The 144,179-nt window shown below is 40.7% G+C and overlaps 1 long non-coding RNA gene across 1 annotated transcript; it reads left to right on the top strand.

The window, feature by feature from the left end:
• Window positions 1-41,768: 41,768 nt before the first annotated feature.
• On the top strand, window positions 41,769-97,351 carry LOC127528451 (uncharacterized). The gene is made up of 2 exons (XR_007935347.1): window positions 41,769-41,902; window positions 97,050-97,351. It is a non-coding gene; the product is annotated as an uncharacterized LOC127528451 (long non-coding RNA).
• The last annotated feature ends 46,828 nt before the right edge of the window (window positions 97,352-144,179 follow it).

Below are 144,179 nucleotides of genomic sequence, written 5' to 3'. Positions count from 1 at the left end.
TATCTATCTATCTATCTATCTATCTATCTATCTATCTATCTATTATAATTGTGTATTATATAGTGCCCTCCTATCTATCTATCTATCTATCTATTATAATTGTGTATTATATAGTGCCCTCCTATCTATCTATCTATCTATCTATCTATCTATCTATCTATCTATCTATCTATCTATCTATCTATCTATCTATCTATCTATCTATTATGATTGTGTATTATATAGTGCCCTCCTATCTATCTATCTATCTATCTATTATAATTGTGTATTATATAGTGCCCTCCTATCTATCTATCTATCTATCTATCTATCTATCTATCTATCTATCTATCTATCTATCTATCTATCTATCTATCTATTATGATTGTGTATTATATAGTGCCCTCCTATCTATCTATCTATCTATCTATTATAATTGTGTATTATATAGTGCCCTCCTATCTATCTATCTATCTATCTATCTATCTATCTATCTATCTATCTATCTATCTATCTATCTATCTATCTATCTATCTATCTATCTATCTATCTATCTATCTATTATATAGTGCCTTTCCTATCTATCTATCTATCTATCTATCTATCTATCTATCTATCTATCTATCTATCTATCTATCTATCTATCTATCTATCTATCTATCTATTATGATTGTGTATTATATAGTGCCCTCCTATCTATCTATCTATCTATCTATCTATCTATCTATCTATCTATCTATCTATCTATCTATCTATCTATCTATCTATCTATCTATCTATCTATCTATCTATCTATCTATCTATCTATCTTTAATGATTGTGTATTATATAGTGCCCTCCCATCCCATTCTATCGATCATCACTGGGATGTGTGAACCCTTTGTTTGAAGTCCACCTGTGGTGAATTCCGTTGATCCAACTGACATGATTAGGTTTAAACTTAAAAAACTTTAAACAAAGGCAAAGCAAGATAAAAACAGAAATAAAACAACAATAATTATGGCATTCTTGTTAATAATCTTTCCTAAATAGAAAAGTCTTTAGCTGTTTTTTCAAACAGCCCACAATCTGCTGTCTTCTCAGGCTCTCTGGTAGGCCATTCCAGAGCCGTGGAGCAGCGGCTGCAAAGGCTCAGTCACCCATTGTATGAAGTTTGCTCACAGGGAGGTGAAGGCGGTAGGTTTCTTGCAGTGGATTGTAATATACAGAGTTCTTTAAGATATTGTGGAGCGTTTCCATGGATACACTGGTGAGTAAATAAACAGAGTTTGTATTCGATACAGAGATGGATAGGGAGCCAATGAAGTGACCGAAGGATCTGTGAAATGTGTTCATATTTCCACACCCTCATCAGGATTCTTGCAGCACTATTTTGAATTTGTTGGAGCTTTTGAAGGCTCTTGTTGGGTATCCCGATGAGGAGTGCATTACAATAGTCCAGTCTGGATGAGACAAAGGCATGAACCAGCTTTTCAGCATCACAGAGGGAGAGGTAGGGACAGAGTTTAGCTATGTTTCGGAGATGAAGGAATGCAATTTTACAAAGGTGATGGACATGTGTATCAAATGACAGATGGACCTGCCATTGTGGTGTCCCAAACATTATGGTGCCCTGAAATGGGGGAGTATGTAGATAAAGTGTTGTTATTTCTACATGGTGTGACTGAAACGTCTGCAATGACCATTCTAATCACATCTGAATTGTTTGATTTGTAACTTCAAACTCTGGAGCAGAGAGGGAAAAATATGTCTTTTGTCTCAAACATTACGGAGAGGGCACTGTAAGAAAAAAGTAATCTAAACGAGTTTTACATAAGGTGGCAAAATAACAAAATGTGAAAAATCTGAGGGGGTCTGATTACTTTCTAAATCCACAGTATATATTGTATATATACAGTATTTTTTTCCTGACCCCATGTGTGGGTGTCCTTTTAAACCAAATAAGCAGAATCATTGAACTTAGGGCTCTGTTTTTCATATGCTGGTAATGGAGCATTTTAAGGCAATTCTGCTAATACAAGTGGTCAGAATCATTAGGGGATTTCATTCTGCTTTTTACAGCTGAGATTTACAGATAGGAAAAATCAATGCTGGAAAACGCTGTGACAGATATGACATCTGCCTTTTTTTTTTTTTTTTTGAATTAACAAAGGAAACCTCCAGGGTGTCCCTTTTCAATGCAGTGTATAATGTCAAGAGACGGCAAGGTGCTCTTTTGACAGTGCAACTCTGGATATTTTAAACTGACCAATTTGTCCATTATTTTCAAAACCTCTTAAATCTGTGCAGCATAATTAATAATCTAAACTACATTCCCTAGTGGATATTAAGGAACAAAAACAAAAAAAAAAAGATTTCTATGCTAAGCCTTTCAGAGTCTGTCAAGTCCTCGGGCTTTTCAAGCAAGAGAGAAAAAAAATCAGAAAGTTAAACTGATTACATAGTCGGAGGAGAAGAAGTTGGCATTCAGTTGACTTCCGAACGTCTCATATACATTACAAAGGGAAAGTAAAAGAATGTTTGCAATGAATTTCAAAAGAAGAAAATGCTTTATTTTTGAAACCTTTTACAAATCTGGTAGCAATAAAGATGCATATACTTTTAAAGGTAAGTAATTTTTCCACTGAATGTGAATCTGTGCTGAATGCATATACCTTTAAACTTTAGATCACAAAAAAATAAATAGTAATGAGGAAAAATGACTCTCGTATTTCAGGATATAAAATTGGGTTAAATTGGCTACTGTCACAACTCATTTGGCACAAAGAGTCAAACTCGATTATATATACTGCATCTGTGAGGTGAACACATGCTTCAAAGTCACCCAGATATTATCTTGTGAGCTTTTCTTTACCAATTCTGTTGATTTACCACTCACTTTGGTGGTTTTCCTAGCCCTGGAATCCATATCTTTTTATTAAGGTTTTTAATTCTGAACTTTGTGATAATTCTTCATTATTTTATCCACCATTTCATCCATCATGTTGCCTCCTTATCATTAAGAAAGAGCCCACTACCAGTTTGGGGGCATCCTCAGAGGTTGTGATCTCCTGGGAAAGATACAACAGGATTAAAAGGTCATCTCACGTTCGCTTGCTCATCCGAGTTTACGGATTCCTAAACTCTTTTCACTTTGTGCACTTTCCCTAATCTAAAATCTTATCTTTTAGTGTTTTGGGTCTGACTTCTTCCTGCTTTGATTTTTCACCTCTCATTTCAGTTTTGATGCTAGTACAGCTTGATCTCCAAGTTTCGAACCTTGCATTTTCTCCTGTTTGCGCTCTCTTTATTTTGCTAGCTAAGCAAATATATATATTTGATATAAAAACCCCTACCCTTAGATTGTTGCCCTGGAGAAAGACTTTAAAATTAATATCAAAGCACCAAGCTTTCAATGACTTTCTTCACCCAGATGAATTTCTGTACTCGGGATGAGTTCCTGCCTAACTTTAACTAGCTCCAAAGGGGGCCACAGTGCAGAAGAAAAGGACTGTAAATAGGTTTAAAAAACATATGCAGTTACAGTGTCAGCTATAATGGGAAAGGTACAAACAAATAAAGTGTTCATTATCAGTTATTCAGAGTGGAATGACAAAAGAGCAGACATTGATTTTTTTCTGAAGAGAAGAAAGGATAAGAAGAATAACTTATTGCAGTGAGTCATAAACTTTTTTCTTTTGCGACCAGGGCACAGGCTGTCCAGGAAAGGGAGTCAGGGAGTATTACTGCTGCCCTCTGTATAGATCAGTCAGTCATTATCCAACCCGCTATATCCTAACTACAGGGTCACGGGGGTCTGCTGGAGCCAATCCCAGCCAGCACAGGGTGCAAGGCAGGAACAAATCCCGGGCAGGGCAACAGCCCCACCGCAGGACACACCAAACACACACTAGGGACAATTTAGGATCACCAATGCACCTAACCAGCATGTCTTTGGACTGTGGGAGGAAACCGGAGCACCCAGAGGAAACCCACGCAGACACGGGGAGAACATGCAAACTGCACGCAGGGAGGACCCAGGTCTCCTAACTGCGAGGCAGCAGCACTACCACTCCACCACCGTGCTGCCCCTCTGTAGATATTCCTATCTTTATTTTGTTTTAGAACATTTGTCCGGACTTTATGTTGTGCACCCAGCAGTTCCTGCACTGTTTGCACTACACACAGCACAATCTGTGTGCTGTTGCACACACTAGTGCAGACAGCATGTCAGGCATCTTGTACGACGTGTGGCCTCCTTGCTACCTGTGTGCCGCGCACATGACAGAGAGGAAGAGCCGCTTCAGCTTCAGCAATTAGCCACTACCAGGACCAGGAGTCAGGACTCACCCCCTGGTCTTCTCACGTGACTCACCAATTGATGGACGGACACACAGCTGGGTCCCAGTCCCCTCCTCCTCCTCATCAAACATGGCACTGCAGGGTGAGTCACAGCCAATCCGGGTGCAGTGTAGACCATGGGTCACCAACTCCGGTCCTGGAGGACCACCGTGGCTGCAGGTTTCCATTCTAACCCTTTTCTTAATGAGTGAAGTGACCTGTTTTTGCTGCTAATTAACTTGTTCTTGAAGACTCAGACCCCTTAATTGTTTTTTTCCTTAATTAGCAACCAAACAATAATGAAATACAAAATGAGCCAAAACAACTGGTGTCCATCATACAATATCTGAAAATAAAGAAAGGTGAAGGCCTCGGGAATGTCAATCTGCTCAGGTCCCCAAAACATTTTAACAGAGCTCTTAGAAAGAGAAAATCTACAATTTCAGAAATGTCTGCTAATGTACCACGAGAGCAGCAACAAGCCACGTAATTAACAAATGAGTCTAATTAAATGACAAGAATCGGAACCTCATTAAGCAGCTGGTTGGAGTGAATCTGGTTGGCGTTTGAGGGCCTGACTTACTTGGTCTTCTGTTGGCTCACTCACTTCATTTAAGGAAAGAAATGAAGCAATTCACAGGAATGATGAAGAAATTCAGGGGAGCAAATCTTAAAGAATTCAATTAAAATGAATTCACAAGAAGTTAATTAGCAGCACAAACAGGGCACTCATTAACAAAAAAAAACCTACAGCCACGGTGGTCCTCCAGGACCGGACTTGGTGACCCCTGGTCCCTGGTGTAGACTCCAGTGAGTGACTGAGTCCAGGCAGCTTCCTCCTGTCCCTCTTGGCTTGTTCCTCGGGTTTGGATGCACTAGGAATATACAGTGCATCCTGAAAGTATTCACAGCGCATCACTTTTTCCACATTTTGTTATGTTACAGCCTTATTCCAAAATGGATTAAATTCATTTTTTTCCTCAGAATTCTGCACACAACACCCCATAATGACAACGTAAAAAAAGTTTACTTGAGATTTTTGCAAATTTATTAAAAATAAAAAACTGAGAAATTTCATGTACATAAGTATTCACAGCCTTTGCCATGAAGCTCAAAACTGAGCTCAGGTGCATCCTGTTTCCCCTGATCATCCTTGAGATGTTTCTGCATCTTAATTGGAGTCCACCTGTGGTAAATTCAGTTGCTGTGGTAAATTCAGTAGCTATTTACCAAAACAAATAAACAGATTATACAATTTTTGTTCTTTTATTTGCAGTGTAATCAAGTGGGAATAAAGATAGGGTCCAAACAATGTTGTCTCTCTTAATTTAAAGAAAAAGACTGAAAACAAAAAAAATTCCATACAATATTGTGAAATAACAAAATATGGGCTTTAGCTTTCTTTTAACTTGTAACTGCTGCTCGGCTATGAGGAGCTCCGTCTTCATGTCTGGCTTGTACCAAAGTGAGTCGCCTCCTTCCAGTGATGTCTGGCTTTATATCTGATTCTGTTCGGAAGGGGCGGAGTTGCCTTCACTAGATGTCTTCTCAAAGTGGATGAGGAAGAAGTAGACAATAATGTTAGTGGCAGCATCCTTTCTTGTCCCGAATGGGTACTACATACCATCAACGAGCTTGTGTGAAAATGGGTCTGTTTTCGCTTGATTAATAAAAAATATGCTTTTTAATCTGATGCAGCTAAAGTTCTTCACTGCAAACACAATGCTTTAGTAAATAATTTTAATTTTCAAGGATCTTTCTTATCATAACGTTAATGGAATACCAAATGCTATATACTGTGGCCACTAGGAGGTGCCCCCAAACACCAGATTCAACTCAGCCAAACACAGATTAAAGATTAAATGAAGTTATTTATTTTTTAAAATCACCTTCAGGGGTTAAAGCCGGTCCAGCATAATATCAAATTCAAAATAACACTACCGTCTCCTAAACTCTATGCGTTGTCCAGTGCCTCCCGACTCTTAATCCCTGATGAAGATAACGTGGCTTCTTTTATGTACTTCCAGTTCCGTAGCACTGCATGTCAGGAGTCCCCCAAAGCAGAGGTAGTGTTTTCCTGCAGCTCCCCCTGGTGGCACCCAAGTACCTGCCCTTCAGGACAACTGCTCCCAATATGCCCTGTGGCTTCCTGGCTGGAAAAGGTACTGTCAACCAACACGGCTGGGATTCACGTCCATCAACATCCTTCTATTATGGGATCCCATCCAGGCAAGGAATTGACACCATCCCCATCTTCTGTTGATGAAGAACAATTCACTGATCTTGATGTTGCCGAAGATGCTGTTATCTTCACGGAGGCTCTGATTGGGGCTCTCGAGAGACTGAATGAGGAGTCTGAGTGTCTGGGATTGTGATAAAAACCAAGATCCAGGCCTTTAATGACCTCTTGGGCATGGCCATCAGCAGTGTGTCTGTTTGCGGAGAGAGTGTCGACCTTGTCGAGAGGTTTACTTACCTCAGCAGTGACATTCATGTCTCTGGTGACACTTCCTATGAAGTCAGTAGATGGGTTGGGAGAGCATGGGAGATCATGACGTCACTGGAAAGAGTGTGTGGCGCTCTCAATATCTGTGCAAAAGGACGAAGGTCCAAGTCTTTAGAGTCCAGGGGTCTCATGTATAAATGGTGCGTACGCACAGAAATGTTGTGTATGAACGTTTCCACGCTCAAATCGCGATGTATAAAACCTAAACTTGGCGTAAAGCCACGCACATTTCCACGGTAACTCATACCTTGGCGTAAGCAATTTCTCCGCTCAGTTTTGCAGACTGGCGGCACCCAGCGTCAAAGTAGTGCTACTGTTCCTGTGTGGTCACCCTTTCTTAGACCCACGTTCCTGACACGGCTTTATAAATACACTGAAATTAACTGCATATTGTTTATTAGTGTAATGCATCTGATTGTGATTAACCTGTAGCAATATAATGGTCCAGGGAATAGCCATAGTATTCCAAATACCATAACTGCTTTAGCGTTGTTACGCTCACTGCATCTTCTTCTTCTTTCAGCTGCTCCCATTAAGGGTTGCCACTGCGGATCATCTTTTCCATATTACTCTCACTGCACCACTTGGACTATTTATATCACTGTATCTGAGTGGGGAATCACAGCAGCAGCTGATCGGAAAGAGAATTATCGGTATATAGTTTCAAATACACACTACCTCAACCACGGCAAAAAGCGTCAAAGCCTTTCCTGTATGGACCTCGCGTTTCAGAAACAGTTTCATCCCAAGAACTATAAACGCACTCAATCAGTCCATCAAGTGCTCCTTGTAGAACTGTTTGTACTTATAAGTACAATTACCTCACTGTAAACTTACACTACAGTTATAATATTGCACAACCTGCGCCACTTTATATAGCGCGTATTATGACAATATCATTTTTAAGATGAAGTGCAACAAAATATGTTGCTTATAGTATACAGATAAAACTTTAACTTCATTTAAATAATCTGTATTGTTAATAATTAAACATGTGAGGACACGGTGCCGCAGCACTAGCTAGTTCACAGATAGCTCCTGCTTTGCGTTGTATTATTGCTGGTGCTGACGCGACACTGGAAGGATAGATGGATAGAATAATTAAACATGTACTATGAAGATATTTCAATGTTCCTTAAAAGTTTTGAAGAATCAGCATTCTAAGCTTACAGATGGCTTAACGTCTATTACAGAGCTGATTGTGTGGCGATTGGGTTTTTGGAGAAAGAAAAGTAAGGACATGAATTGGAGGTTAGTACGTTTGAAAGAGACAGAACTTCTGTAATAAATTATTTCATCGAAGGTCGCACATGGCGCAGCAAGCCTCTTGTGTGAGACATGAACAATCACTGCGCCACCGTGTTCCCATGTTTAATAACATGCTTTCATTCCTATCATCATGAAAATGATATCACGTATACATCTCAGTATTTTAATTATTCAGAGAGCTGTAATATCACGAATGTAATGGATTCTGTGTCCTGTTGGAGAAAGAGAAAGAACGGAAGCACGTAGTGATTCACACACAGAGCACATAGAAGATCAAACACAGAACAAAGCATTTAACGTGCTACTTGAGAAACTAGTAAAATAAACGATTTTAAGATGAAGTTTATGATGTTCTACTTTAATGGCAAAATAAACTACGTGATTAAAGTGGAAATTTCAAGATTAAAGTTGACATTTCGTGCTTTTTTCCCACTGTGTGCCTATTTTTTTTGTCTGTACCCTAATAAGCTTTCATATGACACTCAGACGGTGGGCTACGACTCACCTTTTCACGGCGACTTTGATATGTGATTTCTTTTTTACTTCAGGCACTGTGCGACTTTGTGAACTTGATCTTTCGAGTTTTTCCGACACTCTGTCACTCGATCAACTTTCTTTTGTTGATTATACCACTGTTTAAACCAACAAATAGTACGTTTTTCCTTTGCCTCCACTTGGTATTCGCTGAAATTCTTATATTTTCCCCCGTGCTTTTCCCATTGTCTTTTCACAGAAGGCTATTTATATTGATTTCCATATTCAAAGATGCATAATTCTGGGAGGAGTTGGGGCGGGACAGAAGGCGCGTGCACGTGCGTTACTTTTCACGCTGATCGGGATTTATGTAGCGTGGAAGTTTGCGTACGCACAGATTCCTGCATCTGGATTTTTCTGTGCGTACGCACAATCCCGCTTTTGTGCTTATGCCACGTTATAGTGCGAGTTCTACGCACGCCGTTATACATGAGGCCCCTGGTGCTTCTTGTCTTGCTATATGGTTGCGAGACATGGACGCTATCCAGTGACCTGAGACGAAGACTGGACTCCTTTGGTTTTGTGTCTCTCCGGAAAATCCTTGAGTACCGCTGGTTTGACTTTGTGTCGAATGAGCAGCTGCTCATGGAGTCCCGAATGAGGCACATTACCTGCATTGTGAGGGAGCGTCAGTTATGGCCATGTGGCGCAATTCTCCAAGGTTGATCTGGTTCACGGGATCCTCATTGTTGAGGACGCGAATGGCTGGGCCAGGCCAAGGGGACACCCATGTAACACCTGGATGCGGCAGATAGATGGTAATTTCTGGAGAATCGTGTCTGCCTGGGGGGATTCCAACCAGGATCCCAAGCTGTTTTGTTGTGTGGTAGGTTTGTCAACGTGCTGTACCAGTGCATGCTCCCCAACCTGACTTGGCCTCCATCAGGATGCCAGTCCATCCATTATACCAATCACAATATGTTATATCAATAGGCAATAATGTTGTACTAATAAAAAGGAAGAAGACGGAGACAGGTTCAAAGTGATACACTTTAAGAGGTCCTTGTTTCAGAGTACACGTTACACCACTTTATTATTATTATCTACTTCCTAACAGCTCCCCAATACCCATAATTCCTTATTACTACGGAATCCCCAAAAGTTCAGACTTATAATATACTACACAAGATGCTTTTATTAAAATGTATATACTGTACGTCTTCAGTGGGGTGCCATGACAAGATTGCAATCTGCATATGGAACATAAAGGTTGACTGAACAATATGGCAAAGAATCTGAAGACAAGACGACATCAAGCCTTATTTATTTCAGTTGTTGAAATGGTAGCTGGATGGAGAAAGGAAGAAGAAGTTTGTGTAACTTAGGACACAAACTTCATCTTGCAGGGCCTTCTCCTGTCACTAAGCAGTGCTTGTGTTGTTTATCCGGTATAAACCTTAAATCTCCCCCTAGTCTTTCATGTGTGGCACATTTATCCTCCTGCTCAACCTTGTTCATGGCACACTGAGTTGCTTTCTTTTTTTTTCACTCAGTTTCTACTTAAACCATAAGGTTCAAGAGCTTCGGATGGGGTATTTACTCGGAAGAGGCTACATAAGCCACATATATTATTCCTCCATAGGCCAACAAAAGCAGAATTTCCTTTCAAGTTACTCCTGTGCTCTTGAACACGGATTGTCCTTCTGAGCCCTTTTGGATCACTTTGGATGTGAGAGTCTCAGAATGCTCTGTTCTAAGGACTGTAGAGCTGAATATCTTTTAAATATCCGTAAGGGAGGAGGTCGGAAAAAGTAAAAAAATAAAAATAACTTCACTTTGTTAACTTGTAATGAGAACATAACACACCTACTCGAATGAGTAGTTTATACAGCTTTACTATGCTTAGAACAAACATGTCAAGTATTAGTGTTAATGAAGAAGTAGCAGATCATTTAAAAATATTAATTGTGTATAGTAATGTCTTTTCATGATTTAAGGAAGAACAATAAGGAATGCTGAGCACTTACATTATCACCTAGTCAGAACCTGTCAGGGTGGATTTTCAAAGATGGAGCTGAATGTGGGAGACTTGCAGCTCCAATTACAAATGTAGGTGCTGGTGTAACATTTGTGTGGATTTTCTACCTCGGTGGATTCAGAAAGGTATTCCGATCCCTTCAACTTCTGCACAATTTATTGTTTTGAAGATTTCATTTTAAATAGGTCAGTTTGCCATTTTTTTTCTGAGCAGTATATACAAGTATATACATATATTGTCACAAATTTGACAAAAAGACAAAAAAAGGTTTGGGGCAACTACCCATATATTGTTTTCCTGGTTATAAAATTGGATGAATAATGGTGGTACAAGTTAGAGTCCACAACAGAACTGATTTGCTGGCACAAATATGGCGGCTTTGACATCATCATTGGGGCCAGAAACTGGAATTGGCGTCATCGGGGCTAGGTGGAATTTCCCATAACTGGTCTGCAGAGAAGTGAGAGAAAGAGTTAGTGCACTCCCTGGCCTGGCATGGAATTACTCTCATTTAGGCCCTTTTGCTGCAGGCCTCACAATGCCTCTTCTGGTCCGCCTCCACTCCTCTCCTCCGAGCTCCCGACTCCAGCCCCCGAATGGAGGGAGGCAGCCCCTTTTATACACACTCGGATGTGCTCCACGTGTCCTCCGATGAGCTTCCACTGGCACTCCCCAGTGTGGCTGAAGTACCGGCTCTGCACCTGGAAGCACTCCAGGTGTCCCTGCTCCTCTTCCCCCCAGCACTTCTGGGTGTGGCAGAAGTGCTGAGGTCCAGGGCTCTGTAAGCATCGGGGCGCCCCCTGGTGGTGACCACGGGCCCCTACAGAGCTGAGCTTCAAAGCTCTGTACCCGTGGTCCCCAAAGTAACCAGGGCAGTCGCCCCTTCATGGTCTGGAGGAGGTGCAAGCCCTCCTCCGGTCCTCCTGGGTGTCCCGGCTGGGTACCACCCCCAGCCACGTGCCACACTACAGTGCATCTTGAAAGTATTCACAGCGCATCACTTTTTCCACATTTTGTTATGTTACAGCCTTATTCCAAAATGGATTAAATTCATTTTTTTCCTCAGAATTCTACACACAACACCCCATAATGACAACGTGAAAAAAGTTTACTTGAGGTTTTTGCAAATTTATTAAAAATAAAAAAACTGAGAAATCCCATGTACATAAGTATTCACAGCCTTTGCTCAATACTTTGTCGATGCACCTTTGGCAGCAATTCCAGCCTCAAGTCTTGTTGAATATGATGCCACAAGCTTGGCACACCAATCCTTGGCCAGTTTCACCCATTCCTCTTTGCAGCACCTCTCAAGCTCCATCAGGTTGGATGGGAAGCGTCGGTGGACAGCCATTTTAAGATCTCTCCAGAGATGTTCAATCGGATTCAAGTCTGGGCCACTCAAGGACAATCACAGAGTTGTCCTGAAGCAACTCCTATGATATCTTGGCTGTGTGCTTAGGGTCGTTGTCCTGCTGAAAGATGAACCGTCGCCCCAGTCTGAGGTCAAGAGCGCTCTGGAGCAGGTTTTCATCCAGGATGTCTCTGTACATTGCTGCAGTCATCTTTCCCTTTATCCTGACTAGTCTCCCAGTTCCTGCCGCTGAAAAACATCCCCACAGCATAATGCTGCCACCACCATGCTTCACTGTAGGGATGGTGCCAGGTTTCCCCCAAATGTGACGCCTGGCATTCACACCAAAGAGTTCAATCTTTGTCTCATCAGATCAGAGAATTTTCTTTCTCATGGTCTGAGTGTCCTTCAGGTGCCTTTTGGCAAACTCCAGGCGGGCTGCCATGTGCCTTTTACTAAGGAGTGGCTTCCGTCTGGCCACTCTACCATACAGGCCTGATTGGTGGATTGCTGCAGAGATGGTTGTCCTTCTGGAAGGTTCTCCTCTCTCCACAGAGGACCTCTGGAGCTCTGACAGAGTGATCATCGGGTTCTTGGTCACCTCCGTGACTAAGGCCCTTCTCCCCCAATCGCTCAGTTTAGATGGCCGGCCTGCTCTAGGAAGAGTCCTGGTGGTTTTGAACTTCTTCCACTTATGGATGATGGAGGCCACTGTGCTCATTGGGACCTTCAAAGCAGCAGAAAGTTTTCTGTAACCTTTCCCCGATATGTACCTCGAGACAATCCTGTCTCGGAGGTCTACAGACAATTCCTTTGACTTCATGCTTGGTTTGTGCTCTGACATGAACTGTCAACTGTGGGACCTTGCGTTCTGACCTCCAAAGGTCATACAAAAAGAAAATTTCTGAGTTTGTGGTATAGCAGGTCTGTGGCTCAACAATAGGTAGCTAATTTTAAATAAATGATCGTGCCACAAGAAGGTGCAGGTGGCAGTTGGGTGCGGGTGTGCGTTTCGCTCCCCGGCTAATTGAGGTACCTAACTGACCGCACCATATACATGTATGGAGGCAGGAGGATCAGTCAAGCGCCTCAAGGATGCCGTGGACGGGATGCTCGCCCCTGTGCCCCAGTTAGGCACCAACATAAGAAAAGCCTGCATGGGCAAAGAAAGGGAAGGAGAAGAAAGAAAGGTAAGATAGGAAGGGCGGAAGGTCAAGAGACAGTGGATTTTAAGGGCAAGAGCGTGAGAGTGCTGATGCAAAAATGAAGGAAGGAGGTGGATGGGTATGGAGCCCGAGGAACATGTGGTTGGCGCCTGATGGAACTGAAGGTTGATCCTGTTAAGCAGAGGAGCAACGCAATTACTATGGACTATGGACTTCCCCACAAGGCAGGCGAGGGCAGCAGGAGTCAATTGAGTGGATGCTCGACGGCGCCCTGTGGAATACCTTGGGATGGACAGAAAGGACATGAGCAGGACTGAAAGTTCTTTGCACCTATTGGTTGACGTCTCTCCATGTGGTGTGATCCAAATAGGATAAGCCAGAAAGACACCAGTTTTAAAGGGATGCTCCAGGGCTTTTTAATTTTAGAAGGCTGCTTCCTGCATTGTTTTAACCTCGTTTTTATGGAATTATTTATTGGATTTTAACCTCCACGTTCACTTTGACTTTTTATGGATTATGTACAGTATTTACTGGATTTAGAGCAGTGCACTGTTTGGACACTGATTTGTTTTTGAAGTTTAATAAAAAGCACTTTGTTACTTTTACATCTACCCTTTGTCTGGATGCATGTGTCCTCATCTGCCTGGCTCATCTCGGTTATGGTATTGACAGTGGCAGGTTCAGGAACTGGAAGACACCGGTAGCGTGGCGCTAACCCTCACTGTCATAGGGATTAACAAAATATATCATATCACAAAGCTTGTGTATATACAAAATGAGTCTCAAAATGCACAGGTATTTGCAGATTCACATGTATTCGGATTTGTTTGGATTTATAAAAGAAAACTTGCCGGGTGCACATGTGTATATTTATGGCAAGTCCAACCAATGCAACATTTTGGAGAAACTGGGAAATGACGTCAACTTTGATCAAGTAGGGAAATGCAGTCAAACCAACTACAATAATTCATATCACCAGATCGTTATTATAATGGGTGCTGACATGACAAACATATTACACCTCAAAACTGATGGATATGATATACAAACTGCATTTTAATTCCATTTTAAGAGGACCAATGCTGCATATTTGCACTGAAGAACTTTGTTGGTTTTTCGTCAATTTATATCGGCTACCTGTCGTCATTTCTGAGGGCACTGGCCGGCAGCTCAGGAATTTCTCAGCCATGCTTCACTCCGTCATGCCTGCTGTGCTGGAAGCCAATAACCAATTGGTGAGATGTTACATCCAGTTTTTGCATGGTGTGGTTGTACATACATAAAACGTAACATGTTTTTGCCAACATAAAATGGCAATTTACAGCACTAATGCAATCAGAGCACTTTACTGCACTCGTATTGCATTTACAGCACCCAACAGGAATGGAGGTGCTTCTGTTAACCACGGGCAGTGACACTTCAGTCACACACAAGCCATCTGTGATGACATGATGAGACTGACAAACGTTGTGGCTCAGTGGCCTGGGTCAACCCAGGATTCATTTATTTTGAGGTAAGGTGGCTTTGACAGATGTGATGGTGCTGTCGGTGATGCTTGGCTTGGCTTGTTGGTAAGGTTACTGACTCAACCCTCGGTTTTCCTATGGCCTGTACTATTCATTGTAACAGCAATCACGTCAATACATGGGGCAGGTGATAGCAGCTATCTGCTCAGACACTGCAGCTTATGCATTTTCTGAATGCCCAACATGCAGAGGAGAGGCACTACCTGTTGTGAATAGGGAGACTGTACGCACCCCAAGAAGATGTTGTCGCTCCTCCGAAACCCCCTCTTAAACGGTGATTCAATGAGAAACAAGCACAGTTTTTTCCTCCTCTTTGTGGGATCAGCTGCTGGCTTGCTGCTCCTGTTTGTGTGCTGCGTGATCCACATCTTTGTACATTTAAAAGCCTGTACAGCAGCTGCCCTTCTTTATCTTATTGCCTTTTCTCTCTTCTCCTCCAGACAGCCTCCGCTCCCGAGGCGTGCCCCTATGATGAGGAAGATTTTCTATTCTTTTAATTGAGAGACTGAACTGAGCCTTCAAGGTTTACGCAGAACACGAACGAAAGAGACTTATGCTTGCTTGTACTGTTTGAATAAAGTTCCTATCTCAAGAATCTCTTGTGATTCCTGTGCAACTCTGTGACTCAAGCGTGACACTGTTTAATGCCGTGTATGTTGTAGTATGCAGCCTGATGCTATTGAATGCAGATAGATGGGTCTCGATACATCAGGAGGAAGGCTGCTGTACCGGCCAATGAAGTCCAACAGCATGGTGATTGCATATGTATGTGGTTGATTTCCATGCTTCATATAATGTGATGCACCTGAAAAATGAGGCTGAGTCCAAAGTTTTCAGGAAAACCAGCTTTATTCAGTTCAAAACAGTAACAGCAAGATGATTTATTGAAACGGGAGCTGCCACTTCACTACACACAGACACAGCAAACGAGCAGCGACATTATCAATCGTCCTGTCTTGGCTCCCTTCTTCAGTTCAGGAGTAGATGGTTCTCCTCATCAGGTCGGTCCCGCGGCTGCAGATCAGTGGCTGGGATTGGGTCATCCTGGAGGGAATGAGAGAGAAAAGAAAAAGCGGGCCAGGTCAATGGCCGGATTAAAGTGCTCCCCTCATTAATCCTTGGTTGATGGATGCATTGCACTGTGGGGCTGCAAACTCATAGTTGCCACGGTGACATTGCAAACCTGCTGCTGCCTTGCGGCGGACAAGCAATCCTCCATGGACGCATCCGCTGCATTTTGGTACTGGGGGAGGGGGGTCTCATCTGTGTTTCGGCACTACGGGGTCTTAACAGGTCTTACAATATGGATATTCCAGGGGAGTGTCTGAGGCTCATTTATTTTCACATATTTCCAAGATGATTGTGAATTATACAAGGTAAATTATGTAGAAATGTGCATGTGCCAGTTTTTAAAAATCTAATTTTTTTTACGCATTTTCCTTTTCTTTTTTGTTGTGCCCACATTTTCACGCTCACGTCTATGCAAAGTTGTATAAATGAAGCTCCTGGATTTGGGCAGTTTATCCCGTTCTTCCTAGCAGATCCTCTCCAGCTCCCTTCTTCTAAACTGCCATCTTCAGGACTCTCCACAGATGCTCTATAGGGTTTAAGTCTGTGTTTCGGTTAGACAGTCAGAGACTTGACCTGAAGCCATTCCTGCTTTGTCTTGGCTGTATGCTTTAGGTCATTGTCATGATGAAAGGTGACCCATCACCTCAATCAGGGGCTTCATGCACTCTGGAGCAGGTTTACTTCAAGGACCTCTGTAGTACTAGAGTGTTGTACCGTGTTAGCCATTATGAATGTAGTGAAGAAGGGGCTTGAATTGCCTCGAAAGCTTGCATATTGTAATCTTTTTAGTTAGCCAATAAAAGGTGTCATTTTGCTTGGCTTTTCTCTACATTCAAGGACCTCTGTATTTGGCTACATTCAACTTTCCCTCAATTCTGAGTAGTCTCTCAAACTGTCACCACCATGCTTCACCATTAGAGTGGTATTAGATGGGTAATGAGCAGTGCCTGGACTTCATCAGACATGGTGTTCGGAGTTATTCCTGAAGAGTTTAATTTTTGTCTGTTCAGACTATAGTACTAGGGTGTTGTGTACCGTGTTAGCCATTACAGATGTAGTGAGAAGTTAAGCAAAATTACATCTTGCCTGAAGCAGGGGCCTGAGTTGCCTTGAAAGCTTGCATATTGTAATCTTTCTAGTTAGCCAATAGAAGGTGTCATTATGCTTAACTTCTCACTCTGTTCAGACTAGAGAATTGTTTTCCTCATGCTTTCAAAGTCCTTTAAATTGTCACATCCTGTTTGTCAAACGGGGCTGCCATCTTGCTCCTCTACCATAAACAAATGAATGAAGGAGTGCTGCTGAGGTATTTGTCCTTCCAACATGGTTCTCCCATCTCTGCAGAGGACTTCTGAGTGACCACTAGGTTTTTGATCACCTCTCTGACTAAGGCCCTTCTTGCTCGGTTACTCAGTTTGGCCAAATGGCCAACTCTAGCAAAGAGCCCTGTTGGTGTACAAATGTCTACGATTTCACGATTATTGAGGGCACTGAGCTCCTGGTACCAGTTAAACCTTAAAAAATGGTTTTATATCCTTATTGTTATTCCTCCCCATCATTTGATCGCAGAGGTCTACAGAGAGTTCATTTCACTTCATGGCCTGGTTTCTGTTCTGACATGCAGTGTGATTTGTGAGACCTTCTACACACAGATACACATGTGCCTTTCTAAATGATGTCCAGTCACTCCACTTTACCACAGATGGACTCCAATCAAGTTCTAGACAACACTTAACGAGGAAGAAAAGCAAACAGAATGCACCTCACCAAATGAAGGGTGACAGCAAAGAGTCTGAATACTTCTATAAATGAGAGAGTTCAGTTTTTGATTTTAAGTGAATTTGCTAATCTTCCTGAAAACACACTTTCACTTTGTCATTATGGGTGATTGAGTGTACACTGATGGTCAAATATGACAAATCTGTCTATTTAAGATTAAATCTACAGAACAATAAAGTATGTGGACCAGTGGCAGTAACCAAAGTGCAACTGAACAAATGTGGGCTTGTGGTGTTATTTTTGAGAGAATAATTTAAGAATAATTTAATTTGTAACATAGTATAATTCAAATGTAACTGTATTTTTGTTCGCAGTGTGTATACTGAAATATAAGATTTGGTTTAGGAAAATACTGAGATGGTCAAGTAAATGGCGGCACGGTGGCGGAGTGGTAGCGCTGCTGCCTCGCAGTAAGGAGACCTGGGTTCAATTCCCGGGTCCTCCCTGCATGGAGTTTGCATGTTCTCCCTGTGTCTGCATGGGTCTCATCTGGGTGCTCCGGTTTCCTCCCACAGTCCAAAGACATGCAGGTTAGGTGAATTGGCGATTCTAAATTGTCTGTAGTGTGTGCTTGGTGTGTGTGTGTCCTGAGGTGGGTTTGTTCCTGCCTTGCGCCCTTTGTTGGCAGGGATTGGCTCCTAACCCTGTGTTAGGATATAGTGGGTTGGACAATGACTGACTGACTGACTGGTCAAGTAAAGAATGTACCAGAAGAAAGGCTGATGTAATATACAAAAAGAGATGACTAAGAAGTCAGCAGATGTCCAACACAATCAGAATGGACAGTTGTTATATGCACAAAAATTTCAAGGGTGGTAGCTCAACTCAAAGGTATAAGAAAAACTAGAGAAATAATAAGATTGACTTTTATTTTATATGTCTTTTTGGGTATAAGCTGATGAGCCAATCAGAGTAAATGCATGTATTGATTGACACTGTTATGTAAATTCATTTGCTTACTAGGCTCGTTTCGCTCGCCAACCCCCCTTGCCTGTGCTACGCATCAACCACTTTGCATTGTAAAGAGGGGGGCTGAACGCACTCCAAGGAAACGCGATCGCTCCTCTGAAACCCCCTCTTAAATGGCGATACAATTGGAAACAAATACAGTTTTTTTTTACCTCCTCTTTGCCCGATCAGCTGATGGCTTGCTGCTGCTGCTGTGCCGCGTGATCTGCATTTCACGCGGCGCTTCAAACATTTAAAAGCCTGTACAGCAGCTGTCCTACTCTTTATCTTTTATTTCTGGCCCGAGGCGTGGTTAAATCTCTTGGCACAAAGTCTTGTCTTGCAGGACATGAGTTCTTGGTATTTTTTTAGTTTACATAATTTAAAAACAGATTAAGAATCTGAAAATCTAACATTAAAGTTCGATAAATTCTGAAAAGAATTATACCAAACATATATATGTGGGTTTTAAATTAAGTCTGATTTAAAGTGTAACAAAAAACGTGACATAAAAACGTCATATAAAATCGTTGCCCTTCTGGCCTTAGGATTATATATAGAGAGAGTAGATAAAACAGACCTCTACCCTTTAATATTTTGACCATGCTGTAATAGACTGTTGTGAGAATGCACCCTCTTCTTGAAGTGACATTAAAAGATGAATAGAATGGTTCTTCTTCTGCTTGGTTTCAAATAGTAAGAGGTTCTAAATTTAAGATAAGATTCAATTCATATATCTAAATTTAATTTCTTCCACAGATTCCATGGGAAGCACTATATTGGTAAGCCGATCCCCTTGTGTCTTTGGTCCCAATATCTGCCTGTGTTTTGAACACATTTCTGGTGTACTTTACTGTATATCTGTAGCAGTGCTTCAATCAGTCAGTCAGTCAGTGTCCAACCCGCTATATCCTAACACAGGGTCATGGGGGTTTGCTGGAGCCAATCCCAGCCAGCACAGGGTGCAAGGCAGGAACAAACCCCAGACAGGGCGCCAGCCCACCACAGGGCACAAACACACCAACACACCAAGCACACACTAGGGACAATTTAGGATCATCAATGCACCTAACCTGCATGTCTTTGGACGGTGGGAGGAAACCAGAACACCCAGAGGAAACTCACACAGACCCAGGGAGAACATGCAAAATCCATGCTGGGAGGACCCGGGAAGCGAACCCAGGCCTCCTTACTGCGAGGAAGCAGCGCTACCCACTGCGCCACCTTGCTGCCCTCATAACATAATACAACAAATACAGAGGTTCCGGACATTTCATAGCCCATTGCTTCCTGACTTGCACTGTCGAGCCTGGACTGACAAAAGCATCTGAAAATAAAATTCTGAACACAAAATTTGCAAAAAGATGCTAACCCTTATCCTTCTATGAATCAGATGGATAAAGATTATTGAAGGGATTTGTGGCATAATGCTACTCAGTTTGTAAAATGAGATTTAGTTACTGTGTTATTTTTCTCCTATTAAAGCAAAAATATTTTTTTTCCTCCCACAAGTCATCTTTTACAGACTTCCTAAGAATCAGACGGGATGTCTTGGGTTAATCATTCATGCTTAGAAGAAAATCTTTTCAGAAAGAAAGCTGACAAAGTAGTCCTCTGCCAGCAATTATTAAGTAAGTATTAAGCCTCCAGTTATATGAGGTTGCAGTATGGTTCAGGAAATTAATTTTCATAATGTTAGGTACATGATCTGAGACTAAAGAGAGCTAAAATCCCTTGAAAGAAGTCTATGATCCAATAAATATGATGCACAGGGGACCAATAAAGACTACTCCCTAGCAATGGCATAAAGGAAACACCTCTGATCTAAAATGCAGAACTAAGAAAGAAATGGCTGTGTGAGTTCAGCAGATTTTGAGATTGCCCTTCATAGTCCGTATTCAGCTGAAACTGGTTTATTGTTCAAAGATGTGTTTCCTACAGAAATAAAATCCTCCTCCTCGATGGCTGAAAACACTCAAGCGTGTTACAATGCTTAATGTGGTAGCTAAGTCCGCTAACATTCCAGGTAATAAAACTACTACTATTCTGCTTTTATTACCTCCCATTCAAACATGGTGCATCAGGAAGAGAACAGATTACCCCAGGCAACACAATTTGACAAAGGTTTTGTTTCCTAAAAAATGTCTGGTGAAATCACACAGATGGGCGACAGCTTAAGGGCTCTGGTGATAGTAGTTACCTGCCGAAACAGGGATTGGCACTGTGGTCTAATGCCTTCTCTCTTCCTCCCTCTGCAGAATGGAAGACTGACAGTCACTCCACCGCTGACATCACTCTGTCGTGGCGAAAAATTGTCACCAGAAGGGTTTTTACCTGAAATGAAGGCTATTAGGAGACTCAGGATAAGCAAACAGAGTCTATAATTTTATTGCAATAAAATAACCATAATAATAACATGGACTCAAACCAATACGGCCAAATTGAGCTGAGCCCTGAACAGTTCCGGACTCCAGACTTATATAGTCATTTCTTATCACTCCGACCTCGCTCAGATTAGCTCATTTGCTCTTTTTCTCTGACTCCCCTCTGCTCCTGTCCGGCCGAACCATTATTATCTCCTGACTTTCCCTGCAGCTGGCCCCTCCGGTATTTTCACTGTCTGTTGTTAATTTTACTTTCTGTTTCGCTCATTTCTTTCACTAGCCAAGGCCTTTCTTCCTTTTATGGGCTTCCTCTCATCATTTTCCCTTCCTATTCTATTTGGTGGTCAAAGCTAAGTTTTAATTTAAAAAGAAATATGGCATTTGCCTTTATTTAATTATTTACTTGGCAGTCCTGACTTATATTAGTATCTACACTAAGGTTAATGCTTATATATTTCTCCATATTTATTTATGCTAATGCATGAATACACTAATTTTACTTTCCATACATTACATCATCTTCCTTTTGCTGTTTCTGCTGACTCACTGTTCCAGCTGGCTTCTTATGTGCCTACCCTGACCATTTTTTCCTGCATTTTGTTACTAGTATCGTTCCTTGTTTTCTGGCCTTCAAGGAACAGGTGTTCTGATTTCTCCTTATCCTATCCTTGGGTAGTTTCTGTACGTCATTCTTGTCCTGTTCTATTCTTCTTCTCTTAATACTGATAATTTTCCTTTTTACTAGAAAATGCAATATGACTGATTTTTTAGTTAACCATTTGCTTGACCTATCTTATTTGCTTGACATTCTAAATTATGCTAAATCTAATGCTTCAGAAGCTATTAATTACTTTTATGGCTATTTATGCCTAATGTATAAAATTTTTTCCTTCTATAACTCCTGGAGCCACACCTTCCTGCCGACAAACTAGATACCCTGGGAGCCAGCCATTTTGTTCTCAGTTCTGTTGTAAACTTACATATGAAAACATATTATTGCATACTGCATTATTTTACTTTCTTTTAAATTATATTAGGTCACCAAAATGGTGGTACGTCTCTTTTACTTTGTTGCATTTCCTTTTTACAGTGATTATGATAGTTACATATGCTTCAATAACCACATATTTCACCGAAATCTCATTTCTAAAATGCCATGTTAACACTTATTCCGATAACAGAAATCAGATTATTGCCCTCTGAGAAACCTGATCATCAGAGGTAGATTTCACTGTGAATAATCCAATTATGTGGCCATGTAAACCCTTAATCTGGTTACTATTAAGGATTTTGTAACCTCCGCATTTATTTGTTTCGCACACTCTTTCGGTAGCCAATGGTAATACATTTCCAAAGGCAAATGTTCAGGCAATTGCATTATTTCCTCCTCTGGCAGAAGTAATCTGCCTCAATATTTCATATATCGCTAAATTTGTGTTGAAGAGCTGCACATACAGTGCTAAATTCAGCAACACAATCTTGAGAGCAGTAGGATAACACGTTAAAAGTAATGTGTGTCTTATTATTTTTTAAAGTAAAAAGTAAAATAATGCATCTCTAACTGAAGTAAAAATTGCTGTGTTATTATCATTTGTGGTTCACGTTCACGCCCGGCCGGGACGCCCAGGAGGACTGGAGGAGGGCTTGTGGATCCTCCAGAACACGAGGGAGCATCCTTCCTGGTTGCTGTGGGGACCACGGGTACAGAGCTTGGAAGCTCATCCCTGTAGGGACCCATGGTCACCGCCAGGGGGCGCCCCAATGCCTTGGGAGTGTTGGACCTCAGTACTTCCGCCACACTGGGAAGTACTGGGGGGAAGAGACTTGGAGACACCCGGTGGACTTCCAGTTTCACCGCTGGAGCTTCCACCACACAGGGGTGTGGCTACGAGCCCCAGGATGCAGCTGGAGCCCTTCCGGGGTGAATAAAAGGGGCCACCTCCCTCCAGTCGGGGGCAAGAGTCGGGTGGAAGAAGGACGAAGCTTGGTGGAGAGGAGTGGAGGGGGTCCAGAGACTAATAAGGCATTGTGTTGTGGCCAGGACTTAAAGGGGTGATTGGTGCTTCGGCTCTGGGTATGTGCACTTCTACTGTAAATATGAAGATTAATAAACGTGTGTGTGGTGAAACCATCGTGTCTGCCTGTCTGTGTCTGGGCTGTTCCCCACACATTCTAGAAGCACACGTTCCACCATGCAGGGGTCACACTGCCAAAAAGAAAAGAGTGTGATGCATGCAATCTGGCAACAGAAACCTATAAACCTATAAATAAAGCGTCAGCTTGACCAAACATATGCAAGAAAATGATCTTGGGCATCAGGTTTATTTTCTGATTCACGGCGGCTGATGATGATGTTTAACTCTTTCTTGATCGGATAAATGACATTGGAGTGTTTTGACAAAGGAGATCTGCAGAAGATTACTTGCATATGTAAACGCAGATTATTAAGAAGCCAGATTTATGCTTTGTCTGGGTTATTCTCCTTAACCCGATTATGTATGTGCATGGAAATGCACTGAGCGTCAAGCCAAACACAAATATAATTTCAACAATGCCGCCTCCCAAAATGTGCCGCCCAGGGTGAACAGCCCCCTCCGCCCGCCACTAGCTATGCCACTGACTTGTCAGCACCGTTACACAGTCCTCCCGCTGAAAGCGTTGTCCTCAATGACCTCTTCCAACTCATTGCAACTGCACACAACTCATTCAAACAGCAGTGTGGGATTTTCTCTCTCTTCAGTCATGCAGCTGGTGATGGGGGCACATCAGTAGGAATCGTGAGTGCTGTGTTATTAAATGGCACAGTCAGGATGTTAAGTGCTGCACTGTCATGCTGTGCAACAGAGTTGTCCAACGCTGGCATGTTGTAAGCAAGCAGGCAAACCTCCTTGTGTGGAGATGCAGATGTTCCGGTCTGTTGCTTGTTTTCCTTTAATAAGCTGGTGCTGCAAACCACATTCCAGGTCTGGATCTCAGCTTTGAGACTATCCCTCCACCACAGCTTCACAACACCTCTACAATCTGCCTGGTCCTTTGCCTGCGCATTTTTACAGCTCACTTGGTGTCACTGGAAACTCAACATGCCACACTCTTCCCAGCTCCATGAGCCTGAAGCTCCACTGGCATCCACTTCCCCAGACTAATGGACCTTAGCAGATGGAGAAGCGGTGGTAGAGCTGCACAGGTGGCAGTCTCTCAGCTGTCTTCCCCCTGTACTACCGCTGCAAACGGCACTCCAGATTATGAATTTGAGCCTCGAGACTTCCCAGCAACTCCTCTGAAGAGCCATGCAGGTCCGTTTCAGGTCCATGATGCACTTGGTGCTCTGCTAAGCCAGACTGTAGGTCTTCTATTCCCGCTTCTGACACCAATGTAGCGCTGGTGCCCAGCGCCGCAATGGATGGATTCTATGCTGTTTACATGGTCCTTTGAGGTGGCTCACTATCCTTACAGGGACTACTCGCCTTTTTGCCACACTAATTGGAAAATCACGCAGCTTTACAAACTTGCCACCCAGCTCATACTTGGGTGACTCATCCCTGGCTGATGTAACTTGTCAGCGCCATTAAAATGTATAACCCTGCACCTACCAATTCATATCAGCCAGAATCCAGCAATATCCCCTCCCTTCCCCGTCAAGATGGCCGTTTGAAGAAGCACCTGCCCGCCATAAGAGTGCTGTATTGTTTATGCACATGCTGTGTTACATTATGAATGTGTTTTCTTGAGCATACAAACCATACTTTACAAAGATGGCGGGTCTCCTTTATGTTATTGTGCATAATAGATGACCCACTTGCTTTTCTATGACAGTTGGCTAGTATGAAACACAAGCACTTTATTTAAGTGATCAAGACAAATGGATTTTTTAAAAAGAACAATTTATCTTTTTCCATTGTGATATTGCAGCTGTCCTCAATATTAAATCTTAATTTTAGAAAATGGCAGTAGAATTCCTTTTTGCAATATAAGCTATAATGAGAAACAGTTGTTATTGGGTAATCTACCTTTTGCCTGAAAAATGTTGTATTACTTATGGTATTCTTTTCTTTTGTATAATTCAGTTCAACTGTGTCATTTTCTATCTCTGCTTACTCAAGTATTTGGAGGCCAGAGCCTTTCCTGGAAGAAGAAGATGCAGGCGGTAACCAGACCATATTCGTCTCTTTATCGGTCCACTTACATTTATATTTATATTTATTTCCTTAGCAGACACTTTTATCCAAAGTGACTTACAAATGAGGTCAATATAATCTTGTAAATATAAGTCTGGGCAACTTTTTAAGAACAAACGTTACAGGACAAGGCTACAGCAGTGATCATCGCAATGTGATGAGTGCACAACAAAATACAAGAGGGTCACACTTCCCTGGTTATAAATCCTAAGAGCTAATATCAGTTAGACAGAAATTCACCAAACAAGTCAACAAATCAAATGCTTCTTAACTCTTTCAGGGCAGATGTCGACTTTTGTCAAGAGGAGGTGTTGAGGGTTGTAATCAGCTGTAAACAATGACCAAACCTGCCGTTACGTTCTAGTTCAACTCTCTTTTCTAGAAGGAAAGTTAGCTTTGTTGGTTTGACTGAGATTCCCAACACTCATGTGAGCAGCGAAGAGCAATCAGTGGCAAAAATGGCATCGATATCTGGTGAGGGATCAAAGCGAATGTGCAAAGCAAAATACTTTGTGGACAACATTTTGCAAGGTATCAATGAACTGGGCTTTGACTTGTCAGACTCTGATTTTGATGCAAGTACTCAAAAAGGATCATGAGGTACCAGCATCAGCTGATTGTGGTGCTGAACACTTTTCGTGTAGCTGCCTGGGAGACCCGCCACTTACAATGACAAGCGTTACAAACTAGATTGCGTTGCACTATGACCTCGACTGCTGCTGCCACCCTGTCCCTCGCCACCGAAGACAGCATGGCAGACAGCTGGTTGTGCATTCCTGCCAGCCATCATGCCACCCGTGAGTGACTTGAGCCACAAGAGACTGCGAACTGGTGGCCACAGCATACAGCAACAGAGGTTTTATGTTGATTTATTTGTGAAATGATTGCTTTGTGTGCTTTTCAGGAAACTTGTGTTTTTTTGGAAAAAAATATCTAGCCCTCAAAGAGTTAAACACATTGAGGGAGTCAGAAAGGATTCAGTTTAATTCACCAGCTAGAGGTTACACATGAAGAGCCTGGATTACAATTTGATAGCAGTCAGAGGTGGCATCAGCAGGCCTGCGTGGGTGAGATGGAGCTTGGCGCCCCACCAGTGCCTCCACATATGTTGGTGCTGACCCATTGACCACTCTGTAGACAAACTTCCAGGATATGAAATGAATTCGTGCTGCTGCATGGAGCCAATGTAGTGATATAAAAAGAGGAGTAATGTGTCCACCTGGGCTGTCTGAACACCAGATGTGCTACTGCATTTTTAATTATCATACATGACAAGACTATAGCCTGGACCAAACTTTTTGCTGTAAAGTCCATCATGTATAGTCTGATCTTGTGGGTGTTGTATAGAATAAATATGCAAGACAGAGAGATTGTAGCAACATGGCCCTTGAAGGATAGCTGGTCGTCGATCACACCATACGAACCTGGTGGATATTAATGATAATGAGCCAATGAACAGAAATCTGCTGATAAATAGATGGACAAGCTGGGATAACAAGAAGCTCTGTCTTTGCCAGGTGGAGCTGGAGATGGTGTTCCTTCATCCAGGTTATGATACTTTTGAGACATGCAGAGATTCTAGCCAATACCATGTGGTCCCCTGGAGGGAACAACGGGTACATTGGGTACTTATCGGCATAGCGCTGATAAGAAAAAGCCTGGGACATGATGATAGGGCCTAGTGAGGAGGGCCTAAAGGGGAGAAGGCCCAGCACTGATCCTTGGGGAACTCCATGCTTTCCTGATGCACCATGGATATCTCTCCTGCCAAGAACACATGGTCAGATCTGTCCAAGAGGAAAGACTCAGACCACCTGACGACAGTCTTAGTGATGTCAAGGTCAGAGAGACAATGAAGACCTATTGGTTATCCATATTAAAAAGAGAGGAAAGAATAAGCAGGAGGACAGATGACAAGTTGGTAGCTCTAGCCAACAGTAACATGTCCACCTACAAATGCCAATCAATCCAATGTCATTGTCTCAGGAGGCCACAGGCCTACTTTCAATGATTCACTGGTCAGCAAGGGTGTGAGGAATATTTGAATGGTCTCGGCGATATCGTTTACAGGTTGCTAGACCTGTTCCTGGTCACATGACTCAAAAGTCACATGACAAATTGGGTCACTTTGTTCTGCTTAAAAAAAAGAATCTAACCATAGAATCAATGTCTAAAGCATAAAATACGAGCAATGATTTCTCTAGATTTAATTAATAGTGTTTCACCTGATCATCCCTTGGGCTGCAAAAATAGTACTGAAAGTGTTAGTCCCGAGTATGACTCTGTCAATAGTATAGACGCGTCTCACATTAACTTTAGACCAAGGATTACTCGGGCTGTAAAAGTGCCAACAGCGTTAGTACTGAGCGTTACTCAGGCAACAGTATAGGCGTGTCTTGCGTAAGCATCAGGCCCAAGCGTTACCCAGGCAACGGTGTAGACGCGTCTCGTAAGAAACGTCTTTCATCAGCAGTGATGACAAAGTGACTCTGTCTGTGAAATTGAAACGGACAGTAAAACTGAAAGTGATTCTGGCCAATCTGAAAGTCGCATCACTCGTACATGTGCAGTATGCTATTCATATTATCCTTATTATTATTATTCATCATTATTATTATTTGTATTATTATTATAATTTCTACATTTCTAACTTTGAACTTTTATTGTTTTGCATATTTTACAGTAGAAAGATGAGATTTAAAAAAATGTAATTTATCAAGACAAAAAAATGCAACACTTTTTACGTGTTTTTGAGAGAAAATATATCGCTAACGAATATACTTGTGAATGTTTGTTTTTGACTATAACTTCTTAGCATTTTTGGGCAATGTTTAAACGGTATATTTTGGTTCTGACTTTAGTGAGTATTCAGAATATTATTGTATTCAATCGCTTAGCATTTTGTTCATATCCTCCTTATTTGTTTCACTAGCACCGTCTACTTCCTGCATGATCATGAAAGTGGTATCACACTGCAATCATGGAGAGAAGATGGAAATAATATTACAGAGAACCAACACTGAAGAACCTTACCACTTGTGCTGGATTGTTGGGTGTAATTTTTCTTCTAAGATGTCTCTGGTCAGATAGGCAGGCCTCCAGCAATCAATAATACTGGGGAAACTCCAGAAGATGTTGAGTACTTTGAGCGCTCTACATACTTCAACAGCCAGCTCTCCCAAAAAACAGCTAACAAATATGAAATTCAACACTTCATCAGTTGTGCTTGATCCTCCTTCAAGAATCTGCTTCACTGGACTTTGAGAACCATAACCTCAAGAAGGAAGCATTGCCAATACTCTATGAGGCTGTCTACATTACAAGACCTGCCATTCCTACCATTTCTATGTTTAAAACTCTTGGGAGATTCTAACAATTCTGCCTCTAGAAGTCTTCCCCACCAATCTCAGGGTCCCAACTGATGCAAGACTGACCAGCTTTGAAACCATAAACTTGTAGAACAACCCTGCTGAATCAGCCAACACATCAGAGCGGACAACTCCTGTCTCCTCAAGCAAGTTCTCTGTCCTAAGTTGAGCTAAGCTCAAAGAATATGGATGGGCCAGAGGAAGTTGTCTTGTAGACACCCTTAAGGCTTACTTTACAGAGGGCCTAACTGACCGTGAACTGGTTGGCACCGAGACACAGAATGTCCTCTATGTTTCCACAGGATTCATATTGTGGGACTTCATTTTGTGACTGACTACCACTCTGATGAAACAAAACAAAAAAAAATTCAAGGTAAGGAAAGGAGGGAAAACACCGACTTTGGAAAATTTCCCAAATGAAACCCTCACAGTCCAGAGGTCTGAGGCTTCAGGACTGGACTCCTCACTGATCTAAGGTCACAATTACTGCATAACCTTGACAAGTCTAACTATTCTTTCAAGTCACTGCTCATTGGTGTAATTGTAGTTCTGAAATCTGCGTAATTTGGACATTTTTAATGAACAAGGGCAATCTTGGTAAGGATGTATTGTTGATTGCAGATTAAGTAGTTAATTCTCATAATTTTGCAACTTTTTTGTGTCTTGCAGTGATAGCATCACTATTATGCTTTATATATTTAGCTTCTATTGCTTATATGCTAAAAGGTCCCTTTTCAATGTGGGCTCCACCGCTAAGCACACTGAAGTTGTCTTTTTTATCATATTCAAGGTTTTGTCAGCATTCTCCCTACTGCTATTTTATTCAGTTTTATTCTTTTTTACAATAAGCCTACCCCCCACCTGGATCTACAGAGTTTATTCATAAATCTCTGTCAGTCATTGCTTAGCTTTTAAAGCCTGACCTCAGGTAGATTCATAGCTGTATGTGGATAATCTGCTGTGCCTCCTGCTATGATCGAGACAAATAATTTCGTTCTGACAAACAAATTAAATGCATTCTAACAGGGTACATACACAGTTCTTTACAGTACCTCATGTACCCTGCAATTCTGTTTTCCATTCAAGCTTTCTCTCACAATGGAATTTTTCAGTTTTTAAAAATTTTACTATTGAAAAAGAGCCACTAAAATATTAATACACACATACATATATATCTATATCTATATCTATATATATATATATATATATATATATAGTGGCGAGCGGCTGGGGGCGGTACCCAGCCGGGATGCCTGGAAGGACCGGAAGAGGGACTACGCCTCCTCCAGACCATGAGAGGGCTGCTGCCCTGGTTGGTATGGGGACCACGGGAACAGAGTATGGAAGCTCAACCCTATAGGGGCCCGTGGTCACCACCAGGGGGCGCACAGATGCCTGAGAAGCCCTAGACATCAGCACTTCCGCCACACCCGGAGGTGCTGGCAAAAAGATTACCTGGGACACCAGGAGTGCTTCCGGGTGCTCAGCTGGCACTTCCGCCACACCAGGAAGTGCCGGCAGAAGTTCATCGGGAGGCACCTGGAGCACGTCTGGGTGAACATAAAAGGAGCCGCCTCCCTCCATTCGTCAGCTGGAGTCGGGTGGAGGAGGACAGAGCTCGGAAGAGAGGAGTGGAGGCGGTCAGGAAGAGAGGCGTCATTGGGAGAGGCCTGGACTAAGGGTGATTGGTGCAGGGGCACTGGGTTGTGGGAAGTATTGTAAATAGAGAAATGTATAATAAACGTGTGTGTGGTTTTGAACCATGTCTGTGTCCAGGCTGCTTACCACAATATATATATAAACACACATATAAATAGATATGTATATATATATATATACTGTATATATATATATATATTTGTTGCATAGTTTACTGTCAAATAATGCAAAGAGTATGCAACACGTGTTTCACCCTTATTTGGGCTCATCAGGCATACACACTCTACTGCTCCCCTTGTGGGGATCGAACCTCGGACGTCAGCGTCAGAGACAAAATCCCTTTACGCTGAGCCACGGCGTGTGGTTCGTTTATTTGACAGCCTGTAGATCGGAGTAGTTACATTCATTGCATTCGTAGTCTGAGTCCCAACCTGATCGTATGGGTGGTTACCTACCAGGTAACGCATGTGGTTGGTCTGCCATTCGGCAGACATCCACCACGGGGCCCTCTTCAGTTGCTAGAAGCAGATCATGGAATGTTGCATAGTTTACTATCAAATACTGCAAATGTAGGTAACCACCCATACAATCAGGTCGGGACTCAGACTACGAATGCAATGAATATACAGTATATATATTCATATACTGTGTATATCTCTCTATTATAAAAAAACATCTTGGAAGAAGATGAGATGTGATTTTCTCGGAGAGACACTTATAAGTCCTGCGAGACAAGTCTATGCCCGGGGTCAGAAATAAAGGACAAAGAGTAGATGACAAAATAGAACATCATAAAGAATTCAAAAATTTTGGCATGATACACATGCAGAGCAGGTTAGAGATCATGGAAGTACGAAAATTCAAAAGTCTCAAAAATAGAATAGGAAGGATCGCATTAGCACAAATTATTACTCAGTGAAATAACAGAACTGAGAAAAGAGATTGAATATATTGCTTGGATTTAAACTTTAAGTCAGAGACTTGTAGATCGTCTAATTCCTGTTGCCTGCGAGAATTAAAAGATTCTAAAATGTTGCTGTGGTATGAAGTCCCGTGAGACGGAGACTTTTAACATGAGGTTCTTTCAAGTCACGCCCTACTTACAACCATTTGCAAACAAGACCACGGTCATTTAACCTCAGTCGTGTGAATGCTTTTGTCAGACACACTTCCTGCACTCTCAGTAAATTTTATCAGGACAATAATTTTATATGTTCTAGATGACACGTCAACAACGAAGTAAACATTTGAAAAAGTCGTTTTATTTATTAGAGAGAAAGAAACAATATTCACTCACATACGTTGCGTTGTCATGATGTAACTCCAAACACGGAATCAAAATTCAATGCGATCTTGAAGAAAAGTTAATTCCAAATATTGTTTTTACTAAAGTTTTCAGGTAAAAGTGAAAATAATGCATATGTAACAATTCCCATGAAAATAATAATCTCTTAGAATTGTGTATTCGGTTAACCAAACCCAAGGGTTGGGCAAGCTAACCAGAAGGGGGCGGAGCCCCCTAGTATATATAGATATATCTACTGTATACTAATAAAAGGCAAAGCCCTCACTGACTCACTCATCACTAATTCTCCAACTTCCCGTGTAGGTAGAAGGCTCAGGCTCATTCCTTACAGCCTACTTACAAAAGTTAAGCAGGTTTCATTTCGAAATTCTATGCGTAACGGTCATAAAGGTCGACAACATCTGCCATGTTAAACTTTCTTATTTATGGCCCCATCTTCACAAAATTTGGTAGGCGGCTTCCCTGTGCTAACCGAAACCGATGTACGTACTTATTTCGGTGGTATGACACCACCGTCGGGCGAAATTCTACGTGTAACGGTCATAACGGTCAACAACATCCGCCATATTAAACTTTCTTATTTATGGCCCCATCTTGACGAAATTTGGTAGGCGGCTCCCCTGCGCTAACCGAAACCGATGTACGTAATTATTTCAGTGGTATGACGCCACTGTCGGCCGCCATATTGACCTTCCAACAGTCTTTGTTACTTCTGGGCCCATCTTCAAGAAATTTGGTATGCGGGTTGCCAACGCTGACTGAATCCTACTTGCGTACATATATACATCCATAGCCTGTAGCTCGGTCGCCGTGTGAGACAACGTTGGGTCCCCCATCCCCACTCCTCCCACGTAGTTGGCTTTCTGCCTATATAAGGCCGACTGTCGCACCGGTCTCTTCATTCCCTTCCTTGCTTCGCCACGGTATTCACGTCTCCCTGCTGATAACTGCAGCCTTTTAATTTAATCCACGGCTTCTCCGCTGTTTTATTGTTCGTTTATTATGATTATAGTTATTGTGTAGGTATTTTAGACTTAGTTTACATTGTTCAGGTACCCATTTCCTTTATCGTTCCAACCGTACCCCCATTAACATGTCTATCGAGGTGATCACCATCGATCAAAGAACTGTCACTTACCGAGTGGTTTCCATGCCCGGAGATGGTGACTGCCTTTTCCATTCTCTGTGTCAGGCTCACTCTTGATATCCGGAAGAACATTGCGTCTTACGTATTGAATGACTGGGACAGGTTCAAGGTGTGGACTGATGACAGTACAGGAGATAATTTTACTACACAGGAGCACTAGAAGAGTGAAATGCTTAAGCCCTTCACCTATGATTTTGCATGCGAGTTGATGGCTGCCACTGAATTGTTCGGTTGTCGCTTTCAAGTGTACCGAAATGGCCAAATATTTTACACCTTTGGACAACTGCCAATGCCTCTTACAAAGCCTTCTTCAAAATGTTTACCCCAATCTACGAAATCTCCACAAACACGACATGTCATAGTTGAGGGAGAGAGCTATCCTGACACCAAGAAATGACATGACTACGACTATAAACCACATTTTACTTCAAGAACTACCTTCACAACCAAAAACATTTCAGTCTGTGGATTCAGTTGTAGAAGTGGAAGACGCAGTGCACTATCCGGTAGAGTTTCTCCACACTCTGAATCCTCCAGGCACTCCTGAGCATAATCTAATTTTGAAGGTTGGGGCACCATGTTACTGAGAAACTTACAGCCACTGAAACTTTGTAACGGCACGAGACTTCAGGTCACATGTCTGCAAAAGAACCTAATTGAGGCAACTATTTTTACTGGCAGTGGCTCAGGGGAGAGAGTTTTTATTCCTCGCATACCCGTTATACCCTCTGATCTCCCATTTCAATTCAAACGCCTCCAATTTTCAGTAAGGCTCTGCTTCGCAATGACAATTAATTAGTCTCAGGGACAGACCCTACAAAAGGTTGGCATTGATTTGAGGCAAGATTGCTTTTCACATGGCCAACTGTATGTTGCATGCTCAAGAGTAAGCTCAGCACACAGCTTGGTCATATTACAACCGGAGGGCCGAACTGACAACGTGAAATACAAAGAGATCCTTAACAAATAATTATTGGTATATTTTCCCTCAGTTTAAAAAGGTTTACTTTTCTTCTTAATAAAAATTTTAAGGCAGTACTTCGCCGCTGCGAAGCGCAGGTATTTTGCTAGTATAGATATATACATACATATTTATATACAGTTGTTGCGGAAAGATTCAAATATAGATATTCTTTATTTACACCAGCTGGCGGAGTCCCACATGCTCTTGTTGACAGAAGAAACCTAACAGAGGGCTCACTTTAATCAGTTATATTTATTTACATATAATGACTATGAAGCATTTCATTAACACCAATCAGCATACACATATATGGCGTATTTAAAAAAATCCCTTTTCCATTAAGTATTACGTAAAATCCAAAAATATGAATCATTAAGAGTCATGGTTAAAAGAAATAAGACTTCCTATATGTAAACTGTTATTAGAGGACAAAATATAAAGTTAAATGTTATATATAATCTAATTTTCTAATTTAAATGTATAGTACATATTAAGTCAGTATGTCCTAGTTTCACGGGTAGAGTGTTTTAAGTACTTTTCCTTACAACAGTATACATATAAACATACATAGTTATTTACAGATTATGTATATTCCATCCATCCATTGTCTCCCGCTTATCCGAGGTTGGGTCGCGGGGGCAGCAGCTTGAGCAGAGATGCCCAGACTTCCCTCTCCCCGGCCTCTTCTTCTAGCTCTTCCGGGAGAATCCCGAGGCGTTCCCAGGCCAGTCGAGAGACATAGTCCCTGCAGCGTGTCCTGGGTCTTCCCCGGGGCCTCCTCCCGGTTAGACGTGCCCGGAACACCTCACCAGGGAGGCGTCCAGGAGGCATCCTGATCAGATGCCCGAGCCACCTCATCTGACTCCTCTCGATGCGGAGGAGCAGCGGCTCTACTCTGAGCCCCTCCTGGATGACTGAGCTTCTCACTCTATCTTTAAGGGAGAGCCCAGACACCCTGCGGAGCAAACTCATTTCAGCCGCTTGTATTCGCGATCTCGTTCTTTCGGTCACTACCCATAGCTCATGACCATAGGTGAGGGTAGGAACATAGATCGACTGGTAAATTGAGAGCTTCGCCTTGCGGCTCAGCACTTTTTTCACCACGACAGACCGATACAACGCCCGCATTACTGCGGACACCGCACCAATCCGCCTGTCGATCTCACGCTCCATTCTTCCCTCACTCGTGAACAAGACCCCGAGATACTTGAACTCCTCCACTTGGGGCAGGATCTCGCTACCAACCCTGAGGGGGCACTCCACCCTTTTCCGGCTGAGGACCATGGTCTCGGATTTGGAGGTGCTGATTCTCATCCCAGCTGCTTCACACTCGGCTGCGAACCGATCCAGAGAGAGCTGAAGATCACGGCCTGATGGAGCAAACAGGACAACATCATCTGCAAAAAGCAGTGACCCAATCCTGAGCCCATCAAACCGGACCCCCTCAACGCCCTGGCTGCGCCTAGAAATTCTGTCCATAAAAGTTATGAACAGAATCGGTGACAAAGGGATTATGTATATTATGTTTTGTAATGTTATTTTACCTTTAGATTTACATTCAAAATACAGTTTCTATTTTTATCAATTATAAAAGAGCTATTAAAATGTATAAACAGAGAGTGCATTCTGTAACATTACACTTATGTACATATCTGTTCATGCAGTGTACACTTTTGGTATATTCCAATGCTATTTTGACTTCATACTGTTGTGATCTTAGATAGACTGACCACAGCCAAAGGTATGATTTTGATATAAAAAAAAATGTGAGAAAGACAAAGTCGAAGTTCCAATAACAATTGTGAAGTATAAGATGTATGAGCAAGAATCATGGTTGAAAAGGAAATAACCTCAACTATCTAGGAATGAAGATGTTTGTATATTTAACACTCAGATGACAGAATCAATCTGCCATTGTGTTAAACAGGCAGAACAAAATGAGCTAGTACATCACAAGCTTTCTGTCATGTGACTGTCAATGGGCATAGCAACCATAAAATGGAGTTGCCAGAATAATAATGAAATATTTCCAAATTCCCAAAAACAACATGTACAAACACAAAATACACAAAAATGTATTCAATGAGTTCATAAATGTGGATTATAACACTTTGTTCTCTTTAAAACTCACATGTGAATTTCCCCTTGGGATTAATAAAGTATCTATCTATCTATCTATCTATCTATCTATCTATCTATCTATCTATCTATCTATCTATCTATCTACTGTATGTAGTCATGCATGTACAAGTGCCTAGAGGACCGTTTAAGGGCTTTGGCGATTGGGTAATTCTCCGCCGCTCCAGAGGTTGGCGCTCTGTGATGATGCCTTTTCTTTACCTCCCTCTGTAGATCAGAAGACTAATGTTTTTTACAACACTGGCATCACTTTTGGTGTTTGCCCACCTGGACCTGCCACTTCCTGCCAGAAACCATAATAACCAGAAGAATCACCATGTTGTTCAGTCACAGCCAGTCTCCTTTCTGAAAGGTTGTTCTCTTTAATGCAATTTACTAGTGTTTTCTTTATTTGAAATCTCAGTTATATGGAGTTTACCTACGGGTGCTACAACAATTTTTATTGCCTCTGCTTTGTTATTACTATAGCTATATACAAATTCATCATGCATATCCACTCAGTCCTTTTTCTGAGTTATATGGTCTTTATCCTGTATATGCAGTGCCTTCAGAAACTATTCAGACCCCTTCACTCTTTTCACATTTTGTTATGTTACAGCCTTGTGCTAAAATCATTTCAATTCCTTTTTTGCTCCACATCAAACAGTACTCTGTATCCCATAATGACAAGGCAAAACAGAACTTTAGAAAGCATTGCTGATGTATTAAAAAAAAACTGAAATGTCCCATTGTCACAAGTATCCAGACCTCTTACTATGGCACTTGAAATTTGGAATGGATCCCATTTCTTTGATCTTTGATGTTTCCACACCTTGTTTGGTGTTCACTTGTGGAAAATTTAATTGACTAAACTGACTGATTTGGAAAGGCACACACCTGTGTATAGAAAGAAGGTCCTAGAGTTAAGCAAAGACCAAGCCATGAGGTCAAAAAATTTCCCTGCAGATTTTACAGACAGAATTGTGTCACTGCATTGAACGTTCCCAAGAGCACAGTGGCCTTCATAAATCTTAAAAGGAAGAAGTTTGGAACAACCACAACTCTTTGTAGAGTTTCCTGCCTCACCAAACTGAACAATCATGGGAGATGGGCCAGGGTATTTGAGGTGACCAAGAATCCAATGGTCACAATCTATGTGGACATGAGAGAAACTTCCAGAAGGACAATCATGATTGCAACACTCCACTGATCTAAGCTTTATGGTAGAATAGCCAGATGGAAGCCCCTCCTGAGTAAATGACACAAAGAAACCTGCTTGGAGTTTGCAGGAAGGCACCTAAAGGACTCTAAGACAATGAGAAGGATTCATTGGTCTGATGAAACCAAGATTAGCATCATGTTTGGAAGTCAACTGCGCATCACCTGTGCAATACTATTCCAGTGGTGAAGCATGGTGGTGGCAAAATCATGATGTAGGGTTGTTTATCAGCAGCAGAGCCAAGTACAAAGATATCCTTAATGAAAACCTGCTACTGAGAGCTCTTCACCTCACACTGCGTTGAAGGTTCAACTTCCAACAAAACGACGACTCTAAGCACAAAGCAAAAATGACACAGGAGTGACTTAAAGGCACCTCTGGGAATGTCCTTCAGTTTCCCAGCCAGAGTTCAGACTTGAACTCAATCAAAAACTCTTGGGCGTGACCTGATAACAGTTGTACACCATTGTCTCCTTTCAGTCTGACAGAGTTTGAAAGGATCTGCAGACAAGAATAGCAGAAAATCCCTAAATCAAGTTGCGTAAATCTTCTCGTGTCAAGAAGACTCCAAGCTACAGTTGCTGCTAAAGGTGCTTCAACCAAGTGCTGAGTAATGGGTCTGAATACTTGTGTCAACGTGATACTGTACCGGCCGCAGGTGGACTCCAAACAAAGTGTAGAAACATCTAAATGATAATCAATAGAATTGGATGTACCTGAGCCAGGTACCATAGCAAAGGGTCTGAATACTTGTTTCAATGTGATATTTCAGGTTTTTATTTTTAGTAAAACTGGAAAATTTTCTACAATCCCATTTTCTCTTTGTCATTCAGGGGTATTGAGTGTTGAGTGTTATCAATAGCACCTGATGACCCCAAATCTCTTGATTCGCTAACACAATGTCTAACCTGTATCTCAGAATGGATGAATAGTAACTTTCTCAAATTAAATAAAGAAAAAAACCAAAATCTTAGTGATTGGCAATAATGGATACAATGAGGCTATTAGAAATAAACTGGATGCATTAGGATTAAAAGTCAAATCGGAGGTAAAAAGCTTAGGGGTAACCGTTGATTGTAATCTGAATTTTAAATCGCATATTAATAAGATCACTAGGACAGCATTTTTTCACCTAAGGAACATAGCAAAAGTTAGACCTCTTATATCATCGAAAGATGCAGAGAAATTAGTTCATGCGTTTGTCTTTAGTCAGCTAGATTACTGTAACGCACTCCTCTCAGGACTACCCAAAAAAGACATCAATCGTTTGCAATTAGTGCAGAATGCAGCTGCTAGAATCCTTACCAGGAAAAGAAAATCCGAACACATTTCTCCAGTTTTGATGTCACTACACTGGTTACCTGTGTCATTCAGAATTGACTTTAAAATTCTGCTTATGGTTTATAAAGCTTTAAATAATCTCGCCCCGTCTTATATATCGGAATGTCTGACACCTTATATTCCAAATCGCAACCTCAGATCCTCAACTGAGTGTCTCCTTAGAATTCCAAGAGCAAAACTTAAAAGAAGTGGTGAGGCGGCCTTCTGCTGTTATGCACCTAAAATCTGGAATAGCCTGCCAGTAGGAATTCGCCAGGCTAATACAGTGGAGCACTTTAAAAAACTACTGAAAACACATTACTTTAACATGGCCTTCTCATAACTTCACTGTAATTTAATCCTGACACTCTGTATATCCAATTCATTATAATAACTATTCATTCAAAATTTGTACTAACCCCTACTCTCTCTTCTGTTTCCTTTTCCGGTGTCCTATTGGTGGTGGCACAACACCACCATCTACCCAAAGCACCATGATGTTCCAACAATGATGGATGGATTAAAAGCCAGAAGTCTGTATAACCATCAGCATCAAGTGACTCCGTGAGAACCCTAACTACAAAGAGGACTATTTCATTTATGTTAGGTAGAATGCCCAAAGGGGGACTGGGCGGTCTCGTGGCCTGGAACCCCTACAGATTTTATTTTTTTTCTCCAGCCTTCTGGAGTTTTTTTTTTGTTTTTTCTGTCCACCCTGGCCATCGGACCTTACTCCTTTTTATGTTAACTAAGGTTGTCTTATTTTAATTTCTTATTTGTCTTTTATTCTTCTTTTCTTCATTATGTAAAGCACTTTGAGCTACTTTTTGTATGAAAATGTGCTATATAAATAAATGTTGTTGTTGTTGTTGTTGGTTGATGTGGGAAAAAATGAACTGAGATGATTTAGCAGAAGGATGCAACATAACAGAATGTGAAAAAAGTAAAGAGACCTAAATACTTTCTGAATTCTCACTCTTGCTCAATCTCTCGTTCCATATATATATATTGTGACCAGCAGGGGGCGATGCAGCACTCCAAACCCCAGACACAACCACAACAACACAAGTCCCAGGTTGAAATAAAAGGTTTACTATAATCAAGTAGCTCTATAACAGGTTTCTTTGTAATAATAAACACAACCACAACTCTCTTCTTTTTTTTCTTTTCCTTCTCCTTTCACTTCTCCAGGCAAGCTTTATCCCTCTTCCATTCGACTCCATCTCCCTGAGGTTAAGTAAAGCGACTCCTTTTATCCAGGACATGGGAATACTGCCAGTGCTAGGGGATGGTCTGTTGGAAATACTTCTGGGTTCCCATGAAGTAGGGGTGGCAAATCCTCTAAAAGCACCCACAGAACTGAACAGAGCTGTCCCACGGGACTACGAATTCCAGCATGCTCTGTGGGTGTCCAAATGAGTACTGAAGCCCAAGGATGCTGCCACCTATTGTTTTGGAGGAGCAAATAGCCCCAGCAAATTGCCTTTATGTTATGTTGGCTGGATCTTATATAGAGTTCCACCACGATGACACCTTCATTGGCACCTTATGTCCATCTTTTGGTTGAGGCAGGAAACTTCCTGCCTTTGTTCCTGCCTCAGTATTGGTTTGGCTTCTCAGATGGTCAAAGGTCCTTGAACTATCCTGGCCAGGTCTCCAGCAAATGCTTGCCATGCTTTACTATATATATATATATATATATATATATACACACACACACACACAGTTTATTTGAGGAAGGCACATTGCAAATTTCGAAAAAGGGAATTTTTTTTCAATAGCAGAAGTTGTCATAACAGGCATAGATTTATGTTTGCAAAACCAGCTTGGCAGATGCTATTGTTAAATGCTTAACAAAATAAAGACTTTTTTTTGCAGTGAATAATGTTTTTCTAAGCCTTTATCACTACAGTCAAATAAGGCTACAACAAGATAAAACTGTGAGGAACCTATTGAGGATTCAGCCTTTGTATGAGTCGTACACTGCAGGCTAAGTGCGCAGAATGTTTATTATAAGCTGTAAATCAAATTTCACAAACATCTACCAATGTGTGCTGTGAAATTAGAGATTCCTTGAGAATGTAAAGGCATTCTACAGATGCTTTCTCTAAAGGTACATAACAGCCTGGCAAATCTCTTGAGAGAAAGCCAAGTTTATTTTTTCTTTCTCTACATCTGGCACAATCTTATTTTTAAATATTCACCTTTACTTAAACAACAACAGCAGAAATATTGCGCTATTCCTTTTATGAGAACTCAGCCTGTGGTTTTGCTTGTCTTTAAAAACTTTGGTGCTGCTGTTATGCCTTTTCATTTCATTGCTCTAGCAGCTGTTATCACTCCTGAAATTTAACAGAGATGATTGCTGAAAACAAACACATAAAGCAGCAGCCAAAAAAAAAAAAAAAAAAACCCACGACTCATAGCATCAGAGCGCCAACAATTTTTATCAATTTATATACGCTGCAAAGTATTTCTGCTCCCTTCCGTTATTGTTTACAGATTCAATACACAGCCATAACATAATTGTCCTTGGAAAGCTAGAGCCGGATTCTGTAACAAGGTCAGGTAAAATAATAAGGGAGAGTTTATTTGAACTCATGTTTTAGAGTCAAGGTACAATAGCTTGGTAGATTGTGCTGTAATGGTGATAGTTATAAGGATGGAGTATGTGAGACAAGGACCTAATTATTTTATATTGAAAGAAAGCAGCACACTACAGTAAGAGGTGACAATTTAAAGGCTGTCTAGGCTGCAGCTTTATAAGCAGATAAAGGTTGCAATAACTTTATTTTTAGTCTTACACTTAAAAACATTCATTGCCTTAATGAATGCTAACTAACCCCAACCCTAAACCTAACCCTAATGAAACTGCCCTAAATTAAAGTAGGTGTTCTGGAACATGTATGGATCCTGTGAGTTGATTTTTAAATGTAAGCAATTGTATATATGCGGTTCAATGCAGGGATTGTGGCCTAATCTATGTGGGGGAAACAAAGAATTTGTTGAGGGCTAGATTCATCCAGCACCTCTGTTTTATTTAGCCCACAATTTTGTACCAGCATTTTAATCAGGAAGGACATAGGCCAGTCATGTTTGGTTTAGAGCATAATAGGATGTGGAATAAGACACTGCGACTCAGAAGGGAACTGTATTGGAGTGAGGACCTTGATACTTTTTATCCACAGGGACTCAATGAGAGGTGATGGAGGGATACCACATAAAAAAATGGTTATTAAATTGGGCAATTAGGAAGGGGCCTTTTTGTAGAATTTCCTGGTGACCCATGCTTAGCTTGATTAGTAGGGGCGACGTATTTAGTTTAATTGCAGGCTGTAGTTTAAACATATTATATTTAATTGTTAAATAGGAAGTCAGTGTGCCCAGGTTTGCCTTCGTGCTCTAATCCCCTACCCTAATCCCTAACCCTAACCCTAACCCTAATGAAACTGCCGTAAATCAAAGTAGGTGTTCTGGAACATGTATGGATCCTGAGAGTTTGTTTTTAATCTGGTTTTCAGTGGCCACGCTTTTCAACAGTATGGACTGGTGATGGATGAAATTTCTCCACAATGGTTAATGACTACTTGCCTGTCAGGCCTACCTAGGGTCATGGTCTAATTATGGACATATCATAAACTCAATGTCATAAAGTGACAATGAAACCTCTTAGAAACAACAACAACAACATTTATTTCTATAGCACATTTTCATACAAAAAAAGTAGCTCAAAGTGCTTTACATAATGAAGAAAAGAAAAATAAAAGACAAAATAAGAAATTAAAATAAGACAACATTAATTAACATAGAAAAGAGTAAGGTCCGATGGCCAGGGGGACAGAAAAAAATAAAATCTGCAGGGGTTCCAGGCCACGAGACCGACCAGTCCCCTCTGGGCATTCTACCTAACAAAAATGAAATAGTCCTCTTTGTATTTAGGGTTCTCACGGAAGGACTTGATGATGATGGTCATGCAGACCTCTGGCTTTTAATCCATCAATGTAGGAACATCACAGTGTTTTGATTAGGTGGTGGTGGCGCAGGTCGCCACCACAAAGAAACCGGAAAAAGAAACAAAGAGAGAGTAGGGGTTATTACGGATTTTAGAGCCACCATGAATAGTTATTATAATGAATTGAATATACAGAGCATCAGGATTAAATTAAAGTGAAGTTATGAGAAAACCATGTTAAAATAATGTGTTTTCAGTAGTTTTTTAAAGCGCTCCACTGTATTTTCCTGGCGAATTCCTACTGGCAGGCTATTCCAGATTTTAGGTGCATAACAGCAGAAGGCCGCCTCACCACTTATTTTAAGTTTTGTTCTTGGAATTCTAAGGAGACACTCAGTTGAGGATCTAAGGTTATGATTTGGAATATAAGATGTCAGACATTCCAATATATAAGATGGGGCGAGATTATTTAAGGCTTTATAAACCATAAGCAGAATTTTAAAGTACCTTACAAGAAAGCACCTTACAATATGGCTAGTTCACTGTTCAGGAAGATTTACACACTCTGGGATAATTGAAATACATTTAATCCAAGAGATAATCTTGGCATGAGTTCTCAGCTGCTGATTAGGGCAGAACATTAAACCATGTGACCACTAGGGGGTGTCGCAGCACCTCAAACCACAGACACAAGAGTCCCAGTTGTAATAAAAAGGTTTATTTGTGTTAATACCTTACAAAATGGCCTTGAAATCATAATAGCACAATTCTTCTCCTCTCTATCTCACTTTTTCTTCTTCAGGCAAGCTTTGTCCATCCTCCACTCCTGACTCGATCTTGTCTGAGTGAGGTACAGCAGCTTCTTTTCTTTTGCATCTGGTGCTAGCGCATAGCTTAATGGAAGTACTTCTGAGTCAATTGGAAGTCCCATAAAATAGGGAGCTTAACTCCCTGCAGCGCACACTGGCAGCACCCACTGACCCCAGCAGGGCTGCCCCACTGCACTACAGTTCCCAGCATTCCCTGTGAGTATCTGAATAGGTATAAAAGCCCCAGGATGTAGCTATCTAGCAGGCTGCGGGAACATACAGCTTTGAAACAGAACCTCCCCCATCTCTCTGTTGCATTGCCTCCCCCCCAGCTAGTTAAAGGGGTGGAGCCAATCCCTGCAGAGATGTCAGCCTATGCAACAAAGTAGTGAAAAAAAGGACTCAACCGTATTTAAAATGGCATGAACTGTAGAGAACCTGTAGAGAAATTAGTACCTGCTACCCCTGAAGGACATCCAATTATTATTATTATTATTATTATTATTATTAGACTAAAATGATTAATTAGTGGCTAGACAGATAGATAGATATAGATAGACTATGTTCGGTGTTCTTCCAGACGGACTTGAAGTGGAGAAGGACAAGCAAACTGTGATTGCATTCACTACACTCTTGGCACGCAGACTTATTTTGTTAAATTGGAAGAATCCTAATTCCCCTCTTATAAGTCAGTGGGAAACCGATGTTTTATATTATTTGAAATTGGAAAAAATCAAATTCTCAGTTAGAGAATCTGTACAGAATTTTTTCAAAACCTGGCAGGATCTAATCAATATTATTTTAGAATAAGAGAAATAACTATTACCGCATTTATTTCCCTTCTCCATTTTTTATTTACCTATATATATTTCTTCCTTTCTTTTGTTTATTGTTGCCTTATTAAAAAGCCCTAAGCAATTCTCCTTTGGCTAAGCTCTCCTTCTCAGGGGTGGGGTTTGATTTGTCATCAATTCTTTTTTGTTATAAATTAATCTATTTGTATGGAATGATTACAATAAAATTAAAAAATAAAATTAAAAAAAAAGAAAGTACTATCTATCTATCTATCTATCTATCTATCTATCTATCTATCTAAGATATATCAAAAATAGAATAAAGTTAGGACACTTTCATCACTTGGATACGTACTATTACCCAACAGAACACTGTAGGGTGCCTTCAGAAAGTATTCAGACCACTTAACATTTTTACATTTTTCTAAGTTGCAGGCTTATGCTAAATGCATTTTTTCTTTTTTTTTTTTTGGCAAATCAAACAACACTCAGTGTCTTAATTCCTATAAGTATTTCAGATCTTTTTGCTGTTGCACCCCCTGTTTTACTGTCAAATAATGCAAAGAGTACGCAACACACGAGGTTCGATCCCCACGAGGGGATGCAGTGGAGTGTGTACTCCTGATGAGACCAAATAAGAGCGAAACACATGTCGCGTACTCTTTGCATTATTTGACAGTAAAACTATATAACATTCTATGATCTGCTTCTCGTGGCAGAGAGGGCGTGGTGGACGTTTGTCAACTTGCAGATCAACCACATGCGTTACCTGGTAGGTAACCACCCATACAGTCAGATTGTGTTTAAGACTACGAATGCTATGAATATATATATGTATATATACATATATGTAAGGGCTGTAGTGAATTTAATTACCCGCTTAACCAGGGGTTGGCACTGTTTTATGATCCTTTCTCTCTTTCTGCATCTACAGGCCAGGTGATCATTGGCTCTTCCAGCACTGACGTCTCTCTGGACCGTCCCCTTCCTGTCATTTTCCTTCATAAAGTGTTAAACCAGTTGCTTACTTTGGTTCTAATTGAACTCAAGTCTGTAAAGACATTTGTGCTACTAATTGCATGTTTATTTACACAGAAAACTTGTCAAACTATATGAGGAAACCAAGGTGGTACCCCAACTCCTCATCTTGGTTTTTTGTCTCATTTAATTATTTATTTAGATAGATAGATAGATAGATAGATACTTTATTAATCCCAATGGGAAATTCACATTCTTCAGCAGCAGCATACTGATACAATAAATAATATTAAATTAAAGAATGATAATAATGCAGGTGAAAAACAGACAATAACTATGTATAATGTTAAATGTTAACGTTTACCCCCCCGGGTGGAATTGAAGAGTCGCATAGTTTGGGGGAGAAACGATCTCCTCAATCTGTCATATATATATATAAATATATATAAAATATATAATGTGTGTGTGTATGTATGTGCTTGTGTGTAAAACTATCAAATATTAAAAATGACAACTCTCATCAGATAGTTCTCTGGTGGTAGGCAAGTCCGAGCCTTAAATCCTTCTAATAGCCTTTAACAGATAATAGCAAAAAGATTTAAGGTGTTAATATGTTTAATGCCTCCAGTCAGGATTTCTTTTTCCCCCTCTGATAAATTGTAATTTTCAAAAGACGTATTTTTGAACATAACCTCTGCCTCAGTTTTCCTGCTGGGTGCTGAATGCACATGACCATCCAATATAAATTGTCTATCATGGTGTTTAGATGTTACTTGCCCTTGGCTTTTTGTGTCCTGTGCTTATCATGTCAGGTTTTTTTTTTTTATTCTCTTTCCATCCAGGATTTAAAGTAAAGGGTCATGATCCATTTTTCATAGAACTCTCCTATAGGATGATCTATTTTAATTTATGAAAAGTAATGAGATCATTTGAAAAGAGTATTTCTGTCAAAAGCGAGAAAATCCCTTGCAAAATGTAAATGTTACAGAAAGTTCAGTTGTCTTTTTATAGTACAGTATGTTTTAATATATAAAAGAACAACTCTGTCTCTCCAGGGTGCTTTTTAAAGAGCCATACATTTTCTGCCCCCAGAATTCAGGCAGGTTTGTATTCTTTCACAAAACATCCGATTTGAAATAAATGGCCATGCAGCCTTCAGAGTGGTGTTTGCATGCTGTCAATGTGTTCCTGGGGCTCAAGTCTCAGGTTGTCCTTCCATTGTACAAAGCCAAGCCGCTGGGCTCCTTAGTGAAGTCACTTTGCCCCTGTGTTCTTATAGTGGATTCAGGAAGTATTCGGACCTCTTCACTTTTTTCACAAGTTGTTATGTTACAGCCTTGTGTTAAAATCATTTAAATTTCTTTTTACTACATCAAACAACACTTAATACCCCAGAATAACAAAGCGAAAACAAGACCGGTAATTCCCAATGTGGGGCACACGCCCCACTGGGGGGAAATTTGATTTTTTTAGTGGGGCAAATCGAGAATTTAGGTACGTTAAACAATTTATAAAATGAAAAAACAAATTAAAAATAACAAAAAAAAAATAAAAAATGTTTATTTCTAACAGAGACATTTATATATTTACATAAACATAGAAGGGACGGTGAAGAACCCTTTAATTTACAATTTTACAACCAGCTTGGGGTTTTCTACTTAGAAATCGTTTGTACCATTAAAATAATATTAATTGTAACAAAAATTATAAAAATTTGCAATACAACAAAAATATAAAATGATCAAAATATTACAGAAAAAGCTGTCATTAAAGTTATTTTATATTTATGAATATCTCGTATCTTATTATTATATGTTTTCAAAACTGTATTTGCTGTATTTTCATATTACTTCATATTATATTTTTTTTTATCAATTTCTCAGTGATTTCTTTGTCAGTACTTCAACGATCCTTTCCCTGTTTTTTTTTCCATGTTCTTTGGAAGCTTATTTAGGCCAAATTAATGACATTACAGGCTTCCTCCACGTGAGTTGGAGTTCAATAATAAGAATAAGGTATATGTTACAATGGGGGACATCATGATTTTCGAGAGGCCTAGGTTTTTTTGCATCTTTATTTAAAATAAAAAACTGAAATATAACATAGACACAAGTCATCAGACCCTTTACTCAGTACAGGTATGTACTGCTTAACCTCCGTGATATGTTTAGTGAAATAGGACATTGTGTGAACACCATCTCTGTATATAAAATCTAATCTCTGTCTGTGTGTCTGTCCGCTTTTCACGAGAGAACTACTTAACGGCTTTATATCAGGATTTTTCCTATAATTTGCTTGAACATTCCATTTGATTGTGCGACTTCTCTCATCGCGCTAAGAATCATAGTTCGCTTGCAGGAGCAATATATTTGCATGAATCTGAGACAGAGGCTGCAGGCCGAGGGGAGCGGGAAGCGTGACGTCAGGAGTGGGGAGCCGGGCAGGGCCCACCTCACTGTCCTGTTTCACTACTACATAGCGGTAGTAGTATTATACTACACAGCTAGTATAATATAAAGTACTTAGCAAAGCCATATGTGATACTGTGGGGTACCTGTGATGACTAAATACAGAGAGATAACGCTGCAACACTCCAGAGACATGCGAAATGTGAGACTGGGTACTGCTGCCTAAAAGTCGAAGCATGCCCTGTTACACAGTAAGTTAGTAAAGTTCACATTAAAATAACGATGCAAGATACAGTACTGTACTGGCAGTGCAATCACTTTATGTGCAAGAGTCCTGAGATTCACACATTTTGTGTAGAAAGCTGTGGCATTTGCTATGTCTGGTTATGTCCGCTATGTCCCATCCTCCAATCAGGATTTCTGAACTCTGTAATCTTATGGATGTATTTGCAGTTGGACATTGCCCGAACAAGACATTATGCCGTACTTAGCTGAAGCACCTTTGACAGCAATTACAGCTTAGAGTCTTCTTGAATATGACACAACAAACTTAGCACACCTGGATTTAGGAATTTAACGCCGTTTTTCTCTGCAGGTCCTTTGGGTAAGTAGTGAAGCCTCTTTCCAAGCGGAAGAGTAGGTACGCTCCAATGTCAAACGTTGGTACTGTATCTGATCATGTTCAGTTCTGACACAAGAGCGTCCCCCGTGTAGGGAGAAAAGCAAATGGCAGTGATATCTCTGGCAATCAGCAGCTACCTTCTAAAACACATGGTGCTCTGATCTGTCTCTCTAAAACATCAAACGTTACTCCTTAACAATCGCTAGATGATAATGTCTGCTGAACAAACAGAAATGCTAGCTAAGCGGAGGCAAGGTACACTCCAACACGTGGCGAGAGGTAGACAGATCAAACAGAGGCTGGCATGTGAGTGAGGAGGGCCCTGCCGCTCGGCCCACATCCTCTCTCTTGGATTCACGCAAATAAATCAGTACTGCAAGCGAACTATGATACTTAGCGTGATGAGAAAAGTCGTAAAATCAACCGGAATGTTCAAGCAAATTATTGAAAAAAACCTGATCTAAAATCGGTTAAGTAGTTCTGTCCTGAAAAGTGGGCATAAGCATAAAAGTGCAACGATTTTATGTGACATTTTTATGTCACATTTCTTGTCACGCTTTAAATCTGGCTTATTTTAAGACCTACATATATATGTTTGGTATCATTCTTTTTGGAATTTATCAAACTTTAATGTAATGTTGTTAGATTTTCAGATTCTTACTCCATTTTTAAATTATAAACTAAAATATTAAGAAAGTTGTGGTTTTTAATTTCAATAAATCATTACTCCAATAATTAATTTTAATAATTTAATTCAATAAATTACATTATTTTTGATTAAGCAAACTTTCTTTCACAGGAACAAACTATTAAAAAAATTATCTATTTATAACATAACACACAGGAACAACATTTGTATTTAGGTGATTTAGTTACCTGAAGGTCGAGTTACGATGACCCATTGCATACCACGTTAGTTTTCACGTGATTTTTCCTGTTATTTAAATGCGTCATTTTTAAGAAAATTTTTTTTTATTTATAAGAATGTCAGTTAAAATGAATGGATCGTTTATTTAGTCTCTTATAAATACTCATCGAGCATAGTGGACCTCAGTTTAACAGGAATACTCCAATTGATAAGAGAGTAAATATTTTATTCGCATTTCATGATTTTTACTTCGTTAAATAATAATTAATTTTTCTTTTACATATTTATAGAATTTTGTTATTTTGACTCCAATAAATAAATAATTTTGCTTTTGTACATTTATACAGCTTATACTAATATTCTGGACGCAACTGGGGGTTGGGCGCCAAAGGGGCCAGGGGCTTGATCCCTCTAGTGTATATATACACACACACACACACATACAGTATATATATATATGGCAGATAGATGCACTAACCCGACACAGACAGACGCTAGAGGCTCAAGTCCAAAAGCACACATGAATCACACAATTTCCTTTCTTTACTTTATCTTTGTCTCTCAGTCCTTCTCTTCCACTCCTCCTCCGGAAGCATCATCATCATCATCATCATCCTCCTTCTCCTGACTCTGCCTCCTGGAATACTGCTTGCTGGCCCCTTGTATAGGTCATTCAGAAGTGCTCCAGGTGCTCGTTGACCTGCCTCCAGCAACACTTCTGGGTGTTTTGGAAGAGCTTCTCTTCAAGGCTCAGCACCTCCTATCTCAGCTGCAGCACCCCCTGTCTGTGCCCACGGATCCCAACAGGTCAGTACCAAACTCCCATTCCCACTCCCATGAAGCCCTGCGGGAGTCCAAAGCACTCCTGCAACCCATCGGGGATGCCATCTAGCATTCTGGGGGAGGTAACGTTCTGGCCAGCATGGGTGCCATTATTTGTTTATTCACTTTCTCAGTCACTACCAGGAAATGACACCGTGTGTGACAGCATCAGGGTGACAGAATAAAAGGTCACCACCGATGACCTTTCATTTTTCAAGATTCCAGATATAATAAATATAACAAACCTCTCTGTGATTCTTAAAAGAACTTTCTCATTTTTAATCTCACAGTTTAAAATTTTAGCTTTTTGTTTTATATTGGCGGCACAGTGGCGCAGTGGGTACCACTGCTGCCTTGCAGTTAGGAGACACAGGTTCGCTTCCCGGGTCCTCCCTGTGTGGAATTTGCATGTTCTCCCTGTGTCTGCGTGGGTTTCCTCTGGGTGCTCCGGTTTCCTCCCACAGTCCAAAGACATGCAGGTTAGGTGCATTGGTGATTCTAAATTGTCCCTAGTGTTTACTTGGTGAGTGTGTGTGTGTGTGTGTGTGTGTGTGTGTGCGCCCTGTGGTGGGCTGGCGCCCTGCCTGGGGTTTGTTTCCTGTCTTGCGCCCTGTGTTGGCTGGAATTGGCTCCAGCAGACCCCGTGACCCATGTAATTAGGATATAGCAGGTTGGATAATGGATGGATGGGTTGGATGTTTTATATTTTGGGATTTCTGACACAAGTACTTTTTCTTATTAACCAGTTACAATCTTTGCCTGCCTCTCATTCCATTCCTTTTCTTCTGATCTGAAATCATGTAAGAAATCATACACCTAAATGTGTGTCTGTTAGATATTGATGGGTGCCTCATTAAAGGCTTCTTAATGTGTGTCATGATCCAGTTGGCCATATAAAAAACAAAAAAAGAACAAAAAAAATGCAATAGACGTCTCCTTGATTATCGATAAAGATGGCCTGTCACTAAAAATATGTAAACTGCTGTCAAACTCGAGTGTTGGCTCATCTCAGCCTCCTTTCCGATAAGCTGCAGACCTGAGAGAGGTCACAGGAAGAGGATATGAAGGCTGCCTTACGTCTGCAACATCTGAGAATGCAAGGGATTCCAAGGAACAAAAGTGGGGTATATTGAATAGTCTGATCAAAAGAGCTCTGTTACACTTTACAGGAGGAACAGTGAATAGGGTGACGACCACTGTTAGGATAAAAATAAAGTGGAAAGGGTCCAGAAGTAGCCAGTCTCCATACAACGAGGAATGTTCAATCACTTTTGAAACAAGTTTGTTTGCTTTTGAAACGTGTTTGTACCTTACAAATTATGTTGGCAGCATGAGGTTCTAAATCACAGAAAATGCACCGCACCTCCACATCGATGTGAACAAAAGACTAAAACGAATCGATTTTACCGTGCGTTATGCAGCTTTAAAAAAGAACATGGATTAATGCAGAAGTGCAAAAGAGGCTTTAGGGAGCACATTCTTTGTTTTCCACAGTAGAAACCTTTTAAACACCCTAAAAAATGTTGCACATTTTACGTTGCGTAATCACGAGGAAAACTAATTTCTCTGTTTCGCTCTTCACTATCCACTATTGAAGAGACCTTTCACTCAAGGTCAATAAGCAAAGTAATATATTTTAAAGTATAATGATAAGGGACAAGTTGTATAACCTGGAAAGACTACCCAATGGGTCTCAGATCCAGAAGCAAATGTTTCTGGAAGCCTAGTCCATACCACCATAGTTTTTGCACTTCCATACCCACTGGTAGGAGTGCAGAAAGGTCCAGCTAATTAAAGCATAATTACTTAATATTGTATTGGCGCTGTCAAGTTGCATCAGCCTGGGGGTGAGGCACCACCACTATAGGCTGGCATTTTATCATGAGCAGTCTCAGTCCCAGCTACAGGGGAGCCTATAAAAATAGATGTGTGCAGATCTGCATACTGAATTACATCTAGTGTGGTCCTTTAAAGGATTTCGAGCTAACTAAAAAGCCATGTAAAGAGTCATTGACACTTGGCGCCAGCACTACATTGGTGTTAGCAGTGGGATTAGGAGAAGACCAACAGTCTGACTTAGCAAAGTGCTGAGTATTACAAAGAACATGTCAGGATCTTCTGAAGAGTTGTCTTGATATTGAAATCTGGGATTAGGAATGCCGTTTGAAGCATCAGTAGAGGAAGAAAGACTGCCGAGAACCTGCTACCTCTGTAGCTCCACCACCTCTCCTCTTTCTGCTAATTTCAATTGTTCTGGGTGTGTGGTCATTGGTGTAGCTTCAGGTTCATGAAGTTGGGGAATAATGTAGCAGATCAAGTTGACCCCAGGTGAGCAGTGTGAAGCAGGGCCAGTGATAAAACTGTGCAGGCAAAGGTTGAGGCAGATTGTAGAGTTATTACAGAACATCCATTGATGGAGAGTATCTCAAAGCCAAGATCCAGACTTGGAACTCCATTGACAGCATCACTTCAGTGAAGGAAAGCAGCTAAAAGATAAAACTCTACACAAGGAGGTTTGTTTGCTCGCATGTAATGGACAGATGTGTAGCTTTTAACATCTCTGCTGCACCTTACTCTACATCCTTGTTGCACCAGGTGAAAACAAAGTTCTCAACTGCTATGGAAACGAGGACCACAGTGCCGTTTCACAGAGTTTGGAAGCAGCTTGAAGGAAAGACTAGGTAATGTCTCTTATAAGTTGCATCAGCCTGGCAATGTATCAGTACCACTATGAACTGCCATTCTGACTGCCAGCTGCAAGAGAGCCTATAAAAATGTCATGCCTACAAATATGCATATTGAACTCCTTCTAGTGTGGTCCTTTAAAGGATAGCGAGCTAACTAAAAGGCTGTGTAAAGAACTAAAAGTCATTGACACTTGGTGCCAGCACAACATTGGTGTTAGCAGTGGGATTAAGAGAAGACTTAGAGTCTGACTTAGAAAAGTGATGAGTATCACAAAAACCTAAAATGAACTTGTTGGGATCTTCTGAAGAGATGTTTTGATATTGAAATCTGGGATTTGGAATACCGTTTGAAACATCAGTACAGGCAGAAAGACTGCCGAGAAACTGCTACCTCTGTAGCTCCACCACCTCTCCTCCTTCTGCTAATGTCAATTGTTCTGAGTGTGTGGTCACTGGTGTAGCTTCAGGTTCTTGAAGTTGGGGGAAAAATGTAGCCGATCAAGTTGACCCCAGGTGAGCAGAGTGAAGCAGGGCCAGTGATTAAACTGTGCAGGCAAAGGATGAAGTGGATTGCAGAGGTATTACAGAGCAGCCATTGAGACCTTCACTCAAGGTCAATAAGCAAAGTAATATATTTTAAAGTATAATGATAAGGGCTGCGGTGGGTTGGCACCCTGCCCGGGATTGGTTCCTGCCTTGTGCCCTGTGTTGGCTGGGATTGGCTCCAGCAGACCCCCGTTACCCTGTGTTCGGATTCAGTGGGTTGGAAAATGGATGGATGGATGGATAATGATAAGGGACAAGTTGCATAACCTGGAAAGACTAGCCAATGGGTCTCCGGTCCAGAAGCGAATGTTTCTGGAAGCCTAGTCCATACCACCATAGGTTTTGCACTTTGTTATTTCTTAGCCTTTCATACATCCTGGTAGGAGTGCAGAAAGGTCCAGCTAATTAAAGCATAATTACTTAATATTGTATTGGCGCTGTCAAGTTGCATCAGCCTGGGGATGAGGCACCACCAGTATAGGCTGGTATTTTATCATGAGCAGCCTCAGTACCAGCTACAGGGGAGCCAATAAAAATGGATGTGTGCAGATCTGCATACTGAATTCCATCTAGTGTGGTCCTTTAAAGGATTTCGATCTAACTAAAAAGCCATGTAAAGAGTCACTGACACTTGGCGCCAGCACTACATTGGTGTTAGCAGTGGGATTAGGAGAAGACCAACAGTCTGACTTAGCAAAGTGTTGAGTATTACAAAGAACTTGTCGGGATCTTCTGAAGAGTTGTCTTGATATTGAAATCTGGGATTTGGAATGCCGTTTGAAGCATCGGTACAGGAAGAAAGACTGCCGAGAAACTGCTACCTCTGTAGCTCCACCACCTCTCCTCTTTCTACTGATGTCAATTGTTCTGGGTGTGTGGTCACTGGTGTAGCTTCAGGTTCATGAAGTTGGGGAAAAATGTAGCAGATGAAGTTGACCCCAGGTGAGCAGTGTGAAGCAGGGCCATTGATAAAACTGTGCAGGCAAAGGATGAGATGGATTTCAGAGGTGTTACAGAGCAGCCATTGAGGGAGAGTCTCAGAGAGTTATGCAAGACCTCGAACACCATTGGCAGCATCAGTTTAGTGAAGGAAAGCAGCTAAAAGATAAAACTCTATACACGAAGGTTTGCTTGTCCACATGTAATGGACAACAGCAACAACAACAACAACATTTATTTATATAGCACATTTTCATACAATAGATGTAGCTCAAAGTGAAGACGAAGAAAGATAAAAAAGACAAAATACAGAAATAAAATTTGGCAATACTAATTAACAAGAAATAAAAGAAAGGTCCAATGGCCAGGGAGGACCGAAAAAAAAAAAAAAAAACTGGACAGATCACCACAGATGTGCAGCATTTAACATCTCTGCTGCACCTTACTTAACATCCTTGGTAGACCACCTGAAAATAAAGTGCTCAGCCACAAAGAAAATGAAGACCATCTTGTCATTTCTATGAGTTTGGAAGTGATTTGAAGGAAGAACTAAGTCATGTCTCTGCCAAGTTGCATCAGCCTAGCAACATGTCACTACCAGTATGAGCTACCATTCGTGTACATGAACAACTTTATAGCCAGCTGCAGGGGAGCCTATAAAAATGGCAAGCCTGAAAAGCTGCATATCAAATCCAACTAGTGTGGCAACAGCGAGTGGTCTTTTGAAGGATAGTGAGCAACCATAAAGAGCCCTGCACTGTAAAAAACAAACAATCCACTGGCATTTGGTGCCATTGAGCACTTGTGCAGAACTACAATGCTAACGTTGTATCATAATGAAGCAATGAAGTGTAAAAGGCCAATGTACAACAGAGTAAAACTACTCTGCCTTCCATACTTCTCAGGTGGACTACAGCTCTAGGCACGTGACTGTCAAGCGACAGAACCCACTAATCAGGAGAAGTTTTGAGATAATCATGTAATGTTAAAAAAAACGCATTTGTTTTAATATTGAGTACCTGGTTAATAGTTAGGATATCTGTCAAAGGTGAGAAGAACAGAAAGGGAAAATAATTTAGTGGCAGGACAGGTAAGGGCAAGGTAAATGGGAGAAAATAAAATAGAAAAAGAAGATATAGTAAGCGATAAAATGACAGTTTAAGGCACAAGTTGACCCCACTTGAGAATTGCTTATTATCAGAGAGACACCTGCAATATTATTTATCTTGATTTTCAAGAAGCTTTTGATGAAGGTCAACATTAAAAGTTATAATGAAACTATAATAAGAGTGAGTTTTAGGTGCAGCATACACTATAGGTGGGTATAAAACTGACTTAAAGACAGAAACCACTGAGTTACAGTGCAAGGAACTTTTTCCCAATTAGATGAAGTTAAAAGTGGTGCTCCTCTGGGATCAAAAGCCATTCTGCTGCTTTTTTAATATATAAAAATATTGAGATGGGTGGCCATTACCCGACTGGGATGCCAGCTGGATGGAAGGACCGGGGGAGAGAGCATCTCCGAGGCAATACCTCCCCTGGGATGCTAGAGGGCAGCCCTCCTGAATGGCTGTGGTGCCACGGATTCGCGCAGGGCATGCTAGGACTTGGAGTTTGACACAGTCCTGTGGGGTTCCGTGGGGGCTGCCAGGGGGAGCAGCAGAGCCCTATGCTCGATTTCCACCACACCTGGGAGTGATTCCAGGTAATTCTGATGAACCACTTGGAGCACCCCCAGGAGTTGAATAAAAGGAGCTGCTTAACTCCATTTGAGGAGCCAGAGTCAGGAGGAGGTGGACAAAGCTGGCTGGGAGAGGAGTGGAGGAGAAGAGAAGGAAAAGAGGATTGTGCTGTATGTACTGTGATATGGCGAGCAGAGAAAAGCTCTCTCCAGCTGTAAATAAATGTGTGTGCTGGACTGGAACTCATGTCCTGCCTCTCTGTGTCGGGTAGGGGGTGGCTATACGCTCCCCGGTGGTTCACAATATATAGTTACATAAAAATATACTGTAACTAAATATATGGTTAAGTGAGCAGATGACAATACACTATGGTGGTTGGTGGATACCACAGAGTCCGTGTTACGACCTACTCTAGACTTTTGTTTTTATACTCTAATTTGGTGTTTACCTTAATTGAGTCCTGCCCTAATTACCCACTTAAGTTGCTTGTTAATTAACTCACCTAGGTTATGGGTGAGGTGTAGGTTTATAAATTAAGCTTCTTTGGGTGGTAGGTCAGAGAGAGAGTGCGAGTGTGAGTAGGACGACGACGATGACGAGGAGGAGGAGGAGGAGGAAGAGTAGTAGGATGACGACAAGGAGTAGGACGACGAGTAGGACGACGACGACGAGGAGTAGGATGACAATGACGAGGAGGAGGAGGAGGAGTAGGACGACGAGGAGGAGGAGTAGGATGAGGATGAGGAGGAGAACGACGACAGAGCAAGGTATGGAGAGTTAGGGTTGGATGGTCTGGCTTTGGGTTTTTGGTTGCTTATTAAAGAAATGTAATTGTAAGCTAGCCATCAAAGTAATAAATGCAGATAGTTTTTGTATCTAGCTATAAAACTTCGTGAAGTTAGACAGCTATGTTAGTGTGGTTCTCCTGCCTTGTTTGTTTTGTGTAATTTCCTCCACATTTTGTGAGTTGTGTTTTTTTTTACAATAAATGGAGCCTGTTTTTATTTAGCTGGTTTAGTTTTTTTTTGTGTTTTGTCTCCCTCACTCTCACTTGTGTGTGACCTATTTATATATCCCTAGACTTTTTGGTAGGCCGTAACAGTCAGTAAAATCATTGTACGAGATGACCCTTGACAGAAGTCAGACTTAGACAGATACATGGAAGATGAAATTAAATGTAAATGTAAAATATCCACATAGAAAGTAAAAATGTTAGAAATGAATACACAGAAGGAGGTCTGAAACTTGAAAGTACTCCTTATGAGAAGAAAGGGGGAGTCTTAGTGGACCCGTCACTGTCCACATCCAGACAGAAGGCTAATGGGATGTTGTAAGCTTCCCAGCAAAGCGTCTCAAGTTGACATCAAGAGAAGTTTCCTTAAACTGTACAACCCACTAGTGAGGCCTCGTGTAGAATGTCGTGTGACATCTTAATAATAATAATAATAAATTTTATTTATATTGCACTTTATATCTTGTGATAACTGTGCTGGGGAAAATGCAGAGAAGATTGGCAGGACTTATTACAAGGACATCAGGGTATGAACTAGAGTATAATGAAGTTCTGAAGATGGTGTATCCTTTCATCTTAAACAAGCAAGAGAAGACACGATAGAATGTACCAAAATTATGAAGAGAATTCGCACAGTGGATGCCATCTGCTACTTTAAAATGTTTTATTCAACTAGGGACACAAACAGAAGCTGTTGTCACACAAATGAGCATGGAAGACAATTTCAGAGCTCGTCTACTTGTAATTACACTCCAAGCCAGGGGGTGACACTGTCACTTAATGTGTGTCTCTTCCTCACTCAGCAGAGCGGATGATTAACAGACCAAACAACCAATCGCATCACTTCCGACTTTCTGAATGCACCCCTTCCACCTCATCTTCCTGAAAACTGGCTCCACTGCCATCTTGGATTCATTGACAGACAGACTCTTGTGTGCACAGGATGTCTCCATACGTATTGCATGCTTTTTCTTCATTTTTGATTTCTCAATTATACATGGATCACCTAGGTGCCCTAACCATTTATGATTTTGCCGTCTCCTGATTTGCACTGTTTAATGATGCGTTTTACACAAACAGAAGGACATTTTTATTCACACAGAGAGGCAAATAATGTAGTAGACACTGTACTTTGGGGACATTCACTTTTGAATAGATAATATTTTGCAGAAGTAAGCTGAATAGAAATTGACAAGTTAAGCCTTGCAGAATGGTCTTCTCTTGTCAAAATCATTTTTCTTATGTTTTTATCATAAACCAGCTGAATCCACTACAATGTTTAGGATTAAAATAATTCAGAACAGCTTATTGCCCTGGGCAAACATTTATGTAGCTAAATGACTTGAGCTTTTGTGAGCATGTTGAGAATTGTAGAGGCAACATTCTCAGTAAGGCTGCCCAGGCCACCCGCTCCTTAGGAAATATTTTCATATTCTCCAGGGAAATCCTGAGAATTAAAAGATAAAATCTCTCCAGTGTGCACTCGTCTACCTCTGGGTTCTTATCTCACTGACTTGTGCCTGTCAAACTTACTGTGGGAGGCCTGCATGATCCATGATCATACTACGCTGTACTGGGTAGCAAAGTTAAATTTTGTCTGACTTAAAGAGATGGACCGGGAGAATAGACGTACAGTTGTGCTTGAGAGTTTGTGAACTCTTTAGAATTTTCAATATTTCTGCATAAATATGACCTAAAACATCATCAGATGTTCACCCAAGTCCTAAAAGTAGATAAAGAGAAACCAGTTAACCAAATGAGACAAAAATATTATACTTGGTCATTTATTTATTGAAGAAAATGATCAAATCTATACTAATAAAAGGCAAAGCCCTCACTGACTGACTGACTCACTGACTGACTGACTCACTCATCACTAATTGTCCAACTTCCCGTGTAGGAAGAAGGCTGAAATTTGGCAGGCTCATTCCTTACAGCTTACTTACAAAAGTTAGGCAGGTTTCATTTCGAAATTCTACGCGTAATGGTCATAACTGGAACCTGTTTTTTGTCCATATACTCTAATGGAGGAGGCGGAGTCACATATCGCGTCATCACGTATTATGCCTCCTACGTAATCACGTGAAGTGAAAACAAGGAAGAGATTTACAGCACGAGTCAAACGCGGGAACGAAGGTAAATGACGTTAATTGTTGAGTGTCTTTTAATACTTTGTAAGCATACATATTAACAGATGTGCAATTAAACGTGTGCATTTGCGGGGTGATTTCTCAGGCTTAAAGCTCGAAGTGATCACTTGAGTGAAGGCAGCTTCACAAAAAAAAACAGATCCTTAACAAACTGTTATTGGTATATTTTCCCTCAATTTTAAAAGGTTTTCTTTTCTTCTTAATAAAAATTTAAAAGCAGAACTTCGCCGGTGCGAACCGCGGGGATTTGAGTGACTGACGCATACAGACATATTCATGAGTGCAGGTACTTCGGAAAGAAAGCACCGTGTAAACCTAAAGTTTAAATTAAGTTCATAGACCTACAAAAGGTTGCCATTGATTTCAGGCAAGATTGCTTTTCTCCTGTACAACTATACGTTGCATTCTCAAGAGTGTGCTTGCACGGCTTGGTCATATTACAACCAGAGTGCTGAACTGACAACGTGATATACAAACAGAACAATCGTAAAAATAGGATTAAATAAAAAGGCTGCTTCCGTTGACAAAGCAACGAAAAAGGAAGACCTTATATGACGTTCGTTTATAAAACAGCGGAGAGGCTGTGTGAAGTCAGCTTCACAAAAAAACAGATCCTTAACAAATTGTTATTGGTATATTTTCACTCAATTTAAAAAGGTTTTCTTCTTAATAAAAATTTAAAAGCAGTACTTCGCCGCTGCAAAGCATGGGGATGTATATATATATATATATATATATATATATATATATATATATATATATATATATATATATATATATATATATATATATATCTAGATAGATAGATAGATAGATAGATAGAGATATATATATATCTATATAGGTAGATAGATAGATAGAGATATATATATATATAGATAGATATATGTGTATGTATGTAGATATGTAAATATGTATATGTATATATGTGTCTGTATGTATATATATATGTATATATATATATATATGTATGTGTGTATATGTATGTGTATATATATGTTGATATATGTATATATATGTGGATGTGTATATGTATATATATACATATATATGTATATATATGTATATGTAGATATGTGTATATGTAGATATGTATATGTATATATATGTTTACATACCCTCTTTAACACACTTCTTCTCCGCTGCGAAGCGCGGGTATTTTGCTAGTATTACATATTTGTGAGTGGCAAAAGTATGTGAACCTCTAGGATTAGCAGTTAGTTTGAAGGTGAAATTCGAGTCTGGTGTTTTCAATCAATGGGATGACAATCAGGTGTGAGTGACCACCCTGTGTTATTTTAAGAACAGGGATCTATCAAAGTCTGCTCTTCACAACACATGTTTGTGGAAGTGTATCATGGCACGAACAAAGGAGATTTCTGAGGACCTCACAAAAAGAGTTGTTGATGCTCATCAGGCTGAAAAAGGTTACAAAACCATCTCTAAACAGTTTGGACTCCACCAATCCACAGTCAGAGAGATTGTGTACAAATGGAGGAAATTCAAGACCATCGTTACCCTCCCCAGGAGTGGTCGACCAACAAAGATCACTCCAAGAGCAAGGCGTGTAATAATCGGCGAGGTCACAAAGGACCCCAGGGTAACTTCTAAGCAACTGAAGGCCTCTCTCGCATTGGCTAATGTTCATGTTCATGAGTCCACCATCAGGTGAACACTGAACAACAATGGTGTGCATGGCATGCAAAGAGAAAGCCACTGCTCTCCAAAAAAAACATTGCTGCTCATCTACAGTTTGCTAAAGATCACGTGGACAAACCAGAAGGCTATTGGAAGAATGTTTTGTGGACGGATGAGACCAAAAAAATAGAACTTTTTGGTTTAAATGAAAAGCGTTATGTTTGGAGAAAGGAAAAAACTGCATTCCAGCATAAGAACCTTACCCTTGAAACATTGTGGTGGTAGTATCATAGTTTGGGCCTGTTTTGCTGCATCTGGGCCAGGACGGCTTGCCTTCATTGATGGAACAATGGATTCTGAATTATATCAGAGAATTCTAAAGGAAAATGTCAGGACATCTGTCCATGAACTGAATCTCAAGAGAAGGTGGGTCATGCAGCAAGACAACGACCCTAAGCACACAAGTCGTTCTACTAAAGAATGGTTAAAGAAGAATAAAGTTAATGTTTTGGAATGGCCAAATCAAAGTCCTGACCTTAATCCAATCGAAATGTTGTGGAAGGACCTGAAGCGAGTAGTTAATGTGAGGAAACCTACCAACATCCCAAAGTTGATGCTGTTCTGTATGGAAAAATGGGCTAAAATTCCTCCAAGCCGGCGTGCAGGACTGATCAACAGTTACTGGAAACGTTTAGTTGCAGTTATTGCTGCAAAGGGGGTCACACCAGACATAACAGACAAAGGTTCACATACTTTTGCCACTCACAAATATGTAATATTCAATCATTTTCCTTAATAAATAAATGACCAAGTATAATATTTTTGTCTCATTTGTTTAACTGGTTTCTCTTTATCTACTTTTAGGACTTGAGTGAAAATCTGACGATATTTTAGGTCATATTTATGCAGAAATATAGAAAATTCTAAAGGGTTCACAAACTTTCAAGCACAACTGTAGGTCAGAAAATCAAAGCATAGGTCAAAGCTGAGAGTCAAGAAAATGATCAGCAAAGCCACTTAGTGCTAAATCGGAAAACAAAATCTAAAAATGGGCAGAATATCACTACGGACATCCAAAAGAAATTTGCACACCATCTCTTCTCACACACATGCGCTTGGGAAGCAGGCTAAGGGCTTAACTGAGGGCGGAAAACAAGAGCAGGTTTTGACGAAGTGCGCTAACCTTTCCTCTCCTCTCCTCCTACAGATCCCCGAAGGGAAACCAACATAGAGTACTTCCTGCATTCCTTGCATAACCGCCTCACCTTCCAAGGTCACATCAGGCCTCAATTATTGGACGCCATCTCTTCCTCCCTGGCTATTATAAAAGCCCAACTCCTTTTAGTGTTTAGTTGTCCATGTTTTGGACATGGAACCAGACGTTGCTCTGGAGTTGTTTATTGACAGTTTGACGTATTTTGCTTTGTACATTGTACAATATAGGGGGCTGTTCTCTAAACCTTTTTCTGCCTTCTTTGTGTATCCTTACACTCTATATAATTTTCCAATTTATGGTTGAGATAGAATTGCGTGAGGTGTCCTTTATAAGGCTGCGCCGATGATGTCACCGTCGCACAGTCCCAGGGCATCATGAGATGCCTTACCATGGTAACAGGTGACACAAAATCCTCAGTATTGCTGCTCCCATAATAAAAACAAAAATGTAATAAAAGTAAACATGAAAAAATAATCGACTTTGAAATAAACCCCACCAAAACACAAAACTAATGTCACAAATGGAATCCCTGGGATAGAAAACACCAGAAAAGATGTATAATAGATTTTTGGGCTAAATGGAAGCACAGTAAAAAATGAAGTGAAAATGTCAATCTCCACCCTTTTAGACTGGTTCCTCTCAGTTTGGAGAAGCTGCAGCTCTAGTGTTTTCTCTTTCCATGTTTTTAAGATCCTCACCCTGTAATGAAAAGACATCACAGATACTGGGAGCAATGGATTTAAAAATGGGGGAAACATTCTGTCAACAAAATAAATGGCACAGTAGACACTCTGCTGCAGAATGCCCAGGAGAAGGTGAACAGCCAGTTGGCTGAGGTCTTCAAGACTGCGCTCATATCTGGTATAATTGACCCCAGAGGTTTAGATTCTCCAGAGATGCTTCTGACAGGAGTTTTTACTTTCCTCTCCTCTATTGTCAACTGTCCACAGTTCAACAATTAATTAATGGACAGATATTGATAGGTTTTATTTATGTTAAACAGTTTTGAACTATTTTGTTTAACTCCCCGATTGAAGAAACATTTCTTGTTATGCATACTCATTAATCTGTAATTTCTTTCTCAAAAGTACACTGCATCAATACTTTAATAACCAACCTCAGTTCATGTAAAAAAATCCAGACAGTGCGGCATAAATGTGGATAATTGAATTACCATTTCACCTCTAGACGTGCACTTTATTAAAACTATAAAAACACACTATAAATTAAATAAAAAATCTGCACAAAGCGGTGCTAATACAAATAACTTAATTACCATTTTGAACAGCCGTAACACTCCGACAATTCAGTTCCGCTCTTCCGAGACCTTAAATATGGTCTTAATAAATGTTAGAGTGTTAACCAACAAGACATTTTCCATCAACAATCTTATTACTGATAGGAAAATCAATTTTATTGCATTAAGTGAAACGTGGCTTTGCTCTGATGGTGCAGCTGATTTAATCGAATCTGCACCTACAAATTACAGCTTTGCTCATGTGGATCGCCAAGGTAAGAAAGGAAACGGTTTAGCAAATATTTACTCGAGCCGGTTAAAGTGTAAAGATGTTGGCTTTGGTACATTCAAGAATGTTGAGTATCTTGCCGTTGTTATTCATGGAGTTTTTCAGTCTGTAGTATTGTCTGTGTATAGACCTCCTAAATACAATGCGTCTTTCTTTGAGGAATTCTCAGACTTGGTGTCAATTATAATTACAAACTATGACACACTCCTAATAGTCGGTGACTTTAACGTTCATATCGATAATTAGTGTGACCCGAAAGTAAAAGAATTAATGAACTTCCTGGACTTCTTTGATTTGAGACAGCTCGTTAGTCAGCCTACACATAAAGCAGGTCATACGTTAGATTTAGTAATTACTAAAGGACTAAAAGTTGATGTAAAGCAGATCGTTGATATTGGTCTATCAGACGATTTTCTTTTACTGTTTAATATAGAAAAAATGATAGAACATATTCATGAGAAGCATATTGTTAAAAAATGCTTCTTTGATTTATCAGCAGCTTCAAAATTTATAAACATTGTAAGCAACCAGTCCATTTGTAGTGCTAACTACAAAAGCGAGGATAACGTAAATAGTAAGGTGGAAAATTTTAATTCTAAGGTTAGAGATGCTGCTGACATAGTCACACCTGAAAAGACAGTTAAAAATTCTTCTAGCATTGTTATACCATGGAAGACCCAAAGAGTGTCTGATTTAAAGAGAACATACCGGACAGCTGAGCATAAATGGAGAAAAACTAAACTGACTATCCACTATGAAATATTGAAGGTTAAAATAACAGAATACAACAACACAGTCCATCTTGAGAGGCGCTGTTATTTCTCTAGAATTATAAATAACAATGCTAGTAATCCCAGAGTCTTATTCTCTACAATTGGTCGTCTGCTAAACCCAGGTCACTCAATGGAATGCCTCCAAAATACTTCCAGTGAAACTTGTGAGGCTATTGCTTTATTTTTTAATCAAAAAATTAAAGATATTAGAAACAATATAATACATCTCCCCAACACTGATCCTTTTAAGCCCCAGTACTCCATTATAGACAAATTAAATTCTTTCACCAGGATAGATTTACCTGATTTATATAAAATAATTTCTCAACTGAGACCCTACACCTGTGTCCTTGAAGAAGTATCGGGCGTGCTAATTGATAATATTCTTGATATAGTAAACTTGTCATTAGATACGGGGGTCATCCCAGACTGTCTTAAGAATGCTGTTGTTAAACCCCTACTCAAGAAAAATAATCTCAACTCCTCTGCTTTTGAAAATTTTAGATCTAATTCTAACCTACCTTTCTTAAGTAAAATTCTAGAGAAGACAGTCATTAGGCAGCTAAATGACCACCTTAATAAACATGTTATTCATGGTAAGTTTCAGTCGGGTTTTAGAACAAATCACAGTACATAAGCTGCACTCGTTAAAGTAGTAAATGTCTTGCGGGTAAATGCAGACAGAGGCCGTTTGTCTGTTCTCATCCTCTTAGATCTGAGTGCCGCATTTGATACCATTGATCACAATACTCTTAGAAATCGCCTTAGTCAATGGGTGGGCCTCCCTGGCAGTGTCTTAAATTGAGTCCTACCTGGCAGATAGAAAATTCTTTGTTAGTTGTGGTAATTATACTGTACAGTACTTCAAAGACACATGATGTTCTATATGGTGTTCCACAAGGCTCTATCCTGCTCTCTTTGATCTCCATGCTTCCGTTAGGTCAAATTATGTCGAGGCATAACTTGAGGTATCACAGCTATGCTGACGACACACAGCTGTATTTATCAATAGCACCTGATGCCCCCGACTCTCTTGATTCATTGACACAAGGTCTTACTTGTGTTTCTAAATGGATGAGTAGTATTTTGCTCAAACTAAATAAGGTGACAACAAAAAATTTAGTGATTGGCAAAAATGGATATAATGAGGTTATTAGAAATAAATTTAATGCATTAGGACAGGGGTGGGCAAAGTCATTCCTGGAGGGCCGCAGTGGCTGCAGGTTTTTGTTCCAACCCAGTTGCTTAATAACAAGCACTTATTGCTGAAGTAACACTTCTTCATTTTAATTGTCTCACTTGTTAACACTGTGAGCCCTTATTGCTTATTTTAGTCTTAAACAGCTGTATTTTGGTTTTTAATTGCTCCTTATAAGCAATGAGATATAAATAACAAAAGAAACCAGCATTTCTCCATTTAGTTTGTTTCCATTTACACCTGTGTGTATTTATCATGCACTATTTGGTTTTATTAAATACTTGGTAGGAAAGTGAAGAGAAAAAAAGTGAAGGACTGAGAATTAGTCATCTGTTTTAGCCTTCAAATCATTTAAGTGATATCCTTAGAAAGGAAAAAAAAAATCTAGAATATGAGAATGACCTGGCATGGCAAAGTTAAAGCACTAACAAGCCATGAAATTAAATTATTGGCACGGATTGTTTTCTAATTAAGCGAGTAGGTTGGGACAAAAACCTGCACCCACTGCGGCCCTCCAGTACTGACTTTGCCCACCCCTGCATTAGGATTAAAAGTCAAGACAGCGGTATAGAATTTAGGGGTAATTTTTGACTCTGACCTGAATTTTAAATCACATATTAATCAGATCACTAGGGCAGCATTTTTTCACTTAAGAAATATAGCAAAAATTAGACCTCTTATAACTTTGCAAGATGCTGAGAAATTAGTTCACGCTTTTGTTTTCAGTCAACTAGATTACTGTAACGCACTCCTCTCAGGACCACCCAAAAAAGACATCAATTGATTGCAATGAGTGCAGAATGCAGCTGCCAGAATCTTAACTAGGAAGAGAATATCAGAGCACATCGCACCAATTCTGATGTCACTACATTGGTTACCTGTGCCATTTAGAATTGACTTTAAAATACTGCTAATGGTTTACAAAGCCTTAAATAATCTTGCTACATTTTTGTTCTGTTACTTTACACTCCAAATCATAACCTTAGATCTTCAAATGAGTGTCTGCTTATAATTCCAAGAACTAAACTTAAAAGAAGTTGTGAGGCGGCCTTCTGCTGTTATACACCTAAAATCTGGGATACGAGTTTACCGATAGAAATTCACCAGGCTAATATACAATACAATACAATACAGTTTATTTTTGTATAGCCCAAAATCACACAGGAAGTGCCGCAATGGGCTTTAACAGGCCCTGCCTCTTGACAGCCCCCCAGCCTTGACTCTCTAAGAAGACAAGGAAAAACTCCCAAAAAAACCTAGTAGGGGAAAATGCAAGAAACCTTGGGAAAGGCAGTTCAAAGAGAGACCCCTTTCCAGGTAGGTTTGGCATGCAGTGAGTGTCAAAAGAAGGGGGCCAATACAATACAATACAATACACAGAACAGAACAAATCCTCAATAAAAATAAAACTTTTTTAGAAGTACGGAGCAGAATTTAACAGTAGATGATATCACATAATAAGATTTGGATAATTTTAGACTCCTGGAGACCTCATTCATCAAGCTGCCTCCCCCATTTGGCCATTCCACAGCTGAAACATTGTTGGGCCAGCCAATCCGATGAAAGGACCCCTCTTTCTCACAGTTCCTTTGATCCTCCATCAGGGATGACTTTACCTTAGGCAGGCAAAACAACTTGGCAGGTGGGCCGTGGCACCAAGTACCACATTTGAGTACCGAGAAGAGAAACAGAATAGGTGAGGGTTAGTAACAAATTCTAACTATCATGTTACTTATGTTTAAGTGCTAATCACTAACAACAGAGATGCAATCTGTACAGCTAATCAGCAGCTCTAGTCAGGGTATGCTAAACTGAAGTAGTGAGTCTTCAGCTGGGATTTAAAAGCTGAGACCGAAGGGGCATCTCTTATAGTAGCAGGCAGACCATTCCACAGTTTAGGGGCCCTGTAACTAAAAGCTCGACCTCCCACTGTTATTTTATTAATCCTTGGAACCATAAGCAGACCAGCATCTTGAGATCTTAATGTGCGCTCTGGTTTGTAAGTCATGATAAGTTCAGACAAGTAAGCCACATGACCATCACCGACTAATTCTTCCACATGGAGCCTGAAAACCATGCGGACTGATTGAGATCATTGATTTTAGGTAGAATGTCTAGTGAAGGCTGGGTGGTGTTGTGGCTTTGGAATCCCTGCAGATTTTGTTATTTTCTCCAGCCCTCTGGAGTTTTCTTTGTTTTTGTTTTTTCTGTCGTCCCTGGCCATTGGACCTTACTTTTATTTTAAGTTAATTAGTATTGCCTAATTTTATTTTTTATTTTTTGTCTTTTTTCTTTCTTCATCCTGTACAGCACTTTGAACTACATCATTTGTATGAAAACATGCTCTAGAAATAACCTGTAAGCTTGGACTCAGTGAAGAATGCTATACAAAAAAGAATAAACTGAATTGAATTAAATTAGGAAGACTGAGCTTAGCAAATTATTCATGAAGCTCATTCTGGGGCCTTGGACCTTGTAATCTTATTCTTTCCGTCACTACTCAGACCACGTGCAGCTTCTATCTACAGTACGGTAAAATAAAAAAGAATATCATGGGTTTTGAAAGGGGGTGACGCTTGATTGAGAGTGGAAGTGCAGCACACCACAAAGGAGAATCACAGGGTTGTTTCTTCATAATTTAAGCATTAAAAAAAGTAAAATTTTTTGACATGTCAGCGTTCATAGTTATCGGAATTCAGGATTCCAGTCAGACAAATTCTCAACTCACGAGAGCAGAGTCATTGATGGAGGAGTAGCGTGGATGACAGATGGGACAGCTAGCAATAACAACAGGGTCACCATTGGAAAAACACATCAACCCTTGTTTTCTCTCCTTTAGTGTATTCAGTTACTTTACGTGTGAGACGCAAACACAGCAATCACCTTATTCAACTGAGTCATACTGCCTCCATTTGTCTAAAAGAGATTATCTTCTATCCTCAAGGAGCAATAAGCCACTTTGCATTGTAAAGATCTAAACATGTTTGGTCATCATTATTTTTATTTAGCAGATGTTTCCAGCACAACATAAATTCTGTAAAATGAGTTTTAGTGTTTAACAGTAAAACTAAACTAACAAACAATACAGAGCAAACTTTTGAAGAAAATCACAGCTTACAAAGATGTAGCTGGTACAACGATCCTGGAAAACGCTCCATTTGCACCATATATGGAGAATGGACTAGTGTTAATAAACTGACTTTTCTTTAAGACAAATTAGGTGAGTATGTGTCTCTCCCTCTTCCCTAATTCACGTTTTTCCGACCTTTGTTTTCTAAAATCTGGAATTTGGCTTCGACATTTCAATTTAAGCACAATGAACGTTGGTTAGCAAGTGTGTGGATTACCACTGTACAGTTCAAGTTCATGAGGACTGGGCTGAACCATTCTGGCTAAGAGGTGTAGAGACTGCCTGGAGAGTTTGGTAGATTGACAGACTTTATTATTCCAGAAGGAAATTTGTTGCAGCTGGATGGTACTAAAATATAAGACATTATGACACAGATAGAAGAAAATAAGCCAAGACACAACAGCTGACAAGTAGTGTTATCATAAGTATGTAGCGGACTAAAAGACCCAGCTAAGATTCACACCACCTTTGACGATGATTTATTAAATTTTTTGGCGGGGACCCCAAAAACGCAGCTATCCTTGGCCCGACTCATGCACACTCTCTCAAAGGGAAACAGAAGCAACAGCATTAAAACAGAAATTAACAACTGTATTAAACAGGAAAAAAGCAAATGTACTACATAAACAATCTCACCCCAGCTCCCTTTCCGGCGATACACAATAAACACAAATTCAACAATAACAAACAAATAACAAAAACCTCCCACACGATGAAGTACATAAAAAAACGGCAACTGATGTAATGAAATGATGGAGATGGATAGTCCAGAGATCAGCTCGCTGTATTTGAATGTAAAGAACAGTCCTACTGGTATTTCGTGATGATCATGTGTGATGGAATCAGGAGCGCTCCTTTCTTAGAATGTCGACAAAATAATCCAATACATGCAGTCCTCATGCAGCAAGAAGACATCAGACAGTCCATAGACCTGAACAGAAGACAATCCAGGACAAAAACAAGAATTCACAAGCAAACAGAAAGGTAACTCCAGACACAAAACAAAAAAAACTCCTCTGTAGAAGTGACCTTTTAAATCTCACGCTGGCCTTCTTGTCCCCAGCAGCCCCTGCACCCTCTGCAGACGACCAATCAGAGCCATGCAGGGACTGCTGGGAGTTGAATTTTTCACTCCCCAGTAGCACCGCTAAATGTATACACACTCAAGATTAGTACAAGGATAAGTAATAACCTTAGGTAATTACAAATTATAAGTAATTATAAGTAATTACCTTTAACAGTACACAAAGTAATAATTCAGAATTTAGCATTTACAAGTAGAAGAATTTTAAATGCTTATAGTTCTGGGAATCACTGGCGTGCATGGCATGGGGCCGGAGGGGCAATTGCCCCTGCCCTTTTGTTGAATGTAAACTTATGAGAAAATATGTGTTCACATTTTACTGCTGAATGACACTGTTTTATTTTTATTACTTTGCATCATTAGAACAGTCTAGGTGATAACAGGCCTTTCAGCCTAACAAAGCTCACTAGTCCTATGCACTTAATTCTTCACAAATAACATCAAATCGAGGTTTGAAAGTCCCTAAAGTCCTGCTGTCTACCACACTACCTGGTCACTAATTCCATGTGTCTGTGGTTTTCTTTTGTCTAACTTTTCCTCTTTTCTGTTTTGTCTATGAACATTAGTTTTTGCTTCAACAATAATGTATAGCAAAGGCATTACCAGAGACATCTTTTAATGCTTTAAAGCATTTGGATGGTGCTCACTTTGAAAGCTGTTGACTGTACAATAAATAAAGTAAACAAAAAAGGAAAAGTAAATGGAAAATGTAACATGAAAAGACAAGAGTATGTCAATTTGTGAGAAAGGGCCAGAAATACAGGCAGCGGCAACTCTTTAAAGAAATTGCAGCAGAGAAAAGAGGAATAGCTGGAGTCAAGTCTGACAAAACAATTGCTGCCATCTTAATTGAGGTGGAATTTAGAGGCTTTAAAAAGAATCTCACACCTAGAAAGTGGGAAAAAACTCAGTCATCCCGCATAGCAGAGACTGCAGGGTGTACAGGAATAACCCATGTGTGAAGAGCGCACGTTGCTCAGAAATGCTGAAACATATTCCTATTAAAAGACACAAACTATTGTGTTGTTCACATTTTTTGAAATTTACGTAAAAATTCCGTAAATTTTTTTGTCCATAGTTGTCTTTGAAGATATACCTAATCACTTTGCAGGAGGAAGAAAACGGAAGTTTAGTAGATTTTGTTTGCCAAAAAGTCAGTTGGTCTAACTAGGAGATGTTTTGTTATTACAGCAATATATTTACATTATAATCCGTCCATTCATTTACTTAGCTCATTTCTTGGTTACAGGCAGCAGGAGCCTACATCTGTAGTCCAATGAACATAAGAACATTCAAAAACAGAAGACAGAGGAGCCCACTTGGTCCACACAAGCTGACCTAGATATAACCATTATCAAGTAACGATTTCCAGGCTTTTGGAGATTCGCAAACAGTCTGTATTTTGTATAGCAGCTTTCTATAACAAAGAACATCCCAAACATCTGCACTGGAGCTAATAAACACAATGATGTCATCTATCTGCATAGGTGCTTGAAATCTAATACTTTGGCTTTTCCATAAAGGAATTGTGAATCCCTGCAAGTTTCTTTTAAGTAGCCAAAGAAACGGTTGTAGCACTGCTACGGTGTGGAGAACGTCACTTCCCAGAAGTCCAAGGGAGTTACCCACATAGGATGACAGGAACAGAAGTAGGGGCTGCTGGGGACGAAAGAGGCCAGTGAGAAAGTTGAAAAGGGAGGCCTGACGGAGCAAAAAGGAGATCAGTGTTTTGTGTATCCTGTCCAACGTGTCGTCTAAAAAGTCAATTGTGCCCTGGATCGTTTTACGTTAGATAAATGGACTGTCTCGTGCCTGCCTGTCATGTGTGTAGTGGTGGATTAATTTTTGGGCATCTTCAAAAGGAGCACTCCTGGAAATCTCACCCCTCACCGCTCAGGACTACCGTAGGACTGTTTCACTCATTTTCTACGGAAGTTGTTCCCGGGAGTCTCATCTTCACACCATATCATTTCACCTGCTTTTGTTGTATTGGCCTGTATAAAGATATTGTCTTTGAGTGTTTATTTGTGTGGTTTGTTTGTGTTTATTGTACATCACCGTAAGGGGACTGGGGAGGGATTATTTAGCGTGTCGTTATATTAGTGTTTGATACATTCTTTATTTGTTTTATTACCTGTTGTTTTTTGTTTCTGTTTGTGAATGTGTGTGGGTCAGGCCAAGGCTGGGTGCGTCCCTGGAATCTCCACCAAAAAAAAATTAAATAAATCACAGTTACTTCGACGATGTGAATCTTACTGGCACCGAACCGCTACAAGGTTTATTAGAAAAAGTGTAGAACCTTCCAGACAGAGGACAGCCCTGTCGAAGTCCCCTGTTCGCTTCAAAAGGTGCGTAACACATTAGTCGATTTTTAAAACTCCAAATACATTAAAATATAGCATTTTGATATATTTCATAAATGTTGTACCAGAGCCAAAAGAATTTTAAACAACAGATAGTTATGGTCCACTTGGTCAAATGCCTTCTCCTGATCCAAAGTGAGAATTCCAACATCCAGGTTTAGTGATTTTGATACTGAGATAATGCCTCACAATACACACATCTTATCATAAATCAATTTGTCCGTCACACAGTATGACTGGTATGAGTTGATGGTGCTGCTTATAACTTTCCTCAATCTCATTGCTAATCCCTTGGAAGTTAAGAATAGTTATTTTTACTTTTATAGTTAAGACCGGTAGCTTACAAGCTTGCAGACTTTCCTAAACAACTTTAAAGAAGTTCATCCCGAAATAAAGGCTAGAACTCTTTCTAAAACTCTATTGGTATGCCATCAGTTCCTGGAGTTTTTCCTTTATTGAGTCCTTCACTTGCAATTGTTAGTTCTTGAAAAGTGTGATAATTGTCCAAAAACTGTGTCATTTGGAAATGTGAGGCAGTCCATTCAGCAAATTGGAAGAAGTAGAAATAGTGACTTGTTCCTTTGCAAACAAAGTCTCATAATAAGATATAGTACAGTCACAGATGTCTTTGAGCTCTCTCAGCTCCTCTCCAGCATCTTTTTGCAGGACGTGAATTTGTTTTCCTTGACTTTCTTTTTACTCTAATGCAAAGTTTGCTTGGTGCACCTAGATGATTTAATTGCTGCAATCGTGAACATACTAATGCGCCATGACCTTGAAGCTCCAATAAATCCCACGGTATTTGATTCTTTGTGTTTAAATTGTTTAAGAAATCCTTGAAGTTACCGCAAAGAAGTTTCTGGTGTATCTCTGAAATCTCCTCCTTAGGTCTACTCATTTTTTAAAACACCGGCCTTCAGTGTTTTGTTGACCAAACCGTTTCATCTGCAGCTTGAACACATCCCACCACTGTTTCAGGGACTCAAAATTAATTTGGGTGGAACTCCACTGCTTCCAAAAAAAAAAAAATTCCATAAAGTGTTTTGAAGCAGACTTGTACTGAAATTTTAGTGAGACTGATATTATTGTACAGATGGCAAGAGAATATTAATACAAACCAGAGAGTGATTGGAAAAAGTAACACAAGTGACATGAGTGTCTGTTATGAAATTGAGTTGATGTTTGGGACTATAAAGCAAACTAAGTGTGCCATAGAAATGTGCCCTCTGCTCCCTTTTAACCAGGTGAAGTGTTTACCAGCAAGAAAATGAGTGTGCCATACATTGACCAAGTCGAACGACTTTTTTGATTTCCTTGAGCAGGTTGAATCGTCTCTATGATTATCCTTCAATGTAGAATGCTGTCCTCTGTGTGGCTGAATTCCCCAACCAGCGCAATGATCTCATCATCAATGTACCCTCCCAAAACCCCTCTTAAGAGTTCAAAGTTCAAATTCACTCTGTCAATGCCTTTATTGGTGCATAACTTTTGATGAAAACCAAACAGTGTAGGCCATCTTCTGCTTGCACTACTAAAAGACTGCCAGCCATAACCTCAGGGACCTGTGTGATTTTTAACAAACAATTGCTCCTTATCAGCACCACCACCCCAAACTCATACTGGTGCCATGGCTATGCCAGTCCTGCAACCAGTCAGCTTGACTCTCCTCACCTGAGTGAGTCTCTTGTAGGAAACCTACGTCTAAGTGTTTCTTGTGTAAGAAATCAAAGGTTAAATTTCTGTTTATGTTACCCAACATGGTTAGATAATAAAAAAAATTTAAAAATTACCATGTAGATACAGTAAATAGATAGATAAGAAGAACACTATTTAATAGATAGATAGATTGATATGAAAGGCAGTATATGATAGCTAGATAGATAGATAGATAAGTGAAAGGCACGATAGATAGATAGATAGATAGATAGATAGATAGATAGATAGATAGATAGATAGATAGATAGATAGATAGATAGATAGATAGATAGATAGATAGATAGATAGATATGCAGTTTTTGAAGTGACGTTGATCAATCACTCTGAGACTCAGTGGTGAGTAATTTGCTTTACTTTAATAAAATAGCACCTTTGTTTCCATTGGCAGTTTTGAAGTGCAGAGCTGTAATTATTAACACATTTTCAACAACCATCACCAATTAGGGTCAAGTGTGTTACTGTTGATCACATACTCGACCAGAGGCATAGCTAGGGTTTTCAGCGCCTGGGGACAACTGAAGATTTTGCGCCTCCTCCTGTTTCCCAAAATGCAATGGGGAAAATCAATTCGGCGCCCCCTGGATGCTGCACCCGGGGACAGATGTCCCCCCTTGCCCCCAAAAAAGCTACGCCACTGCACTCAACTACAGATGGAGGTGAAACCTGTAATATTTTATAGCTTTTGTATTTTATACCGAGTCTTTCTATAATGAAAACTGGAATTCCTCCAGCAAGCTGTTTTCATGTCTACTAGGTTACTCTGCAAGACAATGTAATACAGTTTTTAAAGAATGATTCATTTTTAGATGAATGTAAATTTCTGTTAGTGGAAGAATAAACCCTTCCACAAGAAGTGTTGGCATACAGCTAGCAGGAGCATGTGCTTGTGTCAGCTCAGTGTGCCACGGTTCAATCAGACTGCTGCTCTCCCAATTTGCTCAGCTCTTCTTCATAACGTCCTCAATCTCCTATTGGGCCTGCAGGGAGAAAAAATAGCTTTCACATTGCATATTGAGTATGTTTTTTTTTTTGCCTAGCGAGACGTTAGCTATGACTTGTTTTCTTGCTGCAGAAACGCGTTAATTATTTTTACCGACATCATGCAGTATCACAGTTGTCACAAAGTAAGTCTGTTTTTAGAGGAATTAAAGTGGCTAAGTGGCAGCATTGTTAAAATGATTCTCCAACTAAGCATTGAACATTAGACTCAAGAGGAATGAAAATGAGCGTAAACTGTTTGAAACAGACCAATATTTTCTTGTTCTGCGATGCAACGTATAAGGCATATTTAATTAAATGGATATGCAGGTTTAACCTGTCAAAAGAGCATCACAACAGCCTTTATCATTACATACACTGTAGACTGTGAAAGGCATCATCTTTAATCACTCCGCTAGAAGAAAATGTCCTTGTGCAATGCAAACTCCCACGACAGCTGTGTTTTCTACTCAAGATTAACAAAGGAGAGGAAAATCAAGTCAACATTTTAGCAAAAAGATAAATCACACAAGTGCAACTACAGCAATGTGCCGTGTAAAAAATCTAAGCAGCAATTTCAGCAACAATCGAATGATTGTCTTACATGCCGGAAGCTTACTTGCACGATTAGTTTGCTTCAGTTTTATGCTTAATTATTCTCCTCCTTCAAAGCATGCTTTCTGTCATATTTCAAGCGTGTCAGACACCCACAGCTGTTTCAAAACCTCAAATGTTAAGAAGAAAAATAACACAAAAGGTACATGTCTGCTCCACTTTTGCTCACAACTTCACTGGCAGAAGGCAGGCCAATTAAGAAAAAGCCAGGCAATCAGAAAACGAATGGGAAGAACTGACAACCTGGGCACACAATGGCGGCAGAGAGCTGAACAAGAGAAAGAGAGAGAGGGGTATGAAAGACACTAGATAGATAGATAGATAGATAGATAGATAGATAGATAGATAGATAGATAGATAGATAGATAGATAGATAGATAGATAGATATGAAAGGCACTATATAATAGATAGATAGATATGAAAGGCACTATATAATAGATAGATAGATAGATAGATAGATAGATAGATAGATAGATAGATATGAAAGGCACTATATAATAGATAGATAGATATGAAAGGCACTATATAATAGATAGATAGATAGATAGATAGATAGATAGATAGATAGATAGATAGATAGATAGATAGATAGATACAGTGGTGTGAAAAACTATTTGCCCCCTTCCTGATTTCTTATTCTTTTGCATGTTTGTCACACAAAATGTTTCTGATCATCAAACACATTTAACCATTAGTCAAATATAACACAAGTAAACACAAAATGCAGTTTTTAAATGATGGTTTTTATTATTTAGGGAGAAAAAAAATCCAAACCTACATGGCCCTGTGTGAAAAAGTAATTGCCCCCTTGTTAAAAAATAACCTAACTGTGGTGTATCACACCTGAGTTCAATTTCCGTAGCCACCCCCAGGCCTGATTACTGCCACACCTGTTTCAATCAAGAAATCACTTAAATAGGAGCTGCCTGACACAGAGAAGTAGACCAAAAGCACCTCAAAAGCTAGACATCATGCCAAGATCCAAAGAAATTCAGGAACAAATGAGAACAGAAGTAATTGAGATCTATCAGTCTGGTAAAGGTTATAAAGCCATTTCTAAAGCTTTGGGACTCCAGCAAACCACAGTGAGAGCCATTATCCACAAATGGCAAAAACATGGAACAGTGGTGAACCTTCCCAGGAGTGGCCGGCCGACCAAAATTACCCCAAGAGCGCAGAGACGACTCATCCGAGAGGTCACAAAAGACCCCAGGACAACGTCTAAAGAACTGCAGGCCTCACTTACCTCAATTAAGGTCAGTGTTCACGACTCCACCATAAGAAAGAGACTGGGCAAAAAACGGCCTGCATGGCAGATTTCCAAGACGCAAACCACTGTTAAGCAAAAAGAACATTAGGGCTCGTCTCAATTTTGCTAAGAAACATCTCAATGATTGCCAAGACTTTTGGGAAAATACCTTGTGGACTGATGAGACAAAAGTTGAACTTTTTGGAAGGCAAATGTCCCGTTACATCTGGCGTAAAAGGAACACAGCATTTCAGAAAAAGAACATCATACCAACAGTAAAATATGGTGGTGGTAGTGTGATGGTCTGGGGTTGTTTTGCTGCTTCAGGACCTGGAAGGCTTGCTGTGATAGATGGAACCATGAATTCTACTGTCTACCAAAAAATCCTGAAGGAGAATGTCCGGCCATCTGTTCGTCAACTCAAGCTGAAGCGATCTTGGGTGCTGCAACAGGACAATGACCCAAAACACACCAGCAAATCCACCTCTGAATGGCTGAAGAAAAACAAAAAGACGACTTTGGAGTGGCCTAGTCAAAGTCCTGACCTGAATCCAATTGAGATGCTATGGCATGACCTTAAAAAGGCGGTTCATGCTAGAAAACCCTCAAATAAAGCTGAATTACAACAATTTTGCAAAGATGAGTGGGCCAAAATTCCTCCAGAGCGCTGTAATAGACTCATTGCAAGTTATTGCAAACGCTTGATTGCAGTTATTGCTGCTAAGGGTGGCCCAACCAGTTATTAGGTTCAGGGGGCAATTACTTTTTCACACAGGGCCATGTAGGTTTGGATTTTTTTTTCTCCCTAAATAATAAAAACCACCATTTACAAACTGCATTTTGTGTTTACTTGTGTTATATTTGACTAATGGTTAAATGTGTTTGATGATCAGAAACATTTTGTGTGACAAACATGCAAAAGAATAAGAAATCAGGAAGGGGGCAAATAGTTTTTCACACCACTGTAGATAGATAGATAGATATGAAAGGCACTATATAATAGATAGATAGATATGAAAGGCACTATATAATAGATAGATAGATAGATAGATAGATAGATAGATAGATAGATAGATATGAAAGGCACTATATAATAGATAGATAGATAGATAGATAGATAGATAGATAGATAGATAGATAGATAGATAGATAGATAGATAGATAGATATGAAAGGCACTATATAATAGATAGATAGATAGATATGAAAGGCACTATATAATAGATAGATAGATAGATAGATAGATAGATAGATAGATAGATAGATAGATAGATAGATAGATAGATAGATATGAAAGGCACTATATAATAGATAGATAGATAGATAGATAGATAGATAGATAGATAGATAGATAGATAGATAGATAGATAGATATGAAAGGCACTATATAATAGATAGATAGATAGATATGAAAGTACTATATTAATGATATAAAAGGAACAAAAGATAGATAGGTTTATATAAATAATATAATAAATATTTACTGTATATTCATACATATATAAATAAGCAAATATGGCCTAAACAAAAATGCATTTATACATTAGCCATTAAAGAGGCTACCAGAATGTGCTGATGTATGAAGTACAAGTCCAAGGAGGTTCTGCTCAAGCTTTATAACACACTGGTGAGACCTCATCTGGAGTCCTGTGTGCAGTTTTGGTCTCCAGGCTACAGGAAGGACATAGCAGCACTAGAAAAAGTCCAGAGAAGAGCGACTAGGCTGATTAGAGGGCTACAGGGGATGAGTTATGAAGAAAGATTAAAAGAGCTGAGCCTTTACAGTTAAAACAAAAGAATATTAAGAGGAGACCTGAGTGAAGAGTTTAAAATCATGAAGGGAATTAGTCCTGTGGATCGAGACTGTGACTTTAAAATGAGTTCATTAAGAACACGGGCACACAGTTGGAAACTTGTTATGGGTAAATTTTGCTCAAACATTAATATTAGAAAGTTTTTTCTTTGCACAGAGAACCTCAGATACCTGGAATAAGTAGTGTGGTAGACAGTAGGACTTCAGGGACGTTCAAAACTCGACATATTATTTTGAAAGAAATAAACAGATAGGACTGGCGAGCTTTGTTGGGCTGAATGGCCTGTTCTCATCTAGAGTGTTGTAATGCTCTATTATTCTAATATACATCCAAATAAATAAGCAAATACATGCAAATGCATATATACATTACATGTATGTGTAAAATGAAAAAACAAAGTTATACTAAACAAATAAAAGGATGTATGAATTTATGAAGAAATAAACCAATAAATGAATTCAAACATATGGTATATGTAGGTATATAAATAATGAAACAAATAAATACAATTCACGTTTGGATAAATGAGCAAATAAATACCTAGAATATATATATTTGCAAGGATGTATAAAAAGAAACATATACAGAAATAAACAAAGAAGTAGCTGAAAGTAAACATGGTAGAGATATAAGAAGAACTTTTTGCAGTTATAAGAGCAGTAACTTAAAATTTGATTTCCAGGTGTAGTTTTCATAAGTTGAATGTCCAACTTGAAACCATTAACTTTGATCGATACCTGCCATGAAATGGAGGTAGACAGCATCAAAGGAAGTGGAAAGAGAAATGGTGTTAACTGTTTCATGTGCATATCAACAAATGAATTGTGCAAGAGAAGCGTTAAATATTAAACACAGACTTGTGTTACGGGAAGCTAAAAGTGTCCTAAATGGGAGAATTTTAACAAACCTGATTTATTTAAAACTTTTCCAGACATTGTTGAGAAGTAAAATCTTTTCATTTTTCATGACGCTTAAATTGTGCTTGACAATGTAAAAGATTTATGTGAGGAATAATAAAATAGCTTTGAAGTCTAAAAAAAAAGAAAGAAACATTTAGGACTGAGCTGCTTCGGCTCTAATTATGCCACTGAATAATTCTAACAAGTGACAGGTTTATGCTGTATAGTCATGACATGGTAAAAATATATGCCATGGAAATGTATAAAATGAAAAGGTCATGATGGACCTGAAACTGGTATTATGCATTTTCCCTCAGTGAATAATGTTTATTCAATTTAAAAGTTAAATCAATCCCAACAATCATTCATACAGGGAAAGAAAATGTGTGTATATATACAAATATATATATATATATATATATATATATATATATATATATAAAAATACAGAATATGTGCCCTGTAATGGGCTGGCGCCCTGCCCGGGATTTGTTCCTGCCTTGCGCCCTGTGTTTGCTGGGATTTGCTCAAGCAGACACCCATGACCCTGTGTTAAGATATAGCGGGTTGGATGATGGATGGATGGATGGAAGTTGAAGCAAACAATTTGCACAGGTGTCCCAAATTGTGTTGATTACTTAAAAACCCTCTGACTGCCTTAAGGCAGAGTCAGAACAACAATTACCCACAGGCCCTCCACCACTAGCACACATCAAATGGTGCCATTTTGACATCGCTTAGACTGCAGTCTGCTGCGTATCACAAGCCTATCCATTGTAAAGTGCTGTTATAAAGTCTACTAACACGTATAACTGAATTCTATTATCGCTTTTATTTTTGAACATGACTCGTTGTTACAAAAATATTTAATACACAATAATGTGAAAAGTGACTTTTGGATGTAAAGTACATTAAAAAGGTGAAATGCTCCAATTTTCATATCAGTTACTGTAAGTTAGTCGCCGAATGCACCTGAATATTAGACCCTATGCACATTGTCTAACTTCTTGATTTTTGCTCTGATCTGAATAAAGCCATTCTTGTTAGCACACCGTTTTCTTATTGTTTCACATCAGTTATACAACAGACCTAGAATACTGGTGGGAGTTTCAGAAATAAACATCTAGGGGTTTGGTGGAAGGAATGTGTGTTTAAGTCAGAAACTTCAACTCTGCAGTTCCAACCTTAAGTTTATGAGCATTTTTGGGCTGATATTTTCGTCTTCTGTTAAGCTAACAATTTCTTAATTTTGCACTATAATATTAATTGTATCTGATATTTTAGCTGTTGTAAGAAAAATCACAGACAGGCATAAAGTTTTGGGACACCCACAGGCAAATCTCATATAACTGAAAGGAAACACAGTTTCACAAATGGATTAAGAAGTTGAAAACAAGTGCAAAGCATGAAGAAGAAGTCGTTACGCTCATCCACAACCACTGCCAACAACAACATTGAGCCAGTCCGAACCATGATTCTAACCAGCTGACAAGGATTTCTTTTTTTTTTTTTTGTATACTTTAGACTCATCTTGTCATGTGGGCACTTGTAGATCAGTCAGCACTATGGGAGAATGTAGATGAGTGGTCTGAATTACCAAAAGCTAGGCTTTAGAAAGCACAGAGGTGCATTGATGTCTATTTCATCCATCCATCCATTTTCCAACCCGCTGAATCCGAACACAGGGTCACGGGGTTCTGCTGGAGCCAATTCCAGCCAACACAGGGCACAAGGCAGGAACCAATCCCGGGCAGGGTGCCAACCCACCGCAGGACACACACAAACACACCCACACACCAAGCACACACTAGGGCCAATTTAGAATCGCCAATTCACCTAACCTGCATGTCTTTGGACTGTGGGAGGAAACCGGAGCGCCCGGAGGAAACTCACGCAGACACGGGGAGAACATGCAAACTCCACGCAGGGAGGACCCGGGAACCGAACCCAGGTCCCCAGATCTCCCAACTGCGAGGCAGCAGTGCTACCCACCGTGCCGCCCTGATTCTTTATATATATATATATATATATATATATATATATATATATATATATATATATATATATACTGTATATATATTATATTTTATTGATTTTAATTACAAACCAATAACACTCCATACATCCATCCATTATCCAACCCACTATATCCTAACTTACAGGGTCACGTGGGTCTGCTGGAGCCAATCCCAGCTAACACAGGGCACAAGGCAGGAAACAAACCCTGGGCAAGGCACCATCCCACCGCAGGACGCGCACACACACACACACCAAGCACACACTAAGCACACACTAGGGACAATTTAGAATCATCAATACACTTAACCTGCATATCTTTGGACTGTGGGAGGAAACCGGAGCGCCCGAAGGAAACCAATGCAGAAACGGGGAGAACATGCAAACTCCACGCAGGTAAAACCCGGGAAGTGAACCCAGGTCTCCTTACTGCGAGGCAACACTCCATACAGTCAAGTCAAATATAACAAATCAAAGCAAAACTTGACCCCCACCCAAGAGAAAGAGAGAGGAGGCAGCAACCACAGCTACTCTATAAAAGGAGCAAAAAAAGAAGGGTATCATTTTCACCGAAATGGAAGATTATATTAAAATGTTATTGATCAGATCCTGCCATATTTTAAAAAGTTTTTAAACAGATCCTCCAAGTGAAAATTTGATTTTTTCTCATTTCAAGTAGTATAGAACATCAGTTACCCACTGACTTAACACTAGAATCCCTGAAGCCTACAAAAAAAACTCATAATCCTGGCCCACCTTAAATTCCTTCACACCTCTCCATCAATGTCTTTTGTTTTGTAAATGTGTTGATCAGCACAAGCAGCAAGCAGCCTGCTGTCCCATCCCATCCACTTGATGGAGTTTAGCTCAGGCAAAAAGTTCTCCCAGCTCAAGCCAAGGCTCCTTATCTGCGTGTGAGGTGCCTGGAGTTGTATAGGGTAAATAATACAGTACAGTATATCGTTATTTGGAATTCATGCATTTCATGTGTGTTCCGTGTCTACAAAGATCTGGGTAAATGTAGAATGAAAGGCGAGACAGGAATTGTTGAACACATAGCTAAAGCAGAACTTTTTCCATGTTATTGTTAAATTGAATGATTTCTTTTTTTTCAGTTATATTCTTGAATAAACACACACTTGTTATACCTTTTGTGAAAGTGTTTAATTAATATTTGGACTTCAGTCTTCACACATTATACACTTCATGTCAGCATTTTGTCAATTACACGAAAGAAGTTTCAGTTTTAGTTATGTGTTTAACATTTCTTGCTTCACATTTCCTGTCATCCTACATTTACCCAGATCTTTGTAGACACGGAACACAAATGAAATGCATGAGTTCCAAATAATGATATATTATTTACCATATACAATTCCAGGCCTGCCTCACATCCAGATAAACAGACTTGAGCTCTGAGAATGTTATGTCTAACTTCAGCTTCCTCAGTGGGGGGTGATGGGATAGCAGGCTGCTTGTGCTGATCGACACATTTGCAAAACAGAGATGCTGATGAAGAGGTGTGAAGGAATTTAAGGTGGCCTGGCATTACAACTATTTTCGTAGGATTCAGGGATTCTAGTGTTAATAAGTCAGTGTGTAACTCATTTTTTTATACTATTTCAAATTGAAAAATATCAAATTCACGCTTAAAGGATCTGTTTAAAACTCTTTAAAATATACCAAGTTTTAGTTTATGAAATTTTAGGACAAACATTTATATTGGGACATTTTCCTTTTTTTATTCTTTCTAACTATTTTTGCCCATGCTGTTCTCGTCTCTTTTTCTCAGTTGTGGGAGCTAAATTATGCTTTGTTGCTTTCCTTTTTTAACTTGGTGATATCTTTTTTACTATAAAGTCATTTGTTGCATAAGTTCAAATTGATTGTATGCAATGTTATTTTCTTCAAATAAAGGAATAATAAATGAATAATCATAGTAATAATAATAATGATAATAATAACAATAATAATAGCCTTATGGTGTTCTCTGAAATTCAGAAACTTACTGTAAAAATTACCCTGAACAGCATATAAAAGAGAGGATGTAATATAATAACTATGACAATTTGTAAAGAAAACTGTGAATTTTACTTTCTACTGTAAACAGCAGGGTGACAACAGTTTTTAAACAATGAATCTCTCCTCTTCCCTCCTGGATTTTAACAAAATATTTTCCCCTTAGGTTAGGCTGGGTGGGAGAAGGTGGAATAGAAAAAGAGCCCAACTCTCCTACTATTTTGTCTTTATTTAAGAGAAAGCTGATAAGTGAAATGAATTGCTGGCTGAATACACCTACAGAAGAGCAGCTCCATGTAGATTTGACACAAGGAGGTTAATGAAAATTGAATGTTTCACACCCATTCTGTGTTTACTATTTATGAGCCTGATTCCGAGCTGCAGATAAAACCCAGCTGGTCATTCCTTGCTTAAAATAAAAGGTTAATCGTTCCCCAAGCTCTGAAATATGTATGACATCAATAATTTATAATTGTAGATTCCACGTCAGCAACTCCTCTGCAACATAATCTATGAAATGAATAGAAGGTTGGATATTATACACGCTGCAGCTATGTGTAAAAATTTACTCTGTTTTGTGTAAAATTATTTCTGATTAGTCAAATAATAACAAATAACAGGCACTACAGGTCTACATGTACTGTTTCCACATAATTATTACATAAATATTTTTCTTTGTGGAAATATGAATAGTTTTTTACTTGTTCTTGCCTATTAGGCTGAAGATTTTTACAGAATATTTCTTATTTATGACATGTGCATTGTCCAATATTTGGCACCAGTAACAATATTCGTCATGCAAGCCTTTTCTGATGAAGTGATGGTACCGCTCTATAGACGACAAAACAATGAAGTGTCGCTGAGGCTATAAATCATTTTCAGCCGTACATACACAATATACTAAAATCCCTACACTACATGCTGAAATATGTACCTTGTATCCTGAATCTTGTCGTGTCATTTCAATTTTCAACTCACTTAATTCCGATCAGGGCTGGAGCCTAACCCAGGTAGCCTAGGACGCAAAGCAGGAACAAACTCTCGAGAGGACACCAATCCATCACAAAGTGAACACACACACACACGCACACCAAACACACCCACCAATGCACCTAACCTGCAGGTCTTTGAACCATGTGAGAAAACTGAAATGAAACCCACGCAGACAATAGAAACTTCACTCTGGGATGCAGACCCTGTTCGTGAACCCTGGTCTCCTTACTGCACATGCCACTGTCCTGAAACATCTACATTTAAATAACGTGATTTAATAAATTGACAGTATCATCCTTGTGTTGTATCCAAAAATGGACTGATTTGTGTGGTGCTGCACGTTAGAGGGCCATGGTGGTGCAGGATTTTAAATAAAAAACAGTACAGCTGAAGCTTGTGGTGGGGGTGCGCGCCACATTAAAGCCGTGCGGCCATTGGGTGTTCAATATGGGAACCAGCTGAGTATTTGTTAATGTGCAGGTGTGATGGTCTCAGCAGTTCCGCATTGGCACTCCTGCACCCACAAAGGTATAAAAAGAATCTGTGTAGAGAAAGAGAAAGAAGGCTTGAGAAGGAAAGAAAGATGGGAGAAAGTCAAGACAGAGAGATGGAGTAAGAGTCGTTTGGGGATTGTGAGCCAGTGTGATGGACCGGAGGCAAGGAGGTCTGGTGACCTACATAAGGCAGCCAAGTGAACAGCACTTCAGTGATGGGTCGCTCTTGCTGAACGATACAGAAGAGCAGAAACGATCAAATGCTTCAAGGGTCCTGGTGGACTGAAGGCAAGTTGCAGTACAATGGAGACCAGTTCTGACTGTCCCAGCGATAACCAATGGAGGTGGCTAGAACGAGAACTGGAATGAGAGCCACACTTGCTGGTGTCTCCGCCCCACACTGAAGACACAAGGAATGAGCAGGAAAGGCGAAAGAGTGATAGTGATGCACTTGGGCTGACAGAAGAATAGTGAAAGAAAATTATTTTACAGGTTTGACGAATGACTGGTTGCTGACAGAGTCCCAAATGAGGCACATTACCTGCATTGTGAGGGAGCGTCAGTTACTGCACTACGGCCATGTGGCACGATTCCCTGAGCGTGATCTGGCTAGCAGGATTCTCATTGCTGAGGACCCAAGCAGCTGGACCAGGCCAAGGGGACACCCATGTAACACCTGGCTGTGGCAGATAGATGGTCATTTCCAGATGGTAGGACTGGAACGCGTGTCTGCCCTGGGGGGGGTTGCTAACCAGGATCCCGGGCTGTTTCATTGTTTGGTGGGTGCAGCAACGTGCTCTACTAGTGCAAGCTCCCCGACCTGACCTGATCTGCAGAGAATGATAGCAGAAAATCCCCAAATCCAAGTGTGTAAAGCTCGTTGCATCAGACCCAAGAAGACTCCAGGCTGATGCTGCCAAAGATGCTTCAATGAAGTACAGTGGAACCTCGGTTTGTGAGCATAATTCGTTCCGGAAACATGCTCGCAGTCCAAAGCACTCGTATATCAAAGTGAATTTCCCCATAAAAAATAATGGAAACTCAGATGATTCGTTCCTACAACCCAAAACTATTCATATAAAAATGATTAATACAAAATATAAAGTAAAAATACATAAAACAAATTAATCTGCACTTTACCATTGAAAAGAATCATGGCTGGTGTGAGTGAGTTTCTAAACTCTTGTGGGATTCCACCCAACGTGATGACACGCAGAAGAGCATCCCAAAGCAATCGCAGTCTCCCAGCACTGTAGCAGTTCGCTGTAAAAGCGAATCCGAAAAGATCGCGGACATGCTATAAGCGCTTGCCGTCGATGGGTGATACAAGGAACAAGGAACATTATAAATGCGCAGGGCAGAGTACTACTTGGCCACGACCCTGCCTGACTGCTTTGTCTGTGTATAGGAGAGTGACAGATCCCGCTACAATAAATAACCGCGCTGTTGTTGTTTCAAGCTGAATAAAGTTGGTGTTGCTAAAGTACTGAGACTCAGCTTTGTGTTTTGGGGTGCAAGACGGGGACTCACATGCGCACACGTGCACACACACACAAACACACAAAGTCACAATGCTGTAGTAAACAGTATACGCTCATACGGATGTTGACTATATGAGTGAGGCACGTCGACTCAGACGGAGAATAGGAGACGATTGCCCACAATCCCGCAGCGAGAGAGAGAGAGAGAGAAGAACCATTAGCTCAGTTGTGATCACATGACGCTCAGCAAAGTGTATACATGATAGACAACACATCCAGCAAGAGTTTCGAAAAACCGACAGATCCAGGATCAGGCCAAATCGTCAATAAATACATCCCACTAAACGACTAATCCATGTACGAAAAATACCCCCCTGATCTAGATAATAGATAGACAGATAGATAAATAGATGTGAAAGGCACTATATAATGATAGATAGATAGATAGATAGATAGATAGATAGATAGATAGATAGATAGATAGATAGATAGATAGATAGATACTTTATTAATCCCAAGGGGAAATCTATTTACACTACTCGTATTGAAAGACCTCACTCGTTTATCCAGTCAAAATTTATTAAAAATTTTAGCTCGTCTTGCAAAACACTCGTAAACCAAGTTACTCGCAAACTGAGGTTCCACTGTACTAAGTAAAGGGTCTAAATATGTCAATGGCGTGTTTCCATTTTTCCACTTTTAATACATTTTCAAAACTTTCCATAATCCTGTTTTAACTTTGTCATTCTGGCAAAACAAGTGTTGTTTGAAATGTGGAAGAAATGAACTTAAATGATTTTAATGCAAAGCTGCAACATAACAAAATGTGAAAAAAGTGAAGGGGTCTGATTTCTTTTTGAATAGATGGTTTGCAGGAAAATGGACATGTGAACAGTGCAGGTGCTAAAGAAAATGTTGAGTGAAGGAAACTAAGCTTACAAAGCTAAAATAGAAAAGAAAATACTCAAAATAACATGACGACCTGGAATGGACTGGACATAATTAATGGACCCAAACAAACCAGGGTTCAGGTGTTAGAAAGGGATGTGGACAAAGCTAATGCCCTGAACCAAATATTTAATTGACTTTCCCTCCCACTGTGACCTTTTTTCTAATTACGAGTCCCACTACATTATTCCTACTACATCAACAACTCCTACCGCTTCAGCCATTTCAAGGACTCCAAGGGGATATAAAGATGAAGCTTATCCAAGTGGCATCTGATTTAAGCAGGGACCACCTTGTAAATTCCTCAAAATGATGTGTGTATGTCCAGGCAATTCATTCTGACTCCCCAATCATTCCATGTCTCTAATTGGCTCTCTCTCTCACCACTTCACCACCTAACAGCTAATGTCTGATGAGCATACTGGTGCAAAAATGGCTGCCATCACATCATCCAGCTGGGTGCTACACATTAGTGGTGGTTGAAGTGGCTCCCCACTCACTAAAGCGATTTGAGTAGTGAGAAATGTGCTATATAAATGTAAAGAATTATTATTATTATGACATGTGAGTCCCTGTCTTGCACCCCAAAACACGAGGCTGAGTCTCAGTAGTTTAGCAAAACCAGCTTTATTCAGCTTGAAACAGGAGCAGCACAGTTATTTATTGTAGCAGGATCTACCGCTCTCTTATAAAGAGACAAAGCAATCAGGCAGAGTTGTGGCCAAGTAATCCTATTCCCTGCAGTTATAATGTTCCTTGCATCACCCATCGATAATGGCACTTATAGCGTGACCGCAGTCGGCTCAGATTTGCTTTTGCTGCGAGCCTTACAGCACTGGGAGCCTGTGGTTGGCCCGGCAAAGGATAAGCTGCCTTCCACAGACACGGCGATCACTCTTTGGGACAATATTTGGCGTGTCGTCCCATTAGGGGGAGTCCCAAAAGAGTTTAGAAACCTTACATTATATTCAAATTAAGTTTGAGAGGTATATGTTTCTTTAAGAACATTGCAAGAACTGAAACCTTTTGGTTTCAGCCCATTGAGGTAATAAGGATTAGACTTGCAGGGCCAGCCGTGATTCTTGAATGAGAATACACGTCAGGGGACGACTTGTTCAAAAATATGTAGTATTGTAGTGTAAAAGCTCTATCCAAAGGGTTTACCAAAGGAGCTCACGCTGCAAGTGCTCACCTTTGAGCTGGGGATTTCCTCTTCATGACTCGCTGCCAATAGTTCACCACAGAGCAAACCTTCAAAACGAGAAAGAAATTGGCGACGAGGATGGGATTTGTACTGTGGATGGGTGGAGTGCTGTCGGAACCAATTCTCAAACTACTCTTTCTTGAGGTGAGAACTTTGTGGCTTTGAGCTAAATGGAGCGCTCCTTTAGAGCAGGGGTCCCCAACTCCGGTCCTGGAGGACCACAGTGGCTGCAGGTTTTCATTCTAACCCTCTTTCTTAATGAGTGACCTGTTTTTGCTGCTAAAATTGAATTGCTTCTGAAGACTCAGACCCCTTAATTGTTTCTTTTTCCTTTATTAGCACCCAAACAATAATGAGATACAAAATGAGCCAAAACAAATGGTGTTCATCATACAATATCTGAAAATAAAGAAAGATGAAGGTCTCAGGAATGTTGATCTGCTAGGGTCCACAAAACATTTTAACAGAGCTCTTAGAAAAGAGAAAATCGACAATTTCGGAAATACACCACAAGAGCAGCAACAAACCACAAAATTAAAGAACGGGTTTAATTAACAACAAAAAATCGGCACCTCATTAAGCAGCTGGTTGGAGTGAAATTGGTTGGAGTTTGAGGCCCTGACTTAGCTGGTCTTCTATTGGTTCACTCACTTCACGTTTCATTTCTGTTTGGGTGCCATTTAAGGAAAGAAATGAAGCAATTCAGAGGAACCAGGAAGAAATTCAGGGGAACAAATCTTAAAAAAGCAATTTAATTAAAATTGAAAGTTAATTAGCAGCACAAACAGGGCACTCATTAAAAAAAGGGTTAGAATGAAAACCTGCAGCTACGGTGGTCCTTCAAGACCGGACTTGGCGACCCCTGCTTTAGAGAGCCTCTAAACACAATGGGAGCGGTGCACCTCCTGGTGACTTTAACTGATCTCTCTTGGTTGGTGTCCGCCCCCAAAGTCTCGCGCAGTGTCACTCTCAGTATGTATGGACAACGGAACAACGCATGACTGTAAGATATTCAAGTGACATTCAAATGTATATGTGTATTTCATGTATTTTTCAGGCCAATGACATAATTCAATGTTAACAGCACTGCCCCTTTTGCCGCTAGTCATCACACCCCAGGAAGTCACTGTGAGCTCCTGCACCTCACCATTTCCAAATTAAGCACTGATGAAAATGTACACCCTCACATGGTTTCCGCGAACATCCTTCAAAGAAATAAATTAGAAACTCTCCACCACCCATCTTACATGTGTCAACCTGGTGCTTTTTGATTTTTACCTGTTTGAACCCCTTGTGGATATGCCGAGAGGTTGTCGATGTGAATGTGATAATGAGGTGAAGGCTTTGCACTTTCCTCTAATGGCATTGGGAAGCTTGTAGATTACAGGGAGACTATATAAAGAAGTAATGCATTTAAAATGTTGCAACCAATAAATAAAAAATAAAGTGTGGAAGCTTATTAAAGAACCCTGATGTATACGGTTAATCTAAATTGCTTCCTGCGCATGATCGATAGAAGTAGGTTGTGTCAGATTTGCAAACCTTCTGCCTCTGGTGGTTTACTCAGTCAAGCCAGTTGAAATATATTTCACATGCATCATCCACATGTCATTTTCTTCTCAAATAGCAAAATATATATATATGCATCCAGAACTGCTGCATCTGTATATTGCTCTCACATAACAAGTGTGTAATCTACATTTTATTAGTGCAATCATTAAAATGTAGGTGATTATAAATACATAAAAAAAATAATTCACATGGCAACATTAGATTAGAATGTTTGAGAAAACAATACATTTTGGAAAGCAATTTATAGGAACAGGAATTCAGCGTCGCCATTTCTTAATAGGATGGCACGCAATCACAGACATGTCAAGATTGCAGGGACTGTCACAGATTAAGCCGACTGTGCTGTAATGTTACAAGGAGGAGACACAGTAAAGGTGAATAATGCAGCGAGCACAGATCAGCAGGAAGAGTTAATTGGAGCAGCAGAGATGAAGCAAATAGCTTTGGGAAGGTGGAAAAGTCTGATCTCTGGGGAGAGAGGTATGTCATAGACAAGTTATAAATGGGGAGAGATAATTACAGAGCTGCCAAGCTTTTTCAAGTAGGTCAGAGAGTGCAGGTGAAGTCACACAGTAAATATGTTTGCATGACACTTGCATATTATTATTTATTTACGTAAATGGCTTTTTGTAGTGATAGCAGATTTTGTTGTAAGGTTAATACCACCGTAAAATGAATTACATGTACAGGCCGATGCTACAGGTATCTGGATTCACATGGTCTTTGTATGAATGCTTAAAAACTGTATCAACAGTTGGAAGAGTTGTGACCTCCGGGATTCAAATTCTGCCTCCTTTGTGTCATTTGTACGAAAATATATTTCACAAAGTGACCTGAACTCCTATGATCTGTGTTATCATAAACAGAAAACTTCTAATCCCGACTGGATCATCTACAAAATGTTTACCATGATATGGAATTTCAACCTCTACAGCAGTGTTTTTCAACTGGTGTGCCATGGAAATAATAATAGTAGGGTCCGGACCTGAGAGGGACACACTCCGCGAGGTGGTTTAGGCCTGTCCATGGAGGCCAGGACTTACTAAAGAAGTCGGCATTAAGCAGCTCTGTTGTCACCATTTTGCGGACGCAACACTTCGAGAGCATTTCAGACACATCTCCTGGCTGCTAGAGTCCATTTTCCTGCGCTCATGGTCTCACAGATACTGGGAATACTGGGAATACTGGGAATACGAGTCGCCTCTGCCCCTAGGTCAGTGGAGTGAGGTAGAGAGGAGTGGGCAAAGGGGCAAAACAGCTGGGATTCACATCCAAAGTGCTCACTAAGTGCTGTGCCTTCAGTGCTCAAAGAAAGGGGGATCTCACGAAACTCAGCACTCCAAGTCATTCTGTTAAGGGTACCACCACCTTTTTCGTCCCCTTAACAGTTTGTATGACTGTCTTTTGTGCTTGTAGTGTCTGACCTGCATTTGTAGTGAAAACAACCAGCCAGCCTGTTCAATGAGCTCCACTACCACCCAGTGTCTTTTCATGACCGATATACCACATTCTTGATGGCCTTGAAGCCCAATAAGGTGTCCTGCAACTCCAATTCTTTAGTCGTGTATATTTTGTTGTTGGCTCAGAGTGAATGACTGGTGCTTGCACTGAAAACTATCACTGGGCTTCACTGTCACCAGAGCTCGCTGCAGTTCTTTTCCTGTCAGTCATGGTTCATCTACGTCAATGCTTGCTGTGAGAAGGAAGTAATACATGGCTTGCATCTGTGTCTCTGTTTCCTCAGGTCACTACATCCTTCACCGCCGTTGCTGTGAGATATGTGGCCTCATCACTCTCTGCCATTCCGTCACCCAGGTGGCCCACTCGTCCAATTCATAGTTGTTGATTAAAGCCCAGGGTTGTACGAGTTTTTACGTGACAGAAAAACAACCCTTAAGATTGTATATATATTGATTGTTTTTAGAAAGTAATATTAATTACTTTGTTGTTATTTTCACATCTCCTCAATTCCATTTTGTTATCAGTACACTGCTCCAAGGTGATAGGGGATATAGTTTGGAACATTGCAATGTGTGATATAATTAACGTGACGCTTTAAATCCTGGTGCGGAGGATCATTTAGTATCCATAATTAAGGGTAAAACCATAAACTGTATTTATTTTTAATATTTTCTCATCAGTCATACTATATTCCTGTTTTTATGTACAGTATATATATATATATATGTGTGTGTGTGTATAGTACAGCATGTTTTATTCAGTGCACAGTGTCCTTGTGTTCTTGTGAAGCATGTCCCAGATTAAATGTTTTGTTGCTTTTGATTACAATTCATGTGGAACTGGATTTCCTTTTAATCATTTTTTTGTTGCCTGGTGACATGCAGGCATCGATCTGTCCATAAATCAAAAGGTTTAATGTGAATGTAATGCCACAAAGACATTTAGTAGAAATTAAGTCATTAAACAAGCAGTAGATAAAAATCAAAGTAATTAAATATGTTTTAAATTTTGAATAAGCAAAATAAAGCCAAAAAACATTGAAATGATGGATCTGTTGAGGATACACACAATTCTATCATCTCTTGGATTGTTGTTATTTCAACAGTCACCGACTTTCTTTCACATTTTCAAATATTGTTTTATTTGCAATATGGTGCTTTGGAATCACTAAATTTAAAGTATACGTTATCTACTGAAGCATTAATATACTGTACCATCTTGGCCCAGGATGTAGCCTGGCAGCTGGAAGACTTTTACGTCTGGCGAGGGAGGCGGAGAGCAGCTTGGAGGACTGTCAGTCAGAGCTTGGATTGACATGGCGAAGAAGGTGAGGGGCAGAGCCTTGGACTGCCGAGATAAAAAAAAAAAGAGCGGGTGGCGTCTGGAGTTTACGACAATGGCAAGAGGAGGTGAAAGGTGAGGGAAATGTCAGTGAAGTACAGGCTGGACGCGAGAAAGAGGGTTCGGAAAAAGCGAAACACAGAATTTTAGGGAGTCTCTTATGGCCATAAGAACCCGAGGTTTATAGTCGGTTTGAAATATTTCCTGTTTACTTTCCTTCATAGATTTTTATCATTCACTTATTTTCAATTGTTTATTAATAAACCATTCTTCTAACCACTCTTTCCTGATGTGCCTACCTTTCTTGATTAGGGCTTTGTTTTTCTCTGAGTGAACGTGTTTCAATTAGAAATGTAGACGTTTCTCATTTTTTCGGTGCAAGATGACGGTTCTTCAGCAAATAGGGATTTTTTTTCTAACTTTTTTTATTCATTTTTACATGGGGTGCCAATTAGAGTGGAGGGCACTGTGTATATGTGTATGTATATATATATATATATTGTGGAAAGCAGCCCAGACACAGACAGGTGGACATGTTTAAACCACCACTATTTACAAAGTGACAGCACAATCCAGTACTCCCATACTAAATCACCCACAGTCCAGGCCTCTCACAATGCCTCTTCTTCTGACTGCCTCCACTCCTCTCCTCCGAGCTCCGTCCTCTTCCACCCGACTCCAGCCCCCAAATGGAGAGAGGCGGCCCCTTTTATAGTCACCCGGATGTGCTCCAGGTGCCTCTTGACAATCTTCCGCTGGCACTCCCCAGTGTGGCAGAAGTGCTGGCTGTGTACCCGGAAGCACTCCGGGTGTCCCTGGTCTTCTTCCGCCCAGCACTTCCAGGTGTGGCGGAAAGGTTGAGGGGAAGGGCTCCAAAGGCATCGGGGCGCCCCCTGGCAGTGACCACGGGCCCCTACAGGGTTGAGCTTCAAAGCTCTGTACCCGTGGTCTCCAGTGCCACCAGGGCGGTCGCCCCCTCGTGGTCTGGAGGAGGCGTAAGCCCTCCTCCAGTCCTCTTGGGCGTCCTGGCTGGGTACCACCCCCAGCTGCGTGCCACAGTATACAGTGGAACCTCGGTTCACGACCATAATTCGTTCCAAAACTCTGGTCATAACCCGATTTGATCGTGATCCGAAGTAATTTACCCCATAGGATTGTATGTAAACACAATTAATCCGTTCCAGACTGTACGACCTGTATGTAAATATATTTTCTTTAAAGATTTTCAAGCACAAAAATAGTTAATTATACCATAGAATGCACATCGTAATAGTAAACTAATGTAAAAACATTGAATCACACTGAGACAAACACCCAGGCTCCCTGCTCAGCTGCACCCGCAGGCTCACTCTCTCTCAGCTGCACGCGAGCCTGCACCTACTTTATTTATTTAGTTATTTATTAAAATTTGCCTTTTTGATGGGAGCTGTGGACCCGCTATACCACAGGAGGAAGCTGGGTTGAGAGGAGGTTACAGTTTTGAGGGAGAGTCCCTCTGCATGATGCACCGAGCACAATGTACAGTACAGGGAGATTCTGAACATGTGCGGAAATCATCGGTGCGCACAAACCAAAAGGGAAACTGGTTTATTCGTATACCGAGTGTGTGGTTGTGAACAGATGCAAAAGTTTGGCGAACTTTTTGGTCGTAAACCGATTTGCACGTGTTCCGAGATGTTCGTGAACCGAGGTTCCACTGTATATATATATTGTGAGACTTGCCTGGACACCACCAGTCAGAAACCACATCTTTATAAAAAGCACACGTTTATTATTTATAAATAAACAAAGTTCCACATAGCACATAATGCACAAAGCAATAATCACCACTATATCTCTCTGTTTCAGTCTTTGGCCGCCACTACTCTTCTCCTGGGAGCTTCGTCCTGCTCCCACTCCCAACTCTGGCTCTCCGACTGTTAGGAGGCGGTTCCTTTTATTCCTGCCCGGATGTGCTACAGGTGGCTGAATACGATCTTCAGGCCACACTTCCTGATGTGGCGGAAGTGTTGCCTTTTGCCCCGGAAGCACTCCGGGTGTCCCTGGCAGGTTCATCCGCCATATTGCCAGGTGTGGTGGAAGTGACAGTTCCCCAGGTCCCATGAGGCTTAAAGCGCCCCCTGGCGGTGGCCACGGTTCCCAACAGGTCAAAACCTCTTTGTCCCTTTCCCGTGGTCCTCTTTTTATCCAGGGTGGCTGCCCCCTTGTGCCCACGGAAGCTGTTACTGTCCCTTTTCGGTCCCTCCAGGCATCCCAGCCAGGTAATGACCCCAGTCATCTGTGACAAAATATATATATATATATATATATATATATATATATATAGTGAAGAAAAAACACCAGAGAGACAGATTAAGGGTTGGGGAACCATCCTCATATACTGTCAGTGAACCAACAAAGTCACTGTTTCGTACAGCATGGTCAGTGCTATAATGTATAGTTGACAATGAATGGTGAGAGAGCAGCTGTATTTATGGCGGATGAACCGGAAGTAAGTGCAGAGAGGAGATGACATGAACAGAGGGTGACGGAGGTGATGTCATCATGGAGGGACGGGTGAAATGTGGAAGTTCTTCCTGTGACGGAATCGTGTCTTGGTGTAAAATTCAAGTACTGAAATGCGTTTGCTCTTCGGTTTTTCTGGGGAGAAAAGGAAAGAAGCATTTGTATACCGTCTTAGATCCCCATCTGGTGAGTGTTCGCGTTCTGTTGGTCCTTTTGACTGCCCTCTAATCGCGTGTGTGTGATTATATATTTTATTTATATATATATATATATATATATATATATATATATATATATATATATATATATATATACCCCTGCTATATCCTAACACAGAGTCACGGGGGTTTGCTGGAGCCAATCCCAGCCAGCACAGGGTACAAGGCAGGAACAAATCCCGGGCAGGGTGCCAACCCACCACAGAACACACACACACACCCACACCCCAAGCACATACACTAGAGACAATTGAGGATTGCCAATACACCTAACCGACATGTCTTTGGACCGTGGGAGGAAACTGGAGCACCCGGAGGAAACCCATGCACAGGGAGAACATGCAAATTCCACCCAGGGAGGACCCGGGAAGCGAACCCGGGTTTCCTTACTGCAACGCAGCAGTGCTACCACTGCACCACCATATGTGTATGTATATCTATTGTAAATGTCATACTGTATGGATTGGTGTTCTAACTGATCTATAGAGTGGTCCCATACCAAGCCGGGAAGCCTTTATAGAAGCACAATGCAGGTGAATGCATGTCCTGGCCAGGATGGTGCCTTTTTCCTTTCCATGCCATGTGGAAAATATAATGGGTGGACGGAGAAGACAACATCAGAAGAGCAGTCATTCCTCCAGTGTGATAGATGGCAGTGTTCCTATGGAGTTCCTCCAGTTTAGACACCTAAAGGGCCACATGGGAATTGAAGTTCAGGTACGCAGCCCTGTTGGACTCCTTCTGAGCCACCAGGGGGCACTGGCAGGAGAAGAATTCCCTAATTTGAGGGAGGAAATTCAAACATCTTGCAGTACTATAGCACCAGAAGTACCCCCAGGTCCAGTTGAAAAGCATCCTCCTCACCTTGAGGAGGTGGATGAGACTTACCTAGGAGGTGTGCAAAGAGAAGGGTAGAAGTTGTATTATATTGTGCTGTCTTAGACTGTGTAATTGAAATCCTATTAAGGTACTGTTGAATATAAAAAGATCATATTTTCACTCATGACTGAGTTTGTGTGTATTTGTGGCATTGGTTTAGGGACTCTGTTTTATACTCTGTGACTATATATTTTATATATATATAATATATATATATTAAAGTGAATTTTCTTGAATCTGCGGTGGGTTGGCACCCTGCCCGGGATTGGTTCCTGCCTTGTGCCCAGTGTTGGCTGGGATTGACTCCAGCAGACCCCCGTGACCCTGCGGGTTGGAAAATGGATGGATGGATGGATTTTCTTGAATTGATTGTAAAAGGTTAACTCATTTATTAAATCCAACAAAGTGGCATATGACTCATGAAACATTTGGTGATTGCACACCGTACAGGATTACGTGAAGATGGAAATATCTGAAAGAAGAACTTCAGCTGATGAAAATGTACAAGTGGTGCTCCAGCTGCCACAGATTAAACACAACAATTCATGATACACACCATACGGAAATGTTATGCTAAGTGGTGCTTTGGGGATGTATGCCTGAAGTGAGTATTTTTAAAGAACAACCAACTTTAAGGTTTTTCTTTTTTAAAACATTCATTTATTTTACTTTTATATCCCATAAGACTAAATCATTTACATTTTGAAAAAAATCTACAGTGTAAGAGTATAAAGTATAATATAAATATTTTGCCACTTCTTTCCAGCATCCATTAAAAAATGCCACCACTTTCAGAAACCCTGAATTCACTGTTTTGTTTTTAATTATTATAAGGTTGTAGAAAGGGTTTGTCCAGTGTTGAAGTGGCACCAGAAAGACTAAAGACTTGGAAAGTATCATTAGAATCCTGAAAGAAGAAATGAAACCCAACACAGCAAAGTGAGAGTCCTTCTGTAAGACGTGATCTCCTGTACCCCTGACAATTGGGCCCTGAGCTGAAAGAGGCAGGGAAGAGAGAGTGACAGACAAACCGACAGACAGAGAAACTGTGGTGACATAAGTCAGTCAGTCAGTCAGTCAGTCAGTCATTCTCCAACCCACTATATCCTAACTACAGGGTCACGGGGGTCTGCTGGAGCCAATCCCAGCCAGCACAGGGCGCAAGGCAGGAACAAACCCGGGCAGGACGCCAACCCACCGCAGGGCACACACACACACACACAAACAACAACAACAACATTTATTTATATAGCACATTTTCATACAAAAAGTAGCTCAAAGTGCTTTACATAATGAAGAAAAGAAATAAAAAGACAAAATAAGAAATTAAAATAAGACAACATTAGTTAATATTAAAAAAAAGAGTAAGGTCCGATGGCCAGGGGGGACAGAAAAAACAAAAAAAAACTCCAGATGGCTGGAGAAAAAAATAAAATCTGTAGGGGTTCCAGGCCACGAGACCGCCCAGTCCCCTCTGGGCATTCTACCTAACATAAATGAAATAGTCCTCTTTGTATTTAGGGTTCTCACGGAAGGACTTGATGATGATGGTCATGCAGACTTCTGGCTTTTAATCCATCCATCATTGTTGGAACATCATGGTGCTTTGAGTAGATGGTGGTGGCACAAGCCACCACCAAAAGGACACCGGAAAAGGAAACAGAAGAGAGAGTAGGGGTTAGTACAAAATTTAGAGCCACCATGAATAGTTATTACAATGAATTGGATATACAGAGTATCAGGATTAAATTACAGTGAAGTTATGAGAAGGCCGTGTTAAAGTAATGTGTTTTCAGCAGTTTTTTAAAGTGCTCCACTGTATTAGCCTGGTGAATTCCTACTGGCAGGCTATTCCAGATTTTAGGTGCATAACAGCAGAAGGCCTCCTCACCACTTCTTTTAGGTTTTGCTCTTGGAATTCTAAAGAGACACTTATTTGAGGATCTGAGGTTACGATTTGGAATATAAGATGTCAGACATTCCGATATATAAGATGGGGCGAGATTATTTAAGGCTTTATAAACCATTAGCAGAGTCAATCCTGAATGACTCAGGTAACCAGTGTAGTGACATCAAAACTGCTCGGATTTTCTTTTCCTGGTTAGGATTCTATCTGCTGCATTCTGCACTAGTTGCAAACGATTTATGTCTTTTTTGGGTATTCCTGAGAGGATTGCGTTACAGTAATCTAGTCGACTGAAAACAAACGCGTGAACTAAATTCTCAGCATCTTTCAATGATATAAGAAGTCTAACATTTGCAATCTTTCTTAAGTGAAAAAATGCTGTCCTAGTAATCTGATTAATATGCGATTTAAAATTCAGATTACAGTCAACAGTTACCCCTAAGCTTTTTACCTCCGTCTTGACTTTTAATCCTAATGCATCCAGTTTATTTCTAATAGCCTCATTGTATCCATTATTGACAATCACTAAGATTTCAGTTTTCTCTTTATTTAGCTTGAGAAAGTTACTATTCATCCATTCTGAAATACAAGTCAGACATTGTGTTAGTGAATCAAGAGAATCGGGGTCATCAGGTGCAATTGATAAATACAGCTGTGTGTCATCAGCATAGCTGTGGTAGCTCATGTTGTGCCCTGAGATACTCTGACCTAACGGAAGCATGTAGATTGAGAAGAGCAGCGGACCCAGGATAGAGCCTTGTGGAACACCATATAGGATATCATGTGTCTTTGAGTTGTAATTACCACAACTAATAAAGAATTTTCTCCCTGCCAGGTAGGATTCAAAATAATTTAAGATGCTGCCAGAGAGGCCCACCCATTGACTAAGGCGATTTCTAAGAATATTGTGATTAATGGTGTCAAATGTGGCACTCAGATCTAAGAGGATGAGAACAGATAAATGGCCTCTGTCTGCATTTACCCCAAGTCATTCACTACTTTAACAAGTGCAGCTTCTGTGCTGTGATTTGTTCTAAAACCTGATTGGAATTTATCAAACACACCCACACACCAAGCACACACACACTAGGGACCGTCGAGGATCGCCAATGCACCTAACCTGCATGTCTTTGGACCGTGGGAGGAAACCAGAGCACCCAGAGGAAACCCACACAGACACGAGGAGAACGTGCAAACTCTACGTAGGAAGGACCCGGGAAGCAAACCCGTGGGTGACATAAGTGGAAACGAATAATATTCACCCATAGTTTTTGAATGGCATTCAACTCAGCATACTCTAAGGTTGCTTAACATTCTAATCAAGAGTTCAAAGCGATGCAAGGCTGACAGAAACTCAGTTCAGCCCCTCTGAACAAACAACGGAGATACCAGAGTGATCTCAACAAAAATAGGTCTGATCCTTTCACTAGAAAATAAGATTTCTGTCCCAGCTGGGGTTCAAATGTCTCATTTTTGCTTATTTTGTTCATATTTTATGTTACCAGCATGGATCATATTTAGTCTTTGTGTGCCAATGTGTATTCATTTATGTTCCCTGTGTGTTGTGGGTGGTTCCCCAAGAGGCGGGGTCACAACATGAACATGAATGGTTTAACAGGTGGAGGGAGGCCAGTGACATTTTTTCCCTCCTCATCTGTTTTTTCACTCGTTTTGCACTGCCTTTTGGCTACGGTCAGTATCACTACTGGTAGTATGAGGTCATACCTGGACCCTACAGAGGTTGGTTGCACAGGTAGTCCAACTTCTCCAGGATGGCACATCAATATGTGCCATTGCCAGAAGGTTTGCTGTGTCTCCCAGCACAGTCTCAAGGGCATGGAGGAGATTCCAGGAGACAGGCAGTTAGTTATTCTAGGAGAGCTGAACAGGGCCATAGAAAGTCCTTAACCCATCAGCAGGACCCACCAGTATCTGCTCCTTTGGGCAAGGAGGAACAGGATGAACACTGGCAGAGCCTACAAAATGACTTCCAGCAGGATGGCCACTGGTGTGAATGTCTCAGACCAAACAATCAGAAACAGACTTCATGAGGGTTGCCTGAGGGCCCAATGACCTCTAATGGGCCCTGTGCACACTGCCCAGTACTGTTGTGCTCGATTGGCATTTGCCATAGAATACCAGAATTAGCAGGTCCACCTCTGGCGCCCTGTGCTTTTCACAGATGAGAGCAGGTTCACCCTGAGCACATGTGACAGATGTGAAAGGGTCTGGAAAAGCTATGGAGAACATTATGCTGCCTGTAACATCATTCAGCATGACTGGTATGGTGGGGGGTCAGTGATGGTCTGGGATGGCATATCTATGGAGGGACACACAGATCTCTACAGGTCTCGACAAAGCCACCTTGACTGCCATTAGATATTGGGATGAAATCCTTGGACCCATTTTCAGACCCTATGCTGCTGCAGTATAGTCCTGGGTTCCTCCTGGTGCATCTTCCTTCTTCACAAGCAAACCATTTTTTTGACATTTGGTGTGCATCCATCGGTAGCCATAACGCTGACCTGAGCTTTGCAATTGTTGCTTTATAAACACAATAATTTCCTCAATGTTACTATAGACCTTACAACGAAATAAACCTCTAAACTTCAATATATGTTTTAAATGCCTTTCAGTGATAATGTATCCATGATGAACTGCAAGAACAAGCACTACATCTTGTGTTTAAGACCAAGCTGAAAGTATACTTCTTTAAAATTTCTATAAAGTCTCCAATTTCCATTTTTCCTAAATGCAACTATAAAACAGAACTAATATCCTTCAGAAATTATGTATAGGTATGGATCCCCTTTTCAGTTACTGTGTGCTTAAAAGTATCTGGTGCTCTCTTGTTACTATGTGGTGCTCTCTTGTTACTATCTAGTGCTCACTTATTACTATCTGGTGCTCACTTCATACTATCTGGTGCTCTCTTGTTACTATCTGGTGCTCACTTGTTACTATCTAGTGCTTTCTTGTTGCTATCTAGTGCTCACTTGTTACTATCTGGTGCTCACTTCATACTATCTGGTGCTCACTTCATACTATCTGGTGCCCACTTGTTACTATCTGGTGCTCACTTGTTACTATCTGGTGCTCATTTCATACTATCTGGTGCTCACTTCATACTATCTGGTGCTCACTTCATACTATCTGGTGCCCACTTGTTACTATCTGGTGCTCACTTGTTACTATCTGGTGCTCATTTCATACTATCTGGTGCTCACTTGTTACTATCTAGTGCTCACTTCATACTATCTGGTGCTTTCTTGTTACTACCTAGTGCTCTCTTGTTACTATCTGGTGCTCACTTGTTACTATCTAGTGCTCACTTCATACTATCTGGTGCTCTCTTGTTGCTATCTAGTGCTCACTTGTTACTATCTGGTGCTCTCTTGTTACTATCTGGTGCTCTCTTGTTACTATCTGGTGCTCACTTGTTACTATCTAGTGCTCACTTCATACTATCTGGTGCTCTCTTGTTACTATCTGGTGCTCTCTTGTTACTATCTGGTGCTCTCTTGTTACTATCTGGTGCTCACTTGTTACTATCTGGTGCTCACTTCATACTATCTGGTGCTCTGTTGTTACTATCTGGTGCTCACTTGTTACTATCTAGTGCTCTCTTGTTGCTATCTAGTGCTCACTTGTTACTATCTAGTGCTCACTTGTTACTATCTGGTGCTCACTTCATACTATCTGGTGCCCACTTGTTACTATCTAGTGCTTTCTTGTTGCTATCTAGTGCTCACTTGTTACTATCTGGTGCTCACTTCATACTATCTGGTGCTCACTTCATACTATCTGGTGCCCACTTGTTACTATCTGGTGCTCACGTGTTACTATCTGGTGCTCATTTCATACTATCTGGTGCTCACTTGTTACTATCTAGTGCTCACTTCATACTATCTGGTGCTTTCTTGTTACTATCTACTGCTCTCTTGTTACTATCTGGTGCTCACTTGTTACTATCTAGTGCTCACTTCATACTATCTGGTGCTCTCTTGTTACTATCTGGTGCTCTCTTGTTACTATCTGGTGCTCTCTTGTTACTATCTGGTGCTCACTTGTTACTATCTGGTGCTCACTTCATACTATCTGGTGCTCTCTTGTTACTATCTGGTGCTCACTTGTTACTATCTAGTGCTCTCTTGTTGCTATCTAGTGCTCACTTGTTACTATCTAGTGCTCACTTGTTACTATCTGGTGCTCACTTCATACTATCTGGTGCTCACTTGTTACTATCTAGTGCTCTCTTGTTACTATCTAGTGCTCACTTGTTACTATCTGGTGCCCACTTGTTACTATCTAGTGCTCTCTTGTTACTATCTAGTGCTCTCTTGTTACTATCTAGTGCTCACTTGTTACTATCTGGTGCTCACTTCATACTATCTGGTGCTCACTTGTTGCTATCTGCACACCAGAAACATCCCCAGAAAAAAAAAATACACAAAGTCTCCTTGTGGGCTCCGTACTTTAACATTACAAATTAAGAAATGCAAACAATTTGTCAACTTCTATGCTACCTATCACTCCTTTTACACTCCACTACAGGAGCATCCTGTGACTGGTAACTGGTGACTGGTGTGTGCTGGTAATGGAGCTTTCTGAAAATACAGACTGATCAGGTTAATCACATTTTTGCCTTTGTGCTCCCATGACCCTGAATGTGATTGAGTGACTTAGATAAATAGGGTGAAGTGATGTTTGTTTAGTATTATTGCTTTGTGTCGTGTAGACAAATATGTGCATTGAAGGCTGCTAACCGTTTCTGCAGTAGAATTTGGTATTAACTTAAATGACCCAATTTAATAATTTATTATCCAATAATTTTTTTCACACAAATTTCCTACATGATTTCTACGTGCTTGTGCTAACCACAATAAGAATGCTGATGGGGAAAATAATTAAAACAGTAATAAAAATGAAAAGAGTTTTATTGCCGCAAGATTGCCAATATTTCACGAGATTCCAGTCATCTCCATAGACGCTCTGCTATCAAAATCTTCATTACATTAGGCACAGACAAAGCAAAATAAACGTGGAAAAAGCATTTTTTTTGCTCAGTTTAGTTTACAGTGACAAAGGAGACAAAGTAGAATGGCGTAGATTATAACAGAGAATGTGGAATATCTCAAACCCTGAAGGGACTTCTATTCATGAAATGCAAAATCTGATTTGCAATGCAAATGCCACTATGAGTCCTTGCAAATTGCTTTTGTGAAACAAACCATTGAACTGTTGCCCTCTCTCTGTAATTCCTTGGCTCTCCCTGACCCTGAACAGGTTCTTGTTGTTCCTCCAGGAACACTCATTGTTTGACCCTTAATCGTGGCATTTCTATTTTGATCTTTTACCTTGAATTCTGTCGATCACTGATACTGTCATTTCATTTCATTTGCCATTTCCATAATGTACTGTACCCATTTTTAGCTTCTAGTCAGCTTTCTGCAGCATCACATTGCAATTATTTTATTATTCATTTTTGACCATTAAATAATGGTATTCTGGTAAGAATTTCTCATAAGTCAATATAAGCGAAGTGGTGCCTGCGAGGCTAAGGATCTGCACTGCTATCTGAAAGATTGCCGATTCAAATCCCATTACTGACAGATCCTGCAATGCTGGGCCCTTAAGCAAGGCCCTTAACCTGAAAATTGTTCCATGGGTGCTGAATAAATCCAGTCCTTGTATTCTGATCTCCAAAGGTCATACGAAAAGACAATTTCCCTTCAGGGATAAATCACACTAAAAAGGCAAAATGTCCGCTTTCACAATTTTAACATTTTTCTCAAAGAGCTAATTTGGATTTTTTTTATTACCTTCCCTTGCTTGGTCTCCCATTTCTCCAGAACCTCAGAGATGTTTGTGGTTTTATTTGTTTTTCCTGTGTTTCTTGTGACTTGTTAGTTCACCTCATCTGTGTGAACCTGTGACCATATGCCAGCCGACTCCGCCGCAGCCCCCTCACACCTCTACTCTCACTTTATCACATTATGTCTTCTTAACGAGGCCCCATAAATAATGCAAGAGCAGGACCTTTTTGTCTATAAAATATCCAATTTTTGCTAAGGAGAAATTATCACAGGTATGACAGAGGCTCCCTTTTGCAAGTAACATTACAGCTAAGGTATCCGAGTGACAATCAGAAAGTTTTACTTCCATTTTAAATGGCTGAAAGGTAATTTCTCTGTCTATCTATTATATAGTGCCTTTCACAACTATCTATCTATCTATCTATCTATCTATCTATCTATCTATCTATCTATCTATCTATCTATCTATCTATCTATCTATCTATCATTATATAGTGCCTTTCACATCTATTTATCTATCTGTCTATCTATTATCTAGATCAGGGGGTATTTTTCATACATGGATTAGTCGTTTAGCCGGATGTAATTATTGACGATTTGGCCTGATCCTGGATCTGTCGGTTTTTTGAAACTCTTGCTGGATGTGTTGTCATAGCAACGCATCCAAATCCTCAATGCTCGGAGCAGGTTTGTTCGATGTAAACAAGGATTAGCTCACACACTTAATCAGTGTCCGTGCATGGAATTCATTCAGTCATGACTTCACCATTCATGAATGAGTGACCAATTGATATTGGTGCGCAAATTATACGAAGAAAATTTCATATAGAGAGGGTTTTGTGCGATCGGCAAGATCCTTTATTGCTCCTGGAGGAAATTCTTTTCAAAAGATACCACTTTAGCCGATGGGGAATATTGTACCTCAAAGATTTATTAGCACCTTATATTCGAAGTCAAACTCGCCGAAGTCGGCTCTCACAACCACACAGACAGTATGCATTGCTTTGAGGTTTTTTGCAAGCGGCACTTTTTTATATACTCTAGGCGATGCGGAAAATCTAACTAAAAGTGCAGTTTGCCAGGCAATTCGTAAAGTCTGTTTGGCTCTGAAATATTTCCTTCAGGTTTTCATTGTGTTTCCTGGACACCTGCGTGTGCAGACAATAAAAGAGGCGTTTCATGCCATTGCAGGTAGGTAGGTAATACACAGGCTAAAACACCCACAGTTCCATAAAAAATCTCACAATCAGCCTAACATTCTCATTACCCAGGACTTCCAAATGTGATTGGGGCACATGGGACTGATCAGAGTGGAGTTTGATCAAACATTATTTGGAAAATGTACCTCTCCTCGTAATGAATAATCGGACAGTGTCTTCATCAAATATTTGACCTTTGTCAATATCTTGTTGGTCAGACACAGGTTCAAGGGATATGACATTCCCTGCAACTGACCCAACAAAAAAGAGGGCTATATGGAACATACCTATGGCACACATGGAGGACAAATATATGCAATGACCATCCTTTACCGGAAATGAAGTGACCACTGCATCCTGCCACTGGTTCTGGGGAGGACCTTCCCCCTGGAATGCCCTCAGAAACAGGGCGATGGGCATTTTGCTGGAGAACCAACTCTTCTGCAGGGGTTAGGTCTGGACCACGTGGACCTCCACCTGTTTTTTGCTTGTCTGCCTCCTTATTAGCTTTAAAATTAATGTTTTTTATATTATATAGTGATCCTTCGCTATATCGCGCTTCGCCTTTCGCTGCTTCACTCTATCGCGGATTTTATATGTAAGCATATTTAAATATATATCGCGGATTTTTTGCTGGTTCGCGGATTTCTGAGGACAATGGGTCTTTTAATTTCTGGTACATGCTTCCTCAGTTGGTTTGCCCAGTTGATTTTATACAAGGGACGCTATTGGCAGATGGCTGAGAAGCTACCCAACTTACTTTCTCTCTCTCTCTTGCGCTGACGTAGGGGGGGTGTGAGCAGGGGGGCTGTTCGCACACCTAGACGATAGGGACGCTCGTCTAAAAATGCTGAAAGATTATCTTCACGTTGCTACCTTCTGTGTGCAGCTGCTTCCTGAAGTGACATGCTGCACGGTGCTTCTCATACTTAAAAGCTCGAAGGGCACGTATTGATTTTTGACTTTGTTTTTCTCTCTCTCTCTCTCTCTCCCTGCTCCTGACGGAGGGGGTGTGAGCTGCCGCCTTCAACAGCTTTGTACCGGCGGTGCTTCGCATACTTAAAAGCCAAACAGCCCTATTGATTTTTGACTGCTTGCTTTGTTCTCTCTCTCTCCTGACGCGCACTCCTTTGAAAAGGAAGATATGTTTGCATTCTTTTAATTGTGAGACAGAACTGTCATCTCTGTCTTGTCATGCAGCACAGTTTAAACTTTTGAAAAAGAGACAAATGATTGTTTGCAGTGTTTGAATAACGTTCCTGTCTCTCTACAACCTCCTGTGTTTCTGCGCAAATCTGTGACCCAAGCATGACAATATAAAAATAACCATATAAACATATGGTTTCTACTTCGCGGATTTTCTTATTTCGCGGGTGGCTCTGGAACGCAACCCCCGCGATGGAGGAGGGATTACTGTATATGATTATTTATGTCAACGATTCTTTAAATAGTTATATACCAATATTTACCAGTTTGAAGTATATTCTTGTACTTCACTTTAACCTGTTCCCATGTTCTCCTTGTGCTCACGTTTGATCTGGAATTATGACATATTAAATAATAATTAATCTGACACATAGGAAATGAAACGCTGCATTCAGTAAGTACAATGCACACTACTTAGCGTTTAATTTGTCGGCCACTTTTTGCCAGCCGTCTTTTCTGGTCTGGGCTGCTTTTGTAGTGTTACCCCTTGTGCATATTAAATCTTGAAATTCTTCATGTCCTTCGAATAAAAGGTCTTGCTCCGCTTGTGTGTGAAAAAAAAATGTGCCCGTTCTTTCGTCATTTTGCTACAGCCTATCAAAGACTTACTGATCGTGTTTCTAGACTCAATATATATGGGCCTTTCACTCAGCGCGGGCACACGCATTTATCTCGTATGATTAGGTCCAGCTAGACTAATCTGATACACGGCTGCGTTTGAAAAACCGACCTATCCCAGATGAGTGTCACCGGCATTAACTTATCCAAGATGAGGCACCTGATCTCGGGAAGATTTAAATGACGTACGAAAAATACCCCCCAGGGGTGTCAAACTCCAGGCCTGTTGGGCTGCAGTAGCTGCAGGTTTTCATTCTAACCCTTTTCCTAATCAGTGATCAGTTTTCACTGCTAATTAACTCCTTTTCCCTTCATTTTAATAGCCTTGTTTTAAAGGATTCAGTCCTCTTAATTGAATTCCTTTCTTCATTAAATGACAGCCAAACAGAAATGAGATGTGAAACAAGCCGACAGATGATCAGCTAAGATGGGATTTCAAACTCCAATCACTTTCTTAATGAGAAGCCGATCTTTGCTGTTAATTAAACCCGTTATTTAATTCCATGGCTTGTTGCTGCTCTCATTCTGCTACAGCAGACATTTCCAAAACTGTTGATTTTTGTGTTTTTTTAAGAACAACGTCAAAATGTTTTGGTGACCTGAGAGATCAACCTTACTGAGACTTTCACCTTTCTTTATTTTCAGGTGTTATGTGATGGGCACAGGGGAGCTGGTCATGTGGTGCCTCGTTTTTTGTCTCATTATTGTTTGGCTGCTAATTAAGGAAAAAGAGACGACTAAGGGGCCTGAGTCAAGTTAATTAAAACTAAGGCAAAAGAAGTTAATTAGCAGAAAAAAACAGGTCACTAATGAAGAAGAAAGTTAGAATGAAAACCTGCAGCCACTGTGGCCCTCCAGGACTATAGTTTGACACCTGTGATCTAGATCTATCTGAATGGAAATTTTAGTGATTGGCAAAAATGGATATAACGAGGGTATTAGAAATAAACTTGGTCCATTAGGATTAAAAGTCCAGACAGAGGTAAAGAATTTAGGGGTAATTATTGACTCTGACCTAAATTTTAAATCACATATTAATCAGATTACCAGGACAGCATTTTTTCACTTAAGAAATAGAGCAAAAATTAGACCCCTTATAACATTTATATCGATTTGCATATTCAAAGAGGCATAATTCTGGGAGGAGTTGGGGCGGGACAGAATGCGCGTGCACGTGCGTTACTTTTCACGCAAATCGGGATTTATGTAGTGGAAGAACGTGAAAGTTTGCGTACGTACAGATTCCTGCATCTGGATTTTTCTGTGCGTACGCTTTTGTGCTTACGCCATGTTATAGTGTGAGTTCCATGCACGGCGTTATACATGAGGCCTCAGATTACTAGGACAGCATTTATTCACTTAAGAAACGCAGCAAAAGTTAGACCTCTTATATCATTGCAAGATGCTGAAAAATGAATTCACCCTTTTGTTTTTAGTTGACTAGATTACTGTAACGCAGGACCACCCAAAAAAAGACATCAATCGATTGCAACGAGTGCAGAATGCAGCTGCCAGAATCTTAACTAGGAAAAGAAAATCCGAGCACATCTCTCCAGTTTTGATGTCACTACATTGGTTACCTGTGCCATTTAGAATTGACTTTAAAATACTGCTAATGGTTTACAAAGCCTTAAATAATCTACTCCATCTTATATCTCAGAATGTCTTTCACCTTACACTCCAAATCGTAACCTTAGATCTTCAAATGAGTGTCTGCTTAGAATTCCAAGAGCTAAACTTAAAGAAGTGGTGAGGCGGCCTTCTGCTGTTATGCACCTAAAATCTGGAATAGCTTACTGATAGAAATTCACCAGGCTAATACAGTGGAGCACTTTAAAAAACTGATAAAAGCTTATTACTTTAACATGGCTTTCTCATAGCTTCATTTTTGTTTAATCCTGATAGCTTGTATATGTATTAAATTATCAATATCATTCCTGGAGGCTCCATAATTCATACTAACCCATACTCTCTCTTCTGTTTCTTTTCCTGGTTTTCTGGGTTGCCAATCTGCACCACCACTACCTAATCAAAGCACCGTGATGTCCCTACATTGAAGGATTGAAGGCCAGAAGTCCACATGACCGTCATCATGAAGTCCTTCCATGAGAGCCCTGAATACCATGAGGACTGATTGAAGTCATTTAGGTGACGTAGAATGTCTAGAGGGGGCTGGGTGGTCTCGTGGCCTCAGAACCCCTGAAGATTTTATTTGTTTCTCAAGCCGTCTGGAGTTTTCTTTTGTTTTTTTCTGTCCTCCCTGGCCATCAGACCTTACTTTTATTCTATGTTAATTAGTGTTCCCTTATTTTAATTCTTATTTATTTTGTCTTTTTCCTCTTTCGTCATCATGTAAAAGCACTTTGAGCTACATTGTTTGTATGAAAATGTGCTATAGAAATAAATGTTGCTGTTGTTGTTGTTATATAGTGCCTTTCATATCTATCTATCTATCTATTAAAAAGAACCTTTCATACTGTATCTATATATCTATATCTATCCATATATATATATATATATATACTATATCTGTCTAATATATAATGCCTTTCACATCTATCTATCTATCTATCTATCTATCTATCTATCTATCTATCTATCTATCTATCTATCTATCTATCTATCTATCATCTCGCCATGGCTAAACAGTCTGGTAATTTGTGTTACTGTCCAACTGTTCTGGGTACCAGGGAGACTACATGATGAATGACTGGCACTGAAAGGAGATACGGTGGGTTCAGAATGTTCTAAGACCCTGTCACTTTCTGCACACTTTGTTGTGTTATAGATTTCATTTTAATGGACACATTTGCCAATTGTGTTCTTCAATCTATACTCAATGACAAAGTGACAAAGTGAAAAAGTAAAAAAGTGACAAAGTGAAAACTTGTTTTCAGAAAGATTTTTAAATTTATTAAAAATATAGACTGAAATTTCTTATTCATAAAAGTGTTCAGACCCTTAATTCAGTACTTTGTAAAAGCTCATTTGGCAGCAATCCCAGCCTTGAATCTTCTTGGGTAAATCTCTACAAGCTTTGCATACTTGGTGTCACACATGTGTTAAGTAGGGACAGCTTAAAGGCTCTGATGGTGGTAATTCAACACCAGTCCATAAGGTGGCAGTGTATACTAATGCTTCTTCTCTTCCTCCCTCTATAGATCAGATGATTGACAACCGGACCACCTCTGACATCACTGCTTGTGTCCTGCCTTGCCTGCACTTAACAGGAAGTGTTGGCATCTTTGCCATTCTGATCTTACACGTTGTCCTAAGGGACATTCTTTCCATCCATCCATCCATTTTTCAACCCACTGAATCCGAACACGGGGTCACGGTTTTTCTGAAAAGCCCTTAAAACTTTGCATTTACAATATACAGGGTCACGGTGTCACCTCAAATCATTTTTATTTGTCTCTTTTTACAGTGGATTTGAGCAGTTTAATCCATCGTTCCTGGCAGGTCCTCTCAGATCTCTCTGTCTGTAAACTGCCATCTTCAGGGCTCTCCTCAGATGTTCTATGAGTTTAAGTCTGGTCCACTCAAGGACATTCAGAGACTTGTCCCAAAGCCACTCCAGGTTTGTCTTGGCTACGTGTTTCTTGTCATTGTCTTTTGAGGTTGTGTGCACACTGCAGCAGGTTTTGCTCTAGGACCTCTTTGTATTTGTGTGTATTCATCCCACCCTCAATTATGGCAAGTCTTCCTGACGCTGGCACTGAGAAGCACTGCCATAGCATGATGCTGCCACCATTGTGATGGTATTAGGCAGGTGATGAGCAGTGCCTGGTCTTCTCCAGGCACAGTGACTAGAGTTTCACCCAAAGACTTTCATTTTAGTCTCATCAAACCAGGGAATCTTTAAATACTCTTTGGCAAACCCCACGTGGGCTGTCTAATACCATTTACGCAAGAGCGGTTTCTGTATAAATGGCCGATTGATGGGGTGTTGCTGAGATGATTTTTCTTCCAACAGGTTTTCCCATCTCAGCAGAGGATTTGTGAGGCTTCGTTTGAGTTAAGGCTTGGTTCTTGTTCATCTTCCTGACTTCCTGCTTGGTTACTCAATTTGGCTGGACAGCCTTCTCTACCTCCATTGTGTAAGTATTGAGGCCACCATGCTCCTGGGAACACTCAAAGCTTTACAAATGGTTTTATCCTCTGTTCTGTGCCCCATCACAAAGTTGATTGCAGAGGTCTACAGAGAGTTTCCGTGAACTTCATGATTTGATTTTTGTCCTGAAATGCAGTGAGAATTGTGGGACCTTCTACACCAGGGTGTGTGTGTGCCTTTCTAAATGACGTCCAGTTAATTCATTTTGCCACAGGTGGACTCCAACCAAGCTCTAGAAATATCTCAAACAAACAGGATGCACCTGAGCACAATCTGGAGGTCCACAGCAAAGGGGTCTGAACACATACAGAAAATGAAAGATTTCCGTTATTGATTTTAATAAATTTGTAAACCTTTCTGAAAAACATGTTTTTACTTGTCATTGTGAATTATTGAGTGTAACTTGTGTGGTGCCCGGCCGGGACGCCTAGGAGGAGTGGAGGAGGGCTTGTGCCTCCTCCAGGACACGAGGGGGCGTCCTCCCTGGTGGCTTTGGGGACCACGGGTACGGAGCTTGGAAGCTCAGCCCTGTAGGGGCCCGTGGTCACCGCCAGGGGGTGCCCCAATGCCTTGGGAGTGTTGGCCCTCAGTACTTCCGCCACACCGGGAAGTGCTGGGGGGAAGAAACTTGAGGGCACCCGGTGGACTTCCGGCTTCACCTTGGGAGCTTCCGCCACACAGGGGTGTGGCTACGGAGGCCCTAATGAGGCACCTGGAGCCCATCCGGGGCACATAAAAGGGGCCGCCTCCCTCCAGTTAGGGCGAGAGTCGGGAGGAAGAAGACAAAGCGTGTTGGAGAGGAGTGGAGGCGGACCAGGAAGAGAAAAGGCATTGTGTTGTGGCCAGGACTTGTGAAAGGGTGATTGGTGCTTTGGCACTGGGTTTGTGCACTACTGACTTGTAAATAACTTGTAAATAAACGTGTGTTGGGTGACATGAACGTGTCTGCCTGTCTGTGTCCGAGCCAGTCTTCACACTTGATTGGTACAAATGTTAAATGTTTCAATCTATAATTAAATCTTGAAGAGGTCTAAATACGTTCTAAATCCACTGTATGGCAAAATGGCCGTAGTGTTCAGCAGCAGAATTTCTGGCCATCCAGACTCTTTTGGAGAAGGTCTACCAAACCTGACAATGCCATCCATCATACAAGAAAGTTCAGCAGGCACAGGCTGGCCACAGAATAGCAGAGGCTAAATACACCACATTGTAGTGGCAACAGAGTCGGCTGAATCTAAAACACACACACACATACAGTATGCTCATCTCTGAATAAATTCAGGCAGGTGCAAGTCAGTGGGGGGCCCATAACTGATTAATAATTAATTAGAGAAAGGTAAACTGCTGCAAGACACTCAGGTTCTCAACACACAGGTACTGAAGATGCCTATCACCATATCTGTGGTTTTATTTTCTTTCATAAAAACATTAGAACAGTCTAGATGAGAACAGGCAATTCAGCCCAACAAAGCTTGAAAGTCCTGTCCATTTAATTCTTCCCCTAAAACAACATTAAGTCTAGTTTTGAAGGTTCCTTAAAGTCCCAACATCTACCACACTACTTGGTAGCTTATGCCAAGTGTCTATGGTTCTGTATGTGAAGAAAAACTTCCTAATGTTTGTGCAAACTTATTAAGTTTCCACTAATTTTAAAGTCACAGTCGTGATCCACTGCACTAATTCCCTTCATAATTTTAAACACTGCAGTCATGTCATCTCTTAATTTTCTTTTGCTTAAACTGTAAAGTCTCAGCTCTTTTAAATCTTTCCTCATCACTCATCCCCTGTAGCCCCTGAATCAGCCTAGTTTGCTCTTCTCTGGACCTTTTCTAGTGCTGCTATGTCCTTTTTGTAGCCTGCAAACCAAAACTGTACACAGTACTCGAGATGAGGCCTCAGCAGTGTGTTATAAAGCCTGAGCAGGACCTCCTGTGACTTGTACTCCACACATCAAGGCGCTATATAACCTGACATTCTGTTAGCCTTCTTAATGGCTTCTGAACACTGTCGGGAAGTCCACTATGACTCCTAAATCCTTCTCATGAGGTGTACTTTTGATTTTCAGACCACCCATTGTGCATTCAAACCTCACATTTTTACTTCCTACGTGTAATATTTACATTTGCTAACATTAAGTTTCATCTGCCCAAGTCTGTTTGCTGTCCAAGTCCTTCTGTAATGATATAATGGATTCCAAATTATCTGCTAATCCACCTATCTTGGTTTCATCTGTAAACTTAGCCAGCTTGTTACTTATATTCCTATCTAAATAATTTTTATTTACTAAAAATAGCAGTGGTCCTAGCACTGACCCCTGCTGGTCACCACTCTTAACATTGGCCAATTCTGATGAGGTTCCTTGCACCATCACCCTCTGCTTCTTGTGTCTGAGCCAATTCTGCCCCCATCTCCACTCCACAGCCTTAACTCCCACTTCTTTTAGTTTGCTGTCCAACCTCTCATGTGGCACCTTATCATATGCTTCTGAAAGTCAAGATAAATATTATCATGTGCTCCACTTGGATTGTATTTTTTTGTTGCCTCCTCATAGAATCCCAGCATGTGAGTACAACACGACCTCCATTGTCTGACCCCATGCTGACTGTGTTGCTGAATCTTTCATTTAATAATTCCTTGTATTAATTTCACTCTGCTGTTAGCATCCATCCATCCATTATCCAACCCGCTATATCCTAACTACAGGGTCACGGGGGTCTGCTGGAGCCAATCCCAGCCAACACAGGACGCAAGGCAGGAAACAAACCCTGGGCGGGGCGCCAGCCAGCACACACACTATGGACAATTTAGAATCGCCAATGCACCTAACCTGCATGTCTTTGGACTGTGGGAGGAAACCCACACAGACACGGGGAGAACATGCAAACTCCACGCAGGGAGGACCCAGGAAGTGAACCCATGTCTTCTTACTGTGAGGCATCTGCTGTTAGCATCCATCCATCCATCCATTTTCCAACCCGCTGAATCCGAACACAGGGTCACGGGGGTCTGCTGGAGCCAATCCCAGCCAACACAGGGCACAAGGCAGGGAACCAATCCCGGGCAGGGTGCCAACCCACCGCAGGACACACACACACAAACACACTCACACACCAAGCACACACTAGGGCCAAGTTAGAATCGCCAATCCACCTAACCTGCATGTCTTTGGACCGTGGGAGGAAACCGACGCAGACACGGGGAGAACATGCAAACTCCACGCAGGGTAACCCGGGAAGCGAACCCGGGGTCTCCTAACTGCGAGGCAGCAGCGCTACCACTGCGCCACCGTGCCGCCCGCTGTTAGCATCCATCTTCTAAATCCTTTTTTTATAACATAAGCACATTATTTGCAAAATAATAGCAAATTCTCTACCTTTCTTTATAATTAATATTTCCAAAATATTGTGAAATTGAGATCTGAAGGTCTCCCAGGTGATATTGCTAAATAATGGTCTCCATATACCTACCGTTCTCAGTCTGAGTAAATAATTATAGGAACACTTAAAATGAAGTCTCCATCATTTCAGAATGTTTCATTTGTATGTGCCTCAGTCACTACAGTCTTTCCACACACAATTTCAAAACAATGTTACTTTTACGGTCAGTGCCATCCCTCGGTGCTTTACTGTCGTACAATCATTGACTGAAATCAAATAACGTTCATCCTGGAGTGCTTTGGCAAGTTAGTGATTACAAATAAAGAACTTCAATGTACATTTTTCAGAAATCACTTTACATTGTGATGGGTGTCTGGTCACACTTACAGATAATCTAACCTAGACACAGTTAAAATATCCGACTACGCCACCCAGTTTTATGAAGAGATTGGGCACTCCTGAGATTTACAGATAATAGTACACAGGTTTCTTTAAATTGGGCGGTGAATAAACACACAATGAAAGATGTGGGTGCATTTTCAAGAGAAACGACAGTAACTTGTATTACACTTAGACAATCTAAAATACACCAAGTAATAAAATAGACCAGAATTTAATAATATTAGGAGCAAAAATCTTTTTTTAAAAATGGTTTACTCTGTCCACACTGTAGAAGTCCATTAAAAACATAACAGTGGAGGATACAAGCTTTAGTGGTGTGAAATCCAGCTGTGTACCAACTGTCCATGGACACAGAAGTTTTGCTAAATTGTCAAATCCCTGTCAGAGTTTCTTCCTCATGGAGTGAGCGTTCTTTTTTTTACTTCTGGACTTGTTGTGTTGCTGCAAGGACCTATTCATGCTTCGCTTCTCGTATGCCAGCTTTGTTCGGTCCCTTTGTGAGTCTTACCTCTCCCTAGACCCACAACCGGCATCTCTATGGTGGAACTGCCTCTTCCTCCCTGAAGGTAGGTGTCACTGTCTGTATGCCCCGCCGTATTGCCAACCACTTACCCTCGTCTGCCTGCGAGCCCCCGTGTTCTGTCCAAGTGGTCTTGACAGTGTTCTCCGTGGACCATCCCTTACTACACCACCCACTGCCCAGCAAGTTTATTATCCATCCATCCATCCATTTTCCAACCCGCTGAATCCGAACACAGGGTCATGGAGGTCTGCTGGAGCCAATCCCAGCCAACACAGGGCACAAGGCAGGGAACCAATCCCGGGCAGGGTGCCAACCCACCGCAGGACACACACAAACACACCCACACACCAAGCACACACTAGGGCCAATTTAGAATCACCAATCCACCTAACCTGCATGTGTTTGGACCGTGGGAGGAAACCGGAGCGCCCGGAGGAAACCCACGCAGACACGGGGAGAACATGCAAACTCCACGCAGGGAGGACCCGGGAAGCGAACCCGGGTCTCCTAACTGCGAGGCAGCAACGCTACCACTGCGCCACCGTGCCGCCCCAAGTTTATTATAGTTAACGAAAACTAAAATCAAAACTGAAACTATTAATAAAAAAAACATTTTCGTAAACTAAAATAAAATAATTAACAAATCCAAAATGAAAAACTAAAACTAAATGAAACTATTAAAGTAGCTGGAAAGACTATCATCCATCCATTATCCAAACCGCTATATCCTAACTACAGGGTCACGGGGGTCTGCTGGAGCCAATCTCAGCCAACATAGGGCGCAAGGCAGGAAACAAACCCCGGGCACGGTGCCAGCCCACCAACGCAGAGCTGGAAAGACTAACTGAAATAATTACCTAAAAATATTTTTAGTTTTCAGTTTTGAATAAATATTCTTGCCGTTAATCTTTAACCCTTGTAGCTTTTAACTCTAAAACAGAAAGTCATCCCTCACAAGCCGCCTACATATATTCGTCCAGTGATTAGTGGCTGGTGACGGAGGGTGGGTGTTCACACAGCATTTGTGGTGACAGAACAAACTGAATATGGGTGCGTAAATCATGTGAACTGCGTGACAAAAGTGACAGTTCTTCAGGAGCTGCTCGTGACAGCATAATAGATTCTGGTGCAAGTGTTAGTGAAGCACACCAAGGTGATGCTTTTGTTTTGAATGTGCTCAGTAGCTTTCAAACCTGCAGTTCACTGGATCTCCGGGGCTCAAGAGAGAAGTATTAGATACAAAGAATCTCTTACAGAATTTCAGTCTGTTCAAAAATGACGGCATGTTAGCTGTAGTTCTGACTGAGCCCAAGATACGGTATATACACAGCAACTATTATACAGTAGCACACAATAAGTCAAATTCCAGGCTTCATGAGTCTGACGTCCATTATGATGAGTGAACACATTTCTTTGCGGTTCTTGTATATCAAGATGTAATTCAAATGGCTGAAATCGGAATGTGATGGTCAACAAAACTTTTACCGCATGGAGAGAAAAATCACGAGTGAGTAACGTTTCAGTTTAGGTGTCTCGGGTGTCTGCGTTTTGTTGACAATAATTCACCTTCCACTTTGCACAGGAGAAATCCTTTTCAAAATAAAACGGGACTGATCGAGAGACTGACAAGGTCAGCATACAAGATCAACATATTGTTTCCGACCAATGACTTTTGCTTTACAAAGATCGTTTAACCACGAAGAGATACAAACCTTATAAAATCCCTGACTTGGCAGCATCTCTACTGAACTACAGGTAGGTGGGGGAGGAGAGTCTGCCAGCTGCTGAAAAACTAAGCATACTAATGTGTTTTTGTATTTAGTCTATATTTATTAATTTATCTTTTTTATTTTATATTCACAGCTCAAAATACCTGATATTGTGAAAATAATCCAGTGGCAGAATTATGTTTTAAAATATGTGACCCTCTTTCTTTAATTTTTCTCTCTCTCTTTCACAATAAATAGTTAAAACACAGTATTGCCCCCGGAATCCGAATGCCCCAGAACTCGAACAACTTGGAATCCGAATGAAAAATTCGAGCAAATTTTGCCCCGGAATCTGAACGCTACTTTCGAAACCGAACAGCCAGCACATTGTTTGTGTGTGTTTGTGCGTACATTTCCCCGGTGCTTGGGCCACCCATATGCTTTGTCATTCAGTTTGTTGTGTGAAGCTGTAGTGAAAGCATCTTGTGTGATTTTCGCTGCTATTTTCGCTGGTAATTTTATGCTTTTATGCCTGTTTTGTGTTATTTTTTTATATAATAACAACTTAGTGTATTCACCATGGGTCCTAAAAATTGTAGTGAGGAAAATAAGAGTAAGAGGAAAGCCTTCCAAGCAATAATCTCTCTCCTCCTCCAGCTTCCACATACGCCATCATCATTTCTTTTTAAGGTAAATACAGGTTTTTATATTTTTAATTTTATTAATTTACATTTTTATTCAAATATTATAATTTGTTAATACTTTACCTTAAAATCCAGTGTATTAACTGTTAAAATCATTTTGAAAATTCGAGTTCGTGGGACCCAAGAACGGATTAATCCAGTCTTTATTATTTTAAAGGGGAAAAATTGTCTTGGAACTCGAACAGGGTTTTGGAATGGATTAAGTTCAGATTCCAAGGTATCACTGCATCATATTATCTTTGTTCTTAACATCAGCCATATCATACATATTGCATACCAGGGATTTTTCCTGGCTTGCATCCAAAACTATGGTGGAAAAGCTCCAGGTTTCCTGCAATCTTGCTCTGGATACGTGGGTTTATATAATGTATATATTGTTGTTAATCTCAGATGCTGTCTCTGTCGTTTTGTGGTTGTCCATACTCTTATTACATGCCCTTACTCTGCTCATTAAGTATTTACTATTCTTATGCATGGGCTATTCAAGTCTCACTGCCCCTAATCCTGACACTCCATTCTTGTCTTTCTTTGTTGCCCTTAATACAGCTAGGTGGGGTCTGTGCACTCATTCAAGCTTAACAGCCCTGTGATTTTCATGATCACATCTGTCAGAACACAGTAGAATCTATTTTCTGATTTTTGATCTTTTCAGGCTTGCAGGTGGCAAAATTCTGTCTATAAATTTAAGTGTCTGAGATGAAATCAGAGATCCATATGGCTGGTAGAAAAGAACAAAGCCCAGTATGGGAGACTTTTGAATGAAATATTGAAGGTATTCATTATAAGCACATTGTCTTGGAGCAGGATATGTTGTGTGCTGTAGACATTTAGAGTAAAAAAAAAACTCAAACCTTGAATTTCATTACAAATTGGCCCATTCTGGGTAAGAAAATGAAAAAGTGAAAAGTGCCAACAGTCCACACACATTTGTTCAGCACAAATGACATAGAAAATATTTTTAAAATGATAAAATTGTTCATTTTCAGTATTTGGTTTTGATTATGCTTGTTTTTATCAGACAAACAAAACCAGATAGTAAACCACGTAGTGCAGTAAGCTTCCACTAACATTAAACTCATATTATATCCAAACCCGTCAAGTGTACAGTTTTGTCTGATTGTGACAGAAAACTAAACTCCATAGTAGCTCTTTAACCACACCATAATTACTAAAACTAAAACTGAAACTAACAGATATAAAAATAAAATAGAAATGTCTTTGTGAAATAAAAACTATATTAAAACTAAAAATACACAATGAAGGAAAACTAAAGCTAAACTGAATTTCCAAGTAAGGTCAGAAAAAAATATAGAAATAAAAATTAATATAAAAAGGCAAAACTATAATAGCCTTGTTGCCCAGAAGTGTACATCTCCTTCAGTCCCACCCTAGATTAACATGATGATTTATTAAACAATGGCACCTAAGAAATTTGCTTTGATCAGCAGTACTGCAAACATATTTTCATTGTTTAACCAACAGAATAAAAGCAGGTAAATATTATTGTCCATTTTGCAAAAAGGCACTTTACTATATAACAGTATTTCTTAAACTTGTATTTTTCTTGTGACTAAATCTTGCCCTTCTTAGTGTCTTTAAGATCCACTCCATGATGATTATCAGATTGGAAGGGGGAATTATGAGGGTGAGTAAAAAAATATCCACACTCTGACTGTAGAATTTATTTTAATCAACTTTCAGAAAAGACAAATGCATAATTTTTTCGACATAATCTCCCTGCTTTTCAATACACTGTCCATCTGTTAACAAGCTTTCGTATTCCTTCATTAAAAAATGTTTTAGGCTGAGCTGCGAGTCACAAATGCACCGCTGTCTTCACCTCTTCATCAGATGTGAATCTTCGTCCTCGTAGTCTGTCATGGATTATTGCATAGATAGAGCCATGGCTGATTTGCAAATGATTTGCCACATCGTCTACTGTCACTTGTGCAACCTTCGTTGAACTTCTCTATTTATTCATACTCACTTCTTCATGACAAAACACTTTCTTCTTACTGTGCACAAAGTCTTCGATAAAAATGATGGCACCAGGCACACCCTCAGACAACAAAAAAAAACAAATCACTGCACGTTGCTCTTCTTTCATGCAAGTCACAAGTGGGGCAGCCATTGTTTCTTGCTCAGCAATTACAAATGATCTGATGTAACACAGGAGTGACTGGGGAGACAGGGACCTCGTACTGATAAGGACAGTGCTGCCAACAGACGTTTTAATTTAACCGGGGTCCGGATAATTTTTGACTCACCCTTATATATGAGGTGGACAATCACCAGCAACAGTCATTATGATGATTGCTTAAGATGCTTGCAGTAACGTATCACGAGACACTTCACAAATCGTACACGATCCTTTCCCATTGAAAGCAACGGTTAGTTACAACCCTGTGTGAACAAAAAGGCAGGAACCCATACTTTAAGAAACTATCCTATATAGTCTTCATTTTTCAGCTGCCAGCCTCACAAGACTGAATCTGACTACAAATGCTAATTCGCTGGTACCATTGCTGGCAAAGCAAAGTAGGGAAGAACATGTTAAAAAGTTAACCTCCTTGTCGGTAACCCTGAGCATGACTAGGACTCTTAATTCTATGTAATTACGTTTAGCCTGAGCAACACTTGGGGTGATGTGTTATGATCTGCTTTATAGTGTTAGGCCCAAAAAATTACCTGGACAATATTCTGCTGCCACCTAGTGCATAAAATAACATTATACTGCAAGAACACATAAATATTGTGTTTTGTCACTCTAAGGTAATTTATCAGTATTATTCAGTAGGGACTGACCCTCAGCCAAAACACAACGGTGTGTAAACAAGAAGATGTAAAACCAGATTTAGAACAAACTGAAGCTGAACCATTAGTTGAATCAAGTGATAGTAATGACAATGTGAATTGGTCATCACACATTGACATGGATAGTGAAACTGATGCATCCGGCACTGTGTGATAGAACTTTTGTGATATGCCTGATGGATTTGGACGCTTGATGTTTCACTGTGGTGCAAACTGGTGCATAGCAAAATGGTAAAATGATCATAATCAAGTAGACAGGCAGAAGATGTTAGCTCCTTAAGCACTGTTCACAATGCAGCAACTGCCAATGTATGTGTCAAGTGAAATGTGGAAGTCACTAGGCCTTGTGGTGTGGTAGACTACAATAACACATGGGGTGCATCAATCACGCAGATCAGACGCTGACATTCTACCCGCTCATGCACAAGGAACAGAAACTGTACAAAGAAACTCACTTCCACTGTCCTGATCGTGACGTCGAGTGGTGAATTGCTGACACGTGGAGGACGTGTGCTAAATCCGAATCAGTACAGCAGTGGACACTAGACAGACCTTTACTACTGTATTTAGGTTGAAGTTTTGGTATTAATATGCCTCTGTTACACTAATAACATTTTTTCTTGTTGGAAAAAAAATTAAAAGCTTTCGTCTTGTTTTTTCCGGGAATAAACATAACGCTAAGGAGGCCACTTCTGTATACAACCCAACAGCCTTTTTGCCTTTTAATTGGCCATTGTTGATTAGGTGCAGGTAGAGCTGAAGCCTTTCATAGTCACACACACAAACACTTTCCATTTCAGTCAGGGTCAATTTAAAGATGTGTGAAAGAACAAAAACTACTTGCTAGCCGCGAAGGGGTAAATCTATTCATCTATAGTTAAAGGGTTATTCATAGAGGCGCCTGTCGTATGACAAGGTGAAGTAAGCTGACCAAGGGTAACTTCCTTTTCTAGGAACGCATCTGTTAGACACAGGAAAGATGACCTTTCCTTCTTTGGAGCCCCTCTGACACGTACACAAAAAAGAAACGGTTGGCCGATTTGCACAAAGTAAAATGAAATACATAGGTAAATGATATTATGCTTTTTAATAAGAGGAAAGCGGAGGGAGAAAATATAAAAAGCCGACTGAAAAGTGGAACTTCACTCTTCTGCCTTGGAATGTAGAATCCATGTACTCATCTGTGACTAAATAAAAATCTGATTGATTGAACTATTCCTGTCTTCCTCAAAGATCTCCTTCCTAATCTAGTTCATTAAATAACAGATTTAAGAAAAACAGTATAATATATTTTACATAACCATTGAGGACAAAAAGAAAGGATGTTTAGGTTATGATTAGGTAAAAAAATGGGTGTTTTTTTATTTTAAGAACTATTCACTTATGGTAGCATTTCAAAACACAAATAAACCTGAGAGTAGTTATTTGCTCTGAATGGTAAATCCATGAGAGCCATTATATAAATATTTTAGGGAAAATAAAATTAGAAATAAACTTAAATCAAGTAACTCATTTTGGTTTACGCTTTTTATTAATACATCAAATGAAATATTACAGCCAAAGCCAGCAGGGATGAGGCTGGAATCAGAATACTAAAAGAAGCAAACTGGCTTTTACTTTAATGCCAAAAGCAACTGCCATTTAATTGTTGTGCCAAAGAGATGAAGCAGTTCTGGAAGCCAAGCAGGGGGCACGGAAAAAAAACACACAGCTGCCCTGATCAAGTCAACCACCCTGCCTTTGCTCAAATTGTTAAAAAAAAGGTGTGTGTAAGCAATTCTGATGTATTCCTGGGGCCTCATTTACAAAACTTAGTGTGGACTTGAGTGTGAAAATATGCCATTGCAGCTGAAAAAAAAAAAGTAGGAAAATGCACACACCAAAAAAATTCCGATTTATGAAACCTGACTACGCCATTGACCATTTATAAATCGCAATTATGTTCTATATATGCTTACATGAACCTGCCTTGAACTCCGCCCTGAAACATCCATATATGGAGCATGCTAATGAACCTCATACATATACGATCACAATGCTGCAGAATACTTCATTGGCAGATAGAGCAGCCTCTCCTAACTGATTGCACTTAGTAAACCACCAAAAAGAAAAACAATGAAGAGAATTATTTACAAATGTTCTTTTTATTCTTCTTATAAGTCAGGAACCAAGAGAAAAAAAGAGGGTTTACATATTTATAAACTCTTTAACACCCTCTCTACACTTGTCTTTTTTTTTCCCCCCCAGGTGTCTTACTAGTGAATTCAGGCCAAATAACCCCGACTAGCATCTGATACCCTGGACTTGTACAGCTTAGAGATTTCAACAGCCAATCCACAACTCTGCCTCCTTTTCCTCCAATGAGGGCTCTGAAAGTCTCCCCTCTCCTGGAACTCTACTGTTTAAAAGAGTTCCACGTTTCACATGTGAATGCACAAAAGTGAATGCACGCACCCTCACACAAGTGGACTTGTGCTCTCTCTCTCCCTCCAGTAAGCACACTTTTACTTTTCTTGAGACCTCAACACACTCTTCCGGCTCTCACTCTAATAACGTTTCCTTTTCTTGCAGCATTTCTCTCTATTCTACTCCATTGTGTGTGCCGATATAGCTGTGAGCTGCCGTATTACCAAAGTTCCTAATGCAGGACTTCATCTTCTGCCCATTAAGGTAAGTGCAACTTCCTATTTCTATTTATAAGGAAAAAGAACCCAGGCTATAAATACACTGTTCAAGACATTGAAGGGAACACTTAACTCTTTTAGGGAGGATGTCGACTTTTGTCGACAGGAGGGGTTGAGGGCGAATGTCGACAAAAGTCGACATCCAGGGATAGAGGGCGACAATCAGCTGTTAATGGCGACAAAACTCACTGTCACGTCGCAGGCATTCCCTCTGTGCTTGGAGGAATGCTAGACTCATTGACTCGGCAACAAATCCTTACGTGTGCGTGAGTTGTGAAATGTAAACAATGGCAAGATGGCATCGACATGTCACAAGGGAGCGAAGCGAGTGCAGAAATAAAACACTCGGCAGACAATGTTTTGCGCATTATCGCGAAGTTGGACTCTGATTTTTCAGAATCGGATTTTATTGACAGTGATCAGGAGATCGAACAAGAGAGTGAGAAGCCGGCATCAGCTGATCAGACACCAGCCGATGCCGCGCCAGCTGATCCGCTGCCAGCTGAACATATTCGCGTAGCCGATGCATCTACAGCAAGGTTCGCGTGGGAGGAATACACAGACATTGATCCGTGGGCTACCAGACTTCACAAGACGGCATGGCTTGCTGTTGGACACAACAGATCACCAGCTGCTGAACTACTTCAGGCTGCTCTCTCCTGATGCTGCTTTTCAGCTACTGTCAGACGAGACAAACAGGTAGGCAGAGAAATTTTTTGAATCGCGGGCTGCGCTTGCATCACATTCTCGTTTTTTAAAGTGGAAACCCACAACAAAAGACGAGATGAAGCGCGCTGTGGCATTACAAATAGAGATGGGACAGAACTGGTGATATAACTTCAGAGAGCATTGGTCCAAACGTGCTTTGTCCCCTGGTGGCTTTGGACAGGTTATTCAGAAAACTTGGTGGCAGTGGCATGGCACGATGGCACACGGGTGACTTGTCTCTCTACAGTACACACTAACAATATATGTGAGAAAGTGCAGCAACAGACAATTGAAAAGTAGGCACCAAAGCAACACATATTGTAAGCAGTGCAATGTGGCAATGACTGAAATTGGCTGCTTAGAGCGAGATCAGGCTTTGCAGGACTTTGCTGTGTAAAATGTATGTGATATGTATGTGAAATCATAGAATATGCAGGCTCATACAACATGCAAGACAGTAACATTTGTCAAAAGTAAATATTTTTTGTTGATTTCAATTGCTTTGTGTTCTTTTTTTAAAAAAAGTTAGTTTTTGGAAAAATATTCAAGCCCTGGGAGAAAAGAAACAAAAAAAAAAAAAATTAGCCCTAAAAGAGTTAATCGTCAAGACTAACACCAAGTCAGTGAAGCTTCAGTGATATCAATGTGTCCAGTTAGGCAGCATAAGCAACTGTGAATCAGCTTCACCTGCTTTGGTGTAAATTTGGTGCACTGGAGAGACAACAAGAAGACACCCTCCAAAAAGAGAATGGTGCCACAGATAGTTGCTCTCTCCTTATCCTTCCTGACTGATTCTTCTCTAATTTTGCATTTTGTTAGTGTCCTTGTCACTACTGGCAGCATGAGGCAGTACCTGCAGCCGATTCAGGTTACACAGGTAGTCGAGCTCCTCCAAGATGGCACATCCATTTGTGCCTTTGCAAGAAGGTAGGCTGTATCTGCTAGCACAGTCTCAAGAACATGGAGGAGATACCAGGAGATGGGCCGTTACACAAGGAGAGCTGGACAGGGCTGTAGAAGGGCATCAACCCAGCAGCAGGACCAGTATCTGCTCCTTTATGTGAGGAGGAACACGAGAAGCACTGCCAGAGCCCTACAAAATGATCTCCAGCTGGCTACTGATGTGCATGTTTCTGACCAAACTGTCAGAAAATGAATCCATGAGGGTGGCATGAGAGCCTGACGTCCTCTACTGGGATCTGTGCTCAAAGCCCGTCACTCTGCAATTTGATAGAGAGTACCAAAATTGGTAGATCCGCCATTGGCGCCCCATTCTCTTCACAGATGAGAGCAGGTTCACACGTGAAAGAGTCTGGAGACACCATGATGAACATTATGCAGCCTGCAAACTCATCCAGCATGACCAGTTTCATGATGGGTCAGTGATGGTCTGGGGAGGCACACCTTGGAGGGTTGCACAGACCTCTGTTTTAGGCAATGGTATCCTGACTAATGATAGGTACCAGGATGAAATCCTCAGAGCCGTTGTCAGACCTTACGCTGGTGCAGTGGGCCCTGGGTTCCTCCTGGTGCAGGACAATGCCTGGCCTCATGGGGCCAGAGTGTGTAGGCAATTCCTAGATGATGAAGTCTTTGAATCCATTGACTGACTGCATATTCCCCAGAGCTGGATCTAACTGAGAACTTCTGGGATGTTATGTATCGGTGCATCTAACGATGCCAAGTAGCACCACAGACTTTCCAGGAGCTCACTGATGCCCTGATCCAAGACTGGGAGGAGATCCACCAGGATATCATCTGCCATCCCATCAGGCACATGACCAGATGTTGACGAGAGTGCATACAGGCACATGTGGGCAATACACACTACTGAGTCACATTAGGAGTTACCGTGTTGACATTCACACAGGTTAGATCAGCCTGTGATTTGATTTTTTTACTTTGATTTTTGGTGTGATGTTGAATCCAGCCCTCAATGACTTGGTGATTTTGGTTTTCATTGACCGTTGTTACATCAACGAATAACACAGAATTACTCAGTAAAGATTTTCCACTTGAATATTTCATTCATCGAAATGGGATGTGTGATTTAAAGGTTTCCTTAATTATTTTGAGTAGTGTAGTTATGTTACATCACTGTGATGCGACTTACACACAGGGATCAAGAACTCTAACAGAGCTTCAGAAATCCTCTGCTGAGATGTTTTAACCTGTCCAAAGCACTCCTGCTGCTGGTGGTGCATCACAAACATTCTTAGTAATAAAACGCATTACTACACATGTTTCTGATGCGCCATCTGTTGGAATGACGAATCAATGCATATGACTCTGTTCAGGGGCGGCCTTAGGCATGTGCAAACTGTGCACCTGCACAGGGCCGCCAAATCCCAGGGGCCTCCACGCCAATATATATTGAATATAAAACAGAAAGAGAAAGTATCAATTGAACATGACGTTGCTAGATATCTGGATTACAGACAGCTTATCATGGAATTTGCAGCACAGAAGGCTCGCAAAGTTGACTTCCTCTCATAAAGATGTATGCAAGATGTTTTCCATGGTTTCAATTAGACTCGCTACTAGGGGGCTCCGCCCCCTGCTCGCTTCGCTTGCCAACCCCTGGCATTAGGGCATGACAAAGAGTGAGATGTATGAATTAGATATAGAATAGTGTGCAGGTGTGGATGATGCATATAGAAAGCAAAAAATACAGTGTTTGGCACAGAGTAATGGTTTATTGGAATATTTCTTTGTACACAACATTAGTAGTAAAGATGGTGTCCTGTCCTTGAATGAGTCTTCCTTGGCATGGAGCATTTATAACTTTAACTTTAACGTCAGATGAACGTCAAACACGTGAGAAGGCAACATAAAGTTGTCCATGTCCAAAAATGGGCTCAGAGAGGTAGATGCCAACCTTGTCCATGGTTTGTCCTTGTTGATGGTCATGGCAAATGGAGGTTTAATGGGGAAGTGTTGGCGTTTCAATGTAAAAGGTAATTCTAGGTCAGAACTCGTAAGGTCAATTCTAGGAATGAGAACAGTATTGTTAGCATGTGATCCTGTAAGAACTGTTGCTTGAATAACATTGTGTGTCATAAAGTTGACGACTAACCGTGTGCCATTGCATAAACCCTGTTTAGTGTTAAGGTTTCTTAATAGCATGATTATTGTTCCGTTTTTAAGGTTAAGATTGTGTTGTGGTAATCCAGCTGGGTTAATAGTGTTCAAATATTCTAAGGGGAAATTTAGATGTTCATTGTCGTCATCAGAGTCAACTTTGTCAGAGCTTAGAAAGAGCCGTGCCTCTCCAGGAAGTAATGAAATGACCTGGTTATTAATGTGATCAACATTAATATTTTTTGGACATAATATAGCGCGTTGTGTTAAAAGGGGCATTTGGTCTAATGAGACCGCTGTTCCAAATATCTCCATAAGTAAGTCGTCGCAGATGAAGGGTTGAGGAATTGTAATAATATCTGGGTGAAGTCCATCTGTATTGGTGAGTGAACAATGTTCTAGTTGTAATAACCAATTGTTATGTTCGGGATCCGGAAATCGCATGTTTTGTACCAAGTGTATCTTTAGAAAGCAAAGCCAATTGTTCGCGTAACATTTTCTGTTCCGCGGTTTTAGAAGCGCGCCAAGGTGAATTTTTTTGTTTGATGCGGGTTCGTGTTTGTGGTCCCATTACTCGAGCCATCTAGTTTTGTATCCGTGATCGTGAATTGATGACTTGTTTGATCTTTATCGTTAGGAATATGGATAAGTAATAAGTAGGATCGAACTCACTGTTAATATGCGGACTGTTCGTTTCTTCGTATTATCACCAATTAGGTCTCGCGCCTGTATATGTATTGTAGTTCAGTCTCGTGTTGTTTATATGACGTCGTCGCGTATTTTAAGGTGGACTGAATAATATCTGAGCGCATGCCATGTGGAGCAATAGGTAAGCACTGTCTAAAATCTACTCCTAATAAAAGTACCTTCACTCCAAAGGGAATATTATTATTCATCAACGCAATGCCAATTGTCCGCGTATTTTAAGGTGGACTGAACAATAGGTGAGCGCATTGTAAGTGGAGTAATAGTTAAGCACTGTCTAAAATCTCCTCCTAATAAAAGTACCTTTCCCGCAAAGGGAATATTATTATTCATCAACGTTTGTAGAAGTTTATCAATGGTGTTGAGTAAGTGACTGGATGCCATTGTACATTCATCTGTAATTAATAGTGTGGCAAGACGGATGTCACGTGCATTGTTACTGTGCATTGTCATAGTGGATACCGATGTTTCTGTGATTGGGCCCGGTATTTGGAATAAGGAGTGACATGTGTTTTTGGAGCCGAGACATTTTTCTTCCGCGGTTTCAGAAGCGCTTTGTAGGTGCCGACGTGATTTGTGCATATTTGCGTTCTTGATTTGTTTCAGGGTGCACTGTTCCAATGCGATGTAATATTTGTCCACATACGCGAAAGCAGTATGGGTCATTGTCTTTTGGTGACCTGATATTTACTCCGGTAGATGCAAAATCAAATGAACTATTGTAGGATGTAATGCAGATGCGCCACCGTGTATTTTGTTGTTTCATGCGGGTTCGTGTGTTTTGTCCCGTTATCGAGCCGAATCGTTTTGTACCCGTGAGCGTGTATTCATGACTTGTTTGTTCCTCAGCATGCGAAATATGGATAAGTAATAAGGAGGATCGCACTCACTGTTAATATGGAGCCGTTTCTGCAGTTGAATGGTTAATAGTGCTTTATTGTAAGGAGATCCACCTATGCTGCCTAGTGTGAAGGTGTTGAGATGACGTATGTTTAATATGGACGGTTCCTTTAGAAATGGGGCTTTGGGTGTCATTTCTTATTGATGTTAGTGTGTTTGTGGGTCTGATTTGTCGTTGTTGTGAACGTTTCGTGTGCCATGTCTCGTCTCTAATGGGCCTGGCATGGCGGTCACGGCTTCTTTTTTTTTGGTGCGTTAGGAGCTTGTTAAATCTTCCTGTTTGTGTGGGTCCCATTTCGTGTGCAATGGGATTCATGCGGGGCTGTGTGCTTTTGCGGCGTCTGAACCGGGGGGGAGGGGGGTGGTCATGGATGTTGATTGGTGGGGCGCGAGCGTCTTCTTTCTTTTTGTGTGCCAGTGGCTTGTTGAATCCTCCTCTTTGTGTGTGTCCCGTCTGTTGCTTGTAGGGTCCTCTTTGTGTTTGTCCCGTCCGGTGCCTGTAGGGGGGGGGGGTGGCTTGCAGGTGGGCGCGAGCGGCTTCTTTTTTTTTGTGTGCTAGTTTCGTGTGCAATGGGTTTCGTGCGGCGCTGTGCGTCGCCTGCGTTTGACTCCTTTTTTCTGTGCTGACTCGTTTTTTCTGTGGTCGCGGGGCCTCATTTCTTTGACTCCTTTTTTCTGTGCTCACTCCTTTTTTCTGTGGTCGCGGCCGCCTCTCGCGGAGCCTCATTTCTTGGGGCGCCTGCGCAGTACATCTTTTTGCGGCTACGGCCCATGGCCGGATGTCCCTGCGTCCATCCGGTTTAGCATTCTCAGTTAGTAATATGGATGTTGCTACTCCCTAAGTATGCAGAAATGAGAAAATCAGGTGCTAAGATAACGAAAAAAAGAAAAATGGAAAAGTGAAAACAATATAGAATACATAGCAAACAATAAAAAACAAAAAACATTATAAAAGTAAAAGAAAAAGTTAAAAACATAAAAGAAAAACAAAAAAAAACAAGCTGGGCATTGCTGCTACCTCCACGTGGTGGCCGGTGGAAACAGCGAAAGCTGGCAAAACGCAGCGGCAAATTTCGGCAAAAGTTAAACGCTTGTGTCGTGGCCATCTACTGTGCATAAGATAACACATTGACATTGGCCAACTGGGGCCACTGATTCTTTCTCTGCCCAGGGCCGCCACGAGCCTAGAGCCGCCCCTGCACTATTATATGCCATTTGGTATGGGATTTGGAAAAGCAGTATTAATGTTTGTAATATGCCATCTGTGGGAATGAACAATGCAATTTACTTTATTACTAAATGTATTATAAAATACATTCCAATAGATGGTGCACTGCAAACATTAACACTGAGGTTTACTTTAATTACTTAAATTTCAAACCGTTTTAGTCCGACTACTAGGGAAATAGACCGATTAAGTTCCTTTAGAGAAAACAAAGTTCAATTGTTTCTTTGAAAGCATTGATATGCTGATAGTACAGAGGTATTGAATGCTTTGGGCAGAACTCTATGCACTATGTCTGGCGAAAACCAAGAACTTCTCATTATCTGCCTAATATCACCTCTACAATGAAGCATGGTGGTGTCAGTATCATGCTCTGGAGTTGCTTCTCTGTGGCAGGGATAGCAAAATGGAAGGATGAGTTTAGCCAAAAACAGAGAGGTCCTTGAAGAAAACCTCAGAGTGGGGTGAGAGTTCACCTTTCAGCATTACAATCACCTGAAACATACGGCTGGAATGGTTATGGGACAAGTCACTGACTGGCCCAGATTTAAACCCCACATACTTAGTATACTGCGGTGGGTTGGCACCCTGCCCGGGATTGTTTCCTGCCTTGTGCCCTGTGTTGGCTGGCATTGGCTCCAGCAGACCCCCGTGACCCTGTGTTCGGATTCAGCGGGTTGGAAAATGGATGGATGGATAGTTAGTACAGAGGTATGGGATTCATAAAAGCAGTGTCAACATTTGTGATGCGCCATCTGTCAGAATGATAAATGCAATACAAATGTTTTTGATGTGCCACCTGAAGAAATGACAAATGCAATGCATTTTATTACTACAAATGTTTATGGTGCACCCTCTGTTGGAATGACAGAGACATAGCACCTGGACAGACACATAGACACTTGTCCATTTATCAAGGTGGATTAAAACTATGAGTACAAAACAAAGTTGCCTGCTTTGAAATAAAAGTGTTATCTAAGAAAAACATAAAATCTAATATAAAAGTGGATTATTTATTCACTATGCCTATTAAATATGTGATTTCCGGGTTTAAGACATACAGAGTCTGTCCTGCTGCTGCCACAAGTGATTGGATTCTTCGCATCAGTACTTGCTCACAAATAATTAATTCTAATTTTCACTCCTGTAGTTTGAAATTACATGCGCCTTCTTTTGCTTTTTTTTTTCTCCTACAGCCAATATATTTGCATTTCATTCCAAATTAAATTCCTTCTCTCTCATGTACACTTTGAAGCCTTCTCTGTGATGCTTCTATTTATTTAGAGGCTTCTTCGTTTAATAAAGAAAAGAGAATAGACAAAGGACGCAATGATTGTTAGGATCCCTTCTGAGTTGCCACCTGCATTCTGGCATTGGCTCACTCCTCTTCTGTTAAACACGCTGTGCTCTTGCTTCTGTCACAATAACCTTTGCCCCAAGTCTTAATAATGCTGTTATTTATTGTATATTAAAATTAAACCAAGCGCCTTTGCTATGCCTCGTCTCTTTTAACGTATTAATAAGGATAATGTAGTTGAACTCATGGCTAGCCAATTAGAGGGTGTCATTTCTAAACACATTTGCACTCGCTTTATGAAATCTGACTTTATCTTGGCTAAGCTCCAGTGCTCACTGCTTGCCCTCAGCATTAAAATCCCAGACATACTTTTTTTAGCTGCTAAGAAATCGGATGATTATTTAATCACTTCTCTGCTAGAGAGTTTCATTATTTGGAGCTAAGTTTATTTCAGGGCTGTGCATATTGTTGTTTCAAATGATTCTAATGGAAACAGCATTTAGTTCCTTATGTGCTGTATGTCATTAGGACTATTAAATTCTTACTTATGCATGCTTTCAACAATGTAAGCAAACACATAAGAAGCAGGAGCAATTTGAAAATGATGTGGTAACCACAACAGATAGCAGCTGACGCAATACAACACAGACGCAGTGGCTTATGGGTAGTGTGAACATGCACAGCACAGTGCTCTACCATTAGTGTCGTTGAGGCTGTAGTAGCGTTCTGCTGTTATTCTAGTCGAAGACATGAGGGATTGCACCATTGTTGAACAACACGCCATAGTGAGATTAGTTTGGACACAGGGAGTGAAACCTGCTGAAATTCACAAAAAGGTGTTGGAATATGCAGATCACTAAGCTTTTTGGGTACTCATCTTCCTCAGATTTTATGGTACCAAAAGTCATCGTGCACTATGGCATGTTCAGGTCCATAGCTGATATCCAAATGTGCAGCAACAGTGGACAACATAATCTCTTGGTCTTCTCTGATGAGAGCATTCACCATGCTGATGGTCAACCCATGTTGAACTTCGTCGGTTACACTTGTTCTGCCCACTTTAAACCTTTCTACCCATTCATAAACTTTACGTTTAGTCATGCCATACTGAGCCAACATCCTTCAGCGAATTTCAGAAGGTTTCACTCCCTCTGCCCAAAGAAAACTCACTACAGCGCGTTGTCCAACAATGGTACAATCCCACAGTGGAGAGTCCATGTTTATTTGAGCTTGGCTTCAACTAGACCAGCAGTTTCCAACCTGTGGTGCCCATACCCCCAGGGGGTGTGAGATGGCATTTCAGTGGGTGTGACAAAGAGGAAGGCTGTGTCAAGGTGCGTTGGCCAACTTTATCGCGGTACAATCACCTTCTGCAGTGTGCCATCATTTGTAGGTGTTTTATTAGTTAAGGATCCAGTTCTAGGATATGAAAAGGATCGAGCATTGCACATGCAATCGTCACTTGTGAATGAGCAACAGAAATAACGCGTTCCCGCAGGTTCCTTGTTGCAGGCGGAGTTTTCGTAAAAGGCAAATAACCTTTTTTAAGAGAATGGAATCATTGGGCCTTGCGAAGATCCGTAGAAAAGGCCGAGATCTAGTATTGATTTCTGTTTATCATGAAACGTCACTGATTTCAAGGTTTGATTGACATTTTTGCTGGGAGGTTGTAGCCGCCGGGGTGTAAGGCGAGTTCAAGCACGGGTAAAACGCATGCCGAAAGAAATCTCTCACCCCAAAAGATTGTTTTATAATATTTAGTGTAGAGAAAAGCCAAGCAAAATGACACCTTTTATTGGCTAACTAGAAAGATTACAATATGCAAGCTTTCGAGGCAACTCAGGCCCCTTCTTCAGGCAAGATGTAATCATAATATTTAGTGAAAATTCAAAGCAAATAATCCACACAAGAATAAGGAAAAAGTTGTTACACACGTAGAATAAAAGGCAAAAAAAAAGGAAAATTATATCTTCTCTAAACTTACCTTTTCTTGTAAAACTTTAAGTTATTTCTATACTTAAAGGTCCTTAACTTCTTCTTCTGTACGCTTTAGCGTATGACACAGCACTTTCAATCAAGTGTTATGTTACTTGACACACAAAACACGCGCACAAGGTACGCAAGGCATGAAAGGCCCGGTTTCAAACCATGTGCCCTCTACACCTTACACATGGCGAGGCAGATCCCTAAATGAGAATAATGTTTAGTCAGAGCAGTTAGAAATAGCTAGAATATACCAAGTCAATTCTACTTTTGGGGGTTATGGGACCCTCCCATTGATTATGCACTGTGACAGATTAGGACGCTGTCGTCCCCTTGAACCCTCGGACACCACGCCAGACACCAGACAAAAGTCCAAAATGTTATTCATTATAATAATAAATGTGCATAAAGAACCCTCCACTCCACAATACTCAAATAAATCAATAATCACTACAATAATCAATCCTCCACTCTCCCAGACGCGTTGCCACCCTTCCACCCAGCTCAGCTCGTCCATCTGGGATTTCCCACAGTCCTTTATAGTCCTCGACCTGGAAGTGCTTCTGAGCCCTCAGTCCATGTGATTGTCCAGCACTTCCGGGTCAGGTAAAAACTTCTTTTTTTTTCAGCCTGGGCTATACGGAAAATATAAATCCCTGTGCCTCCCTGCAGCGACTCCTGGCGGCCCCCATGGTATTCAGCAGGGCTGTGCATTAAAACTCCAATGTCCATGAGTCCCTGCTGGAATTCAGGGCACCTCCATGTTGCAGGGAGGGCTCCATCTGGTGGCCTGGGGGTATTGGCTGGGATGAACGGCCGGCCATATCCCACAGTACTATCATTTAGTAAAACATTTACGATTCTTATGTAACTAGGAAATGGCTCTTACACATCCGGCCCCTAATTGTTTATGCTAGGGCACAAATCAATTACTTTAACATTAGTTAATAAGAGCCTTAACTACTTTAAGTTTTAAGTTTCATAAGTTTGGTTTATGTTCTGTAGCCGAGGATTTTTTGGTGGGCTCAGGATTGGGTCACTGCTTTTTGCAGATGATGTTGTCCTGTTTGCTTCATCAGGCCGTGATCTTCAGCTCTCTCTGGATCGGTTCGCAGCCGAGTGTGAAGCGGCTGGGATGAGAATCAGCACCTCCAAATCCGAGACCATGGTCCTCAACCGGAAAAGGGTGGAGTGCCCTCTCAGGGTTGGTAGCGAGATCCTGCCCCAAGTGGAGGAGTTCAAGTATCTCGGGGTCTTGTTCACGAGTGAGGGAAGAATGGAGCGTGAGATCGACAGGCGGATCGGTGCGGCATCCGCAGTAATGCGGGCGTTGCATCGGTCTGTCGTGGTGAAAAAGGAGCTGAGCCGCAAGGCGAAGCTCTCAATTTACCAGTCGATCTATGTTCCTACCCTCACCTATGGTCATGAGCTATGGGTAGTGACCGAAAGAACGAGATCGCGAATACAAGCGGCTGAAATGAGTTTCCTCCGCAGGGTGTCTGGGCTTTCCCTTAAAGATAGGGTGAGAAGCTCAGTCATCCGGGAGGGGCTCAGAGTAGAGCCACTGCTCCTCCGCATCGAGAGGAGTCAGATGAGGTGGCTCGGGCATCTGATCAGGATGCCTCCTGGACGCCTCCCTGGTGAGGTGTTCCAGGCACGTCCAACCGGGAGGAGGCCCCGGGGAAGACCCAGGACACGCTGGAGGGACTATGTCTCTCGACTGGCCTGGGAACGCCTTGGGATTCTCCCGGAAGAGCTAGAAGAAGTGGCCGGGGAGAGGGAAGTCTGGGCATCTCTGCTCAAGCTGCTGCCCCCGCGACCCGAACTCGGATAAGCGGGAGACAATGGATGGATGGATGGATGGATGGTTTATGTTCATTAAACTCTACTGTAAGAGCACAAACACAATTACTGTATGTAAATCATTTCAATCATTTGCTGCTTCCTGGAGCAGGCGCAGTTTGTTCACAGGTCTGCCCAGTGTGCTGGTCTTGGTCTGCACACAAACTCTGCTGACTGCTCCTTTCGCATCTGGCGTTGTCTTGATGACTTGACCCATTACCCGGGAGTTACAGGGTGTAGCATCTTGTAATCACGTCCACAATGTCTGTTCTCTTTGTGAAGGTGTCGGATTATGAGAGTAGCAATATGTGAATTCTTCTGAATGATTGCAGGGTGTTTTGCCTCTTCTGGCATAGCAGATTTGCTGAGTCTTCTTCCAACTCTTAGCATTCCTTCTTGCAGGACTGGGTCCAGTTTGTTGATTTTACTACCTTTCTTTACATGTTGATTTTTACGTAAGGCTTTAACCTCCTCTGGGTAAGCTTGTAGTTGACTGAAGCGAATAAATTCTTCTTCTGCTTTAGACAAGTCATTTAGAGACAGTGGCTTCAGCCTCATTGTTGATTTATATTCCTTCATACTGTATGTTGGGTGATTAGTGTTTTTTGTTTTTCTGGGCTGTGTCCAGATTGACTGACTGTATATTGAATTGCCTATATTGAAGGGATAAGGGGGACTGAATGGGAAGCAACACCTGCTGCTTACACCTCAGCCATTCTCTCCTGCTGGTGGTTCTGGCAGTAGAACTGACATTTTAACTGTGCAGCACATCTGTTTTTGAACGGCAGTTCAGGTGTTATCGGGGGGACAAAGCTCGTCGACTGTGTTTCGTTGCTTAGTGGTGCATCAGCACCTGTTGCTTCATGGGGGTCCCTAATCACCCAAACCCCATTTATTCATTGGTGCTTGTTGCTTTGCAGGGTACGCCAACCTCTGGATCTTCAATCAAGTGTCTAAGCTTCATGGGGGGCAAATTTACAAGATTACTGAGATTTATGAAGGTAAATTACTCAATTTATATTTACATTTTTTGAGTTCAATTTGTTCACCCGCCGTACTGTAGAAATTTGACTTCTTCATCTTCAAATGTGATATACTTTTGTAGGGAGTGCAAACATAAATCAAACATTTTCTAGAAGTGCGGGACATAGAAAAGGTTGGGAACCACTGAACTAGACAAAAGGCAGAGTTCTGTACGTGTTTGAACAGCCCATAAACCATCGTGAATGTGTTGTATTGCGTCAGCTTCTATCCATTGTGGTTTTCAAATCACCTTTACTTTTGATTTACACTCGTAATTATTGGGATGGAGCATATCACACTGAGGCCTCAGAGTTTGTGTCACTTTCTTGAAACAGACTTGGTCGAAATGGTGTGCCAAAACTTCGAAGTCTCATTATGAAATGACTGATGTGGTCCGAAACTTCAAGTGACACTGAAACACTGGGAACGCTCTGACATGTCAAAATCAAATCAAATTTTATTCATCACATACAAATTATATTTACATTACAATATGTAGTGAAATGCTTAGTTTACTCCTCTTTAAGAAGACTATGAAAGGGCAATAGTAATCATACATGCCTTTATAAATGTCAAAAATCATTAATAGAACTTTAACATGTGGTAAATAATAAATGATAACTAAATTAATTAATTCAGTTTCCACCACTTATGTGTGACTGGGTCACGGAGGGAACAGTCTTAGCAATGAGGCCCTTTATAACTGTTATAATGCTTTATGGGCAAATTTACTTCCTACTCTACAGCTAAATCAAATATGGCAGCAATGATCATAACTAGAACCAAGAAATATGACCACATAACCCCAGTTCTCGAATCGCTTCACTGGCTTCCAGTTTATTTTAGGGATGACTTTGTAATACCTCTCAACAAAAGTCATAAATGATTAGCTCCTGTTTACCTTACAAAACTTATTAGTGTGTATACTCCAGAATGTATTTTGTGATGTCAAGATACAGGTCTGTGACGAGGTTGGTTTTCGCTCCATGGCTCCCACTACCTTTATGGGAGCTTTTGAACCCAACACCATCGGTAATGTCACCGGACGAGCTGATCAGTGATGACATTAACGACGAAGCAAGGGGATGGTGTAGAAAAGTGAAAGTGCTTTTATTAAACAACAACAAAATCACAGTGTTCAAAATAAAGTGCAGTGCTCCAAAAGAATGTTATTAAATAAATAATCCATTAAAACAGGGGTGAATAAGTGGAGGTTAAAATCCAATAAATAATTCCTCTAAAAGCGAGGTTAAAAAAACAATGGCTGGAAGCAGTCCTTTAAAACAACACCCGGTGCCTTCTTTCTATTGGCAACTCCCCTGCACCAGGGGAGTCTCCCTACCCGCATCTGACCTGAACGTCTCGTTGTCTTTCAGTCCCCTGGCTCCGTCAGACCAAGACTTAGGTTCCCCAACTGCCAGGGCGCTCACACTGAGGTTTACTCTCCTATGCCTTCCTGGCTACCGTGGCCTTACGCGGTGAGCCAACCACCTTCAGGGTCACTCCAGCTCCCTGATCACTTAGCTGGAGCGGCCACTGCCTTCAGCCAAACCGAGTGTCGGCCAAACAGTCTTTCCAGGGGGCTCTCCCTCCAGCTGCCTGCAAAACCACCAGCGAGTCTGCTCCTGATCACTCGCTCTCTCAATCTCGCACGCCGTTCTCCTTCCTGCTGCCTTCTTCTCCCTTAACCTTTGTTCATTTTCTTTTCTCCCCTCTGCACTTGTGCTCCTACTATATATAATGGGGACGTGGCTCAGGTGTGGCGATTAGCAGCTCCCAGCATCAATTATGGATGCAGACAACTCCTCACCCGTGCACATAAGCAAGGAAATGCCCGCCTCACGTAGCGTCCAGGATCCGCTCCAGCCACACTACCACGACCCCTCTTTAAGCCGCAAGTGCGGCGATTATCTAGTTTAAAACTGGACTTTTTCATCTGAGCTATGGACCCGCTATACCACAAGGCCTCTTTAATATTCCAAGAATAAATGAAACTGGCATGGTAGACAGAGACAGTAGCTATAGCACCTTCCATTCTCTAGAATGATCTTTCCCCTATGGCAGAGAAGCCCAATCTCATTATTTTAGCATTGCACTGTAGGATTAGTCTGCTTTATATGTGTGTTTTTTGTCTTTTTTTGGTTTCCACACGTGACGAATCAATTTCTGTGGTTACTTTCTATGATTGTAAAGTATTTAAACCCCCTCACTTTTGTTATGCTGCAGCCTTATGCTAAAGTTGTTTAAATTCATGTTCACCTCATCAAGCAATACCTCAGACTGACAAAGCAAAGACTGGATTTTAGGAATTTTGGGAAATTTGTTAAAAATAAAAAACTGAAACATCACATTGACACAAGCTTTCAGATTCTATTCTAAGACACTAGAAATTTGGATCAGATGTTTCCCACTCTATTGATCATCATTGAGATGTTTTTAGACCATGTTTGGAGTCCGCTTGTGGTCGATTCAACACAATGGACATAATTAGGAAAGGCACACACCTGTCTATAGAAGATCCAGCAGCAGATAATGTGTGCCTTGAGATGAAAGGATTTGCCTGCATAGCTTAGAGACAGGATTATGTAGAGGCCTTACAAAAGATCTCTGCAGAATTGATGATTCCCAAGAGCACAATGGCCTCCATAATTCTTAAATAAATTTGAAACATCAACAACTCTCCTTAAAACTGACTGTCCAAATCCAGGTGTGTGAAACTTTTTGAGTCAGATCCAAGAAATCTCCAGGCTGTAACTGCTGCTAAAGGGGCTTCTGTGAAGTACTGAGCAATCATGGGAGAAGGGCCTTGGTAAGAGATGTGACCGAGAATGCAAGGATACTCTGGCTGAGCTTCAGAGAACCTGTGTGAACACGGGAGATACTTCCAGAAGGACAACCACTACTGCAACACTCCACTAATATGGGCTTTAAGGCACAGTGGCCAGAAGACACATGAAGGCCTACTTTGACTTTGCAAGATGGCAACTAAAAGGACTCTCAGACCATGAGAAGAAAGATTCTCTGGTCTGATGAAACCAATATTGTACTGTTTGGCCTCATTTCTAATGTCTGGTGGAAACCAGGCTCCACTCATTACCTACACAATACCATTCCAATGGTGAAGAACACTGGTGGCAGCAGCATCATGTGCAGTGTGTTATTTTACAGCAGCTGGGACTGGAGAAATAGACAGTGGTTGTGGGAAAGTTGAACGGAGGAACGTTCAGAGATATCCTTAATGAGAACCTGCTCCAGAGCTCTCAGGTCTGATCATTCAACTTCACAGAGGACAATGATCCTAAGCACTGAGCAAAGACAAAACAGGAGTGGCTTAGGGACAACTCTGTGAATATTCATGAATGGCCCAGCAGGAGCTCAGACTTAAACCCAATTGAACATCTCTGGAGAGACCCGAAAATAGCTGTTCACCAGTGGTCACCATCCAACATGGCAGAAAATCCCCAAATCCAGGTGTGTGAAATTTGTTGAGTCAGATCCAAGAAGACTCCAGGCTGTAACTGCTGCCAAAGAGGCTTCGGCGAAGTACCGAGTGAAGGGTCTGAATACTTAGGTCAATGGGAGAGTTCAGGTGTTTTTTTATTTTTTAGTAGATTTGCAAAAAATTCTAAAACCTTCTTTTCACTTTGGCATTCTGGGAATATCAAGTGTTGCTTGATGTGTGAAAAAATGAATTTAAATTCTAGCACAAGGGCGCAAAATGAGAAGTGAAGGGGTCTGCATACTTTCTGAAGGTTCTGTATTTGTCTTAAGTTAATCTTGAGGCTAAAATGGGATGAAAGTTAACAAAAACGTAATATAAGAACAATTTTCTTTAAAATTACCTCCCATTAAACTAAATTATGGTGTCCATTCCACTCTGATATTATAAGTTCAAACAGTTAAATACAGATTATCCCTTCTGCAGTGCTCATGCAATTAAACAGGAGAAGGATTTATACAGAAAGAATGAATTCATATGACTAGTCAAGACATCCACTCATGTGAAGCAGGCCAATTCACAATGTGAGTCTGCACATAATTTGAAATAAATCAACCAGAGATAAATCGTAGCCGATGGTAAAATGGCTGAAATTATCATTTTTTTTAAATCTGTATCCAGTCAAAAGACGGGTGAGGCAGCTAATACTAAACGTTCATTTCAAGGCATACACATCTGAGAGGGACTGAATGGTTAGGGCCATGCTTTCAATGAAAATATCATCAATCAGGTTGAGGATCTCTTCATAAATTTTTCAGAACTTACGATGAACTCATTCATGTAATTCTAAAGTAAATTGGCCAGAGCTATGATGAAGATTTTTTTTTATCTCATTTGCTGTTTGTACACCTTTTTTATGAAAAAGTTTGGGACCCCCTCTCATCCTGCATAATAATTGACTCTCCTTTCAACAAAAAAGATAACAGTGGTATGTCTTTCATTTCCTAGGAACATCTGAGTACTGGGGTGTTTTCCAAACAAAGATTTTTAGTGAAGCAGTATTTAGTTGTATGAAATTAAATCAAATGTGAAAAACTGGCTGTGCAAAAATTTGGGTCTCCTTGTAATTTTGCTGATTTGAATGCCTGTCACTGCTCAATGCTGATTACTTACAACACCAAATTGGTTGGATGAGCTCGCTAAGCCTTGAACTTCATAGACCGGTGTGTTCAATCATGAGATATAAAGGTATTTAAGGTGGTCCATTGCAAGTTGTGCTTCCTTCCTTTTGACTCTCCTCTGAAGAGTGACAGCACGGGATCCTCAAAGCAACTCTCCAAAGATCTGAAAACAAAGATTGTTCAGTCTCCTGGTTTAGGGGAAGGCAACAAAAAGCCATCTCAGAGGTTTAAACTGTCAGTTTCAACTGTAAGGAATATAATTAGGAAATAGAAGGCCACAGGCACAGTTGCTGTTAAACCCAGCAAGTCTGGCAGGCCAAGACAAATACAGGAGTGGCGTATGGCCAGGATTGTGAGAATGGTTACAGACAACCCACAGATCACCTCCAAAGACCTGCAAGAACATCTTGCTGCAGATGGTGTATCTGTACATCGTTCTACAATTCAGCACAATTTGCACAAAGAATATCTGTATGGCAGGGTGATGAGAAAGAAGCCATTTCTGCACTCACGCCACAAACAGAGTCGCTTGTTGTATGCCAATGCTCATTTAGACAAGCCAGATTCATTCTGGAACAAAGTGCTTTGGACTGATGAGGCAAAAATTGAGTTATTTGATCAAAACAAAAAGCGTTTTGCATGGCAGAAGAAGAACACCGCATTCCAAGAAAAACACCTGCTACCTACTGTCAGATTTGGTGGAGGTTCCATCATGCTGTGGGGCTGTGTGGCTAGTTCAGGGACTGGGGCCCTTGTTAAAGTCGAAAGTCAGATGAATTCAACCCAATATCAACAAATTCTTCAGGATAATGTTCAGGCATCAGTCACAAAGTTGAAGTTAAGCAGGGGTTGGATATTCCAACAAGACAATGACCCAAAACACAGGTCGGAATCTACAAAGGCATTCATGCAGAGGGAGAACTAAAATGTTCTGGAATGGCTGTCACAGTCCCCTGACTTGAATATCATCGAAAATCTATGGGATGATTTGAAGCAGGCTGTCCATGCTCAGCAGCCATCACATTTAACTGAACTGGAGAGATTTTGTATGAAGAATGGTCAGAAATACCACCATCCAGAATCCAGACACTCACCAGAGGCTATAGGAGGACAGCGTCTAGAGGCTGTTAGATTAGCAAAGGAGGCTCAACTAAGTATTGATGTCATATCTCTGTTGGGGTGCCGACATTTATGCACCTCTCTAATTTTGTTATGATGCATATTGCATACTTTCTGTTAATCCAATAAACTTAATGTCACTGCTGAAATACTACTGTGTCCATAAGGCATGTCAGATATTAAAAGGAAGTTGCTACTTTGAAAGCTCAGCCAATGAGAAACAAAAATCCAAAGGATTAAGAGGTTAAGTTCTCAAACTTTTTCATATGATGGAAAGAGCCTTTGTAGATGGGCCTCGGTAACAGTTTGCCTCTCTTTGTCAGGGGACCGTTCAGGACAGAGTTTCATGGAGTGTCTTTGAAATGTCCTGCCATCCTCGCTGTGTTATTTTCATTTGATTGCATTGGGTTTTGTTTCTTAAATAAAAAGATAAACTGGTGAGAGTCGGTGCCTGCTGGTAGTTTGTAACTGGACAGCGCCCAAAGTGCCCCAAAACAAAGACAAGGTAATAATAAAATAAAGGCTTAGATGTTTTAATACAAGAACAGTCACAATCCAGAAAAGACAAAAAACAAGTAAAAAATATTTTTAAAAAAAGCCAAAAATTAGACACTGCCTTATTGTATTATTGATTGATGGGTTGGTGAATGTAATCTAAACAGGACATACAGGAATCATATATTATATATATATATATATATATATATATATATATATATATATATATATATATATATATATATATATATATATTGTATATACAAACACTAGCCATGGTACCTGTGGCAGGCACTTAACAGAATAATTAAAGAATATTTGTTGTTTTATTCAATATTAATATGCGGATGTGAGCAAGACTTTAGCACCACAAGGAACTGTCCTTTCTCATATTTTCTCTGAGACAGAGGAGAAGAGTCTGGCAACACCCAAAGGCCCCAACAGGGCTGTGTTTCCGAACTCCAATTCCCATGCCACCCTGTGGGTGTCCCGATTGGAGCACTGGCACCTGTCTTGTGGGGAAAATGAACTTCTCCTGGCATGCATGTTCTCCTAGTCCATTCATTATGGCATCCTGGTCCGGCAAGAAATCATCCACCAACCCTGGTTAGGATGCCTGTGCTTCCTTCATAGCACCTACAAGGTACAGAAACAGTCCCAGAAACTAGGAGGCTTCACATGGGTTAAGATCTTCCTTTAAGCAATAAGCAACACAATGCAAAAAAAAAGAAAAAGAAAAACTTCACCAGATTTTCTTCTAACGACACCTATGGGCCATGAACTAACAGCAAGATGGCTTTTGAAGCGCTCCCACTCTGCTTGCCGTGATGCAACAGATCAGTAAAATTCCAGCATAAGTGGGGATCCAACCCCTTGTGGTCACATTCCTTCAACATGTGTTTTGAGCAGTGAGAAAAGTGCTATATAAATGTAAAGAATTATTTTTATAACTATTATTTTATAACATGCAGACAGTTAATGAGTGTTTTAATGGATGCCCAACCTAAAGTTTTATTATAAAGGGTAATATATAAGACTATGACCTGACCATGGACCAGTGTGACATTCAGGGATGGCCAATGCTGCCAGTTTAGAAAATAAACAGAAGGATAACAAGAGTCATCCAAATTATGATAATCAAAACCTAAGGTAAACAATCTTTTCCTTTTAAATTTGAATATTTTATTATGTTTTAACCATCTAACTGCAAACATTTTTTTCCTAGTGATCTAAATTAAAGCCTGAATAGAACATCTTGCTCTTCATTTTTGATTTGTTTCATAAAATTCTTCAAAGACAGTCAGTGTTGTGGCTTAAGCCTCCGCACGCAAGATGTCTATTTTTGTTCACTTTACAGCAAGACAGGGAATAAAAGTATCAGCAAGAGAGAGGTCTGAAATGCCAGGTTTTCCCAACATACCTGGAGCCTTGGATTTAATGACAATCCCTGTCCAAACACCTGCTGCTTGCAAGTCTGCCTCCATGAAAAGAAAAGTATGTTCACTTTTCACTTGAAGCTACAGATTTAACTCTCTATAGTGGCCTGATAGAAGGTAATGTTCAAGCCTGCTTGATCCAGTTCATATCAGCAGTACTGGGTACAATGCAGGCACCACCTCTTGAAGAGGGGATCAGTTCTTCACCAGATAACCCCCCCCCCCCCCCCACCACCACATACACCCACATTTTAGCTCATAGAGGGTCACAGAGTAACCTAACATATGCATTTTCAGGGATGTGAGAGGAAAAACAGAGTGACCAGGTTAAAAATCCAAGCAGACATGTTGAGGGTATGCAGATATCATACTGGCCATAGGGTCTGTGACATTCCAAAATTTTTTGTTATTGAGACCTTAGACTGGAACCTCTCCTGTGTGCCTTGAAGTTTGTCAAATTTCAGCTTAAAACTGAAAACTTACTTCAAGGTGAGTTTTGAAGGTCACTAAATTCCTACTAAGGCCCAGCTTCAGGGGGTCATTAAGCCAGGAGTTGCCCTTTACAAATATAATGTCGAGCCCGACTCCCATGCTGTCAAATATACTGTTACTTGGTCAATGTTTTGGAAGTTATTACCCCCTTATATTTCAGATGCCCCCCCCCCCCCCCCCAACCATGTTGTTCTGGAGTCAGAGTTGGTCCTACTATCTACCACACTACTTGTAGAGAAAAGCCAAGCAAAATGACACCTTTTATTGGCTAACTAGAAAGATTACAATATGCAAGCTTTCGAGGCAACTCAGGCCCCTTCTTCAGGCAAGATGTAATACAGAAACTGAAGATTCCTATGTTTATATACACACTCTAGGACAAGAAACAACATTGGTAAATCTTTAAATGAGAGATTTTGTATGTAAAAAATTAATAGATTCATTCAGGCTAGGGTTAATTTAGCAAGAGAGAAAAGAACAATGTATTGTCAA

Source organism: Erpetoichthys calabaricus, chromosome 6, assembly GCF_900747795.2.
Source record: "Erpetoichthys calabaricus chromosome 6, fErpCal1.3, whole genome shotgun sequence".
NCBI lineage: Eukaryota > Metazoa > Chordata > Cladistia > Polypteriformes > Polypteridae > Erpetoichthys > Erpetoichthys calabaricus.
Note: the sequence above shows the minus strand (reverse complement) of the source record. Positions and strands in the feature narration are given on the sequence as shown.